Genomic DNA, 127267 nt, shown 5'->3' on the forward strand with positions numbered 1-127267 from the left:
AAATTCACATTTCAAGATAGGGCCCAAAGTAAACGAATTAAATGGCAAAAGCTTAAGGGGTAGGTGGTGGATAAGGTGTAGGTAAATATGTGGGCAGGTAGCTAGGTGAGACTAGATGAGAGTAGGGGTCCTCCCAAAAGTGAAATGAATATCTGCGCGTGTCAAGCTGCAGAATATTTGAAAACTCAATGCAATTCGAATCAAATTATAACAATGTTTTTATTTTATTTGTATATACGCGTGTATATATAGACCTTATGATTTATTTTTAAAATACGCCCCAGTCGAAAGACGAACCAGCAAAGGATGAGAATCAAACACGAGCAAATAACGAGAAGAAAAAACAATAAACAAGCGGGTCAAGTTTATTGAATGGCAAGTCGAGCTGTGGATACACTTGCCGGCAAACAAGCGGAAATGGGGAAATATGGGACGAGTCTGGTGTATAACAGATTTATATCATCTAAAAATATATATAGTACAATAATTTATATACTTATATGTATGCGTGTGGACAAAAATTTCGCGAATTTTGATTAATGGAGCAAAAATGTGAATCAAAGTGAATCCAACAAAATTGAGAAAAATACGACTAATGATGCCGCCCGCAGCTACCACATGGGAATGGATCCGTTCCCCAGTATATATATTATACTCATATATTTTTCCTTTTCTATATTCAATTATTCACATAATTTACATACTACAAATAATTTTTGTTTAATTATATATTTGTATATATATATTTTGCTGGCTTTAGATATATTTCTTAATAATAAAAAAATTAAATTTATATTAAAATAATGTTTGAACAATGTTTTCTTGCATCATCAGCCTAATACAATTATTCCAAATCTATAATATATAAGCCTATCAAAATATCGATTTAAATACAGTATTATAGCCTTTTTTATTATATCAGAACTCAATTTGAGATTAAAAATGGTTAATCCAAAAATTTATAACTTAATACTAACTTAAGCAGTTTAAAAATTTACATAAAAAATATTATACAAATATTTGCAAACAAAAGCATTGCATAATTTATATTCTAAAGCTAAAATACTTTAATAAACCAAGTTTTATTTTTATCGATCTAATGGCATTTCTGAAATAATTATACGAATGTAATAAAAACTTTATTGATGTAGTAAAAATGATCAAAGCCTTGTTGGAAAAATATTAATAAGCTACAAATTTAATATTGAAATAGCTCATAGAATGCTGATGGGAATTGAGCCTATAATCCAATCTAATGAGCTATAAAAATATTCTAAAAACTAAAAACATGTTTTTCAATCTACAAATGAGTTTATTCTGATGCATGTTACACACTCGCCTATACAAATCGAGTACCCTCTCCAATAAGCTAAAAAAAAACCATCAGCTAAAATATATGCCAAAACGCGCCGTCAGATGGCGTGTGCGTATGTGCGGGAAGAGAGCGAAGGGAATTTCCTGCGTTAAAACGTTTAATTTATTAATGAGATTTATTAATAGGTTGCACAGCCAGGTGAAAGCTCAAAAGGTCGTCTAGGTAGGGGCAGGTGCTCGTCAAAGTGGAGTGTAGATAAAGAGCCACAGCTACCCATCATTGGCGGGGCAAGCGGTGCAGTTGTTTGCTTATTGTAATTAAACTGAAAATTATGAGCCCTTTTTATACGCTTAAGATATGTGCGTGTGGTGCCACCCCACCCAACCACCCAAAGCCACCAAAACCACTCGCTCGCCTCACTCTTGGAATGTTGTTTGGCATGTCAGGTGGGCGGGCGGTCGGACGACTATGTGGTGTGGGGCAGCAGTGGCCGACCCCCAAAAAATTATTTTCTTGAGTGGTTGCTCCAATGGCCCATGGCTGGGTGGGTTGGCAGACTGGAGCAAAACAGACGCCAGCGTCGCGGACGCATAAAACAAACCGGAGACAAGATAATGAGCGTGCGCCATTCGACTCCACGGCTGGGCATATGGCGCATTAGCGGAGAAATATTCGAGCAACCGCATCGCACGGACAATTAAATTGCCACCTGATGCTTCTTAAATGATCCATGACACTTTGCACCTGTCTCCAGTGGCAGCACTCTAGCAGATCGGATGTGGAATTGGGATTTTCGAATAGATATTTAAGTAATGTATACCAACATATGTTCCTGGATAAGCTTAATAAATTCCAAGATTCTTAATGAATTCTGTACATTGTTTAAATATATCACGAAATTCGTGAGATTATGCAAATATTTCTGAAGAATATTAAAAGCTTATTAAAATAATTTTAAAAAAAGCTCAATTGATATTTCTCATAAAATAATGAACATTACAAATAACATTAATGTTACTTTAAACCATTTATAAATGCCTTATAAAATCATCATAGCAAATTAAAATATATGAAATTTAAATTAAATTCAATTATACTCTGATTTGACTTATAAATAGACGAATGACGAAATATATTTCGATGATGCCAACCAATTGGAGATCAAGATCTCGCATTATAATTGCTGCTTTAATGTAATGCAAAATTCTAATTGGACACAATTAGCAATTGTTTGCTCTCCGATAAGAATGCAATGGGCAACTTTGACATAACTGTAAATGCATCATCTTATTATCTAGCTCTAAAATTCGTTCACCTCGAATGCTCACTGCACACATAAACAACTATGCTCGTGCATACATATATTTGTACATACACACACACACTCTGGACCCCTATATGCCTTGGCAACCCCTCGGAGCACCTTTCGTTGATAAGACTCGACTTAATCGCTAGATTATGAAGCTGACGGCTGATTAGTCGAGTGCACGTAACGCCTTAGACCTGCCACGCCCCCTAGCCAAGCAGCAGATGCTTGCTCGAGTGTAAAGGAAACCCACCCACCCCCATTACAAGCGCCTTCTCAATATACTTAACGTTTATTGTAATTTTATTGCTATTCTTATCCCAGAAACAACCAAAACAACAAAAGCGGTAAATCGAGAGAGAGTGAGAGAGCGAGGCAGCAAAAACAGTAGCAACAGCAACAACAGTAGCAGCTGAGGCGCCGGCTACGATTACACACACCATGTGAAGCTGCGCTACCTGCATCTCTTTCGTACGCACAGTCAAGCCCAGCTCAGCTGCTGATCGGCCTCTATATATAAGAGAGAATTTTAGTCTCTCTCTAGCTTGCTTCTATTTGCATTGCTGTTGTAGCTGCTGCTGCCAGCTTTTGTTATTTAATAATTTGTTTGCTTTCTTAATTTTTTGATTCATTCGCTTACGCATACACGTAAAAATGTTCTGACATACACACATACAGACACGCATTCACTCACAATTATTTGCTTATTTGTCACATTAATAAAATAAAATACAACTAATTACCTTTTTTGTGGCTCCAACGTTGAATGAGAGGGTGTACAGAGGCAGACCGTAATTGAGAGCGTACGAGGGTTAGCCAAAGCTTTGCTACTTATTTTTTGTTGTGGTCACAACTGCGGCTCCTGTTCCTGCTGCTGCTGCTACTGCTGCAACCCTCCTCGGTTGAGCCTGCCGGCTGCTGTCGAGAGCGACACACAGCTTAAGAGCGTATAACGCAGACACAGAGAGAGCAGGAGAGAAAGAGTGCGAGAGAGCAGCAGCGCAGCTTTGCGCTCTGTTATGAAGTAATAACGACGAAAAAATTACCACACTCAACCGCGCGCAAACACACTCACATACACATATATTGGCACACGTACAACTCTTTGGGTACGTTGTTGTTATTATTTGTTGTTGTTGTTATTATTTTTAATGAGAATCGTTTTTATGTTTTACGTGCACAGCAGCCGACGACAACGCCGCCAAAACGAAACAAAAGCAAATTGCAAAATGCAACACCAAAAGTCACTCAAGAGATTTTTCGCACTATTTCTTCTTGCCGAACGAACACACACGCGACTTGCATTGATTTGATTGAAAATTGGAGAACAGCGTTTTATTCAATGATATTCAATATGTATTAAATGCACCCTCTGAGCACCGCCTTCTCAGCCCAAAGGCCTGAATGAAAACAATAACAATTCTCTAATTCAAGCAACTGAAACCTCCACGCGACGACGACGGCGGCGACGAAACGTCCGTCCACATCAAAAGTTTCTCGCGTTTTGAGAGTTGGAAAAAACACCTAAAGCATTATAAGCAGAGAGAGCAAAAATACGAGTATGACACATATGAGATACTCTGTGAAGAACTTGTTTACTCATTGTATTGTATTTTATTAGGTTACAGTTTTTATTATTATTTAGTATATATATAGATTCATTCTCAATTTCAATTTTAATTGATTTTGTTGTTGCTATATTTCTCTGTTCATTAAAAATTAAATACCTGTAAAAAGTTTTCATACATTTTTTTTAAATATTTATTTCGTAATATAATTAGTTTCTTACTATGTTGGTTAATTCAATTAGACCAATTCACTTTGGCCAAGTGCAGCTGACTGTTTATAACTCAGACAACTCTTTCTGATTGTCAAGCACAGGGTACAATAAGCAAATGCGTGCGACAGAGAGAGCATGCGCAGAGCGCAACAGCTGCTCGGAGAGCAACATTCCACTACAGTGCGCTAACAGAACTTTAAGATCAGTTGCCAAACTGTCATTTGAAATAATAAATATATAACATTAGGGAATATAAAAACCTTTTGGTACTTTTATAAAACAATAATTAAAGGCGAATAATTGCTGCACGAGAAACAAAACAAAACTGAATAATTAAACAGTTCATTTCAGTGTGGCTGCATGCGACGAAGAGCAATATAACAAAAAGCTCAGAAAGCGGGTCACCCTGTGGGTGCCAACAGAAAGCTCCCACAGTGCTGGTTAGCGCTTCAAAGAAAGGCGCGTGATTTCAAAAAGGGAGTTTTGCTGAAATACATTCAACAATTAATTCTTAGCGTTTCAAGCTTATTTTGTTAGTAAATAAAAACAGCATAATATATTTTTATGTATATATTCCATATATTTTGCATATATATAATTATATATGTATATTTTGTTGGTTTTTCTTTGCTTTTTTGTTGTTTGTTTTTGTAATTTTACACAATTAAAATAATGAATTTTTGTCAACAAAAAACAATTTGTGGTACTTATGGTAGAATTCATACATATAGATAAACTCGATAAGAACTCTTTGATTTGATGTATAAATGTATGCTATATTTGTATGCGTGTGTGTGTGTGTGAATGTGGGTGTATTTTTGTGTTCTTTAGCCGTATATAGACAGATAATATATATATATATTAAAATATATATATTTGAAGAATCTTGCACATTTTGCTCTGGGCTAAATCGTTTATCGATAATTATTTATCATTTTTCAATACGTTTATTAAATAGTCATTAAATTGCATAGTAATTACGTTAGATCGACAGATATATCGATATATCGAGAATTATGTAAATAATATATATACAAGGGCAAAACAACAGATGAATTCCGATAATAATAATTTCGATAACATTCTCCTTGCCTTCCGCTGAGTCGTCGTTAGCTTAGCTTAAGCTCCTCCGTTGCTTAGCCCAAAACTTAATCAAACTAAGTTGTAATTAGAAATTATTTAAAGCAACTTAAACTTAAGAGTTACGAGTTTTTGTTTTTCTTATGTTCGTTCTGTTTAATAATATTTATCGATTGCAGCTAAAAACAAAAACTAACGAGAGTTTTGCATTTGTAACTTTAAAACACATACATAATAGAATATATCTATATATATATTTTTGTTGAATAAATATATATGTTAATTTAATTAGCTTTCGATTTTGTTGTTCTTCCTCTTTCTTTTAATTGGTTAATAATTGCTGTTGAGGTCTACGTGATGAATGGAAACGAGCGGAGCTAACAGGGTTGCCACAGTGCAGGGTTGCCTAGGATCGCTCTACTCTGCTACTAAATCGATGACGAATTCGAACTCGAAAACGTTTCAATGCAAACTTTTTGTAACTGTTTTATACGCTAATCGATAAGCTCTCGCTGTCTCTGTTATACTCCCTCTCTCTCTGTCTACTTATATTTAAGGCTTAGTTTTTGCGTCTGTGGGAAATTTTTGTTTTTTTTTTTTTTTGTTTGGGGTTTTAAACATTGCGTTAAATATGCTTAAAGACTTATCAACTATATATTTGGTGTAACTTTTTGAGTTCTGTGTGTGTGTATGTTTGTTATCTTTTCTCTATGTTGTTTCTTTTAACTGTTATATGTATATTTGTAGACTAATCTGTAATAATATATATGCCGCCACACTTCAGCTTTCAATCCTCTTCGAGTTCCAACAGCTATGCAAACTAAATATAATACAGTTTTGCGAGAACTGGCCCCAGAAATAAAAAAGAAAAAACAAATAACGACGCATCCAAAGTGTTATACACGGCACAGTGGTTCCTCCGATCTCCTCCAACTCCCTCACTCTCTCTCTCTCTCTCTCTCTCTCGCTGTCTCCCTCCCTCCCTGTTTTGTGCTTGGCGTTAGACGCTTTAGATGGGCGAAATGGAGAGCGGCGCTGCGGCTGTGTCTGGCATATATTCCTTGAGCAGATCGCGCAGACGCAGAATCTCACGTCCGGCTGCCGCCAGATCGCCTTGCAGCGATAGCTCTCGCTCCCGCAAACGCTTGATGTCCCTTTGGCAGGTCTGCAAGGAAGAGGGAAAATATTCAAATGAGTTAATTGTTCTATAGGGATCTCTCCTCTCTCTCTCTCTCTCTCTCTCTCTCGTTCTCCCTCTACTTACCACATTCTGTCGCAGCAAATCGAGCTTGTCGCACTTGAGCCGCGTCACCTCCTGGCGCAGATTCTCGATCATCATGATGGTCTCGTTGCTGGGCGAGCTGCCCATCATGGTAGTGCCCTGCACCCCCTCGAGGCAGAGCGAGCAGGCCTTGGTCGTTGCCTCCGCGGAGCTCATGCTCTCCAGGCCCGTGTCGCTGTCGATGTAGGCGGCACCGCCGTCCAGGTGACCCATCATCGGGTCCAGATCCACGCTGTTCAGGCTGGAGTCGTCGCTCGCCTCGGACATGGTGGCCACGGCCACGCCCACAATGCCACCGTTTTGGCCAGCGCTGACGGCGACGGCGGCAATGCCGCCGCCATTTTGTTGGCCGCCAGCTGGATTGTTGTTGTTGTTGTTGTTGTGATTATGGTTAGCCGGTCGTGAGGTGATGTCCGGCGAGGAGGATGTGGACTCATTCGAGGACTTCGACTTGGATGACGACTTGGAGGCCGTGCGACTGCAGGTCTGCAGGAGGAGAAAGAGAAAGAGAATCGGATTAGCTAATTGCTTCGACTAGAGCCAAGCCAATGTCTACTCACATTTAGATTGGGCGTTTGTGTCTCGGGCTGTGGCTCCTTCTTAGAGTTGAGCGTGCCCACCTTGGTGTTCACGCTGAACTTGTCCGGATGCGCCCCGTTGCCGGTGTCCACGCTCTGGGAGCGCACGCGCATGATCAGCGCCTTCTTGACGGTGTCAATGAACCGAGTGCCCGCATTGCCGCCGCCGCCGCCTCCGCTCTCCGACTTGGGCGTCTCGGGTGTCGGACTGCCGGCGAGGGTCTGCGACAGATCGGCGCCGAGAAAGTCGCGCGTCTTCTCCTTCAGCTCCTCCACTAGATTCTGCAGCAGCGAGGTGCGCGTGCGCAGCTCAAGCTTGGCAAACTTCTCGGCCTTGTAGCAGGCGTTCTCGGCATTGATCAGCTTGGTCAGGAGGAACTCCTTGAATTCCTGGCCCTTGCGAAAGACCGCCGGATTGGGCAGCGTCGGCCCGAAGAAGGGCACGTCGTCCCGGGCCGTCACGCTCACCTTGTAGCGCGTGTGCGGCGTGTTCGGCTCCAGGGGCTGCACCACAATGAACGCGTGCAGAAAGTGGCTGGCGATCATGTCCGGGGAGAAGGGGGTGTTCGTCTCCTGGAACACGATGGCCACGATGTCGTTGCCGATGTGCCGCTTGCGCTGCAACTGCTGCGGATCGCCCTCGGTGTGGGGCAGCAGCGTGGACACATGGAACATGACCTCACGCTCCTTGAACACCTCGTAGACGGCCGTGTCGCCGGTGTGCCCGTTCTGGATGTCCAGGCCACCGCGATAGCCCTTGTGGTCCTTGAGCCTGATGCGCTGGCCGATCACATCGAGGAACTCCTCGAACGCCGGCGAGGTCTGCTGATTGCCGAAGAGCTCCTCCTCGGTGGTCTGGCCATATCTTTGGTAGAGCACGCCGAACTTGAAGTGCGAGACAAGCACATGCTCATCATAGACGCTGATCAGCTGCGATGCCTTCGGGCACAACACCGGCATGAAGTTATCCACCTGGATCTGTTCGTTCAGCAGCCGCACCATCTTCGCCGGACTGGGCTGGGCGCCCAGGCACGAGACCGGTATCAGCTCGTGCATGGTGCCGGTGCGCAGGCGCAGCAGGATGCGCATATGCTCCTGGTTGGCCACGTTCTCCGTTTTGATCGAGATGAGCACCGGGCCGAGCTGCTCATCGTGCCCAACCAGATTCGAGTGCTCCCTGGCCGCATAGAAGCGCCGATAGCACTTGGCCGTATCGTCCATCTCGAACTTGGCCATCCAGGTGGTCTGCGGCAGCTGCGGATTGCCCCGTGCATCGTAGCTGCACTCGTGCTCGGTCCCGTCCAGCCAATAGCCGCCGTGCACCGGCAGCAGGATCATCGGATACGGCGCCGGCTTGGCCAGCGCCTCCTCGAGCAGGCGCTGCGAGGCGGGTATGGCCGACACAATCGATGAGTTCGACGATACCGACGACTGTGACTGATAGTGGTGTCCGTTCGACAGCAGCTGGCCGCCGCTCAGCTGCGGCGAGGCGGGCGTCGAACTGGAGGCGGAGCCGCCCGTCATTGAGCTGCTGGAGTGATTCATTGATTGACGCAACGTGGCCCGCGAGCCCGAGTGCTGCAGTCCGCCGCCCATGTGGCCGCCATCGTGTGGTGAGTGTGGCTGTGGCACGCGCTCCTCGCTTGCATTGCTGCCACGATGATGCTGCAAAGAGGGACAGAGAGAGAGAGAAAGAGAGACTAGGTTAGAGCAGAGTTTGCATCAATCTCTATAATTACAGGGTATACACACACAGCATCTCTGTCTACGTGTGTGTGTGGGCATCGACTCCTACGAGCGACAGGCTACACATGGGCTGCATTATAATTTCATGCAATTATCGTCGACGTCTATGCAAATGCCCCCAGCCTCCAGACCCAAGCTGAAGCTGGTTAATGGCAGGGCCCAGACCCGACCAGGCCTTGCCTGGCAATTTGTTGGCTCTAAACAAATACGCGAGTCGCATTGACGGGCGACTCCTGTGTGGGCGGCCTTTGTTTGCGGTTCAGCGAATGGAACCCGTTAAATTTTGGATACTATTAAGCCAACGTTTTGATTTGACATGAACATCCTTGCGCCAACGGCGCCAGAGCTCCGCGCGCGCTTTTGTCTAGCCAAAGCCAAACCCTAAAAGACTGTAGGACGCCCTGCCCCTCCATCCCCCGACCCTTACCCTCTGAGCTTGCGCTCACATATTAAAAACTTCTTTTATTTCTGTCTGTTTGGCCAGCTGCAATTTCTTTCTATTTCCTATGGCTGGCTTGCAGCCAAATGTGGCACGTAACGGGTTTGCATCTAGGGGAGGCGCTCGTTTGTGCATGTGTGCTAGGTCTTTTCGGGTTCATCGATAGTTCGTGCCTTGATTTAAGAGTCTGCTGGCTGCCAAATGCAACTGCTGTGCAATATGTGCTCACAGATTGCGCGATTGACCGAGTCATTAGGGATAAATGAATTGAGAATCCCTCGAGTTGAGAGGGCAAGTCTGAAGGTTATTGTCTTTTAGTTGTATGAGAGAGACTAGGCAAGGTTAGCAGATACGCATTTTTAATGATAATTGTAGTTAAGCATAGCTGTTCATAGTTCTTTACTGTCTTATCGGAAATATTTATGTAAGATAAATAGATTGCCTGAGGCTGTGGAAAGGAAGTAGTTATGGGAGATGGAAAGCAGTTCTTGAGGGGTTTTCTATGTCCTAGAATATTCTATATCCTATATTAAAATGATATCGACTGAAACATGTCAAATATCGTTTTTATCCCCTATTAGGAATTTGATTAGCTGCACCTAGGAAAACTATACAAGATACGAATGAAGGAAATCCTCCAACGATTTTTCTTTACATAAGAGAGGATAATATAGAGAGGCATAAAATACGTTAAGCTAAGCGATAATATTCCTGCTTTTATATATATATGTAGCAAACGAGATGTTAGCATCAGTTAGTTGGAACTTGAGGAAACTAGGTGAGACTTTCTACCCATATATCAAATGTATATACATATGTATATACACATCGTATATCAAACAAGCCGCTTCTATCTTTACGTTCTCTATTTACTCCCATAAACGCAGTCACTTCCACTCAGTAAAAGTTAGTTATGGCATTTCTTAATAAAGCAATAAACCACAAAATGTCATATTTATTGATATTTCGAGGAAAACACAATTTTCTGTCCAATAATATTCTGTTTATTCTACAAGTCAAGACGAATTTATTAGCTCAGTCGTCGGATGCTGTGCATAGGGCGCATTGAGAGATTGTGAGATTGTAGTTTTATCGCCAGGCCCTGAATGCGTCCGTTTCATTCGAGGTCAACGTCGACGATTTGGTGCACATTTCCACACGATGTTTATTTTGTAAGTGCAATTTAAATGCAGTTTACAGCTGCTGCATTTGCTGCATTTGCCGACCACTAATGAGTGCATTGTCATCTCGCATACGGTCGAGCGTTGAGTGTTGAGTGTTGACTGCTGAATGTTAAATGATTGAAATGAATGCATTCAACCGCATTTAATAGAGCAGCGTGTGAATTGATTATGCAAATGCTGCACGACTTTCAACATTAAATGTGGCAATAGCAGAGGTAAAATTCATATATTAAGCAAATATATATATATGAATTTATATTGTGGTAACTCGAGAGGCGGCTAGTGGGACCGGCCAAAGGGAGGGTTTCCAACTGAGCTTCCTTTGTCACACGCTTAGCTGGCTTCATTTGCTTTATAGATTGGCTAAACAGTTGCGGCAATCAGACAGACGTCTGTCTGGACTTGGGCTTATCGGCTGGCGATTTGGGGCGGAATGAGTCATCAGAGCAAAAAAACAGGAGTGGCTAGTGGCACAGGGAATCGTTTGCTTAATTGGTTCAGGTGGGAGGGGGAGAATGTGTCAAGTTACGCTGCGGCGTCTAATTTGATGAGATTTGAAGATGTTGAAGATGTGTAGTGTCTGCCTCTTTGGTCTAATTAAACTCGCATAGCTAGCTGGAATGGAGTGGCGAGAGATGCGATGAGATATGTGTGAGGGTAGAGGCTGCCACTCAAGTATTAAGAACACAACCGGAAAAACGAAAATCTAATGAATGGGGATCAAGAGGAAGAAGAAGCGGAGCGAAAGCATAACGAAAGCACAACGTTCGACAATTATGATGATCGCGCTGTGCTCATTATGAGGCTGTGCCGATTCTTGAGAACTTAAGCGGATTACGAATAGAGACAGAGCGGGTGAGAGAGAGAGAGAGAGAGAGAGAGACAGATAGTGTGTGAGAGCAAGAGATGGCGAGAGAAAAGTGTTACACAAACGCAAAACTTTAAGGCCAAATGTGGCAATTTTCGAGGTTAGTGGGGTAGAGGCGGCAGCCGAGATGGCGAGGAGAGGAGACGGTGCCCATCAGACAAGACGGAATCCCCTGACTGCATTGAACAGGCCATAAAAACAAAGCGTGGAGACGTTTTGCATAAGTCGAAGGGCAGGCAGACCCTGACGGCTGATGGCCCAGCCCCAAGGCAAAGCATTCCCCCAACTCCTGCTACCCGTGCCCCAGCTGCCCCAACTCTGTGGCACATCCTGTGCGAGACGCCAACGTCAACAACGTTGTTTGTGCTGCTGTTGTCGTTGTTATTGTTGCCGTTGGCTCAAGTGCAGGGCCCCCATCATTAAAAATGTGCATTTTGCATTTGCTGCCGCTGTCGTTGCCTCTGCCTCTGCTGCTGCCTCTGCTGCTGCGGGGGCGTTGAAATCTTTTGCCTGGCATAAAATGAAAACAAAGTCTAATAGAGACACAGGCAGATGCCAGATGCTAAAGGGTAAGGCAGCCCTGTGTATGTGTATATGTATGTGTGTGTGCGTGTGTGTGCAAAACAAAGCGCACAGGAAGCCATCTGTGCGCACAGTTTGACAGCCAGCGCTTGTCAAACTCATTTTGGGCTTTCATCACTTATGCAGCGCACATTTCTAGCTATTGTTGTTGTTGCTGTTGTTGTTGCTGGAAAGTGTGGCACATGACTCTGGCGAAGCGTAAAAAGAGTTGCAAGCCAGCTCAAGTGATTGATATATGCAGGCGATATACACACATATGTAGATATCTGCATATATATACACACATATATATATATGCGCCACGCACGTGCAAAGTGCCAGTCGACGCCCTAGACTCAACTTCTGGGCTGAGAGTTGGCGACAAAAGCTAAGTCAAAAAAAAGAAGGAAAAACGACAAGAAAAACAGAATTCCACCCACACTTGTATTGGACTTGATTTATGTGCTGGGAGCCTGTGACATAAACACGTTGCAATCGACTGATTCTTGCCTCGGCGCTGAGCCATGAAGTGATAAATATTATAGACCATATATGCATAGCTCTCAAATATATATATATATATATATATATATATATATATATATATATATATATATATATATATATATATATATATATATATATATATATCGCATGCTGATTTCATTTGAAAATGTATTCCACATAAATATTTCAAATCAAAGTTGCATAAATCAAGCACGCTGGCAAATAAATCAATGCGGTGCTTGTCAAACTGTTTGAACTCAAGAGTCGTGATTATGGAGTATGATCTAGCTGAGCATGAAATTCTATTAAGATCTCAAGTACAATCTGAAGTTGAGCATGAAATTTGATTAGGACTTCAGTTCTTGCCTATGAATCAAAATATCAAAAGTTAAAGTTCAATTTCTTTCTATACTATACATACATGCAGTATCTTTCCATATACAACTTTTTATTAGATACTTAAATCTTAATTATATATTTTTTATAGATTTTTTTATGGCATACGCTTTATGGATTTCTTATCTATGAGGACTTGAACTGTATGTTGATTATGAAGCAATAAATCAATTAGTCAGCAAGGCAGCGAATGTGTTGGCCAAGCATACTCAGTCAATCAATCACTTATTCAGTAGATCAATCAACAAGTAGTCACACAATCATAGAGTTCGTCAATCAAGTCTTAGTTAGACTATCATTCAGTCAATCTCTTTAGCAATTAGATTGGTTTTATATGAAAATCAAGCATTCAATCACTCATTCAAAGAATTACTAGTCAGCTAATACATTTATCAATCAATCGTTCAGTGTCAGTCTGACAGTCAATCATTCAATCAAATAACCATATATATGACTTTATATTCTAAGTCCATTTGCATCTATAGACTTCCCTTAAGTTAGGTTTTATCTCATATAAAATTATGTACATATACATATTTTAGTCTTAGCTTTAGTTTTCCTATTTAGCCCTAATTTAGGCATTTCCCTCTTTAACCCAATTTAACCTTTTATTCACGGCTGTTGCCAACAGTTTTTTTCGAGAGAGATATTAAAAGTAGCTTTTACAGTTTATACCAAATGCTTTTTATTTTTGTTGGCTTGTGTTTTGTTTTTGTGTTGTTCGTAACGCTCGCTGCACGTGAGCTAAATGCCAAAATAGTTGCTTTTAAACGCTTTCACACATTCAATTAACACACATCTATATGTGTATATATATATACATATATATTTGTATGGCTCTGTCTCTGTGTGCAGTGGAAGCACGTATGTGCTTCTAAAGGGTTTTATGCTGCTCGAGTTCTTATCGCATTCTTCGTCATGCGCTTTGCTCATTAAGAGATTTGACATAAAAGCTGACCCAAGTAATCAGCAGTCGAATTCCTAGAAATATGCTTATATAGAGTTGTATATATGTGTGTACATATACGTTCATAAACCAGATGCAATCAGACGGTGAATCCAATTAGATTTGAGAGTAAACTTTATGAGTTTTAGCGAGCACAGTTTGAGATGCTGTTGCTTACAGTTTGAGCTGCCCGCAGCTCATTACTGCGACACATCAAAGTGCAATAACGCTTACAGTTTGAACTGCTTAGGTAGCCATAGTTGGGGGCGATTTGAGTAGCATAAATTACGGTTTTTTTTTTTATTAACTTTACTTAACGTTTTATCCAACACCAAATGCCAAAACAACGAACCACTTAAGGCAACTTGAAGCATTTGTTGCTTTGTTGTTGAATTGTTGTTGTTTTTTTTGTGTTGTTTGCGACAATTTCATTAGCCAAAAAAAGCGAAAGGCGCTAGCCATATTTGGAAAATCCGCAAGCAAACCGAATGGAAAACTTATGCAAGGCGCTTGATTGATTTTCAAAACATTTTTAATTACTTAATAAACAATTTGTTAGCAGCGGATCTAAAAATAAAATAGCCGCTGCTGCGCTGCTGCTTAAAATTAAAATTAAGAAAAATTGTTATTTAAATTTGTGTGGCAGCTTTTAATTGGCTGCAACAACGCGTTGTTGCATGTGCCAACTTTGACCCAATTTGTGCGCAATGAACCCATCACAAAATTTGCATAATGAAGGAGTTGTTGTGACTCCCCCATTCTATCTCTCTCTCTCTCTCTTTCACTCTGCCTTGCCGTTTGCGTGTGTGCGCTGCATCAAATTAGATGCAACCATTTGATTAAGGCAACAACAAACTGGCAAAGTACTCTCACGCCCACGGCTAGACTGGAGGAAGAACCCTCAGCGACCAGGTTCACCTCATGTTGCACGTCATATTTTACTGCGCTTTTTCTACTTCATCTTTTTTTTCTTCTTTAATTTTTTGTCATGGTTCTGTGAGCTGGGAAGCGGCTGGCTGTCAAACTGTAAGCGATCGCAGGCACAGTGGGTCTTTAAAAGCAATTCTTTAACTAAATTAAAATAAAATCAAACAATAAAAAAAATATGTGTATATATAATTAATCAAATTTTTATATTTTAAATAATTAAAAAGTTAAATAAATTTCAAAATTTATTGTGACATTTGCTTTTCTTTTTGAATTTAATAAATGCATATAAAATTATGATGAATTAAATAATAATATTTATAACTTGTAATTGTTTAAGGTTTTAATTCAATTAAAAAAATTTAAAACGTCAAAACTAAAAGCTTTTTGCTACTGCTCTGCATTAGACTTGATTAGCATAAAAAGCGTTTGCTCCAATTAATTGTGATATAATCCATTCAACAATGCTTTGCACCACTGTGCCCGGTCGCATTTCTTTTGCCTCACGTCTTTGTCTTGAGCTTTGGCCACTGCGCGTCAATCAGCGAACTCATTTGAATGGCCCTTGCGGCCCCTTTGTGTGGCCCCTATCTGAGCCCTTTTCGGAGCTGCCTGCGCATGTGCATTGAAGCTGCGCCGTTTCCACTTGGCTGCACAAACTGAGGGCGCGCAGCAGCGTTGCATGCTGTGCCTCAAGAGCCGGCTGAGGTGGCGCGGCTGCGTCTACTGCTTCTTCGACATTATTTTTTAGTTTTATGTAAGTTGCGCATTTAAATTACAAACAGCTGACAAAAAAGTTGAGCTCAGGCGCTTGCCCAACCTTTTGGCTAGAGAGATGGGCTTTGGCCCTCTTTCATATTGTTTGTTGCCCGCTGCGCTTCGTTTGTTTTTCTCATAAAATAATTGCGCGTGTGATGAAGTCGATCCAAGTTAAAGAGAGAGAGAGAAGGAGAGAGAGAGAGAGAGATGATGGCAGTCAAAAGGGCGGCAACCGAAGCGAAGACTTTTGGCTTTCAACTGGGAATTAAGAGGCGACGCTGTTGCTGCTTCTGCTGTAGCTTGTCCCACGTTCTGCTGAGAATTTGGCAACGAAGCGTGAAACATGAACAACAACAATAACAACAGGAACAACTAAGGCATTGCTTGCTGTTGCTAACGTCTTCCTAGAAGCCAACTTGTAGCTAAAAAACAAAAGCAAAAGCAACAGCAAAACAGCAAAAAAATAAATCGCGTCGCTATGAACTTGTAATCTGTTCCAGCAGCAGGAGCAGGCGCTTGGGTCCAGGGCGGGGCAGTGGGGCCACCTGACATTACCTGACATTTACTGAGAATTTGTAGCAAAGCGTTTCCTTTATAAGCAATTTTTTTTTGTTCGTATTGTTGCTGCCCCGTCTGTCATAACTTTGGCAACTCTGACACAGCTCGCACTTCTTTATACAACTGTTAATTATACAGCTGGCGGGCAATTAGTGCTGGCCACGCCCACAGCAGCGCTCCAGTCAGAGTCGCAGTCGCAGTCGCCTTTCTATTGATTTAACAAGAATCAGGCACACGAAATCGGAACGCGTCGCTATTTACGTAGGCAAAACAAATGCGAATGCGCACATTTGCATCATTCATGACGTTGGCAACCCTGCACTGCCCAACCCTATAAGTGGAGCATCGAGTGGGTGGCGGGAGGTGGTCTTTGGGGCTGGCTTTTGGTACTTTCGGGTCAGCTGGGGCAGGTAAATCTTTAGCTGCTGCCGCTGTTTGGCCCTGAGCTGCTTTTCACACTGACTGCGAATAGTGAGTGCACACTCGTGCTGAGTGCACGGTTACTGTTAAGGCAAGGGTGCTCAAATTATGCCACTTTAGGTATGTAAACTAAGTCATTTTATGGAGACCAGCTGCTGCGCAATAGAAGCTGGAAAATATATTAAGAAATTTAAAGAATTTGAGCCAAGCTAAAGAGGAAAATAAAAGAGTTTATATACACAAAACTTATGGAAGAAGCTAATCATCATTTGAGGCCGAATTAACCATAGTCAAGGCCTCTTATTAATAGAAACTATAAATCGAATATGAGATAATTACATTAATTATAGATCATTAATGTTTTTTCACGAAATTTTAATAGATCTTTATTCATGTATATGAATGAAATAAAAGATTCTAGAGAAGTTATCGATAACGGCAACTATCAATATAGCAAACTATCAGAAGTTATCGATGGTCTCAGATGCAGGCAGCCTTACTAAAGAGTTGTCGATAACTGACTCTATTAATTTCGTGTTACAAAAAGACATTCCATGCACTCATCCGTACTCTCACGGTCTAATTTCAAAGTTAACGATATTTGCATCTGTTGAAATAGCAAATCCAGAGCACACACATTTCTCCCTATTGCCTAAGCTCTAAAATAACCGCCAAATGAATTTCCTTAATGATGTTGCTATCTCAAGAGCGTAATATTAAATTATAACTCTTTAATTTCTTTAACATGCCACAAAATTACACAGCTCTACACATAACGTGTAGCAACGATTGCAAATAAATTCACGCCGAGTATTTCAGCCCATCAGCTTAAACCCTTCAGTAGTCCATATATATATATATATTTTTAAAGCACCGCAAATTCGAATATTCAGCGACTATTATAGCGACTATTTGTCTGCCAACATTTTGATTGATTTATGATGAGCCGGCGAGAGATTTGAGAGCTTTCTGTCGCTTTCTGACTTTTTCTGACTCTGACTGTGTTTGACCACCCGCCTGCCAGCGTTGGCGTCATCCAACCAGATATAAAACGAAACAAAAACCCACAAAAATCATCAGGCAAACATTCACTTTTATGCGCTCGACTCTCTCGCTCGACTATGGATACATGTAGTTGTAGTTGTCTGTCTCTGTTTGTATCTGTATCTGCATTTGTATCTGTGTGCATAACTCGTATGTATCTGACTATTTGCATATTCGCGTTGGTTGCTTTAGTTTTGAGTTTTTTCGGCTGTGCACAATGTGGGTCAACGCACGTCCGGCTCCTCGCAGCTGACAAAAACCTGCACATCGTTTATCTTTTGCCTTTGCAACTGTCGCCTGCTGTGTGCCTGTCAAACTGTAAGCCGCCGCGGCGACAATTGCCGCAAATTGCAAATGCACTTATTTATTTTGCGCTGTATTTTTAGCGAACGATTGCTTACAAGTGCAGAGCAACAGCACCGCACCGCACCGCTCCTACCCCTCATTCCCTCATCCGCCACGCGTTGTGCCTGGGCGCCATTGGGACTTATTGGCTGCATTATGTTTGCAATGGATCGACGAACGACTGGAGAAGCCAGACATGCAGCATACAGATTTACTTTTACTTATACAGAATATATGTATGTATATGTACGGATATATTTATGTATGTATATGCATGCATATGTATATATAGCACACGATCCCTGCAGCAGCCAGACATTTGTGGACTTATTTATGACTGCTTAATGCCTTTCGGGTTGTCTGTGAAAAACTATTTTATGGCACAGATTCGATTGGGATTGCTGCTGACTCATTGAAAATGTGTGGAAATCATCTATAAGCAAAGGGCAAAAGGAGTTGGAGCAGATGCTATATATTCTGATCCAGAGATCCAGAGCAAGAGACTGGCAACAATTTTAACAAATTAGTAAACGTGTGAAATATTTATGAAACTGTGAAAAGAAGCGAAAAATCGAGTCAGAAATTGTTGCTAAATTTTTGTGTGCAACCATATTAATTGAAAATTGAATAAACTGTTGTAAATACATCAATAAATTAACAGCGCATAAAATTATTAAACAACAACAATAATGAAAATTGCTGAACAAAATTGAAGACACGCAATGCAAAGCAACAGTGGCTGCAATCAGTCAATGCACTGCAGAGAGGGAGATGAGGCAGATGCATTGATGAAGATTGGCATGTTGCATGCTGAATGCTGCATGCTGCATGCTGTTTGTTGTTGCATGTGCCACAGCAATTAATAAAAGGCAAACAAAAAGCCTAGACGAGACTTTTTGACAGCTACTGTGATAACTGCCCCACAGGCCGGGCCGCACAGACAAAGTGAAATGCAAACAAAAATCAGAGAGACAAAACTAAAAACAAAACAAAATTAAGCAATGAGCAAAAGCGTCCGAAAATTTGGTTTAGTTCAGCAAAATAAAACGAAATAAAATAAAACAAAGCACAAACTGCAAATAGATAAAGCTTATATCTATATCCATATCTTATGAGCACACACTTGCATGTACGTATATATATATTTACATATATATATTTACATGTTTACTATGCAATGCAGTTAACACTTTCAACACACGGCAAACAATTCAGCATGATTCACGCTTTTTGGTGGCTTTGGGTGCGTTACAGTTTGGCAGTCACTGTGGCAACTTTCTTTTTACGAAATTTTTATGAAGAAATTCAAGAGAAGCAGCCAAAAAAACAAAAACAAAAAAAAAGACCAAGTGAAAAAAAAGTTAAAAATAAAAGCAACAACAACTGTTCACAGCCGCCGTCTGACTGATGAGCTAGGGGCGTGGCAGGTGAGGGCGTGTTAACTACATATTTTCATAGGCTTTGCTTTAGGGCTTCCCTCGAGCTTTGTTTTATTTTGGTTTTTTTTTTTTTGTGTTTGTTGCCTTAGCTGTTGGGGCTAATGAATTTTTTAACACAACATTGCGAGCATTTCATTTAGAAAATCTACGAATTGACTTTCTTTCCCAGCCTTACAGAAAAAAAAAACAACTAAAATGAACATATATAAAGCAAAACAAGAAAAAAAAAAATCGAAAAAAAAACCGGAACCTGTGGCGGCTGTAGCTTAAGCATTTGTTGCTTTGTATCTATAGCTGGTTTCTTGTCTCTATCTCATTATCTTTTTTATTTTATTTAAAAAAAACACGCGACGGCTTTAAGCCTTGGCTCTGTGGCTTGGATTTTCGCTTGCCGTTTGAAAAGATCGAAAACGAATATTCGGCAAAGATGTAAAAAAAACAAAAACAAAAATTCAATTAGCAACAGCAAAATGAGAAACGAAACAAAAAGCAACAAAACACAGATTTGATTAATAATTGAACTACAGTCAAGGCTTTTTTGTTGTTGTTGTTGTTATTTAAATTGTTGTAGATCTGCAGAGTAATGTATTTACATATCCAAATTGAGGTCACATAAACGATCATGTGGTTCACTATGCTGGTGGTGGATATTATGGCCGTAAATCAAATTGACAAGTGTTAAAAGAAGATTCATATCGCGAGTACCGCGAAGAAGAAGCAGAAGTAATTATTTCTCAAGCAATGCCAAATCAACAGATTACCAAAAGTCCGAGTCAAGTGAGTGCGAAATGGATTTTAGAAAAATAGCTAAACATAAATGGAATTTTATTGAAATGAATTGATAAATGAGCTGTAAAAGCGATCAGAGTTTATGAAATATGAATGAGTTTTAAATTTAAATATTTACTTATAAATTGATTCCGATATATAGATATGTAGAAGCAATATCCATTCAAACTCTGTCCAACTTGATGTCAAAGACTTTACATTACTCGGAAATATGTGGCAATAAATTGCACTTGTTCACAGAGCTAAACTTGAGCATGCCAATAACAATTGAATGGAATTTGAGAATGTGAATTACGAAAAAAAAAAAAATGACTAAACACAGACTTGATTCTTAGAAAAGCGCTGAAGACTTCAATCAAACAATATTTTATTAATAAATGGGTAGAGAAGTGCCATATGGCAGGCAACTGAAATATAAAAGAAGCAAGTATTCGATAATAGAAATTAAATTGATGTTCAGCAATGCTAGTGCAGAATTTATTTGAATTTTATTAATTTAAACTAAATATGTACTTTTTGTACAATATTTGTAAGGTGTATCTTACAAGCTTTAGGTCATCATCACAATTATATATACATCATCATCAACATCTTACCATAATCATATATATAATATATGATTGCAATGTATTATATATAATTATGATAATATATTATATAATATATAAATATATGTTGATTATATATAATAGACCTTGGGAACCAAAACTAAAACCTCTTAATAATTTTATATTAATATGCATTTATATAGACTTGATGTCATTGATGACGTTGAATATGAACAATAAATTAATAATATTTAACACATACTATGTGTGCAAGTCTGTATAGCTCTTTCAAGAATTTTGCAGTTTTACTCTCAGACTATTTTAAGCTACTCTTGCTCAGCTGCAGCCATTAGAGAATTTTATGAGTAAAACCCGCATTCACATATCGCGTGCTTGCTCAAATATAATATAAATATTTATATAATATTATTGTAAATATAAAATGCCTTTTTTTTTTCATTATATACAACAATAAAATCGAAATGTATTTGATTTATTTATAATAAAAGTATGATGAAAGAGTAAACAATCAAAATGTTCTCAAAGAAAATATTATGTCATAACAGGCATTGTTATATCTATAAAGGAAAGCCATCTGAAGAAAAAGTTCTGTAGTACAACAATGGGAATGCTTAGTTAAGATTAATCACCTATTGAAAGAGAAATGCCTGGATACAAATAGTGCATGATTATAGCACTTCAATAACAAAAGTATAACAGAAATATCTAATAATAGTATATAGTGCATGAGTGTATAACAAATGAATAATTATATATATTCTATGCATATATAGGAACAAAGCTAACTAATTTGGCTGGGCAGGTGCATAAGCGCTTACCTTTTCGCATGCATGGAACAACACATGCCATTAGAACTGGCTTCAGAAAGGCCGCTCGCTTGTGACTTTGCAGCAGCCTTGGCTTAGTTGTAAGTTGCATTTCTGATGACTTGGCTAAAACTTTCAATGGAACTGACAGAGAGAGAGACAGAGGGAGAGAGAGAGAGGGGGAGAGTGACAGACGGAGGGCATCTAAGGTTTCTTTGGCTGATTATATGGCCCCCCGCTGGCTGATCTGTTTACACAAAGCCTAAGCTTCGACTGCACTTAAGAGCGAGCTGCTAACAGCTCGGCTTACAGTAAGCCACAAGCCAGAATTCGGTTTGCTTTGGTGGGTGAAACCAGTTAGCGAGTCAACTTTCAGTTTTCAGCTAGCCAGAGGAAAAATGACAAGCGGAAAACATTGTTTACATGCGAGCGATTACGAGAGGCAAAATGGCAAATGCCAAATACCAAATGGCGGATAGAGAATTGCGGCTCTACAATGATTCGCAAAAGCAACAAACGAAAAATGGCAAACAAAATACGCAAATGAATAAATTATTTCTGCAGAGGCGTGGCAGATTTCAAGGCACATTTGATTAGCATATTATCAATCGCGGTTTATCCACCTGCCTGAGAACTCTTTTAGCTCTGCGCTTTGCTCTTATTCTCTTTCTTTCGGTTTGGCTTTTGCATAGCCATTTTAATGGTTTCATTGGCTGATCGCCGATTAGCTTCAGCGAGTCAAGAGGTTCTGCTCCGTTTTGTTCTTTCTTTCAACCTGATTGATAAATTATGTATCTGCTCCTCAAACTGTGGCTGCACTGCAGCATTGTATTCTCGAACTTAACTGCTTTTGTGCCGTTACTAACTGTTGTTAGTGGATGTGTTTTATGTATTTATTTTTGTTCTTTTTTTCTTGCGTTTTTTTATTTTTTATTTTCTGTTTTTGTTCATCTATCGACGCTTCGATGACCTTACGTTTAATTTATGCCAGACAGCAAAACAACAACAGCTCTAGCCACGGCTATAAGCCCCATGGCCTTGTAATAGTTCTACGCGGCAATAAGTTGGCCGAAACTCTGCTGGAAGCTCGGTTTTAATGCCCTTTGATTAACCAAATTGGGTCGAACGGGTGGCCAGAGAGCTGTGAAAATAAAGCAGTTAATTGCCAAAAGCTGTCATGGAAATGGGCTTATGGAAACCAGTTCCGAGTAGTCATGAAAGTTTTGGCAATATAATTAAATTTCCATAGCATATCATTAAATGTGAAAGATATTTAAGTTAATTGTTATATATATACTGTATGGTATATATTTCATATGCTCTAGATTTTTAGTTAAGCAATTTGCGAGCTAAGATCTAAAATTGTTTTATACATTTAAAATTCATTAAAATATAATAGTAATTAAATAAATTGCAAATAAAATATGGAAAATATTTAAGTAGCATTTTAATTTAATAGGAATATAATTTGCAATTATCGTCAACTCCCTTCTACTTATAGGGTATTTATTGTATCATCAGCATTTTCGACACTTGTCGAATTTCGTTGTTTTTTCTTTTGTTGGCCAAAAAAGAAGAAGCAGAAACCGAAAAAAAGTTGCCTGGCATGTTGCACTCTCTCTGCGGCACGCCGGAAAAGCATTGTTTATTGTTATTTGTTGGCTCGCTCAGCGGTTTGCTGCCAACTTTCGCTGCCATGAGAAAAGTTGTGTGTGAAAAGCGCCTGTCTATGTAAATGCAATATCCGTGTGCCTCTGCTTCTGCCTCTGCGCCTGCCTCTGTGTGCGTGCGTTGGCATTTGCTCTAATAAGGCTATAGAAATTAGCTCTGACATAGATATGCCCTAGCAACAAATCGAACCGTTTGAGCATGACAATCGATTCAAGTGCAAATGCTTAAAACCTAACCCAAACACAGCTACGAAATAGTTGGCCCCCTCCCCTCCTTCGCCAACTCCCACCCATGCCGCGCTGTCTGCCGAAGGCTGACAAGTGAGCGGATCATTGGCGGAGTGGCCCAACTTGTTTGCTGACGTGCAAAATGATGATAGCTTTGACATATTCGTCGCGAAACGAGAGCGTATCAAATGAGCTGGCGAAACGAGTTTGAGCCACAAAAATTCATAAAGAAAAGAAACAATAAAATACAAATGAGCAAAAACAATGCTAGAGATAACCTGGCATCATGCTAAACAGCTCAGTGCATCCCAAACTGGGTTAAGCCATCATCAAAAGACAACGAGAATTGCGAGCTAAGACCCTGAGCTTATTTTAAAGCCACTTATGCAGATCAGCCGTTAAGTGCGACCATATTGGTGCACACAACAAAAGGTGTGACCATTAAGCAAGTATCATTTAAATGCAGTGTTGCAAAATGTCAGCTTTAATATGGGTCATACAATAATCAGTTAATTAAAGTCAGAGTTGAAAAATAGTGTGATTAGATTCAAAAAGTGCACCTTAGTTTTAGTGTTGGAAAGTGTACTAGGAAAAGAAAATTAAACAGTGTTGAAAAGCATTGCCTATGGAGAAAACAAATCATAAGAAACGCAGCTTTGCTACTGTACGAAATATTTCACTTGCCAACAGTCCGAAATCAGTGTTGCAAAGCTCTACAAATGAGTGCAGTTACATACAAGAACTATTATTAATTAATTCAACTAGACGAACTGCATCAAAAAAATATACGTTAGCAAAGCATTATTCGAAGTAATGTAGTTCCCAAAAATAAATAAACTAAACAGTGTTGTATGCCGTGCACAGAAACTCATCAAACTAAAGTGCTTAGCTCATTGCTGGACGCTGTAGTCAAATTATTTTAGGTTTAATTGCGCACAAATTACTTACAAAACTCGCTTGAACACCCTCTCCCTCCCCCCATGAGCCAGCTCCTCTCGCAGTTTTGGCCACAACTCAACCCCTAGCCGTTTTGCTGTTTCGTAAAGTTCGCGCCACAGCGATGACCTAACCAATGAACATTCCATTGGCCAGCGATGACGGCAACTCCCCAAGAGAGTGACAAAGCCAAAGGGAGAGAGAGAGAGAGAGATAGTAAGTGAGCGTGAGGTGGAGAGAGTGAGTGAGTCTACCAATTATGGCCAAGAGCAAGTGTTGTTCTTGCTCTTGCTGTAGTCGCTTAAGTTAATTTGTTTAATTTTCGTAAAATGGCCAAACGTGCCGAACAGATTAGGCCCATTAATGGGTTAATAATGAGCCCGACACAATATTAATAAAAATGCGCGATAGAGAAAGCAAGAGAGACCGAGAGAGGGAGAGACAAACTTGTGTGAAGCTGAAGACTAATTAGAGGAAAAAGCTTTCAGTCGATTTGGCAGGCAATTTTAGTTTTGCTTATTGTTCGGTTATTGAAAGCGTATTACGCATTGGGGTCAGTACGCAGCACAGTTGGACAGCCACTGGGCAGTTCGTTGAACCGTGCTGCAGTCATTAAGCCGCTGACCAAGTCAACGACTTGCTTGGCCTTTTTCTTTACCGCTGCTGTGACAGTTTACAGCCAAAAGGTGAACACAGTTTTCTGTTTCGGTTTTTTTTTCTTTTTTCTTTTTTGCACTAGATGCGCATTAAATCGTTTCTTGTGGCATGCGCCAAACGATCTTTAATCTAAATGAGTTTTTTGTTTTCGTTTTTATGGCAGGTGTAGCGCGTGTTTTCTGACTGCAGCAAAAGACATGACCTGAACGTCTAACGGTGCAGAGTACAGAGCAGTTGTAGGCAAATGTGCAAAGGTTGTTAAAGGTACTCTAGTATTAGGTTCAATTGCTGCGTAACTTAACCAACACTGACCGTCACTATAAAACACTTAAACTGTCTAAGCTCACTTAAGCTTTTGCTACTTATACATTCTTCCTTTTACAAAGAGTCTAATGGAAACGTCAATAAATATTTGGCTTCAGTCTTATATTTTCTTGTCTTGCTACAAACTGCAAAATGCAGTATCCTGTTTGCCGCACCTGCTGCTGCTGCTGCAGGATGCGGTGGCACGTGCCAGCTGGCCTCAAAAAACAAGCAAACTAACGACAGCCGCAACATATAAAATTACAAATTGGCAGCTGTTATGAGCTGTCAGTTTGGCCTGTTGGCCAAAAAGGCGAGCAAAATGCAATTAATAAAAAAATGGAAGGAGAAAGCTATATAGAGAGAGAGAGAGAGAGGAAGAGAGAAAACCAAAGGAAGTCCAACAAAATCCCACGTCTGACAACTGGCCGGAAGCAGCCAGTGGGCGCGTGAGAAGTCAACAAAAGAAGCCGAAGCTGAAGTCGACGAAGAGCAGAGACTCGAGTGAGAGGCCCTCGGCAACCACCAGCAGCGTGGCTCAAACCACAAAATGCATCCTTCCGCCGTAGGGACGGTGGTGGATGGGGCAAATGATTGAACGGCTCGCTTCCTGTGGCAGCCAAAGCGAACTGAAACCGAAACCAAAACCGAAACTGAAACTGAAACTGAAATTGACGTCAATTCTGGGCCAAACTAATAAGCGAACAATAGCGCTTAACTGACGGGCTTTGCCCTGAGCAGCGGAGAGGAGCAGCAAAGCGAGCGTGTGACACAAATTTTATTGACAGCTTTAGGAACAGCCAAATGGTATTAAATGTGTGCCATGAGTTGACACAATAAAAAGAAAACTAGAATAAAGCGCTGAATCATGGACATGTCGAAGTCCCAATACTCTAGCCAGAAATTTGGGGGCTAACGGCTGTATGAAATATTGATGCGAAGATGATTTATAATTGCAGAGTTTTGCACAATATAAAAAGAGTTAATAAATTTTTAATATCAGATTACGATTTTTTTATTGAATTTTCACTAGGTTTTAGGACACTGCTTAACTGAGTAGAGTTGGCTAGAAAAAAACTAAGGTTTTCAAATAAACATTCATTAGATCTATGAATGGATTTAGATTTAATTTATTAAAGGAATAAAATGTGAAGTTCTTGCACATGAACAAACATATTTCTGATCTAGCATTCATAAATAAATGGATTATATAGAGACGATGTTTCTTCCTCTTAATTTTCTGATATTTGATCTAGTCTGGCTAAGGCTGTCCGATATATGGGCATATATAATTTAGAAAATCAATCTACTCTAATTATATAAGGGCATATACTCATATAAGGGCATATGATATAGAAAATCAATCTACTCTATGATTATATGCGCATATTGATATATTATAGTAAGCAATATATAGGCCAACTATTTTGTGGTTTTTTGTGATATTCAACTGAGCGATTCATAGACTATATAGCTTTAGTTATCACCTCAGCTTATTTAGGTTATCTACCCATATCTCCCACTCTGACACATTGCATCCCAAAACTCAACTAACCCCTCAGAGCCAGTGAGTGTGTGAGAGCTGGGTTAACTTTTGTAGGTCGGCAGCGAGAACTATGATTAGCCGCCACCTGAGTGACAATCATATTAATTATTGTTTGCTCAGCGCTCAGCCCTCGCTCCCAGCTGGGCTGTCCCTTGATATGCCCCTATATAGTATGATGACTATATAGTAAATTGCCTGGCCCAAACTGTCATGACAATGTGTTTTGTGTTGTTGCCTTTGCTTTTTTTTGCCTTTGCTTTTTGCTGTCGTTTTATAAGCCGCGTTTATTGTTTTATGGCACGACGCTGTTGCAGCTGGCCCCAAGGATTCGCTGCATAAAACATGAGCAGCAAACACACACACAGACACACACACTAGTGTGTGTGCTCGCCTCGACAGCTGCGTATGTGGGGCAACCATTGCGTGTCAGCGGCAAAAGTTCAAAGTTGACGCATTGGCAGCAACATTTGCGCCGCAATAAATCTGAGCCCGCAGGCAAAACATTTCAAATGCATTAGACGACAGCCCCCGCTGGGAGGAATCGCTGTAAAAGAAATACATTCATCGACCTGACTCCCACGAGTATGTGTATGTACGTCCATATGCTCAATAATTGATTTGTTATTGATCAAATTATAATAAACTGTGATTGGCTTTCAATTCGATTAGAATATGCTAAATTGAATGTTGAATAATGAATTCCAGCTGCGCATGAGAAATTAAATTGTGAATTTCAAGGAAAATCCTTTTACTTATAGTTCTTAGATTTATGTTAATTTAAATTAAATTATTAAATTCATAGAACATCGCAAATAGTTTTAAAATGCTTGACTTTGCTTTTCAATTTCGCTGCCAACAATTTGCCACATAATAATAGCTTATCATTTCCCTGGAGTTATGCAAATTCAATTTCACTGCACACATACATACAGTTTGACAGGCGCTGTGTGGCGGCCACACAGCAGCAATCAAGAGGCCAGTTGCAAAAAAAAAAAAAAAATCAAAACCCGCTTTAATGTCTGGGACATGTTAAAGTGCTGCTGGCAAGCATGCCATAAATTCTAAGACTTGGCCAGACATTTTTATTAATGACGCAAAGTCTTTTCTTCTCTACCTCTCTCTCTCTCTAGCTCAGAGACTCGACTTGCAGCCAAACAGGTGCCACGCAGGGGCAGGGGGCTGGCACTTCCTAGCGCCCACTTCCTGAGACACGACTGGGCTGCTTGGCCACTGGCAAGTGGAATTGCTGACTTGGCCAGAACCAGAACTCTTGGCTCGATCGTTGGCCGCTTGCATAATTAACAGAGCGACTGCAGCAGCAACAAAAGTAGCTAATGCAGTTAGCTTTAGCGAATACCGTTAACACCGGAGACAAAAACAAAAACGTGGCTGAATCTGAGGCTCGACTTCATTTTTTTCCTCTTGCTGTTTCCCATAATCAAAGCGCAACTTCATGCGGCAGTTGCAGCGCCTAATGCAATAGACAAAACAAAAACTAAAAAAAATTTAAGACTCTTTTGTTTGCAGCAAGTGCCAAAGCGCCTTTGGCCCCCTCTCCCTCTCCGTCTCACTATCCCCCTCTTCCACTCACAGACTAAGCTCATGTGTGCATTGTGTTACTATTATAATTATTTGCCATAAATTATGGGAACTCTTGGCAGGCCGTCTGAGCAGACAGACTGACAGACAGTCAAGCAGCGTGGCAGACAGCGGCAGCGTTGCCACATCGCTTAATTACCCAGCGGCTATCCAATGTGTGTGAGTGCGTCGCCCCTCAACCCTTGGGGCTCTCCAGCCTCTCACTATACACACTCTCTTCATCTCTTCTTGCTCTTTGTCTAATGTGCAAAAGGCCGCCCATTGGAGTCTCTTTCCTTCCTCTTGCTCTGCTTCTAATGTGCCTCAGCTTCCCCCCGTTCTTCTGGAGTTTCCTCGCATTTCTTACTTCATTCTGTTGGCTAATGAAACAATCTTTCGCTGCGAGTTCACCAAACTCGCAACATCCGCGCAGACAGAAAAAAAAGCAACAATAAAGCTCACTCTTTGATAATAACAACAATAATAATAATAATAATGATAAATGTACAGTAGAAATTGCCTAATTTGCACGCTGTGCTGCAGCAATTTCTGTTTCTACAGACTTTCCATATGTCATTTATTTATACATAAATATTCTTAGAGACTTTCTAAAAACCTGAATTACATGTGCTTCAAATCATTAACTTTAGTTAAGGTTTGTAAAAAGTGAAGAGCAATAAAAATAATAGCAACTAGTTTTAAAGTGATGAAAGGGAATGGAATTGAATCAACTGAAATTTCAGAATGAGATCTGCATAAGTTTTACTACTAAAAACTCAATTTAAGAATGAGTTGTGCATCAATTCAAAGTGGTATGACTTAACGATAAGGCGAGCTTGGCTATATATAAACATGGCACACACACATGCATAATTAAAGCATTTAAAAACCTCGTCATTCGTAAAGTTCATTAAAACTTTTTATATAATGGATTTAAATTTAACTTCAGGCACAGTAAATCATTTTGACTCTTTCTTGATTCACTGTATGAAAAATCAATGATTCTTAAATCATAAGCTCAAATATTTATAACTGAATGAATTATAATGTTAAATTTATGCAAAGTGTATTTACATTGGCTTCACGCACAACAACTTATACTACAATATTCATTAACTGTTTCAAATTTCGCTTGACCATCATCAATCATTGTTTTCGCTCCCCGTCAGGCTTCACTGTATTATCAAATTGTCCAGTTCAATGACTGTACATCCCGCTGTTAAATTTGGTGTGTGGTGAAATGACCTTGAACAGCTTACAAATTGGCAATTATGTGCGTGTACGTGTGTGTGTGTGTGTGTGGAAATCAATGTAAATTGTGTTCCATTAGCTCATTAATGCTCCGCTCAGTTAATTAATCAAACATTTTGCCTAATTGCTTAATTTGCGAGCTCAGCCTAACAGCAACTAGCAATATCAACAGCAATTTTCATCTCAATTTTCATCAAGTCAAAGTCAAAGTCAGAGTTATGAAATTTTTCGGGTCTAATGCCTAGGCAAATATTTATTCTGGCCCCTTTTTCTGTGCTGTGCTGTCGGCTCACACAAACTCATTTCCGTTGTTTCGGTAGGCCCCATTCATCAAATGATGTCATAGCTGTGATATATATTCATATATAGTATGTATAGTATGTATGTGTGCAGAAATTCCTCATATATGTAATTAAAAGTTGTCACAAAGTTCGTTTCCCACACACGCTTTTCGTGCTTCGCTCCATTGAGCCCCACTGTGAACGGATATTTGGCTAGATGGCATGTTCTCAGCCTTCTCAACTCGATTCTCTTCTTGCTGGATATCGGCTTACAGCGAATGGAGGTGCAAACGGATGGGCAGCGGCAGCGGCAGGGGCAGGGGCGGGCGAGTGGGACTGAGTGGGATGGCTTTGGGTAGATTTTTCTCAGGGCGCCAGTTGCTCGATTTGACATGTCGGAGACATGTTTCTGCTCTCATGATTAAACACGTCTTAATGCCTTTGCTTAGCTGACGAGGGCATTCTGTCGAGGGCCCAACTCAAGGAAATGGCCTGCACTCACTGGGGAAATTAAATGCAGAAAGTACAGCAAATGTGGCTAACACTTGTGGTCGAATGTATAATACACTGTTTTTTGGCAATTGATGGGAGACTGGAGGCTAGCAGACATGCAGGACTAGGATATGTTCTATAAAGAAGCTAGCACAACACTTTCAAAATTTAATTCAATTTAATTTATATATATATTTTTGTTGATAAATGTTAGGCGGAAAAGAATTTTGTTTTATAATAATTTAATAAAAACTTGAACCATTCATTTTTTTTAAATGAAGAAGTCGAGAAAAAATTTGGAGATATATTATATTAATGTTAATAAAATGCTGAGCCAAACAATTAATTCCAGTATGATACTTGCCTTATCTAAATAGAAGTAGAAAAGAAGTCATAATATATAGGCAAGACTTATATATATATTCTATATGTATCTTATCTCTGTATATATAACTAGCTAAATACATATATAACAAACCCGCCCATATTATATGTCGACTTCATGCATCTACTCCCATTTCATAGACTTTTGACAAGAGCCAATCGACTCTCAACTCAAATCTCATATGTAGAGTAGAAGACGTGCCCGCCCTTAGGCAACTGCCCGGACACACAAAATCGATGGCACACACTCTCACGCATTCATACACTCACACACTGAGCCACTCACGTCACCTGCTTTGGGCCAAAGCCTCTGGCGGCACATGCCACCAGACTCGAATGGCAAGTGAAAGTGACGAAAGTGTTGGGCCAGGATTGTTGGGCTAACAGAAAAGAGATTTACGACTAATTGGTCGGGCAACACCTGCTGACCGATTAGAGAGCTGCCCAGCCGATGAGCCCGGAGCTTTGAGCTCTGAGCCGTGATGAGCTGTGATTGGCAACGTGACGGCAACCGGGGGCGGGGCGGGGCGGGGCGGGGCGGTGCGGCGCCCAGCGCACTAAGCCGCTTACAGTGTGCGCTGGGTAACGCGGCACAGCTGTCGGCAGAATTTAATTGCAAAATCCTTTTATTTTTTCTAATTAAATGCCATAAATTTGCGCATTTAATTCTGGGAGGGCGGAGTGGTCATGATTGCATTAACTAAATTAAAAAGAAATATGCGCCGAGTTATGAAAATACATTTTCGAGTCGAGCAACCACAGCCGCAGCCGCAGCCGCTAAAACTAATCCGCTTTGGCACATTCAATGCAGTAAAAGGAGGGAAAATAAATAAAATACTTAAAAATGAAATGAAAAACTGAGAGACTGAAAGGAAAAAACTGTAAACTGAAGCCGCGCGCGGCACATTTCAAATGCCCAAATGGTCGTGCGGGGGTGAGTCGAGGGGAAAAACAGATCTTGGCCTGCAGGCGCATTCATCAGGCTTTTCCAGAGGTCGCAGCTCGTGAGATGGGAACCAGTTGCCCGGTTCTTGTTTACAGTGATGAATATATATATCTGTGTGTATGTATGTGTGTGTGTCTCTGTGAATACGAACCTGCAATGAGAGAGAGAGAGAGAGAAATAAACAAGCATTAGTTTAGCTGTATAAAAGGCGGCAGCCACGCCCACACCTCAGGGCAGCTGCAAGTTGAAAAACAAAAATACAAATACGTATATATATAAGATTTTGATTTCATACAAAGAAGTTGAGTGGATTTTTTTTCGCTTCTTCTTACTGCTTATTTTTTAAGGGTTTTGCAATGTTTTTTGTAAGAGGCGAAAAAATTTATATATATTTTTTTTAGCCATTTTTTGTATGCTTTTTATTGCAACGTGGGAAACAAAAATGTAAGCGCAAAAGGATGTAGCGAGGGCTTCCGTGAGTAGAGGGAGAGGCTCGCAGTGAGCGCGATTTATGTGCATGAATTTTGTATGCGAAAACTGCTCGCAGGCAGTGTACGGCTACACAATCCCTTAAAACTGTCAGGCTAATGCTGTCAAGGAGCGCTGTTTACACATGTGAATGTGTGTGTGAGTGTGTGTGTGTGTGTGAAAGCAAAAGGCGAAAGAGGAAGATGCTGCAGTAGTAGCAGCAGATAAGTAGATGGGGATAACTAGGGGTGGCTGGAGGCAGTTGGGGGTAGCTGTGAAAGTAGGTCGCCACGCGCAGATTTTCACTTGCTCTTAACTGATTTGTAATGCAAATGAAGCAAACTAGCGCAGGAGGCGGCAACTAGAAGAGGCAGGGCAGAATAAGTGCTAGAAGAAGAAGAAGAAGCGCGCATTAAAAACAACGAGCGGAAACATAAGAGCAAGCCAACTGTGCATAAAAAGTGCGTGCAAAAGGGAAGGCAACAAAGGACATGAGACAGGTAGAGAGATGGTTGTTGTTGTTGTTGTGCACTTGACAAAAGGCAACTGCAGCCGGTAGTTTCATGGGAAAACAACAACGAAATTGTTATTGAAGTGAAGAGTCGAATTCGAGATCCTCGAACGACAGGTGGCACTCAAGAGGAACGAACTGTAATAATAAGCAAACGCAACGGGCGGTCGGGACTCGCACCGAAGGGCCGAAGAGCACTTCAGCTAGGAGCCGATGGCAATCGTACAGCCAGCGGATGTGCGTGGTCTGTGTCCAAATGGATAATGAACTATAAAGCAGCCAAGAATTATTAGTTGCGCAAAATTATGAAAGAAGGAAACATGAGGTGAGGCGACGAGGCGAGGACCAGCAGCAGATAGAAACTTCCGGACGGGCACTCATTAGAGCCATGAGAGACGAGAGATGTGATGGAGGAAATGAATAGAATAATAATGAAAGACATAGGTAAGCTGACATGAAATGGAAAACTAACGAAATTATTCCAAAGTAAAAAGGAATAGAGAAGGGATTTTTGGGTAGATGGATGGCTGGCTGGATTGATGGATGGCTAGATATAGCTAGTATACATAATATATTAACTTTATAAAAAACAAGAACTGGAGATTTATAGACTGCATTAATATCGTATATAGAAAATGAATATTAAGTTAGATTATTTTATTTATATATATATATATATATTATTTATTATAATAAACTTCATTATTATTTTATTTATTTATATATATTACTTATTATAATATACTTCAGCTTAAGTCAAGCATTCTTTAATTTATTATTATCATAAATTAATTTTCTGTACAATATAAATTACAGAAGAAATCTGAGAACTTTTTAGATAATTTTTTAAATACTACCTCGCCAATATATGTAAATTTTACTAGGATATTTCATATATTTATTCAACTTGCAGCTCATATCTCTAAATACATGCATTAACTTTAATCTACGTTCTCTACAGCCGCCCTAGGCCAAACACTAAGCCCGGGGGAAAGAACTCAATTTATGTGCAACATAGTTCGATAACATTTCAATATAAATCTCCGCATTGGACAAGCGATTAGAGACCATCCGGAAATGTAAGTTGCAACTCGCAAACTGACCCAAATGAACTGGGGCACAGCGCTGCAACGGTGCTGCGTGTTGCCAGCCCATGCATCATTAGAAATGTAACATGTGCTGCAGCTGGACCCCCTTGGCCCCTTTGGCCCCCTTGTCTGCGACAAGTGTAGAGCCAAAGGATTACGCGAACTGCAAAACGAGGCGAACACACACACACACACACACATTCCCAATAAAAAGCTGCTTAGCCAGGGCCAACTCCCAGTTTTGCCAGCTCAGTTGCAAGCGCTCAAGCCTGAAATTGTTCGACTCGCTTTGTTTTTTTTTTTTTTTTTGTTGTTTTCTTCTGGTATATAAGCTGGCTAGGTAGCTGAGAGCGGGGGTAGCATCGGGTAGTGGGGCATTGAGTCTGGGGCGAATGCCTCGTTGCATTTAAATATTAATAAACATGGCGTGCCAAGCAAAATGCGCCAAATGCCGAGCGCGAGCGAGGCCCAAATGCGAGCTGTGAACGTGACTTCCATGAGTCAAGCATGGAAAGAGAGCTCTGACTGTGCCACGCCCCTACAACATACAGTGCGCCATAAAGGTGTTGCCATTTTGTTGTTGTTGTTCTTTTTTTTTGTTGCTGTTTTTCCATTTATTTATTTCCATATTTCTTTTTTCGCTTGCTTGCTGAACTTTGGCCAACAACGCCGCAAAGAGTCATGCAACAACCTTTGCCAAACGAGCTCCCAGCTCGCAGCGCACATTGTGGGCGCACCTTTTGGCCATTGGCTGTGGCCCGTTTTTTGGCCATTTACCATTTTCATACCCTGGCCCATTCACTCATTCATTCATTCACTCAATTCTGATTACTTTGCGGCCCGTGTCATGTCATAGCAAAAGGGTTTACGTCAATGGCCCAACTAAAGGCTAACATGCAATTCGTTACTCGCAATCCACAATTTGCATCCCATTCATTTGAGGCTGGCGCCATACGAAAATTGCCATAAGCATATGCTCAAGAAGCCGCCCAGGGTCTACTTATTATTGCGACAAGCGACAGCAAGCCAACGGCACTACCAAAATTAGTCATGTCCAGAAAAGAACCATACGGCCATATAGAAATAAATATGCAATTTCGACTATGTTCGGGCTCTGACACATGTTTGTTATACGCTTATATATTTAGATGACATAATTATGCATATAGCAAATTTGAATTGTATTTGACTTTTGAGAAAGTTGTATAGCTCATTTCAAATTTATTTATAGCCCCAGACATAGACCTGATGCAATCTTGAGTCTGCTTCAGGGGTCAACAGAGATCATATTTCGCTTCCATATTTGCGACTAGATTCTGCCCGAGCATTATAATAAAAAGAACAACTTTTTATTAATTTTATGAATTAATTTTAATAAATCAGAAAAAATCGTATATTAAATATTTAAAAAATTAAACAAAAGTTAATGTAATTAAATACCAATGCGGGTCTAATAAAACGCAATATATATATATAAAATAAATAAAACAATGACTAATTGTCTTGCTCAAGCATCCAAAGTTTTCAAACAATTCGTAGAATGCGTCAAACACAATTTTAATAGAATCGCAGGCAGAGTTTGTACTTTGTCTTAAGATTATACATATGTATATAAATATATAAAGTACAACTGCCAGTTATCGGCTTCTAAGCATAACTGCCTGTTTGTTAAAACAATGGGAGCTAGTTAGTTTTCGTGCAACAACAAAAACATATAGAAGTAGTGCTGTCCTATAGCATATCAAGACAAGCATCAAAAAACAAGACACAAGAACAAAAACAAGAACTTGACAGACATTCATTTAAAACATTTTGCCTGTGTGCGCTGAGAGTGTGTGTGTGTGTGGCTTATGACATCATGCCGACTTGTTGGCGGTTTCTGATGCCGAAACAGCAACAGAAAGAGGAAAAACGGCCAAAAGCAGCTGCCACCACAATGAACGATGGACAAATAGAGGCAGAGGCAGAGGCAGAGGCAGAGGCAGAGCTGAAGCCAGCTGAAAAACTGGAGTTGTATGGGTTGGCGTCTTTAGGGTTGCCGCTGCTCGTTGCTCAATGCAACTGACATTTGAATGAATGTCTCTTATAATAAATGCCAATTGACATGCTGACAGAATTGGCCAATTGAAAAGGCAACTCTTTCACCTGGCAGCTCGCAGAGCCCATTCGCCGCCTGCCCATTTATGGCCCAATGGGCTACCGTTTGCTAAGCTCTTGCCTGTTTCGCTGTTAGTTGCTGCTAGTTGGCCCTGAGATTGCGCAATCTCTGTGCCAGGGAGGCACTGTGAGACTCTGTGGCGGAAGCGCATAAAACCAAAACAAATTTGGGCTTTACGACTGTGCCATTTGTTTTAGGTTTACAAGCCATTTGACCTCAGACGTCTGCCGCGGCTCGAGCCCATGCGGGCCAAATTCTGGCCAAAATGGCCTTTAAAATTGTCGCTCAATAATCATCTAGTTCACTATGTACGGACGGACAGGCGGCGAACAGCCAAAGCGAATTAGCCAAATGCCATGAATGAAGTGTCATTTCGTGTCATTTGCCATGTGGGCGTCAGCTCCATTGGGGAGGTGTGTCCTCCAAGCATGACAAGTGAATAGAAGATAACGAAAAAAAATATATATATACAAAATCAATAATAAACTCTTATCAGGGCATGCAAATAAATGATAAAACCAATTTTCAAAGCTTATCTCTGTTTGTCTATATTTGTTGATATAGCGCTAGCGCCTCGGTGCTCTCATTGCAATTTGTATTCATTGTTATGCGCTACAAAAATATTGATAATATATGTATATGTATGTGTACATGCATTTAGATATGATATACTTGAACTGGAAGTGAACTAGCAAAATATTTATAATATATAGATATGATATATTTGAACGGAAAATGAATTGGAAATCGAAAATTTGTACTGCTCCAACTAAAATTCTAGACTATTTACTATAAACTCGTTATTTCTCTCGCTTGTTTGTTTCTCCCTTTTAAATTCTCACGTAATATTCATAATTAGCGTTCTCTAGCTAAATTAAATTTGTTTCGCTGGTTGACAAAATGATAAATTATGCTGTCAGCTAACTATGGAAACTTTATCAGCCCATGACATATGGGAATTCATTTGAAACTCATACGTTTGACCATCAATTAAAAATGTTTGTTTACTTTACGAACAAACAAAGCTATTGTTATGATTCCCAAATAGTTAACAACTTCAATGAGCTGACAAATGAGTTCAAATCATAAAATTTAGTTTATGAATGTTTAAGTAAAAATCCAATAGAGTTAACTGTTTAGCTAGTTATTCTGCCTGCCTTAAGAGCTAACTCAAATTAAATTATATTCACATTAAATTTCCTTTACCATTTCAAGTGACTGTCAAACTGTTGCTAAGGCTTCATTAGGTTGCCAAACAGGCGCCGTCTGAAACGTGATCATCAGCAGTAAAACGATCGTAAATTTGCAGCTAAATAACAATATACACAACACACACACACACACAGCTATACACTCACACACATAGTTCACATTTCTAGTTGTCTAAATGTCGGCATAAACATTTCACTCGACCATTTTTTACGAGCGAAACGAAACAAAAACAAAAAACAGACAGTACAAATTAAAGCGTGCGACATTGTGTAATGCGTATTACAATGCTAACAAAAATGGGGCGTGGCTAGCCAAAAAGAGTTACACTTAAAAAAAAAACCAAGAAGAGAAGAAGACTAAGAAGGTCTCGGGCTCCGGACGTGACAACAACACATGACAGAGAGTTAGAAAAAATGGACAAGCGCAAAATAAAACACAAAAAAAGAAAACAAAAAACAAAAAAAAACTCAGGTAAATTTTCAGCAGTTCGTGGAAGGAGCTTGTAGGCAGGTTATTAGGCGACGATGGCGCCAGACAACAGCAGGAAACGAAGCGCAGGGCACGCGTCCTGCACACACACACACACACATGGAAACGCACACGCACACAGGATGTTGTCTATGTGTGTTGATTTTGATTGCAGCAAAGCCAATTGCCAGCAATTAAAGCCAATCAATTGAGACGGCGGCTAAATGTAGCTGGCATCTGTAGCTGTGGCTGTAGCTGTAGCTGTATCTGTATCTGTATCTCGAAGTATCTTTGTGTATGTGCGAAATTGCTGTGCCATTAGCAAGTGATCTTTTTTCTCATATTCACTTCGTGTTGATTTTTTTTTTTTTAGTTGCCATTGACATTTGAACTTGCTGAAATAGTTGTTATACTATATTTAGCTGGAAAACAACATGATTATTAAAACAAAAAAAAATGTTTTCTATTTTTAAGTTCAACAGAAAGATTTATTGATCAAAGTGATGTGAATTGAATGTGTGACTCATTGGGCGGCTTCTGTTGCAACATTCAAATGCCCAGCCATGCGTCAGCGCTGGACAACAATGCGCGGGGACGCTATATTGTCCATTAGCCCGGGGCAGGTAAGCCAGTCGTTGTATACCTAGCTTCGATGCCTTTGTCTGTCGGCCTTTTTCATTTAGCTTTGCTTTTCTAGTATTTATTTCGCTTTTCATAATATATTAGATATTTTAAGACGACTCAACTGGGCTTTTGAGCTCAAGTATATTTTAATAGCTCATCAGTCCTTTCTCTATATATTTATAACTGCCTCTCTGTCTATTCCTCTGTTTATGTCTCCCTTTCACATATTTTTCTTCTTTCTCACTATATGCATCCAATTCTATCTCTGCCTCTCCCGCTCTTAGCTCCTACTTCTATCTATGGCTCATTATTTATCTCGCTCGTCCTCTCTTTCCCTCTCTCTTTTAATCTCAGTTAATATGCAAATCTCTTCATTTACTTCTGTTCAAATTCTTTATACCTCTGTAGATGTAGATCTTTAGCCTAGCTTTAAATCTATTTATCAGTTTTTCCCTCTCCCAGGTCTCTCTTTTTCTCTCACTCTCTGTCTGTCGCTCTGATTGCTGTCGCGACAGTTTTGCAGGCGCTTTGTCATTGAAACACTTGGCAGCGGACTGGCCGGCTGTGGTGGGTGGCAGCTAACTTGGCCAAAAGCGTCAGCTTGGGACACACCTTGCACACCAACAGCAGCAAACGCTTTTGTAATTAGGCACGTTTCAAATTGTTGTTAGGCAACAACAATAATAACAACAACAACAGCAATAGCAAAGGCAACTACAATAATAGAAAAAAATATTTGTTGTATGCCTTTCGAATTACAAACACACAAAACTGTAAACTGGTTTGCAATTGTTAGAGCTAGCCGCTGCGCTGCCAACCCCCCGCCCACGTTCACCTGTTCGACAATCGACTTCAGACTGTCAGTCAAAAATTGTTTTTATTTCGATTATAGTTTTATTTTTGTTATTTCTCATACGTCAATTTGCTGCTGTTGTTATTGTTGTTGTTGTTGTTGTCGTTGCTGGCTTGGCTAATTGACCTTTTGGCTTGGCTCTAAATTGAATCTGGCGGTTAGTTAGTTTTTCCATGCCATTGGCTCGCGTTTTGGAATTGGAATTGAAATTGGAATTTTGTTTTTTTTTTTTTGCACATGATTGAAAAATTGATTTTGATTATATTTTACTATTTTTTCGCTCTCTAATTTATTTCTATTTTGTTCGCCATTGCTATTTCGCTCAGCTAATTAAAATGAAAGTTGTTTCTGCTTCTGCCGTCGATTTGCAAAGTGAAATTGCCTACCAGCTAAATCAGTCAAAGAGCCAGAGGTTGGCCAACAGCAAATGCCAACAAGTGCGAAATGCGATCGAATTGCCAAGCGAAAATTGCAGCCACTTGGAGAAATGTCAGATTGAAGACTGACAAACGAAAGCGCAAACACTTACGCAAATTGCCCGAGCCAATGACGGCAAATTAAACTAATTGAAATGTGAGTGCCTGGCAATGAGTGCAGCAGCAATCATTTCATGCTCGGGGAGAGGTCAAAGTGAAATCGATGAAACTGCAGCAGCAGCAACTGCAGAACAAAATCTAAAGCGAGCATAATTAGATAAATGATTAAGCAGAGTGCAAGAATCTAAATTGTTGCTGATTGTAGTTGAGTTCAATTTGCAATTCAATAAAGGATGCAAAATGGGAAACTTTTGATATAGAATTCTGCAGAAATGTTTACATGTAGCCAGGCAGAAAAGTAGGCGTTGCCCTTGAAGTAGTTTATGAAGTTGATTATTCAAGTGTGCTATGTACATGTATGTGTGTATACAGTGTCCAGCACTTGAAGTGCACTTGAGTAATCAATTTGCAGTTCATTATGTACATATATAGTTTCTATATAATATTATATACAAACTGTAGAATAAATATGCCTTATATAACATAAAAAGCCGCTAGAAAAATATAATATTTATGTATAAGAGCTTGTCATACTATAAATATACTCATACGCTGCTGGAGAAGTATTCTTTATGCAAATTAATATTTTAAATCCATATACTAATATATAATACGAACGATTTTCGATAGAGACCAATGTAATAATTTGCCTTTAATCATTGTCCATTAGTAGTATCAATCATACAAAGTTGATAATGAAAACATTAAAAGCATTCGACTGAAATTAAAAGCAATTACACTCCTAATGTCATATTGATCGTATGACATTTAGCAAGCTCTGAAGCAGCGCCCAGTAATTACGCAGTTCGACAGGCACTGGGCAGCTACAGTTGTAGCGCCGCTGTTTTTCAGCGCTGTGCTTACATAAGCGTACAGCGCTTTTTTTCTTGCCTTTTTTCGCCTTATAGAAAAAGAGAGAGAGAGAGAGAGAGAGAGAGAGAGAGAGAGAGATAGGGGCAGGGGAGAAAAACTAACTAACTTGTTCATTAAACACGAGAACTGCAAACACTTAGAGCGACTCAAGTCAAATGTTTGTAAATAAAACTCGTTTAAAGGCAGCAAAAACAAAAACAACAAAAACAGACAAACAGAAAAAAATGCGCTTGTTGCTGGCATGTAAATTTTTGTTAATAGCACAAGTTTTTCATCACAGCTGAATAATAAATAATAAAAAGTTGATGCGCAAAAATAAAACGAAAACTTGTTGAAATGAAACAAAACAAAATTCCCAATGAAAAACGAGTAAATATATTTAGTTGCTACGGCTGCTGCTCAAAATGAATTTGCTGCAGTTGCTCAATCAAAGCTGCAACATGCAAATTACGCAAGCTGCAGGAACAGGTTGCATGCGGAGACTTCATGCGGCTCAAATTGTGGCGCATAAATCAAGAAGCCCAAGTATTTATTAATTACAAGTCAAATGCCATATGCTTGGATTCCCTAGCTGCTGCTGTTGCTCTTGCTGTTGATGGGAGCCAGCCAAGTGGCAGCCACGCCCCACTCATCCACAGCCATGGCTTTAGGGCAGAAAACACTTGCAGCTGCTGTTGCTGCTGCGGCATTTGCTGCCACTGCGGTTGCATGCTGCGACAGCTGCTGGAAAGTTTTCTTTTTTCTGGGTCAGCAAACGCATTGAAAACAAATGCGGAGATACAGGCGACCAGAAAGCAGGCAAGCAAGCCAGCCAGCTAGCAAAACAAACAAACAAACAACATACAACTAAAGCTTGCTGCATTTTCTATGCTCTGGCAACAAAAGACATCGCACAGGCAGCCGCAAAATGATTCTACACTCGCGATAAGCAACAGCAGCAGCAGCGAGTCGAGTCGAGTCGAGTCTAGAGACTCGGCACTACGTGGCGTATGCGCAATGTGGCCACAGCTTGGCCCACAAAATGTTGGCGCGACGCGCGATGCGACGCTTGGCTCTGAGCAAATTATGATACACATGGCTCAGATTACACACACACATATATATATGCACACGTACGCACAGCAGCAGCACAGTTGAAGCTGCTGGCCAGTTCAAAGACCGTGTTGGCTAATAGCTGCCCGACTGGGCAAAAAGCAACGGCAACGCTTCTCTTCTGACCCAAATCCGCAAGCCGCATTCCACAGCTAAATAAAAAATAAAAAAGCGCTAAAGAAAAACTAAACGCTGCTTGAGGCTACTAACTAACCATTTTTCCGAAACGTTTCCAATCACAGCAAATTATATTGAGCAAATAATCGAGCAAAAACTGAGAGAGAGAGAGAGAGAGAGAGAGAGAAAAAAAGAGCTCCGACAGCCAATTATGTTAATTGATAGTAAAATTCAAGTCTTAGGCTCAGCAAGTTGCTAATTAAGCGCGAGAAAAATACAACAACAACAGCTACAACAAAACAGCAAACATTGTGCGCAAATTAGTTTGTCAACAGACGAGGAGGGGGGGAAGAAAACAAGGCAAGGTTTTCAGTTTGGGCAACTGGCGGTATTTCAGCTATTGATTCAGCTGCTTACAAAAGGCAATTTAGGCCGTAACAGCGACAGCTACAGATAAAAAGACACACATACATACAGCTATATAGATACAGATGCAAACAAAAATAAATAAATAAATAAAGGTGCTCAACGCAGACACAATTTGCTAATGCCTAAGCTGCTGATAATTGAAATATGCAAATAAGAACAGTTATGATTAGAGCGAGATAAAGCCGGAGCATGAGTGCAGCAAGACAGACTGCGATGTGTGCGAGGCAAAGTAAGTTGGCAAAGCCTGACAGATAAGATAAGTTTGATTGAACAGACTTGAATGGCAGCAATGAGGGATTCAATAAGATAACAAATTGCCAAGAAATATTCCTTGTAAATACACATACATATTTCCCGTTTTATTTAATTCATTGATACGATTTCATGCAGACTTATCTTAAAAGCAAAGATGGCAAAATTTATAATGAAATAAACTTCAGGAGAGTTGCAAATAAAACAGCCAAAAAAATGATTTAGAAAGTGATGAATTGAACAGATAATAATTTCTATGGCCTCAGATAAGATTGTGAGCTATAAAAAACTCTCTAGATATATGAAATTGGACTTAGATAAGATAATGCCAAGAGCTGAGAAAAAGGTCAAGGTTTTCTTAATTAATTGTTAACCAGAGAAGTTAAATAAAGTGATAACAGAAATGATCAAAAAATATTAAAAAATTAACAAATATTTACAGACTGCAAAATAATTTTAAAATTATTTAATTATTAAGAATTCGGCATGGAATTATTTTTGAATGCAAATCAAATGAAACAGGAATTGAGAAAATGTCACTGAACTGCTGCTGTGCTTCAAGCCAGTTTAAATATATGTATGTATATTTATGTATTCATTATATATAAACACATGCACATACATAAATGTGCATTTATTATATTAAAAGCATTTCAATTGACATATTTTATCAACTACAGAGAAAACGTTTCCAAAGAAAAATCTATTCATCATTCGCCGCTTGACACGCATAGTTCAAGTCATTATAATTTATATACATACACATATATCTACATATCTACATATACTTTTATATATATGTAAAACTATTTTGGCGACAACTGAGTTCTCGTGTGTTTTTTATTTATTTACTTGATTCTATTTCGATGGTGATTATTTTTTTACATTTTCTCAATTTGGGTCAATAACATTTGGCAACTCGAATGCGTTGCCAGCAAAAAAAAAAGCAACAAAATTAACGAAAAGGCAGCCAAGGCGCCAAGTTCTGTGTAAAGGCCAACAACAACAACAACAACAGTAACAGTAACAACCGCAAAGTAATTGAACTAAAAAGTAAAATAAACTAAAGCTGCGCACAATTCGTGCATTGATTAAAAAATAATTTACACAAAATTTGGCTTTTGGCTAAAAATGAATTTTCTGTGGTTTTCGCAGCCAAACGTAAACCAAAATAAATTTAATTTCAAATTCATTTAATTATGCATGCGGGCAAAGCGATCAACGACCCAAATAAAGCAGATGATATATATACGAATATATATATATAATAGTTATTAATATAAATATTTGCAGCGAAAGTGTTTATTGAATGTATGATATATGTATATACGAGGCAGAAGCTGAGGCTTGAGCTGGCGCTGGAGCTGTGGCTGTGGCTGTAGCTGGGGCTGGGGCTATTTTTTAAATATTTATTTAAAGTGAAAATCTTCAACAACAAATATAATCAAGAGAATCTTAAGGCGGCGGATTTTGTTATTGTCAGATGCTGAAAAGTGAAACAACTTTTACTTTTTTGTTGCTGTCGAATGTCGATGACAAAAGCTGCCGTCAAGCTATACAGTTAAAAAATACAGATACATTTTGGAGCAGCAGCAGCAGCAGCTGTTGAGTCAGATACAGAAGTACGAACAAATAGACACATACACACACACATATTCATATTCATATGCATATATACAGAACCAGTTACTGTTACACGTACACAGACAAATGAGCAAACTGATGACGGTATAAGATACAAATGTGCCTATTGACACAGATACCCTTAGGGCAATAGATATTTCGACAGCTTTGCTATTATAGATAAGGATATTTTTCACTTACATGAACAGATACAGATACATGGGCAGATAGAGATGCCTATACATGATTGTGTCAGTGGAAGATACAGAAACACAGCAGATACAGAGGCAGATACCAACTAGTAGGCATAGCTATTGGTAAAGATATCTTTTGAAGTACATCAATTTAGATACTTCTACTGCTTTAGATACAGTTACATATGCCGACTGAAGTATAAATACCCATATATAGCAATCTAAATATATATATAGAATATTCATATATATGCATATACAAAGACAAGTCGGAATACAAGCACAGATACAGTTACTGTTACGTCTACAGATACAAATGTATATAAGCTGGATTTGTATATTAGATACAAGTTTATGCATCGATATACTCGTGGCTATAGATACATATCGTGTAGATCTGTTCACAGATATTGTATGCATATATAAATGTATGTATTATACATACATTAAGATACAATTACACGTATATCTAGATACAGCTCAGGCGTCAAAATAAAACGATCTCGTTCACAGTCCACTCTCAAGTTCTTATCGAGTAAACTTTGTGCAACTGTAACTTGAAGTCAACTTGCAAGTGTATTGTGTTTATTTTTTACCGTAAATATTTCATAATTATTTAAACGTTGCCCACGCAACACTATAAACAAAACAAACTCATTTACATACCTATACATACCTATATATTTATGTTGTTACAATTGCCAGGCAGCCAGCTAGCCAAGTAGCTGTTCAGAACCTGCCCGATATTTCGCCATATGCCATAAAACACTTTATATGCATTTGTCAACAGTTGACGCGTCGCCGCGTCTGTCGCAATTTTGGCCGAGCACAATTTGTCAGCGCTAAGAAATTTTCCAGCGTGAAAATGTCTATTTCTGAATACATATTTATATTTATTCTTTTTTTTTCTCTTTTTTTTTTTTTTGTATAAATAGGCACACAGCTGCCAGCCACAAATACAAAATTGTTTAATCAAAAGTAAAGAAAACAACAAAATTATAGTGCGATAAAATAGAGCTCGGCGAGAGTAAACATGAGCATGAGGCTTATCGTTATTAAACAAATATTAGTAAGTCCAAAGGTGAGCAGAACAAAGACGAAACTCGAGATACTCTATGAGATATTTCACTGTAGGAGTTGGCTGATCTATGTTAAGGTCTAGAGCAAGCATAGAACTTGAAGTTTATTTATTAGAAACTTATCTCTAAGATACTCCACGAAGTAGTTAATTTTTGAGTGGCATGACAAACATTGTAGTGCGATTAATGAATGAAAAATGTTGTTCAAAGATAAGAAGCAAAGCCCTTGTGCTAAAGTACCTCTATCTACCTCTACTTAGGGTTATTGATTAAGTACTTGAGCTCCTGAAGTGCGCACTAGAGCAGAGATATTTGATAATTGAGTTACAGATCTATATATATAATCAATATGAATCATAACTATAAAAGAACAACAGAACTAATAGAGAGAAAAACTGTGTGAAACTCAAGAATAAACCTACACATGACTAAGAAATGCATTTCTCTCTATATATATACATACAGGACATATATTTCCGATAATGCGTAACACATTGAATGCTTTGAAGCGGAATACCCATTGGTTAGGTAGCCATTAGTCAGAGGGTATCACAAAAGGAGCGCGCATCGAGCGCGTTTTTATCTCACATGCAATTTGTCTGAGCAAATAATAGAAAGACGCGTCCAAGGTAGACCTTTCTTACAAACAAACATAGATAGGGCCGACAGAGGCCAGGCATAGAGCCCGAGCGAGAGTGAGAGTGAGCAAAGCCTTATCTCTGCTTTGCTCTGCTGATAACTTACGTACGTATATTATTGTTGACTACCTGACTGTGTCTTGCCTCACTGTTGGCCAAGTTAAGGTAGCTACCGTTAATAGTTGCAATGCTTGCTTTGCTTGTTTAATTAATAGCGCATGTTTATCAATCCCCGGCACCCGGCACCCGCCACCCTTAGTAGACGATGTATAAAGAATCGTCATTGTCTTTTCTCTTTGTCATAAACGCAATTTCATTTCTTTGCAGGCAACAATGCAGCCAGAGCAGAGCCAAAGCGTTGTCAATGCCGTCAGCCACTGTTTGCCATTACATAATGCTAACAACAACAACAACAACAACAACAACAACAGTAGGTGGCATGCCACCTCCTGGTGGCGTTGTTGTTGCTGTTGCTTTTAGCAACGGGTTGATTTTCATGCTTTTTAATGCCGCATTGTCATCACATTTTGCTTGACAAACGTCTTCACAATATGTACGTATATATACACATATATATATACATATACATATATATCGCATGCAGTCTTCTACATGCCCGACGTCAAGCATGAAGTATGAAGTATACAAAACTTTATTTTATATATATCTTTTATATAGAGCCAACGATTGTCTTGCCGTGCGATTGTCTGAAGCCTTGGGATGGATGCGACAAAACGTGTGAAGAATCGGCTAAGACGATTGCAAAAAAATAAATATATAAAGAAAAGCACAAATATTTTTGGTGAAACATGTGAAAAATGTTACATAATTTATTTTTATTATTATTGACAACTATTTGTAAAGTTGTTGTCATCATTAGTATTAGCATTATTATTGGCATTACAAGTATTTATATTCCTATAGATGAGTATTATTATGATTGCGACTCTCAATATCATCATCATTAGCATTAGCATTGTCATTACTATTACTATTAATATCATTATGCTCATTGTCATTATGATTATTAATTTTTCATATTATTGTAGCATGATCATAATCATTATTACTATCATTATAATTATCCTCAATGGCATTCTAATCGTATTTTCCACTAAAAATCTGTCCCACAAATATTTCCCCTCTCAGCTTTCATCGTATAACAAACACTCTAGAAGTTTAATTAATTCATCCATCTAAATTATTCAATTTCCAGTCGTCTTTTTCTTAATTATTCCTTAGATTTCTCATCGACAGCCACAAACATCATTAGCCACACACTCATTTCAAAATATACATACAGATAGATACATTCCCGTATTGACTCGCGTTTCATATCTTATCTAGGTCTACCTTTTACAAGCTGTCATTGATATTATCCATGCCCAACAGGGTTTTTTTTTTCGTTTTCTATTTATATATTATTCTTCAGCTGTTGAAAGATGCTTCTTGAAACACTCGACGGCCTTATCTCTTTTAGCTAAATCAATACCTGCTGCTCAAGTGGCCGACGAGCGACTGCATCGATATAATCGATCAGTGACCTTATCGCACTGCAACGATCTCCCATTCGACTCGAAGCGAATGCTCACCTTCAGGCCTCGTCACGTCTTTTACGTCTCGTCTCGACTCGAGTTGTTGTTAATAATTGTTATATGCCCTGCTGCTAGCCACTTTTAATCAGTCTGAGGCAATGCATAATAATCATCAGCATTATCATTGTCATTACGCCTGTTCCACGATTGCCAAACAGCAACATAAAGCAGCATACAAAATGCAAAATGCCAACTGGCAAATGCATATCCGGTCGCTGGCCAAGGAAGTGCGAGTGTGAGACTCGCTCGCTCGAGAGGAGACTCGACTCAGTCATGAATCACTAACTAACTAACCAGACACAGGCACAGGCACAGGCACATCCACAATCACAGCCAAACAAAATGGGTTGCCTTATTGTTGCCTCGTTTGCCCCGCCGCCGCCGCTGCTGCTGCTGTTCTGAGGGGGATTCGAGCTCGGGACGCATTAATCGTTGGCCATTATGCAAGACACGCGCCCTGCAGCCAATTGCAATCCATATGCATAAGTAATATATATATATATAGAATGAGAGTGGAGAGGGGCCGAAAGAGAGGTGGGGCAGCGAGAGCTGTAAAGAGGCGGGCCTGCAAGCTACCCAGCTAGGTGGCGACTATAGGCTGCCACACGACATTTGTTACATGGACCTCACCATTTAAGGGCAGCCAAACCAACTAAGTCAACGACGACGACGACGACGACAACAAAAAGCGAAAGCGTTTCCAAGACGGCGTCTGTGGCGGACCTTGACGCGGGTTTTTCAACTTGGGCGTCAGCTGTACTTAGCCAATGTGTGCGTCAGCTGTACTTACACTTTACAAAATTAGGCAGTCATAGTTAATTTGAAAAATTTAGGCGTCATCAACCGAGTAATAAGCTATTGCTGCTTAAATATAAAAACTTTTATTTGAGCTATATAAAAAATATTTACAAAATTATAACTGTTTCTTAATTCAAATATATTCACTGTAGCTACACTAAACAAAAAGTTGGCATACATAATGTGAACTGTTAAGTGAAGCACGATCATTTTTTTTTTAATTTATAAAATACAAAAAAATACAAATGGAAAATATATTCTTCTTTCATTTTTTTTTTAATTCATAAAATGAATAAAAATTGAAAAATATTTATCATTTATTATTATTATTCTTTTCATAAAACTAAGTTTGAAAATTAAAAAATATATACATATACATATGTTTATTTATATATTATACATCTAAAATTAATTTTTAAAATCTATTTGTTTTTAATCTAAAAATATAGTCCTAAGCTTTTTGTTATTAAAAATTTATAAAGTCCATATTTTCGACTAATTTCTATATGCCCCCATATATTATATATTTTCTAACATATACTCTTGCTTTTATTCATAATTCACATTGAAATTTTCGCTCAGTGCATCTATATATATTCTACACAGATCCCTTTTCGGCGCACAGCAGGAAGTCTGTCCTCAAGTGGTTTTCTTTTTGTGTTCTTCGATGTTGGGGGGAAAAACCTTGACATCAAAGTGGGCAACAACATAAATTGCCAGCCATGTGTGTTATACAAGAACGCGACCGCAGCAGAACAGCTGATGGACGTTGTAGGCGGCACAGATACGCATATCTATACATCTATATATATATATAGTATATTGTATCTGTCAGTCGCAGCCACAGTCAAAGATAAAGCTACATGACAGCAGGCAGCACAAAGTGGCTGCTAAATGCCGCTGCCTCAGTCGAAAAGCGAAAGTTTGGCCAAAAAATAAATACAAAATACAAAATAAATATATTTCTATATATCAAATGGGCAGACTGTATGGTGGCAGTCGCCTCTGATATATGTTGTGGGCGTGGCACATGTGGGCACAGGTTCAAACAAACAAGCAAAGCCAAAATGAAATGGAAAATCAAATTAAATAACAACAAGGAGAGTGATCCAAAGAGATTCGACTAGACGAAGCGGAAATGTGGTTCAAAGAGATTTTAAGAGACAAAAACTGAAAGAAATATTTAAGATTTGCTCTTCTGACCACAAAATAGATTAGCTAAGTAGTATAGTAATTTAAACTAGATATTATTGAATGTTTTTTATGGTAGTTAACAGGTTATCGGATATAATTTATATATAGCTACCCAAGGCTTGCATAAAATCAAATTTTAGTATTTTGACGAGATTTTATCTTTTATGCATAAAATACATTAATGACATGTTGCCTAAATGATACGATTGTCATTATAATAACATGTTTTTGCAAACATTTTAAAAACATAAAAAGAAATATTCGTAAATTTATATGTCTCTAGACCAGGTTTTCTATTGATTTTTGGATCGCAAGATAAGTATATTTAATATAGCTATGCTGATGACGAGCAATAAAGAGGTACATATACATATTTTATAAAAATAAATTCTTTATATATAAATGATAGAGATAATTTTTTTTTTGGCTTTTTTTCAAGGTGCTAATATAGGTATTTATATATTTAATATTTTTCTCACACAAAAACTTTATATATGTACTTTTTGTTTTTCATGCGCCCGTATGGGTTACACACAGATATCACGCACCCATCAAAAGTTGTCAAAAAGTATAATAAATGACATTTATAACCAAGTTTTTTACATATCTCTAAAGATCATAACAAACGCCATTAATGATCGATGGCTTTCCACAAAACCCAGCAATTAATCTAAGATGATTTTAACACGTCTAAAACCTCCTTCATCCACACACAGTTTCATTAACATCTGCCCTAGAGTTACTGAGTTCACATAGACAGCTAAATTATGCTCGAATCTCTATAAATAATGTTTGCTTATTAAGCTGCAAATTGCTTGCTAAAATCCAAATACCCATTGGATGTCAGTTAACAAAGGAGAGCAAACACATATTCGAACATGTCTCAAATATTGAATTTGGCTTTGGCCCCTTGGGGAGAAGTAAAATAAAAGAAAATAAAATAATATAAATAATATATGAGCATTCCAGAGATTGTTCTTTACTTTTTTCTTTGTCCCCTTTTCAGCTACACAAAAATTGAATTAGAAATAGGAAAAAAGGCAAAAGTGAAGCCGACGTTTAAAGGTGTCGATAAGCTGCCTGCACATTACAGCGAGAGCGAAAAAGACAGAGCGAGAGACAAACTGCAATCGTATTGTTAATTGGAGCGTGCGATCTGTTATGCGGCAGGGCCTTTAAGTGCTTTGTGCCCATTTTTGGGCAATCATAATTCTACACAGAAAACAACAGCAACTAAAATATCAACAAATCTTGCTCAGAGCAGGCGAAAGTCGCGAGTCGCGAGTCGAACATTGAGGAAGTTGCGAGTGGGCTGCAACGAGGCAATTGACGGGGCATAGTAAAAGTGCGTAGGTAAAAGCAGCGCGACAAGAATCGCATAATTTGCCCATTTCATCTCTGTCTCTCCACACTCTGCACACACGTATGTATAATGATGATGAATGTGTAATCTTCATAATGATGATAGACGAACTGGCAGACAGAGAGTTTGCTTTCTCGCTGCTGCGATTGGCAGCACTTAAATGGGAACTGTTGTGGTATCTATCGATGTTGTGGATGCTGTTTGCAGTGATTTATATGCGATTTGTGTCAATGTGTGTGTGTATTTCCAATACCGACTGGAAATTCTTTCAATTCGAAAGGTCAAAGAAAGAGCGTGTCGTAGGTAGAAGGAGTGAAGCTTTATCTGTCTCGCTCACACAGCCTAGCGTTAAATTACAAATACTTTAGCGTTATCAGCAGCATTGGAAATAGCTGTAGTTTGTTGTTGGTGCTGCTGTCGATTTGTATTTAAATGAAGCAACTTAACATCGACTCATACTCACACATACTCGCATTTTTATGTAAATTACATTGAAAGTGGGTATTAAAAGAATTTAAGTCGGGTGACGCGCGCGCGCGCGTTCATTGATAAGGCGCATAAAGCCGCACATAAGCCGAAATGTGACCACAAAAATTGACAAAAGGCCACAACAGTTTGATGGCCATTAACAATTAATCGAATGTGTGCTTAAAGCGGCAGTGCTTCTTCAACTGCATAGCGATGGAAATGCAATGGAAGCGAAATGATTGCTTAACTGTTGCTGTACTGCATAATGATGTAGAGATGGGAAGTGCAATGCATGTTAAGCGGCAAAATGATGTAGAAAAGCAAAGTGAAGTGGCTGCTAAACTTTAGGATGTGAACTGAAGTGCCCAATAAACTGTAACAGTCAATTAACAGCTGTGCAGTTACAAGCACTCAGATCAGTGATTCTTAACAGACAAAGCTATTTATTGTGCTGCTCAAACTGTGTATCGAACTTTAACAGTTTACAGCAATTTGCATAAATGTTAAACTGCTTGAGTGGCTGCCAAACTATTAAACTTAGTCTAATATTGAGTGTTTAAGCTATTGTTACTCTAAAACTGTCAGTTTAGCATTCAAATGTTAATTAATTAACATATTTATTGCGCCTCTCATAATTGTCTATATCCAAACACTGATCTCAAACTGTAGCTTGTTCTCTTGTTTTGGACACACAACGCCCACGCAGTCGCTCTGCAACTGTTTAACACGTTGCTGACTAAGCGTTGCCGTATGACAACAACGGCAACAACATCACCGAAACATTGCCAATTACAACGCCCAAATTGCATTTAATTAATGAAAATGTATCGCAAAATAAAAGGAACAACCCACACGCACACATACACTGCTATACATGTATAAGTTTATATATTGTATGTCGTCTATCGCATATCCACACTTTACTATAACACCTTCGTCAGACTTACCTCTCGATTGTTGTTGTTGTTAATGTTGTTGTTGTTGTTGTGATGATATTGCTGCTGACTGTTGTTAGCTGTGTTGTTGTTGTTGCTGTTGTGTGTTGCTGCTGCTGTTGTATGATTGCCCGACGACATTCGCGATCCGGGCAGATCGCGCCACCTGAGCACCCCCATCACTGCCTGCCGCACCCAACGCCGTTCAGCGCCTTCGCTGTAAAATGCCACCTTAACTGTGTTTGCCTTGTTGTTGCTGTTGCTGCAACTGTTGTTGTTGCCGCTGCTGCTGCTGCTGCTGCTACAGTCGTTGTTGTTGTAGCTTAGGCTTCAATTGCAACTGTTACACTTGCTGTTGGCATTGATTGTTGCTGTTGCTGTGACTGAGCAATTGCTGTGGGTGTGCATTTACCAGCAACTGTTGTTGCTCTAGTTGCTGCTGTAGCTTTAATTTCCACTACAATTCTTGTTGCTGCATGAATTCTTTGCGACTGTTTTGTGGGTGTTGTTGGTGTCTCATCTCCTTTGCATTAGCTGCAACTGTTGCTGTTGATGTGCTGGCTGCAATTGCTGATTATGCTGATGTTGCTGATGTTTCAAGTATTGTTGCTGCTGCTCTTTATGCGACTGTTGCTGCTATTGACATTGATGTTGCTGTTGCAATTGCTACTACTGTTTCTGCTGCTGCTTTTATACCTTACAAATCCGCTTATTTGACTCTATAAGCTCTTCTAGCAACAATTGTTGTTGGTGCTGACTTTATTCTAATTGCTGTTTCTGCAATTGCTACAATTATTGCTGCTGCATAGATGCTAAACTGTGGGCGTTTGCTGTTGTTGTTGTAGGTGTCTGTTCCTTGTTTGACAGCAACTGTTGCTGCTGTTATAATTAATATTGTTGCTGCATTGATTGCTGCTTGTGGGTGTCTAAGCCTTTTCTAGCAGCAATTGTTGCTGTTGTTGCTGCTGTTGGTAATTGTTATAATTTTCAGCAAATGCTCTTTTGCTGTCGCTGCTGTCGCTTGCAACTGACGCAAATGATTATGAATGTTGTTGGTGCTGTGCAGCAGTAACTGCTGCTGTTGTTGTTGTTGTTATTTTGTGCCTTCTTTATTATTTTTTTTGCGACTGCTTCGCACACACGTAGTTCGACTCGTTTGACCAGTTTTTTTTTTTTTTTTGGTTATTTTTGTTTTTGGTCAGTGACTGTCAATGCTTGACGACTTTCCAAGCCCGCAGTTTGGCAAGCACTGCAGCTGCTATGCAAATAATTTCACTTAATTCAAACACTTCCAAATCTATTCAAAATTTTGAGTTTGCTTTTATTTCTTTTGCGGCGAAATGCACTCTGCTCGAAAGAGATAGAAATACGCGGAGCGAGAAAGAGAGAGACAGAAGTGCAGGAGGCACATAAAATTTATTTTTATATTATTTGAAATTTCTTTTGCTTTTTGATTCTCTTGTTGTTTTGGAGAAGTGAGCAACAGTTGAGGCGTTGCTGCAACTGCATTTGTTGTTTTAAAAATAACTCGCGTTTCTGTTTTTACTTGCCACTTCCCACTGTGTGTTTTGTTTTGTTTTCGAATTTGTAACGAACACAAAAACGAACAACGCGACGGGCAACATGCGCGTTGCTACTTTTTTTATACTTTTGCTTATGTTTCGCTTGCGACTGGCGACGACAACCGACCGAAGACGTCTGCTAACAGCGACTCGCTTACAATTACAGAGTTCTGCTATAGCCGGCTAACAGCATGTTAAGCGGCGTTTTAGTGGCGCCTTAACAGACCAGCTGACAGCTCATTTGAGCATAACAGAGAGTTACAACTCGAAGTGTATGTTAACTTAACAGAACGACAGCATTTAGCCGCTGCGGCGTGCGTTAAAGCGAGACAAACGGTTTGTTGTGCGTTCGCGTTGCCGCAGGCGCCAAAATTTGAATTGAAAGTTTTTATAGATTTTTATAAGAACTTCAAGTGAGCGGAATACGTTTGTATTTATATTTACATTTTTTGCTACGCACTTTATGTTTTTAATTATAAATATAGTATGATAAGGATTTCAATGATTTTTAATGTTTTTTTTTTACGCATAAGACATTTGTGCGAAGCAAATGTTTCAAGTTCACATGTTTGTAAGAGCTAAACCATTGTGATAAGACATTCGTATTTTCGGGAGCAAATCGAACAGCTGCCTGAGCCAAAAATACATATGTTTGGATGTGGACATGTGTACGAGAGAAAATATAGTCGTACGCACTATAAAATAAACAGAATTTATGCACTAGACCCACGTGACCTTGGCATTCAAGCCATAAAGCTGACAGAAGCAGCGAGTCAACGAATCTTCAATAAATAATCAAGAAGAAGAGCATGAAACAAAATATAACAATATAAAATACAAAAGACGAAAGAAACACGTTTCTATATACATAGCTGCAGCGGGTGGTTAATATAATTGCTATTAGTTTTTTATTATTATTTGTTTATCAAAGAAGGGGGCGTGACCGCTTAAGTATTTGTGTAAACTGCGAAGTTGAGGTCTGTCTTAAGACGAAGGCCCCCGGAGGCCTCAGAGGTTAGCCTAAAAAACCAGAACAAGCTGCTGCTGATGATTATGATTATGATAACGATAATGTTCATGTTAATGATAATGATAATGATAATCAGCAGAGATTTTTCTCAGGCTAACAAATGAAATGAATATGAAATATGCATTCATGACCCGCATTAGAAGTCAACATTGAAATTCAGCTGGAATTTTTTAGCTGCAATGGATGAGTAACGGTTTCAATGTGAAGTGCAGAGAGCTCTTCTTGTTGCTGTCGTAAATACCCTGTAATGGTAGACCAGCTCATGTGTAGCATAACCAAAGGTGGTTTGCACAAAGAGAATTTAAAGAGAAACTCTAGCTAGGTATATGAAGTTGTTGCCAAACCCTGTAAATATCAAGGAGTTACCATAAACCATTGTGATGGATTTTGCTAGCTTATGAAAATTTTGGGGTATCTATGAATAGAGTTGATTACTAAAGCTGAATTTATAGAAGGCACAGAGCTACAGGGTATCTCTTGCTTAAGTCAAATTCAATATCTACATCTAATATGCAGGTAGAAGGCAAAGAAGAAGAGTTCTATTGAGCTTTCTTTTATCAGTGAGCATATTATTATTATCAAAGCATTCACATTTTAAATCTTCTTGCAGACTTTTTGTCTTTACAGGGTACCTTTAAATTAAGCAATGCCTAATATAGTCCGGTCTGCATTTGTTGTTGTTGTTGTTGCTGCTTTTTATGTCTCCGGCAGACAGGCGGCAATCAACAACGAAACCAGCGAAGCAGCAACATGGTAAACAACAGAGGAAAACCCCAAAATGAGCAAAAGGGAAGCAGAAATGTGGGTGAGACAAGGGCAGGGGACGGGACTGTGGCAGGGTGCAGAGGCGTTTTGCTGTTGGCCCTGAAGGGGAAGACAACATCAACGTCAAAGCCACGAAAATAAAAAATAAAGACTTGCAGTTGTTAGACACAAGAAGAGGAAGACAAAGAAGCCAAAAGAGAAGAAAAATAGTTTTAAAGTTGCATTGTTTTATACAGGTGCAAAAAAGGTGTGGGGGAGGATGGAAGGAAAAGGGAGAGAGAGAGAGAGGAAGGAGTGGGGGCAAAAGGGAGTCAAATTAAAAAGTCACAAATGAACGAAGTTCCGAACGCTGGCCAGAAGAAGCTAGAGAGCGGAAGTGGGAGAGAGAGGGGTAGAGAGAGAGAGAGGTGCATGTAGCCAGACATGCAACAAGCGGAAAATAATTATAAATTAGAAAACTGAAGTGAGGAAGAGGGTGAGAGACGGAAGAAAAGAATAGTTGACAGCTAAGTCAAGATTATGTGCGAGAGAGAGAGAGAGAGAGAGAGCAGGAAAGAAAGCAAGAGAGAGAGAGAGAGAGAGTGTAAGATAGCAACAAGCTTAGATCATATGCAGAAGGTTTTCATATCATTCCGCTGGCATCTGCACAGAGGGGGGAGAAACGTGTGTGGGTTGCACTCGAGATAAACATCGCACATTTTGTGGCTTAGAAGCAAGAGCGAACATGTGCGAGTGTATGCTCGTTTGTGTGTGTGTGTGTGTGTGTGTGTGTGTGTGTGTGTGTGTATGCACTGTGGGAGTACGCTGACAGAGAGACTGATAGAGAGACAGACAGAACCAGCTACAACTGCGAAGAGGACGACGCGTCGTTGCGGCTGACGACCAAGGCAATTAACAACTTCAACGTTCGTTGCAATTGTGCCTGGGAGTTGAAAACCAAAGCCCCCTAGTCCCCCACCTAGGCCCCCTCTACTGCACCTCCACAAATAAACACTGCAGCCATGTGCATAATAGCAAAAGTTGTGTGGGGCTGCTGCTGTTGGCAGACAAATAGCAAACGGCTCATTGAAACAGCTAGAGAAAAGGTGTAGGCTCACAGGTAGGCCAAGGGGGGAGGCTGAGGCAAAGGGGACAGCTTCTTCTAATGGCAACGGCAGCGTGAAAAATATGCAAGAAAAAAGCAAGCCGCAAAAACCAAAATAAAATGTTTAAAGATACATTTCTCTCTTAATAAGCAGGAAGGAAGAAGGAGAGGGAGGAAGAGAGAGGAAGAGAGAGGAAGTGGGAGAGACTAGGGGGGCAGTGAGCGTAGGCAGGCAGAATAACAAACAGTGGCATAAATTTTCGCGGCTTTGCGGACAAACGCAAGCCCAAAGACAATGGCTAACGGCTGCAAGCGCAAAAACAAAGATACAAAGATACAAATGTATCTCGGCGCTACGTATGCACATATAAAGTAGAGATACTTTTGTTTTTTTGGGCAAAGCGCTAGCTGGCTGTAGCCCTAATTAGGCAGCAGGCCAAAGTAAATGGTAATGAAATGCAGAGCAAAGTGGGCGTGACGGGTGGGAGGCTGCACGTGGGAGTGAGAGAGCTAGTGAGTGCGAGGAAGAAAGGAAGGCGCAGCAAACAATGCGGCAAATGCTATAGTGAAAGGCAAAAAGGACAAAGAGCGAGAGAGATAGAGAGCAATGGAGAGAGTGAGAGGTGACACACACAGTTTGAGCAGCGCTGGTCACTTGTCAATTGCTTTGCAACTGCAGCCTAAATTCAATTTGGCGTCTTGAGCAAACAGTTTGGCAAAGTGAGCAACAAAAGGTATGGGGGAAGGGCCGTTGGCTTAGGGGTTGCTGCTGCAAGGACCTACTTCAGAATTCAACCTAGTTCTGGCTTAGCTTAGCTTCCAGACGGCGTGCACGTCGACCCGCATAAAGTTTTTGAAAAGGCAAAGTCTTCGGGAAGAGCCTGGCCTGAGCACTAAGGTGGCGGCAATTGTGTGGCAGACACGAGTGCAAACACATGAAAGGCACGAACAGGGGGCGGCAAGGGGCAGCATGCGGCTGCTGCAGCCGTTGAGCATCTTTTGATGGAAAACTTTGCAACAACATTTCTTACGAAACTAAATTAAAATGTGAAAAGATGCGAAAGCAACTAAAGGAAGGGCGAGATGAAGCGGAATGCTAAAAAGCGGTAGGGTTTGGGTTGAGCAAGGGGTTCGCTGATGGTAAGTGTTCGTTGTGCTGTGTTGAGCAGTGTAAACAGCGGTTTAATTATTTAGTGCATTTTGCTAAATTAGTGGGCAAATGAGTTGGCAAACGCCAACAAAAGCAGTTGACAAGGGACAATGTTGGGCAGAATGGAAAGTGAATACAAATTGAGTAAATAAACACTTTAATGTTATTCTCTTAAATAAAAAACTTTATTAAAGCCCAATAAAGTCTATGTCTTATAGAAAGAAAGAAGTGCAAGCTAACTTTATAAAATCTCTTCTTTATTAAGAAGTTTAAAAAACCTATTTATTTAAAATTAATTGGTTATTTTATTTATTTTAAGTTTAAGCTCATTTAATTTAATTTTTACTTTTTCTTATACTTAGTTTTTGAAGTATTCGTTATTCACTAATATTTATTTGAAGTTTAAATTTGAATCTGGCGCCGTTTGGGCACCAACGCGACATCTTGCGTTAAAATAAAGCGCTACTGAGCATGCGATTATTTTCCACATTCAACGTCAGGTGGCGCTACTGCAGGGCGCACTCTAGCGGCAACGCTGCGTACTAAACTGTACCCTGGGAACAGTTAAATTTACATTTACGCTAGCTGGCGCTTCTGTGCAGCGACATCTAGCGGCAGCATACAGCATACCTCTAGCGGCCGCTGTGTGTAACTATTCCGAAACGGCAGCCAATCAAATGCGCCTTCGCCTTCGCCTTTGACTCCGAATGTCAAATTTTAAGAGGCGCAACGAATTTTGAATTTTTGCTGAATTAAAAGAAAAAAAACATATAGAGAGACCAGAGACCACACCTAGCAGCTGCTGCTGTCAGCTGAAAGTGTGTAATAAATAAAGTAAAAAGTGATTGAAAGAATTGGCCAAAAAACGAAAACGTGGAGCGTAATCCCTAGCATGCCGTATAGCTGCTTGGATGGATGGCCAATAAAACTTCAGTCAACAACACAGACGCGCAGATTATGTCAAATTATACAGGGAACAAAAACAGTGAACAAGGTGCGGTTCAGCGCAGCTGAAGTAGTTGGGCCCACTTTGTTGGCTGTTTGGCAATTATTGTTGTTGTTGTTGTTGTGCCATTTGCCAGTTTTATGACACACGCACACACACACACATGTAGCAATAAAAATGTTAAATGCAACTGGGATTTTTATGGGTCAAATGGGGCCGGGTTCTTAGTTAGATTAGTGGAGCAGCCGTGCCATATGGCCAGGCGCAAGGCACAGCCACTTGTGAGAGGTCAGTAAACCAAAAGGCAGACAGCGAGAGAGAGAGAGAGAGAAAGAGAGGGAGGGAGAGCTAATGCTCTGTCGCCTTCACACTCACCTGTGAGAAGTACGCTGGTAAGACGCAACGCTGGTCGTCCAGACGGGAGCACTGCACCCGCTCCAACAGCTCAAAGAGATCCTGTGTGGCGCCGCGCAAGCGTTCCGGACTGTGAGTAACGCTGCCGCCGCCGGTGCCGGCCGAGCCGGACGGTTGCTTCTGTGTGCCCGCCATAAAGGCATGCTGGCGTCTGCAAAGAGAGAGACAGAGACAGAGAGAGATGAGTAAGAGACAAAACGCAAACAGGAAACTGTTTAATAATAGTGCACGCAATAAGCTAATCACAATCTTGGCTAGCGTGTGCCCAGCCAAGCCAAGCACTTGGCTTTGCCAATGTCACAGCTGAGCTTGAGGTAGACCAGCGGAGTACGACCTGGCCAAAGCGAGGCCCAGCCGCAACATGCAATCTGTTCATGCTTCAGCGCCAAGTACAAGTCCAACAATCTTCAATTGACTGCGCAAACTCAAGTGGAGGGCAAAGCCGCTCGCCTCCCCTCCCGCTGCCTTCCCCCTCGGCTCGATTGGCATTTTCAGGGGTTTCGCTAGTGGTAAGTGGGCTCTAGAGCAGCCGCTGGCAAGAGGAGTAGAACCCAGTGATCACCGTCGAAGAGGCAAAAGGGTTCAACTGCAACGCGAACTCGAGTGGGCAGCGAAGAAAGATTCAATAGAGAGAAAATAAAAGAACGCCAGATTGACAGCCATAGAAAGTCAAGCGGAACGTTTAAGAAACGCATAGAAAAAGAGAATAAAGGAAGAGAATAAAGCAGTCCAAGAGAGGGAAGAGAAGAGGAAAGCGAGGTTGAAAAGCAGTAAAATCAAAGATTGCAGAAGGTTTGTCAAACCAAAAGGAAAATATCATGTAATAAAGGAAAAAGCTATTAAAAAGTGGAAAAGGCATAAAAATAGCCCTTAGGGTATGAACGCATACGGAATATAACTACTACATATATAAGGGAATAGCTAAAAAGGCATACATATATGCATTATTTTTATTACTTTGAAAATTGTCAAAAATATTTCAAGAAAATGGAAGCACATGATAAGGAAAAATATCAAGTCCAGGAGAGAAAACTGAAATTTTAAGAGTATATTCAAAAAATGCAAATGTATATGAGCAGAAAAAATTTTAATATACATATATTTAATTTTCTTTACTTAAATAAAAATTAACAAAGGATAATGAAAATAATATTTACAAATTTACTTATATTTTATAAAATTAAAATGAAATATTTTAATTAGACATATTAATTACAAGATGGTAAATTAAATTCTTTAAATTTTAATTTTAATTATCATCTTTTTTTATAGTAAATTATAACTTAAGATAGATGAAACAAAACTATTGTAAAAATAAAAAAATTAATTGTTGAATAAATCAATTTTTTTTATAAAATAAATAAAACATAAAATATAATACAAATAAAAAAAATTAATACATAATATTATCTTCTTAGTTAAAAAATTGTATTTTATATAAATTTGGGAAATATAATATACGCAAACCACAAACAAAGCTATTAAGGAATAAGAATTCTTTTAGACAATAATTCTATATATGTATGTAAATATATCTATACACACATATACATATACACCATATAATAGAATAGTAAATATTATGCAACGCTAATTCTTGGCCCAACACTCTCGATCATGTGAGAAACCTCAGATGAAAAGCCTCATTTACAATTGCAATCAAAGCTCGAGGATTCTTAATCTAGCTGCTTCAGCTGTGATTCTCCGACAGTCGAGAGCTGTTCAAGGATAAATTTGGGTTGTTTTTTTGTGGAGTTAAGTGGCACATTTCTCGGGTACTTAAGAGTTGCGCTCACGCATCAGAGAATACGAAAAAAAAAAAAAAAACGGAAAGAACAAAAAAATTATGAGTGGCACTTGAATATTTCATAATTCATATTTCTTATTTCATTTTCGTATTTCACATTATGTATTTTCAGTATTTCTTTATTTTTGCTGTTTTCTTTCTTTTGTTTCTTTCTTTTTTGTCACTTGTTTGTGTGTGGAGAGTTCATATTTTCGTTTTATTTTTCATTTATTTTTTTTGGTTTTGCCCAAAGTTTCGTCGCAGCAGCCGCGACTTTGTTGACACAGAAACAACAAACGCCTCGCTCTGGCCGTACACAGGAGACATGCAGGAGATACACTGAGAGAGTGGGAGAGTGGAAGAGATACAGTGAGTGAGAGAGATGGGTAGGTTAGGTACTCTGTGGGGGCCTCAGCTGGCCAAAGGAGCCAACCATGTCGAGGATGTTGTTGGCTCTTCTGTTCCTGTTGTTGTTTACTTTGTTGTTGCTGTTGCTATTGCGTGTGTGCAGCTGCTGTTGCTCCACATTTTCCAAAAGACAATAAAAACAACAAAAATTGCCGTTGTTGTTGTTATTTTTAAACAATTTGTTGCTGCTCTGCGAGTGCTCTAGAGTCCTGGCAAGTTTTGTGACTGCTGCTGCTGCTGCTGTTGCTGCTCCTACTCCTGCTGCTCCTGCTAGCCATAAATTAACACCTACACACAAAGTGGAGCACACATAAAAACGTTGACAGTTATGGGAAAAGGATATTGGAAACAGGACAACAAACGACAGGACTCGCAGCCATATGCATCAAACAGCAACGATCAGCAGCAACAGCAACAACAACAACAACTCACGAGTGTTGATAGTTTTAAAGTAGCATAGCTAACCCATTGGTCTTGGGTAATATGAGCGGAGTCGAACTAGCTATGGGCGTGACAGTACAGCTGTCTGTCTTAGGCAGAGAGAGGGGAAGAGAGAGAGAGAGAGAGAGAGAGACATGGGTGAAGGTAAATAAGCGACTGATATACACAGCTAATAAATATGTTAAGATAAATATATAACTGTCATAATTATTGAGTTTATGGCTGCATTCAAAATGAGCTGTTGATTTAGCTGAATATATTTATAAAATATTTCTAATTCAGGAGTGAGCTAAGATAATAAAGAGTGTAAAGAGTGCTCTGAAAAATATTGTAAAATATAATTATATATAATTTGCTATATAATAAATCGCAATTTATGATTTAACAATTTTATTTCACTCATACTCAGGCTAAGATTTAGTCTCCCAATACTTTCCTCTAGCAATGCCTAACTCCAACTTTTCAGCACCAAGATTACATACAATAACTGCATTTATAACCATTTCAAAGCATCTACATATATATAATATTTATAGATTTTTTTTAAAGTTCAACTCGTTGACATTTTGATAAACTGCAAAACATAAATAAATAAAAACTATGAGAAATGTATTGAACAATTGAAATGCGTTTCACATTTCCCCACTTTGTTAGCACACACACATATATATATATATATATATATATATAACTTACATAAGTATATATATATACTATATATATTTACTCTTGGTATTTTTGGTGCCAACATATTTTCATCAGATCGAATCTGGCAGCGAGCGAGCGAGTTCAAGTAATTTTTATTGCATTTTTATGACAATTTTTCACATGATTTGCTGAAGCGAAATCGCAAAACGAAATTGAAATAAAAACATACATATATATAAATATATGTTATGTATGTATAAATATCGAAAGCAGGACAAACCATAATAAAAATTGTTGCCCTAACAAGCAATAAAAGTCGCAAATTTTGAGCGTCCCAAGGGGAGGCGAAGGGCAGCAGCAACTGTAGCTCGCATTGTGCCCATTGTTGTTGCTCGTTTAGGGTTCAGATGATATCGTTGGGTTTGAATGAAATTCTATATACACACATACATATATATATGTATATATATATATAACAGAATCTGTGCCACCCACAAAAAAGTTGTAGAAGAATCAGAGGTAGAACTTCCTGTTGCGGTTGCGCCTGCGTCTAACTGTTCATCTAGCCATTGTTCGAGGTGTCGCTGCTGCTGCTTCTGCTGCTGCTGCGTGTGAGTGGGCCGCTTGGCACGCCCACTTAATTAAAAGCTATTACTAGCACTAATACTTCCTCCATTTCTTTTTCCACACACCACGGCAAAAGTGTTCATTAAATGCTAATTTATGTCACCCACCCAAGCGAGGCAAACACCGCGCGCTCCTCCTCCTCCTCCTTCTCCGCCCTCACGAACCTTCCCCACCCCCTCCACCCGTCCGCTGCCAGCTCTAAACTTGCCTCATTTGGCATGCGCGGCGTGCGTTCTAAAAGTTTAGCCGCTGAGCGGAAAATGCAAAAGAAAAACAATTACAACAAAACAAAAAAAAAAAAAACAAAAGGGAGGCGCTGCTGAGAGGTGAATCAGGTAGTTGGGGCCACTGGGGCCGTGGGGCGTTGACAGTTGTTGCAAAGCGTAAGATATATGAGCTGCCTTGCCGCACTTAATCACAGGCGTCTGTTTGGCTTCGAGTTTGGGTTTGGGTTTGTTCTTTTTCGGGTTTCGGGTTTTCAGATTCGACTTTGCGTGGGAAACAGGAAGAAAAACAACAAAAAACCAGAAAACACTAGGGCAACAGCAGTCCGAGGCGGGTGTTCTGGCTTTTGATAGGCCTGTCCCCAGGCGCTAATTAGTGAGCAGCAAGTGAGGCAGGCTCTCAACTGTCTAGTTGCTGGCAATTGCCGGTGAGAAATTACAGGAAACGTTCAACAGCAACAACAACAACAACAAAACTAAGCAAGAAATCAAGTCCCAAAGGACAAAGGACACACACATGCAGAGCTAGAGCTAATGGGTCAAGCGACAATTTTTCAGTTGCTCTTTGGAAACTGGAGCACAAAACTGATAATATCTCACACTCTCGCTCAGCCAGGACATGAAAAGGACTGCAGTGCGATGCACTGCGCAGATAACAGAGACAGAGAGAGAGACAGAGAGAGGGGGAAAACCCGTAACTGGACAGCCGCTGGCTGGCTCTGCCCGACTCATGTAAAGGGATATCCCGAGCGAGCAAAAAGTCAAAACCTCAACAGCGAGCGACAGTTTGAGGTCGTCCAGTCGACCCGACCCCAGGGCCATAATTAATAGCATAATTGTAGCAGCGTGTAAAGTCAGCCAGTGGCCGGGCCAGCCCATATATGCTCACGGAGAAATTATTTATAGGAAAACTACGTGAAAATTACAACAGTTAACCAGCTATATGCACTTCCGCACAGATGAGGCTGAAGAAAAAGCGCCGGAGAAAGTTGAACGGAAATGCTGAAAAACTGGAGAACAAAAAAAAAAAAAAAGGATAAGAGCGTAAACAATGCAGCACAGAGGGTGGGTAAGAAAGCATACTACCCGTTAGGGTGGACCCGAACAGTGCAAGCTGTAGCCTGGCAGTAGCTGCAAGGACCAGCTCATTTTCATATAATGCGCGCTGAGAAGTCGCGACTGCTGTCGCGCCGCATGAATTGTCATTAAAATTAGTTCCAGGCAATCGTCAGGACGCGGCGATTTTCAATTTGAATTCAGCTAGAGATGCGGCTGCAGCCAAAGATTCGCGCAAGTTTTTCTCATTTCCGTACGCTAGCTCACTCTCTCTCCCTCTCGTTCTCACTCTTTCCTTTGATTCTATTTGGAAAAACTTGTCTCTGCCCAGTTTTCCTATTGTGTGCCGGGCGAGGACATCCTTCAGGGGTTGCGTCCGTCAGAAACTAGTTTTTCCATTCTTCCTTGAGCAAACGCAACACGTTCCAAAAATGAAAAGACAAGAAACGAAAAGGAAAGGAAAGGAACGACCAGGCAAAAGGAAATGCGCGACACTCGAAGCGAACGGCGAGCCGCGCTGATCTGAGCTCAGGTACAGGCAACACCGACTCGCCTCGGTCGTAAATTAGCCACAAATTTGCCGAAAAAGTTGGTCATTTGCATAATTTGAATGGTTTCTTTTTTTTGGGCTAAAAATTACACCATTTTCATAGGCATTTTCACAGACATATTTTATTGATAAGGCGCTGCCGCTGGAACTTGTTCTCATTCACGCCAAGTCCTGGCAAAGATTTTAGTCGTTTTCTTCCCCAGTTGCTGACAAGCTGTAAATTTATGGCCTTTTAGTTGATCGATCGAGGAAAGTCGACGCAGCTAAAGTGAAAGTTCCAGTGGAAGGGGAGGAGGGGCCGAGGGGCTAGAGCTATGCTAACACAGCATCAGAGCCAGAGGCCAAGCAGCTGGACTGCGGTCAGTGAAAACATGGGAAAAAAACAATCAGAGATGCTGCTGAGTTGATGCTCCAGGCAGATTAGCTTAATTTGGATTTGAGCTGAACTCCGACAGAGATGCGCCAGTTCTAACAGCAGCTGCCAGAAGCTGCAACCCGATACCTTGGGTGAGAGGTGAAAGTGTTAGATGTAGATCAGGTTAGTTAAACAACAATGAAAGAGAAGAAGAACTTGTTCCAAGTGATTAGATAGAGTGGAAGATGATTAGTAAGGTGGAGGGAGAGGAGGGAGCAGAGCGGAGATAGATCAGACTAGTTTAACTATTGGACAAGTTTGTTAGGTAAGTCGCTTAATGATATGATGTGAGGCGCTGCTCAGAAATAGAGCTAGAATGTTGACCAGAAGATAGAGTTGACTTGAAGTTCTTAAGAGACAATAAAAGGAAATAGTCAAAGTGAGAAATTCTGTTTAGCATAATTTAAGAGAGGATAACTATAATATACTAGTATATACCATATATATAATTAAATAAGCACATAAGAACTGGATTCCAAAAAAACAAAAGCCAAGATAGAGACTTTTAAGACTCTGCAGAAATGAAATTCGAGTAGAGAGAGTATGAAATTATACAGTATCTAAGAATAGAAATCGTTTTGGAAGATGATAAAAATATTTTTTAAATATCGAGATTTTTGATACTGGTAAATAAATCTAGTATCACGTAATAATCAAGATTAAATCTGCAATTTAAATATATTTACTTATTTATGCAAAGGTTTACTTTTGGGTAAAATTTCTTACTCTACAGAGTGTCAATATTATTCCTAAATTAATAAAAATAATCAATTCGAGAAAACATTCTTCAAATATACGATTACATTTATCTAAGATCTATAGGGTGCCACACAAATATCATATGAATTCACTTGGTAACTCTGCAGATAAATGTGGCACATAAATTTCAACCACTTAGCGTGTTCCATTAACCAGCTGCGGTAGAGCTCAAGGCGCTCTCTCGATCATCTTATTGGCCTTTTTGTTATCCCAAACTATTATCCCAAACTATCTTTGGCAAAACTTTAACAAGTCAACAAACCATTTACACACACACACAAAGACAGACACAAGCACAAACACTTCTTATACAAGTGCCAGCAGCGCGTCATCAAGAACTACAAGAAAACGTCGCCTAGGTTCCCCTCTTCAGCCCACGTCTTAAGTGTGCCCCGCAGCTCCAGAGTTGGGAACAAGTTCAATTTGACACGCAATTGAGTCCAAGTCCAACCTGTTGAGTGCCTTCGCCTCGGCACGTCGCGCTTCGACTGGATCTGGGACTCTGGCAAGTGCAGCATGAAAATGCTGGTAATAACCGTTTAAGTGTTGATATTTTCTTACTTATTTCTCCTCTCTTTGCTTTTTTCTTTTTAATTTTAAATAATTTGCCTAAGAGTCGCAGCAGGTGACGCGGGGCAGTGAGGCGTTCATTCGCTTTGCATATTAATGCAACGCAGGACTATTTATAAGGCTTGAATTGATGTGGCAGCGGCACGCGCAGTTACCACGTGCCACAACCTGCTTTGCCACTCCCCCTCCGCCTTTGTTTTGGCGCGCTTTTCTGCTGTTTTCTTATTTTTTTTTTTTTTTTTTGGGAGCAGCCAGGTCAAGGTGTTGCTGATGTAAATTGCAAAGTCTTACAAAAAGTTCTGCGCGCTCATAAGTTGTTGCGCGCGTTTTAAAACGCGTGGGCGTCGCTCTCGTTCGCCGCGTGACAAGGTCAAAACGCAAAGCTAAGAGCTGCAATCGCGCAGTTCAATCGTTGCCCCAAGGCAACAACAACAACGAAACGACAACAATTGCCGCTGCTGCTTAATTTGCAATTATGGCCAACAAGATGTGGGACGCTCTGCGCTGAACGCGACGCGTTGCGGGTTAGCTTTGCCGATTACCAATAGCCAAACGACAAAAGCCTCCGATTAACCAAGACGACAATTCGCAACGCATTCCCCCTCCCCTACTCCCGCTCCCCCTGCGCAGAGCTACAAATTTGACAGCTCGACGTGACGCGTTGAGCGATGAAGCAGCTGAAATCGTTTTCCATTGATCGTTGTGTGTGGCTGCTGGGATGCTGAGATGCTCAGATGTTGGATGTGGTTAAGTGAAGCAAATGACGTCGGGTGTTAGTAGGTTAAATGATCGCCATAAGTATTACAAGCGCGATTATAACACTATTTAGGTGAGCGCACGCGACTTGTGCGCGACTTTAGACGCAATAAATTAAATGACTGCTTACGGCATGTGAGAAGTCGCGCGCGTTTTGTGTGCGTTTTTGATGACAACAGTAATTGCATAGATGATACTCTGCTCCTATATAAATATATGGCTATATTTATACATAAACAAATAAAAACATATTATGTGTACATATATACGTATTTATTGTACGTCTTTTGCCTAATCTACACGCGTTTTTAACAGCGAGTTTTGCGGGTTTTTTGTCGCAAAAACTAAAAATTTCTACTCCTATATCATTTTCTATACCTTAAAAATATTTACTATTTATTTATTTATTTATTTACATGGGACACTTTATTTTTAATCAATTACAGTATACACAAACTAAATAGTCTCCTTTTTGATACTACTTTCAAAATTATTCTATAGTCAATAGCGCCTTGTCAATAGCCGCCTAGCTAGCGTTTAAAATCGCACACAGCAGCAGTGCGCGTTTTTAGTCGCCTCGCTGCACATATTGCAACACATTTAGTTTGATTATCTGCTAATGTAATTTTCTAGCAATTCATCAAGAATTAATTAATTACACGATGCAGCCACTAGTGAGCGCGTTTTACGCGCGACTCTCAAGCGTTTTTCAGACGCAACAAATTATTTTGATTGCTTGACTAATGCAACTTCCTCAACCCAAGCGCGGCCTTCTAATTATGTATGCTGTCGATGCCGCTTGCATGCCTGCTGTCCATTTCACACACTCACACACACACACACACACACTCATACACACCGCATCAGGAGAGCTGCGGGCCAAGAAACAATTGAAACCACGCGAGTTTAACCGCCAGCTGACCCGCCTGTCGATTTTATACGCGTTGGTGTTGCCACAGCAAATTTTTTTTTTATTTTTGTAATTTTTTTTTCGACTAACCGCATTTGAACCCGGGTGAGTTCTTCGACTCGATGAGAAGTTTTTCGGATGCTAGTCAAGTGTGGGCTGTACCAGGTGATTTATTGTGCACAGAGATCGGCGCACAGATATAGTGGACTATGTCTTGAGCTGCTCAGTGGGCTTAACGCCTAACGGTTCTGCACAACCGATCCCCGCAAATTGATAAGCAATGAGAGAATTACTAACAAACTCTTGTTGACTTTGCTGATTTGCAAAAAAAAAAAAAAAAAAAAACTGAAAATCTGCACAGGGGTTACAAGAGCAAGAGCAAAAAAAAGGGTTAGGGAAACTGATTTTCCGTTTTTTGCTGCAGGGTTTAAGGTATCGCCTTACAATTTTTGGCTGTTTGTTATGCATTATAGGAAACAGGGTTTGAGCAAACAGCAACTGCACAAACTATGCAACATCATCAACATCATTATCAACACTATCTTGGGACGCCAATTCATTAATCATAAATTTAATTAACAATCAAGGATTTCTGAAGAAACCCAGATGACAAAAGTTGACAAAGGAATTCGGTATTTTCTTTTTTTTTTTTTCATTTTGCAAGGCGTTGCCTGCGAAAGGGTTGAGAAAATTAGCGGCGAGGATTTCAGTTACGTTTGCAGTTTCTCAGAATATTTGCATCGATGCAAATGTTTTTCCTTCCTTCTCTTTCCATTTTTCATTGTCATTTGCGGTTTGTTTGCCAATAAGGGAAGAAGGCAACAAAAGGCCAAAACACACACACACACACAAACACACAAACAACAGGATGACATTTTACCCGATATATCGAAATAAATGCAAAAATTGAAATTTGCATATTTTATGCGCATTAGTGCAGAAATATTCGCGTTTTTCGAGTGCGCCGCAAATTGAATTGCATTTAATTAATGTGAATTATGCGAATCCCGTTTGGGCTGGGCAAAAATGCAAAACATTTCGTTTTAGGCCAATTTGCATAATTTTCGCATATGTCAAATGGGGGCGACGTGTGCCAATATTTGCACATGATTTCGATTTCAATTGCAATGATATATGATTTATAAGCACAAACAGTTGCTCATATGCATATATAAATATATCAGTATATTGATAGTTATTTTTAATTAGTCAATACATACAGCAGATTCTTCATATAACGTTTGCGGGCAACCAATGTGTAGGATTCCTTATGTGTATGTGTTAGATATTTCATTTTGTTTTGTTTCACACAGGTAGTTGGTTATCTAGGTAGGTCAGTTATTGAATTGAAGAAGAAGTAGATGATGATGATGATAGAGATGGAGATGGAGATGATGAGATGGTAGTCCAGTAGTTCCCAGTTGATCTTCTTCACTCTGCTTGCGTTTCAGCAGGTATTTCACTTTGTCTTTTGTTTGCTTAGGTCAAGAACTCACACACACACACGCATAGACACTCAGAGTGTCTAGGAGATGCCTTGATTTCTGAACAGGTAGTCTATTGTGATTACACTTTTATAAAGCATTTGTATTGCACATGCCAGTTAATTGAATATATACAAATTTTGCTCAAGCATCTCATAGATACTAAAGTTGCTACAGTTTCACAAAATAATGTTCGAGACTTTCGCGTTTCGTTGTCGAATTTCGTATTTCGCACTTTTTTTCTCGTAGTTGTTCGTTAAGCTTAAAAATTACCCAGGTAACCCCGCGTATATACAACCTAACAGCACGACGTATGCGTTCAAACTGAAGTCGGATGCGTTGCGCCGGTAACTCCATATAGGCTCGACAACAATTTCCACCCAACTTCAATGTGCAACCGCGACGCTCGCTTCAACCCCGGAACTGAGCGCCGCTGATCGTGCGACATGCAACATGTTCGATGCGAACAGCGAACACAGAGCGAACGAGCGTAGGCTCTCAACATCGCAGTTGAGTTTATCAAGCCATTATATGGCATTAAAGCGACACCGGCCGGCTACCGGATATGAGCGTGCCGCACAAAAGGCCTGCTCGCTGGCTCGCTGGCTTCGTTCATTCGCTCATTCGATCGGTCGCCTCTTGTTTTTGGGGTGCCCCGAAACAATGAGCCGGCTATATAGAGTGGCTTCGCTTTGAGTAGCGCATACTAATTTCAACCGGACATGCAAAATATTCTAACAATGAACGGGCATTTGTGCGCTGTGCTTGTAAAGGAGTCATTAACACCTGAACTGTCAGGCCACTGAGCCGACAGATCAGATATCAACTGTAGCTATAGACAGAAAGACAGAGAGAGAGAGGGAGCGAGATTCATTGAAAAGTGTGAGAACATATTATTGAAAGAATGTCGATAAAGGGAGATGTAATAAGGAGTGCCTTAGAGGTCTAAAAATGGAGAGTAATAAATGATGAGATTGAAAGTCTAAGGAAAGTCTATTGAAATATATAATAAGCATACCAAAGAGACATATACATGCATATATAAGACATAAGGTACTAGAATACATCACAGGTAATTCAAGTAATCCATAATCGATCATGATCGATTCCTTATTTATTATATCAAAATTGTATCTATATCCCAGGAATATATGTAAATATATACGATATATATTCACATAGAATGTCTATTTGAACTACCAGAACTCAAAGTTCGTGTCTTGCTCAGTACCAATGCATAAGATCTCATATCATAACAGATTTGTTTTGTTTATGACAAAAAAAAAACCCACAAGAGTCGGCAGTGTCTGAAAAAATACCTTACACTTATTTCCAATCATGACTTCCTAAGAAAAAAAAACCACAATACAATGATTTCGCATTTTCAATGGGTTTGGTTTAGTCTATACAAAAATAGCATGTCTATTTAAATACTTCATCTGCATCTTCAACTCTAATGCTCTTTGCGTATCGTAAAAAAATTAATCGTAAAGCAAAATTGAAATATTTTTTATACGCACGCAGAGTTTCTTTTTAAGAGTTTTTTTTTTCTTATTAAAACTAATTAAAATAATTGAGTGAAGAGCGTGCTTAAAAATTTCTCCATAATTCAAACCAAAAAAAAAAAAGGAAAAAAAACTCCAACTGTTGAAAGCGAAGGTAAGTGTCATGCTTACAAAATAATTAAGAAACTTTCAACAAAAACAACAATAACTCTTACGTTAACTGAATTGAAAGAGTTAGCCAGTTGAGCATCTCTATACAATCTACCAACTGTTTGCACTTACCTAGGCTAATTTAGCTCGCCTGAACTTCCTTAACTCTCTTGGCTAGCTTATCATTAAAATACAATTTTCATCTTTTGGCTAGAAACCTCTGCATCATTTCCACTTCCTCCCAACTTGGCTTCTGGTTTGGGTCAAGATTCTAAGCCAAAGTTATCTGCTTGTGCTTCTTCTTGTATTCTGTTGAACATCTTCAATTTTTAGCACTGAAACACATAACTTTCTATCTATTGTCTTAAGCTGGCGTCTAACTAGGCTTCAACACAGCGGGGTTTTAGGCCCAGGCCTCTGATTTGTTGTTGTTGTTGGTTTTGTTTTTCCTCTCTGGTATTTCTCATTTTTTATGGTCGTTCCGCTAGTCAAGTCAACGCTCAACACCTCATAATTCTATTGTCTTTCGACCTGTGCCCGTGCCTATGCCTGTCTTTGCATACATAATCATGTTAATCAGCTACTTCTGGCCAAGTCTCGAGGCCCACGCTTGTTAACTTCACTTTCGTCGACTTTGTACACACTTTTTCTCGCTTCTTCTCTATTTCTCTACTGTTTTTTTTTTCCTTCTACTTCTTTATAAAATTATGCAAATTAGTTGCGCCTCTGTTTATGGAACATCGTCGTAGTCGTTGTCGCAAGTTGACGACGCACTCTACCTAGTTTTACTCCTCTCTCTTTACCCCTCACTCTATCATTTTTTTTTTTTTTTTTTTATTGTGCCTCAGATAGTGAAGTTTTTTTCTCGCTTTTTTTATGATTTTATAATTTGCAGCTCGCTTCAAGTGGCAAACGCAGGCTCAGGGTGTCAGAGTCTGTGCGGCAGGCAGCTCTGCGTACCCCTGGCAGCCTCTACCCTCCTTCAGCCCTGCTCGAGTTCCAATTGTCTCATTCAGGTGTTAAAGGCGACTGCGCACGCGTTCACCTTTCGTTCTCTGTACTTCACTTCACTCACCCCTAAGGCTGTGCACCCTGTGCAATAGGCACCCCTTGCTACCCCTCAACACACACATTTTTTCTGGTATTTTGTTTGAATATATAATTTTTTTGAGGTCTTTTTATGCATTTTTTTTTTTGTAGAATTTACTCGCTCAATTGGTAAACTTTGATTGGATACATGCGAGGCGGGCTCTTTAAAATTCTAATAAAATTTACATAATTTTCTAAATGGACAGCAACAAACCATAGAGAATGCGACAAATAAACTATAAATTTGTTAGAAACCTGCATATAATTATGATCAAAGGGAACCTCATGCAGGAGGAACATGTTCGGAAAGCCAAATGTTATAGCAGGTATGGGGAGAGAGATGGAGAGAGAGAGCGAGTGAGAGAGAGACAGGAACGGCGAGCAAGAGTTCCAATAATATACCAATAATATAATAATATACTAATAATGTAAGATTATTATTCATATAATATACAAATGTATATAATAATAATAATTATGTAATTTGTATAATATATCGTTATGGAAACTTTTTTATATTTATTTACCTAGGCATAATGTTACTAAATAACTATTATTATTAATTCTGAGTATTCTTTACAGGCGTTTAATAATATTTTAATTTTAAATTGTAGCTTTTCTTTTTAAAAATTGTATATATTTATATTTTAATAATATTTAATTTATATAATTAATAATAATTTTTTTTATAAATGCAATATATTCTCTTTCACTGTCCAACCAACACAAGTCCCCATCAAGAGTGAAAGTTCAGCAGATATCTGTATACTTCAGTGCATTGCCCAAATTATTTGACTTCATTTGACCCTGACATTGATAGCAGACATTCAACTCGATTAGACCCCAAAACAAGAGTCAACAAACAAATTGGCTGCACATTTCTGAAAGCTAATTCTTTTCAATGAAAATTTCCGCAATTACAAAAATGAAATGTTAGAATTACATTTTGTGTATGCTAAATAAAACATTTTATCGCCGCTGCCGCCGAGGGAAGCTGCACACAAGCTGCGGCAATTGCCGAGCGGCGAGGTCCACGGGACACCAAATGGGGCAACTGGGGGCTGGGGGAGGCAGCTAACAAGTTTGGGTAGGCTGCCAGTCAGGCAGACGCCACGGAAAGTACATTAACCCAGGCCTCGGCGGCTGCTGCTGCCGTTGCTGCCAGTTTGCGGATTGTTTGGGGTAAGGCCGAATGTCGCCCTCGCCCTGCATCCCCAATACTCGCAGCTCGCTGCTGGCCACCCACAAAGCTGGCGACACCCTTTAGAAACATTTTTATATACCCTGTAATTGTAGAGAGTGCATTAAATGGGCTATATGATATTTGATGGCAATATGTAATACGTAATAAATGGAAATATAAAATAAAAATCAATGATTTTCTTGTACTATCTTTCTAATTGATTTGATTAGCTTCGACTTTGATCAGCTGAAGATCAGAAAATCAACGTAAATATAACATTATATTTTCGATCGACTGATGGTAATATTCTTTATCTATTCCAGGGTATCTTTTAGTCAAACTCCATCGCATTGTAGATACATATGTGTATGTCTGTGTGCGTGTGTTTTTGTTACGCTTGTTAATTTACGCCGTAGCTCGCCAAGCATTCACATTCACATTCACATTCACAGGCTACAAATGTGCAGGAAGTGAGACTGGGTTAGCTTAGGTCTGCTCTGTGCGTAGTGGGTGACATAGGGTGGCAAAGGATGGGGGGAGGGGGTTAGTTGGGTTGGCCATGCAACACTTAATGAACTGCAAATACATATGTACAGCATAGAGAATTGAGTGTGTGTGTGTGTGTGTGTGTGTGTGGGAGCTTTTAAATGTTTAATTGCATCTGTGACCATATATATAGGTGTGTAACTCCATGTAATTTCTCTCAGTGTACAACGCAATGGCAAAATATGCTTATATTCATAAATGGGAACCTAGACAAACCTCCCAGGCTGATGGGCTGAGCAACATTTGCTGCATTGGCGCATTTTTCGCAATGTTTCCGTTTTGAATTCACTTTTCATTTGTGAACCTAAAAGCCCCTCACACACACACACACACGCGCACACATACAGAGACGCAGACAACCCCTAGCTAAACAGCCCCTATTCAGCCGAGCAAGCGACGAGCTGCGTCGAGTGCAACAACAACGAGCGGCAACTGTGTCTCGCAAGCGTCTCGGCTAGTACCCTATTTACCAGTCTGCCCAGTCCACCCGCTCGCCCCACCCCTCGGCCACCTTAGGCTCCCAAAGGCTCCATCTTAATACAGCCTTGGAGGCACACATAATTAAAATGTCATCGTCATAATCATCGTCGTCGTCGTCGTCGTCGTCATCGTTTGCAGTCAGCACTTTTTATACACTAATCCCAGGGCAACCGAGGGCATTGGCTAGGTTTATAGGATATGGCTTAGTCGTTCTGGCAATAAAGAAATATATGCAGAAATTATATTAAAGCCATTTAGGACTAATCAAATTCAATTTAAGCATAAGCCATGATAAGAAAGGTACTTAATTGTATTTAGTAAGTATAAATATAATATATACACCTAAGATTAAATTAAAAAATGTCTATATATAAATTTATATACATTTTATTTTATTTAAATTTAATTTTTGTCATATTTTTATGTTTATGCTTAAAAGATTTATTAGTAAATATATATTTATTTATTAAAATTTTTATTATTTATTTGTATTGAGATTCTGTAAATTTTTTATTTCATTATTTTTTATATATATTTTTTTAATTGAAAATATATATATTAATGTATATATTTGTATGTTTACTTTCATTGTATCGCTGTAAATGGCTACGGTAGCAAAAACATTTCCAGGAAATATGATTTATAATTAAGTTTTTCCATCTTGCAGAAATTCACGGAATTATGTTTTAAGGAACGTAATTCGCAGAATAGTAATGTAACTTAATGTTTAGTTACTCTGGGTGAATATTTTTTGCTAATTAAAAATCTATGTATATCATATGTAAATAAAAATATTCTAATTTCAACAATCTGTATACATAATTGTAGTAGTTGCAAAAGTTGCAAATAGATAACATAAATAAATTTAATATATAATATAATTTAATACATAATTAATAAAATTTGTAGTATATTTTTAAATATATATTTGAATTATATGTATAATTATTATATATATTTTATATATTTATTTAATATTTATATATTTCTTATACATATTACTATTGTCGGTTAGAATGTAATCAATTTTAATTTGTTGAATTTTTTTCTGTTTAATTATGAAATAATTTATGATTACTTAGTTTCAATTTTATTTTATAATTTTGTCGGTATTAATTTGTATTGAAACATTGGAAATTGCATTCATTTTAGTGTATTAAAAAATTCGTTACTTAATGCAACTGCTAAGAATTTCAATTGCTGTTGCTATTTGGCTGCAACTCCAAATCCCTTTTGCCGTCGAGGCACTTGAGCGGGTCTTAATGTCGCCCAAACCCCCTTTCGAGTTGGGTCTCTGAACGGGGCGGGGGGCTAAACAAATATAATTCTCCATTTAATGCGGCAAATGAAATTTAAGCAGCAGGAGCCGCCATAATGCAGACCCCAAGCCTAGTAGAGGCAGGCGGAATATAACAACAAGGATTTCTTGCAGTGCAGCAGAAAAGTTTCTTGGGACGAGAGGGCGATGGAGGGCGTGGCAGTGCCTACCGCCTGCATATTTACATTTTTTTTTTTTTTTTTTTTTTTTTTTTGCTTCTCTGTTAGCTCAACAATTGAGAATTGAGGCAGGGTTCGCGAGTAGCTGAATATTTAATGCGACGTCCGTGAAACGGAATTGACAAACTAATTTGAGGCACATTTAGAAAATCAGTTGCAATAATTGAATGTGTATGGGAGAAAACAGGTTTGAAGAGATGAAGCCCAGAGATATAATTGAATAGCATAAAAAAGGAGGAAGGGTAAAAGCAAAATACAAAACTAATAAATATATATAGTAGAAGTAGAGTAAGAGGCCCACAGAGACAGGACACTCAGCGAGCCTTTGGCATACAGCGCGAGGGGTTAATGTCAGGGCGAGCACAAAGGCAGAGGCAGAGAGAGAGAGAGAGAGAGAGAGAGAGAGAGAGAGAGAGTGAGCGTGTCGAGAAAGTTGCCAACTCACAGGGCGCAAACTGAACGAGGCCTGAGCCCCTGAAGCAGACAGTGCAATGTCCCGACGCTGGCTGCATTGTGCGCAGCGAGTCCTTACAAGTACAGACAGGACATGCCCAGCTGAACAGGAGCCAAACAGACAGATAGACAGCCAGACAGCCAGACAGAGTGGCAGAGCGACAGACAGACATCATTTCATCAACGTTGACAAACTCATCGCCTTTGACGGCCTCAGCAGTCGTTAACCAGCCAGAGCTCAGCCTACTCTCCCTCCCTCGCCCCCTCCACCCACCCTCTTCAGCTCCGCCACGCATCCGTTCGACATTGACACATGATTTTCCAGCTAGCTTGGAGCCTGCTTGCTTGCAGCTCCATTTTCCATTTGCCATTTCCCATTTTGCATTTTCCATTTAACGTTTTTCGTGTCTCCAGTTGGCCAGGCTTTAATGGCAAATCCTTTAACTCCCTCGGCTCGTGTATTTGCATACCAAATTGTTGCTCGAGCTAATTTTTTTCAATTAAAACAAATCCTGTCTGGCAACGACTCCACAACGTAGCTGGTCAACAAATTCATTCCACATCCTCGGGCAGCATTTCCTATCCCTAGTCAACCTATTCTATATGCAAAATATTTTCATGCATTGCAAACTTTCAATGCTGTTAAAGTTAAAGTTTTTAAGCTATTTAGTAGGGTAGACATGAATGTCAATGCCAAAAGTCGCAAACTTTTGCCAAATCATCTCACAGTCTGCAGCATCACAAGTTTCGAGTGGCAGTGGCAGAAGCCAATAATGAAATAATATCAGCAAATTTTCTAAAGCGCTTTCTGCCCCAACACAAAAAAAAAAAAAAAATGAAATGAGAAAACAAGAAAGGAAAAGTTTTGCCTACTTTTCCACTTATTGGCTTAAAGCGGCTTTAACTTGTTATATATCTATTTTTGTTCAGAATTGCAAAAGTTGCAATCTATTTACCTATTATTGGAAAAGTATATACATATATGTATATTTATGCAAGCAATTGTCCAGAACGGCTTTCAGACTGATTGATCTCTCTCTCTCGCTCTCCTACTAGGCTCCTCTCAATTTGTATGAACTTTATTCGTTGAACCTTATTGTCTCGATCTTTCACTGTCGCCTTTCTCTTTCCCTTCTCACACCCTCACTTCTGGTATACAAATGGAGCTAATTAGGGAACAGCTCAGTGCATGTAAATCGACCTTTCAACTCATTCAATGTTCCCTTTGTCTAATGAGGCGTAAACGTGCGCATTTCTAGGTGTGCTGCACCAAACAGGTCAACACGCCATGTGCCAACAGCAAGAATATCAACAACAGCAACAACAACAACTGGTCGGGACAACACCTATGTACATAACGTGTCACAAAATGTGTTTTTAATTTGCCAAAAACACGAGGGTCAGGTGTAAAAATGTTAAAAGGTTCTGCTCCAAATGATGATTGAAAAATGCGCTAGATATATGAACATATGTATATATGTATGCATATATAAATATATACATACATATGTATATTCATTTGCGACCACACACACGCCAAACCACGCCCCGTTGTTGCCCATTTTTTGTTGTTGGTTGGTGAATTTTAATTGCTTGGCCAGCAGCTCGTTAGCACAAAAGTTGACAACCAAATTGAAATAATTGATATGCATATATGCATATACATATAGGTAAAATATATTAATTAATATCAATTTTATATGACGTCGTCCTGCTCAACGCTTCACGTTGTCGAGCATCAATTAGTTGGCGCACATTTTAATGGCCCCGTCGCAGCCGTCGTATGTATTTAATGTGCCCAACTGAGTCGGAGTCTGAGTCTGACTCGTGTCTGAGCTGAGCGGCTTCTAGGCCGTTTTATTTGACACCTTTGCTGATTTTTATGGCCTTCTGCACTTGGGTGGTCCTTTGTTTGGCCGTCGCCATTGGCCTGCCATTTCGTTCTTAACGGCCTCCGGTCACATCTAATTAATAACAGTTGCCATTAGTCTCTTTGTGTGTGTGTGTGGCTGTCTCTTTTCAGTCATTCCATTGGGCACATTTTTTCTTCTTTTCTTTCAATCAAATTATCGCGCTTTTGATCAGCGCCAGTATATGGCAAGCGCAAAGTGGAATTGACAAAACGAAGACAATAACAACAACAATCAAGAACGTACCGCCGTTACGTGCATATGTATATACAGAGGTAAGTATGTCTGTATGTCGTGGCGAGCTTACAAGTTCAACTTGCTGTAAGCACAACAGAAATGACAACAATGAAAAAATACTATCAAGGGCACTGCCAAAAATTACTTGAGCACACTTCATTTCAGTGATCTGGTCACACTCAATTGATCACAGCTGTTCCGATTGCCATTTAATCACATTTTGCGTTGTTTTTATTGTTTAATTGACAGTGCAATGATTAAACAACGCCTACTGGAGCTTTATTTCTATTTATATACATATGTGTGTGTATGCGTGTTTGCGCGTGACCGCAGGGCAAGCAACACCTGTGAACTTTTTGTTGTTTTTTCGTGTGTGCGGCTGGCTTGTAAACAGCGTGGGAATCGCTGAACAAACTTGAAAGCTCACACACACATGTGTATTTGAGCGTGCGTGCGATTGTATGTGTGTGCTGCGTTGATCAAATAGACGCGTAGAAAAGAGAGTAAGAGAGCGGGTATTTGAAGAGAGCAAAGAGAGTGCAGAGAGCAAAAATACCAATATACTAACAACATATAAAAAAATTTCCTTTGGTACATTTGTACTTTTGCCTTTTGGCAAAAAAACTCATGTACATATGTATGCATATTCATGCAAGCACAGGTATAGGTATTCAGAGAGAACTTTACGCACTCACACTCATACATACTCAAATATTCACTGTAATTGTGTGTGCGTGGGAGCTGCCTTTTATGTTTCTGCTTTTAATGCTCATCGCGATTGACACTCAATTAATTAACGTTACTTGTTGGCCGATGCTAAGACTGTGAAAATTTCCAGGAATATCAAATGTCTTACAACATTTCGCTTTTGTCTTTTTTTGCCGTAGTCAGGCGCTTAAAGTGCGCCTAAAAATAGACTCAAATTCATGCGTTTATTAAAATGTTTGCAATTGACAGCAAAGAAGAAAATGGCTGTCAACATGGCACAAAAAAAACATACAAATAAGAACAATAAATAACCAGAGTACCTGTGGCCACGCCAACGCTTCCCAGCTGCAGTCTATTGTCGGCCAAAGGTCAATTTGCATGCTCTTTCGCAGAACGGAAAGTGAGTATATTGGGTTTATTTGTTGCCGTTTAGACAACCCTGACTTGGGGCGTGGTATATTACAAAACCTAAACCCTTCCGCTTAAGCTCGAGTGAACAGCGTATTACACTCTCGTATATGCCCGTTTCGATGCTGGTTTATGACGCTCGCCGGGTCAACAAATTTCTCATTCACGATTACAGCCACTTTGCCTGCTCTTTCCCTCCGCCACTCTCTCTCGCTCTCTCTCTGTCTATCATAATGACAGGCAAATTGTTATCAGACTGGTAGGTGGGCCGTGTGGGCATGTCCAGCTAATGGCCGTCTAGTTTAATTAAACTTCAGTCTATAGCATTGGAATATTTATAGCCTTCTGGGCTTTTTAATTAAGCCGTCTGCTATTTAACGTTAACATCGCATAATCGATAAAGACTACAAAAGTTTCCCATCAAAGATGTTAGATGTCATGTTATACATTCACTCCAAGGTCATCGGAAAATCTCTGCATGGGAAATCTCTTCACATACATTTTTATTATTGTACACCACATACATATGCCTCAAGGTCATTTGGGATATTTTGTGAAATTAGCTTTTTTCACTTGATAGTCGTTAACGTTTTTAATAATGTATATATTTTTATAGTTTCTGGTTTAGTAATGGGTTTTCAGTGTTTTGTTTATCTCTTCTGCATGGTCATTAAAGTTCTGCTCTCTGCTCCCAAAAACTATTTCGTACCTGTTTCTTATAGTACTTTCTCGAGTTGTTTGCACTAAGCACGGTTTCTTTGTGCAGTTATTTTATTATTATTATTTTTTGTTTAATTGCTATTTTTTATTTTTTTTAAATATTGTTTCTAAAAAAATACTATGCTTATACATTACAATTTTTCTAGTTTTTTTAAATTCTTATTATTATTATATTTTTTTTTTATGGAACCTTTATTATTTCTCATGATTGAAATTTTCTTAATTAAAAAATTTATTAAATATCATCCCTTCACATTTTCATTAAACTATAAATCAAGATCGAAATTTATGGAGTATTTTAATTTTTATGTGCATGTTGATTAATGTTTCTTCACATACAATAAAATTGCATTATATTTCCATATTTGCTATGTGCTTCAGATTTGATCGGAATTTCGTTGGCTTGTTCTCAATTTTTCACTTGCCATATGTAGGCAACGCCCTGTTGCACATTGGATTCGCCGGCCTTTGGCTTTGGGCTGTTCGGGGAGGGCTGTCTAGATGAGTTAAGGCCTGCAGTCAAAGGCACAATATATGACCGGCCCATTGAAAGGTTCAATTGCAGCGATAAATATTGCAAACTCGCAACTGCATTTGCAAGTTCTCACTCTTCTCGCTCTCTATCTCTCTCTCTCTCTCTCTCTCTCTTTCTTTTTCTTGGCAACTGGCTCCTTATCAGAGTGCGACAAGTTTCTCACGACGAGGCAGGACAAAAGTCGTCGTTGCCTGTTGGGTGGCAACAAATGTTTTATTTATATGCAACGAGGCGTAGAGAGAGACAGAGATCAAAGACAGACAGAGAGAGAGAGGGAGAGAGGGAGCTGATATGAAATGCTTGCCTCTATATTCAAGCATATGAAATAAAAGGTGGGCGTATCTTTGTCAGCAGCATAGGCCCATTTCCCATTCCTCATTCCACGTTCCCCATACTCTCCCCAAGTGCCAGCCGTAACGCATTTTTTATCAATATGTCTTCAAGCGAAGATGCAACTAGAAATGGAACCAAAGTTGGAGCTGGAGAGATGAAGCTGCAGTTTGAGTTGAAGTTGAAGTTGTGGCAACTGCCGCTGGCTGCAAAATAAAGTTTTCAACTTTGCATTTTGCCATTTTTTTTTTTTTGCTCTCTTTTCAGTGGAGCAATTCTCACAATGTGCCGTTATCTGTTGCACTTGCTGGGCGTTTGGTTTCATGTTTCGCTTTTTCATTGTCGCCGGCTGCTGTCAACGCCATATGAATAATATTGAGAGCGACAAAATAAGATTCAGCAATGTGAAGGCAACGGAACGGTGGGACGAACGGGGCGAGTGCCGAGAGGGGTGGGGGGGAGTGCTTGGCAAAGCATGTTAAGGGAATTTGATGGAACATGCAAGCACCCCCTCAGTTGAATGACCTCTCTCAGTGATTCTCAGAAGCTTTAGGTGTTTAATATGATAATTTTTTTTTATTTATTTATATTATATTTATAATAGATTATAATACATACAACTATTATTTTATTTACCTCAGACTTAAGTGTTTAATATGATTATTTATATATTCTTTATTGAATATTATACTACCTATATAATACCTATAAAATGAGTTTTTGGGCGCATCAATCTTCAATATACCCACTCTTAAGGTAATACCCACTTCTAGGGTATATGCAAAACGAAATATGCAACACAATAAAATATTTATTGAATTACGGAAGCTGTCGATGTGATTTGAAATTGAGAGTCTTACACGATTCGCTGGCTGTCTGTCTGTCTGTCTGCCTGGCTGGTGTTACAAAATACAAGACGCATCGAATGGCAATGGGTAGGTTCGTAAATATTTAAGAGCATATTACGTATAGATTTATGGAATTTTTCAATATCACTTACATCACAACTGCTGGCATTTGTGAGCGCATATGGAGATTGAAAAGGACTTACCTGAAAATAAATGAAAAGAGAATAAAGAAAATATGTTATTACAAAAGAGTTTAGCAAGATATGGCATATATTACTATGTAGGTATGCAGAAAAAAAGACACAAGAGTCCTGCAGTGGGGAGTGCTTGACTAGGACATACCTCGAGTTCAACAATTAGAGATATACATATACATAAATATATTATAGTAATACATAAACTATATAGTATTACATAAAACTTCTGAAAATCAATATACCCTACTATTCTCTTTTCATTAATAAAAAGGTTTTAAATTTAGCTTTAAACAATTTTCAACAAAATCTAAAAAAAAGTCACTGCGAATGACTCTTAATTAAATATGCGAAAATAGAAATGAAACAAAAACAATCAAAATGTTAGGTAAATAAATTTATTTAGTTGCGGCTTGTCATTTATGGCTGGCTAAATAAACTGAAATTCGATATGTAAAACAAGTTATTTAGTATCTATTTGATTTGATTTGATTTTTATTTAATTTATTTGTTTTGCATGTGATTGTTTTTTTTTTTTTTTTTTTTTTTTTTTTTTTTTTCATTGTTAACACAGCTCAATAAATCGTATTTATTATCTGCATATTGTTTTTGTGGGCTTTAAATAAACGATAAAACGATTTGCACATTTTGTTTGATAATTTGACGATTGCCATCACATAATGACCATAATCAGCATAATGATGATAATGATGATGAGGGCAATTTGCACAGCTCGAGTGAAGTCGAATTGACATTATTCTCAATGTGCTTTTGCCATATCGCACATATGTATGTACATATATAAACATCACTGTCTTGAATTCCAAAATGAAAATGAAAATCCAGAGGGAAATCAATTGGCAAAGTAAGCAGACAGACGGTTGGATAGAAAAGCGGAGAGAGACAGACGGAAGAACGGACGGCCAGATGTTATTTCAGCTGATGTCAGTTCTTATTTGAAGCAAGTTTGATTGGATTTCGATCACAAGTTCATTCATTTTCCATGATTTAATAATGAATTTGGAAGTTATATAAAAATGTAATAGGATTATACGAATAATTAATTAGTATTAGAGACTAGCCGAAGCTAATCGAATTATAACTGATTAATGTAGTTGTTTAAGTTTATAAAGCTTTAAGTCTAAGTCTAGTTAGACAGACAACAAGCTATGTCAATACACTGCGTAAAACTAGCATGGAGTTTTTACTTCCTGAGCAAGTATAATCTTGTCGATGGCCAAGCAAAGTGGGCAGCTTCAAATGAAGTAGTAGTAAATCTTTTTTTTTATTTTTTTTATTTTTTATTTTGAAATCTTGTTAATTTTATGAAAATATATTTCATGCTAAGACAAAGCTCACTTAAAAAACCTATTAAAATTGTTAACTACATTTAAAATACTTTTATCAGTTTAGGTAAGGTCAAGTGTTGGTTTAGAAACATACTAAGAAATCTAATTTGCAACAGCTTAAATTATTTAATTTAAATTAATTTAGACTATATCATTATGTATGTATAATTAAATTTGTATGCACGCTTTAAAGCACATTAGAGCTCTAAAATCTAATTGAATACGCATTTTGTTTACTGGAAAGCTTAAATTTTACAGTGCTGCATAATTTTAAAATAAATTAAGTAGTTCATATTAATTATATTTAATTAGATATATATTGAAATGTATGTATGTATATATAAGAGATTTCCATATATATATTTCAACCCATCTAAACTCCATATTTCTCACACACAGCAATTAGTTATTTTTGGGATAATTAAACAAAGTCATAAAACGCAAATGGATATTATTTCAAAAATAGGCAAAAGCCATTAAATATTATAAATTAATGCAATTTAAATATATTTTCAGCTATAAGCTTACAAATGCCCAACGAACGGAAAACAAAACACATTAAAGTCAATTGGGAAAGTCTCTCCGGGAGAGAGAGAGAGAGAGGGAGAGAGAGAGAGAGAGAGAGAGAGAGAGAGAGAGAGAGAGAGAGAGTGAAATAGGCAGGGCAAAATGTAATTTAACTAATTCGAACCAATATAAATTATATAGATAAACAACCGCAACAGCAAAGCAAAAGAGAGAAGGAGAGAAAGAGAGAGAGAGAGAGAGTGAGAGAGGGACACAGATAGAGGGCAAAATGTAATTTAACTAATTTGAATTAATATGAATTATAAAGGTAAACAATAACAACAACAACAACGATTAGTCAACCAGCCACACAAATCGTATAAGCGTGTAATTTAATTTAATGCAGCCAACTGCAATAGCAATAACAACAACAACTAAATATTGTTGCTGGCGCGTGAATAAATGTGGAAAATGCTGTCGTATTGCAACACAGCAGCAACAGCACAATTTTTGGCTCTAAATGCGCTAAATGCATTGAAAATATGAAGTATATTGATTTTCATAAAACGTATGTAACAGTTGGAAGAAGGCGTGGCATATACCATTAAGTATACAATATTATTGATTTGGGTAAGAAATGAGGGTATTAAATGCAGTCTCTGTATGAGTAGGTGTGTGTGTGTGTTTGTGTGTGTGATATACAGAAGCTAACACATTTGATTCAATAACAGAGCATCTACTAGTCGTGCATTGCCATCTGGCGTACTCTCACGTGATATTTACTTTATGCGTTGCCAAAAGCCAAATCACTGAAGCATTCAGTTCATAGATACCTATAAAAGGGGCGTGGCAATGCGCTTATATCACACACAATTTGTTGCCGCTGCTAATAAAGTTGTTGGCAACAAATAGTGGCAGCAACAACAACAACAACATCTGAGACTTACAAACTGTTTTCAAAAACAAACAAAAAAAAAAGTCGCCGAAGAAGAAGAAGCAGCAACAGCAACAGCAGCAGACAAACAATTGCACAATGTGGCTAAGAAAAGAGGAAGCACAAAATGAGCAGCCAGCGAAAAGAAAGAAAAACATTAATAGGCGTCTTAGCCGTTGGCTGTGAGGTTGTTACTGTTGCCGTTGCCGTTGCCGTTGTCTTGGCCAACAATCGGAAGTGCAAAATTAAAAGCCAGACACACACAGCCAAGAAAAACCCAAAAACTCACAAAACTCAAAGAGGAAATACGAACAACAACAACTGCAGCAAAAGCAACAACAACAAAGTGGAAAGTGTGTGCGCGCTTTTGGGTCTGAAGTAATGTGGCCTAGAAGATGTATGGCCAAGAGCCAACTGGCTGCCAGGCTGCCAGGCAGCCTAACTTGGTTCGTTAATCTGGCTAGTGAACCCTTAGAAGTTCATAAGCAGTTTTGGCTGGCGAAAACATTAGTCAACTTTGGCGCTGGTCGAAAGTCCTTCAGACTGACTTTATGGTTTTGGCCAAGTTTACTAATTACAGTTATAGGCGCTGAAAAGTTACTATGAACTAAGCCATGAGTCAGTTTACAGTCAGCTTACCGTTGGCCAAAGACAAATCTTTTATGCCCTTTTTGGTTCAATATGTGAATCGGGTGGCTTATATGAGAATTGTATTTACAAATGAAGCTTTAGATTCGAAATTCAATTGAAACTAATTGAAATTGTATTTGTGAATATTGAATTGAAAATTTGTGATATGCAAAACATAAACTTATACGAATTTTTGTCAAAGACAATCTCGATTAGCTTCTAAATAATTTAAAATTTATACAAAGAGATGACGTTCCTTTGCGCCCTTTTGCTTTCGGCATTCTCTCAGCTCATCGGCTTGATTTAGAATTCGAAATTTATAGTACAGCTGTGTGTCCATCGACAGCTCTGCAAATTGTCTACACATTGTCTCTATATATGTATATATATGGCATCTATGACACCAAAAGCCGCTAAAAAAAAATACTAAATAAGCGAATCGAGTGAAGTTTACATTTACATTAAAGTTAAGGCTACGCAAAAAATCTGGCTCTAGTCTAGTAATATTATTAACATATTCTAATAAACTTAGGATTTAAGCCCTTTATATTCTTTCACACCAGACTTAAACCCATAATATATTGAGATTTAAATGTCAAACAGCTAAAGAAGTTGTAAATAAAACATACTAAAATCGTGTTCCTCTATCTTGTTCTCTATCTAGTTCAATACTTATAAACAAAAATTGGTATGCTTATACATAGATCACAACTGGATAAGCTTTAAATAAACTTTGGAATATTTAATATTCACAATTTGTATAAATTTATATATTATAAATTCTCATTGTAGATGGAATACCATAAGCAATACTATACTGTCTACAGAGCAACCGCCGGTCTATCAATTTATTTGTGACCCTTTTTCCAATTCATTGCCTGACATATTTTCAAAACTTATATAACTACTTAGCCACTTAGCACCTTGCTGGAAATCTGGCTAAAAGCCCTGCATTTAATCTACTAAATGTGGTGCTTGTAAAACTGTAAATTGAGCTCGACTTGTTTTTTTCTTTTTGCATCTCGCAGTTACTTTGCCTCATATATGTGTGTATGTATGTATGTATGCTTGGCAAAGTGGCCGTTCGTAATTTTTTAGCCGTTAATTGGCCAACAGTGGGGCACTGCCAGCCGCAATTTATGGCCCGTTATTAGTCGCTGTGGCCAACAGCTCACAGCCATGGCTATGCAAAACACGTGTCCATTAATCAGGCAACCCAAAGCGCCGACGGGCCAACACTTAACTCAACAGCGTCAGCCTCTTGTCAAATTAGTCGTTCGTGTGGGTTAATTTGGCAACACAAATATTGGACACAAATCTATGCAAAATCCATCCTTTATGAACAACACGAAATTGGCCAACTTGTTAAAGAACTAAACTCGAAAATGAAAATGTTTGAGGAAATGAATTTCGATAAGGAAAATGTGTTCATAATGGAAAGCATTGCCAGTTGAACAGCTAGAAAATCTTGATTGAAGAAACTATTCTATTAAAAACTGGCTGCTATTATAGCTATTTTGGAAGAGCTAATAAGATTATACGTTACTTTAATGGGTCTCTTTGAATAGTTGTGAATAAATAACTGCAAATTCTAACGATTCAACATCACATAGATATTTTAGGTATCGATATAAAAGAGGACAGCGACAACTAGAATTACTCTCGTCACTCCATTTTATATTATAATCCGAAGCAAATTAAATATATTTAAATAGGCATAAGACCGCATCAACAACATCAAAGAATATTCACGCTCAGATAAATGTTGCACCTATATTAAAGTTAAGAGCCAGGCCAGCTGCTGGGTCAATTCAATCATGTCCGGATATCCGTTCAAACGGTTGAACGCGTCGAACGCGGAAATTAAAAACATTTAGGCACTGAAAATTCTATTTCAACTAGCAGCTTATGAACTTGTTCAGTATAGCTCAGAGTGAGGTAACCTCGACTACAGCAGCTCTAGCTTTTGTTAATTGCAAGTAAAATAAATATTTATAATCAACAAAGCATTTAATTTCAAGTGCTTCTAATTAAAAATATGTATAAGCTAACATTTCTTAATTTAAAAAAAAAAAATTTTTTATATGTAATATAAAAAATTTATATAATTTTTTTAATATATTTTGTAATATAAAAAAAATATATATAACATTTTTTAATTTTTTAAATTTATTTTTTGATATACAAAATTTATTATTATATTTATGTATAAGAATGAGGGAGCTATACAAAAGAATTCAAACCCAATTCAAGACACCATAAATTCAACTTGAAAAATAATTTTTTTTTATATATTTTAATTCACAAATAATGTAGAATTTACGTTGACCGAATCTGACCCTATTTAGCAGCGATTATGGCCTTGAGAAGGTCAACAAACACACCTCAAGCTGTCCGCAGGTGACTTGCCAACATCTTGACCCAATCAAAGACAAAGGCTTTCTTTAGCATCTGGAGGCTAATATATTTATTTGGCATCACAGCCAAGCATTACAGCTTAACGCCTAAATCACATAAATCTCTTAAATAATTTCTTCAACATATATCTAAGCATAAAAGCCTATAATATATTTCCCTTTTTAGCAGCTAAAAAATTTTATAAAATATTTTTGTATATTTCCATAGGCAGGAATTTAAGTTAGGAATTCGAAGGGAAAAAAGAAATTTATAAGATTTTTCAAAACATAAAATTCTTGCCCCCTCTCTCAGACGCCTTTCGCTTTCCCCTTTCAGTCTCCGTCTGTGTGCCGGAGTATATTTTGACACAATTTTCTGTTGCCTTGGCGCCACCTGTCTTATTTTTATGGCCATGCCTGTGCAATCAACACATTTTAATTGTTTTCTGTTCGGATTTGGTATTTGTTGTTGCATTAATTGCTATCGGTTTTGTTTGCTGTTATTGTTTTTATTTATTAGCAATTAAATGTTTGGGGACCATGGAATATGCTATTTTCGAGCCACATTTTGCACGTGCGGCCGGCTGACAAATTTGAAATTTCAAATTGCACGGCAAAAACCTTTAATAAAAGCGCATTAAAATGCACATAAATAAGTGCACAACTGCATATATATATATATACATACATACATATATATATGTATGTGTGTACATAAACATTTAACAATTGGATTTAAAAAAGCAAATCGTATATATCGCCTGTCAAATTCACAAGAGTAAAAATATTTATCTTTAATTCAAAAATTGTTTATCTATGTGTGTGTGTGTGTGTTTGGTGTGGCGAGCGTAACAATTAAAGCGCTTTATTTGCACAGTGCAACAAATTTTCCAGCAACTATATATATATAAATATATATACACATTTTTCATCTGTTTTCATGCGCATTGAAAAGAGGCAAATGAAAAGACGAAGCTTAAATACTCTTTATAGAGAGCTTTAGCATTATGGCAATATTATGGTATAATAGATTTATTATATAATATAAAGAGATGATATTTAAGAAAGAGTCAATCAACTCCTGAACATTGAATACGGTTAAGATCTCTTGAAAGGTTACAAAAAGTTTCTTAAGACATAGCTAAACTTTTCACTCATAAATTACTATATTGTATAACTATTAGTAGAGATTTATATGATAGTAGTCGTAGTGGAACGCTGATAAATGGTACAGCTTCAATATAAACTTGGTTAAAGTAGGGATAAACAGTTTTTTTTAAACACATTTAATAATAAAATAATATATATTTGCACATAAATTAAATATATTAAATTAAAATATTATATATACAAAATATTAATTGCAAATAAATATGAAATATAAATAAATATTAAAATTAAAAAATATGTTAACTGGCAAAGAAAAAAAACCAAGAATGAAGTTCTAGCTCAATGCATGATCAATCTAGTTTATAACTATGTTTAAAAGGATTAAGCATAGGCGTCATTGTTAATACATAGATTAACTATGCATACTTAGATACAGGCGACTGTGCCTCAAAAAATAACTATAAAATAATTATACGACAGATGAAAAGATTTTAGACTAAAAACAAATAAATATAAATAATACATTTAATATAAACCATTTTGAAGTTTTATTATTATTATTCATATTTTTCTAGTACATTTTTCGGTTGCAACTATAAAACTGTTGCAAATAAACTTTCCTTAAAAATACTACGCTAAGCAAAGCTTCACATTCCACTGATGCATAATTCAACTCAAACTAAATTTGCACTGACCAGGCGATATTTGGTATTCACAGAACACCCCCTAAAGCACTAATAAACAAACGCACATAGTTGATAGACTGCAGCACTCCAAGGAATTTATTTTGGGTTTATTCAACTATTTACGTTTCGAGCAATAAATAAAATAAATCCCAATTTTAGTGCACTTTGAGTATTTACAACATTATATACGTATATGTATATACTTATATATTTTATTCAGTTCTATGCTTCGTCTATTTTGCTAAAATATTGTCTTGCTGAAGTGTATACAAATTGCAACGAAATGCCTACCAAAAAAATAAAGAAGCAACAACAACCACAACGAAACATCGGCGACGTCCAGTAAACAAAACGTCGACAACAATGGGGCCACTGTACAGTGGCTGGCAAACGTCGGCAGACACTTTTCCGTTTATTGCACTTGCTGTGGCTGGCCTGCGTGCACCCAGCCCCCCCTCAGCCCGCAGCCCACAGTCCCCAGCACCCAGCCCCGATCCAACTGTTGGTCAGACAATTTGCAGTCTTGTCTGCGCGGCTGCCTGCCAAAAATGTAACCCCAAGCTAAATTTTGCACACCATTTTTTACAATTTTATTTTAAGTATTTTTTCTCATTTTTATTTCACTTTTGGTTTTCGTTTTGCAACATTTTCGTGCCGCACGCCATTTTTATTTCTCGCATTTTTCTCTGGCTTTGCCGCAGCATTTTTCATAATTCTTGAGGCATTTTTTTTCGCAAAAGTTTTTTACAGTAAGGAAATTATTTTTTGGCAGCCTTAATAATCATCCACAAAAAAGAATAAAAATAGCGAGCAAGGAGGAAAAACAGTTCAAAAATATTTCATAGTTGCACTTTCCCCTCCGCTTGCCCCGCCCAAAACTTGGCCCTGCCTCATAAATACATAGTTGCAAGCGTTGCCGTCGAGGATTCATAAATATGTCGTCGTTGCTGTAGAGCCCCAAAAGTCTATATCATGTATCTCCGGCGGTGTGTGCCATCCATACATTTTGGGCACAAAATGCTACAAAATATATGTAATAACCCGGGCACTGGGAATGGGGCTGAATAGGAGTGTGTTAGGCTGGCTGATGTCGGGGCTAGAGTAGACAAAAAGTCGAGCGAGTGTGTGTGTGAGTGTGTGGTATGGGAGTCGAAGTGATTTGTTGAGCACAGTGGGACAAGATGTCCAATTTTGCTAGCCAATTGTCAAGCCAGAGATTTCAGACAACACATTTTAGAGCAAATTCATATATGAAAGTCATCTATGTGTATTCCCTAATATACTAAATACTTAATAAGTACTAAAAATATAAGAACATCTTAAAAAAAAAAATAAATCTATTTCATATGAATTGCGTTCATATGGCTGGCAAATAATATTTCGGCTTCAATTTATATTTAAAATTTCTAAAATATGTTTTCATATATCTATATCTGCATTAGCATTTTAAGATCGTTATTTATCAATTTAACATTTATTTTAAGAAATTATTGTTTTACAGTAAGTTATATTAGATATAAATACAGACAGGAATATGTGACAAATAAACACAATATAGAATTAAACACTATTCTTTAAAATACTTCCAATATATATTTAAAAATATTTCTCAACCACTTGTCAGTCTTCAACCTTTCAAATTTTTCCTACCATTTTAGCATGCTCATACCACTGTGCGGCCAGACGCACAATGACACAAAAGCTGCTGCCCTGCAGAGCCGAGAAACCACTAATGGCATATCTTTATGTCTGGAATACATTGTGCTTGCTTAACTTTAAGACTTTTAAAAAGAGTTTGTGAATGAAGTGAGATTTTTAAAGCTCGATAATGTGTGAGGCGCGACAGCAACAGATAGCCGAGTGTGCCTGAGGGATGCACATAGAGGGCAAAGATATGAAGATCTTATCGATACTTTGAAGATCGCACTTGAAGCACATTTCTCAGACCGAGTCCAATGGGAATTATTGTTGAAAATCAAAGCCCAAGTCGATAATCGAATCAGTCGCATACAAATTGCTTGGCACGTGAGGGCGTAAACGCAAAAGCTTCGCCACAGCATCTGTCTCTGTGTCTTATTGCCAGCTTCCCTGACTCTTCCTGCTGCGCTCCCCTGGCAATTGAATTGCTGATGAGTTGCGGCGTCGGCGCCTTCCTAGCATCATTGAATGTGTAATGCAGCCACAGGCAATACAATAATAGCATACAAAATGCGCCTCCAAATGAGTTGAGCAGATGAAGAACTGACATTGAAACCGCATCACAGCCGTACGATATGCATACTATATACTATACTATATACATATATATCTATATGTAATATGCTTTATTTTTACTCTTATTCGGGCCCTGCACCCCATGTGCTTTAATGCAAAGCTCCCCAGGCAGTCGTTCAATTTGAATTTCAAAATTGACGTCATCCACAATGCGCATATGATTTACTTGTTGATTCTAAAAGGCAACCCAGGCCACGCCCACCTAGTCTCGGGCCACATTAGATAAGCAACTTGAGGGAATTGCAGCTGAGACTTGAAAACTAAATGTGTGTCTGTGTGTGTGAGTGTGAGTGCAAAAATGCGACTGCTTAGCAGACAAAATATATGAAATTAAAGCGGATTTCTTTTAAGCGACGTCGAAGTTTAAATGCACTTAAATCAGAGCTATGTATAGGCTAGAAGTGAGTCAATAACCAAAGGCATACAAAATCACTTATAGCTCGAATAGAGTGAAAAAATAATAGGAATGCTTTCAAAGCTGCCGCATAAAAATAAGGAACTTTTCGAATTATATGAAAAGCTATTTATTGAATAAAAGCTACACATTTGATGAAGTAACTGAATAATATATAATATAATGTAATTTATAATAATACATATAATGAAATATTTTTTTAAATAATATAATATATTATACAATATAATGTGATATAATATAATATAATGCACATTAAAGTAAAGTAAACTCGAAGAGTTCTTTAAAAGAGCATCTAAATCTAGTATAGGATGCTCAAATCTCTCTTGAAGTTGCTAGAGAAACTTTCAATGTCAGTTAATCGTGTGAAACAAACAGCTCAAAAGCTTATAAATGCGCTTATACAGCGAGAATTCAAGGCCTAAAAAGAGCTCTCCCATTTAACTTTAAATAATCAGCTCTTAATATCTCTTTTAAATATTTTGCAGCTTCATTTTCAAGTTAACATATCTCAGCTCACACGCCCAGTCGTCGTTCCCCGCTCACAAAGTGTATGCCAGGTCGATAGAAAAAAAATAGTCGGTGTAGAAATACGACAAATATTTGCAGCTCATTTGAGAATATGGTAAGGCAGCTTTTGTAAATTTGGCGCATTTGGCGTTGACGGCGACTTTTATGGCCGACAAATGAATGCAACAAAAATTGTGCGACGAAAATTGAAAGAGACAGCAGTGCAACACGTAATTAGCCAAACGGGCCAAAATGGCCAAAGCAGACTCAACTAACTCTGACTGTGGGCTGTCAGACGTCAGCCAGCCCTAGTTAAAAACAGTGAAACTTTTGCCTTAAACGAAAGTGATTGAAAAACTGAAAACCTTTTGCTTTTAATTGCAAAAAAAAAACATAAAAAATAGAAAATAAATATCGAATTTAGAATTTGCTTGATTTAATTGGGCGTTAATGACTCTTTGCATTAAACGCAAACCAATTAAAAGCGACTCTAGAGAGGTGTTCGATAAGCTGCTGTTGCTGTTAAATTAACTGAGCTGAAATTTAATTGTGCCCATAAAGAATGTTGAGGCTGTGTCGGACGGAGGCTAAGCTCAGATGAGTTAATGCCTCAAGTTCAGATCATGTGAAAAACGAAAGTTTTTCCACTTGCCTGAGCGCTTGCATGCGGCACGAATTCAATTTTTGTTGCACATTACGTATACGCCCCGTTTACGTTTGCAGCTTCTTTGTCTGCTTCTTCTTCTTCGGTTGCATTTTTTGTTTTTTTTTTTTTTTTTTTTTTTGTGATCTGTTCATGTTGTAAATTACATAATTAACTCATCGTTCAGCTGTGACCTTCATTGGCTTACAATGAACTTGGCCGCTAACTCTTTGGCTTTCTTTTGTTCGATCGTTTCAATGCCCTTCTCTCCGTCCAGACTCAGCTTCAGCTTCAGCTTCGCCTCTTTGGCTGATTTACATAAATTTGCGTGATAATCATTGGAACTGCCCATCAATTGATAGCCACTTTAGTAATCCCTATCGTCATTCACACGATCTTGGCGAGGAGTTGAACGATTCAAATAAACAAAACAAAATGATGACGAAAACCTGTTTTAAATACCCTATAAATGGGCATATAGTGGGTAGCTGTGTTAAATTAACGGTATATGTGAGCTTGTATATAGGGCAAATGCAGCTTAGTTAACATTGTCTTAGTGCGTTCTCTAATGATCTTGGTTAATACCAGCTTAGGTTAAAATATTTTAATTATTATACAAATAGCTTTAATTTTGTTTATAATAGGCTTACTTAACTTGCTGTTAGCAAGACTAAAAAGTGTTCTGTGAATTTATAGCTTGGCATTAAACACTTAAGTTCACATTGAGCTTAAGTAATTTTTCGCTGATCTAAGCAGCTGTAAGTCTTTTTAATTTGCATATGAAAATCTAGCTGAACTGACTTATTGCTTACCTTAGCAACTTCAAGCTCAGGCAATGCTTTATGAATATTAGTTTTTATCATTGTTGGTTAAATCAATTATTTAATGCAACCTCATATTGTATTCGAAAGTATTTAACAATTATTGATTGTTGATTAGCCTGACAAGACATTTTTTTTATATTTAAGTATTTTGTTATTTTATCAACTGGCTTTCGTGACTTGTGGACAATTTGGTTCCACAAAAAGGTGGAAATGGAAACCTGACAATCATTTTTCCATTTTTCCATATGTTTAAATTACTTAATAAGATAATTTACAGAGGATTTTCATATAAAACTGACTAATCAATGATTGACCCCGATTGGTATTTATTTTTGGCATTTTCGATGTATATCTTAGATGAACTATATATTTGCTCTACTATAAATTCCTAAAGTTGGACTGTAAATGTGTAAAAATCATGGATCATTGAACAAACTTAAAGAGGAAATACACTTTGCCGTTCAGATTCAAGAGATTATAAAGATAAGCAGTTCAGCAAATATTTAACTGCCTTGATTTCTATAGTAATACCCTTGGGTACATTTTAAACTAGTATCAAACACTAATGAAACTTCAATAACAATTTATAAATTCGTATTGAAAATTTCAATTGACATACATTAAAGTTTGCTCATGCCTTAAACTACAGCTGTAGCTATACACTATATACGTATATATATTATATATATACATATATATTGATTGTTATCTAACACACAGTTGGCTCTCTGCTAGTTCCTATTCTATTTGCTTTCTTCATTAAAGTAGTTTCTATTTAGCTGCGCACAGTTGTAAACAGTAGCCGACGCTTGGCTGTTGCTGCTGCTGATGCGAGTTCTGTCTGTCCGCCTGTCTATGCTGACTGGCTCAATCAACTGGCAGCAGCAACTATTTTTGGTGCGCTGCCAGCAAACGACAACAACGATAGCAACAACTAAACGGCGCCGTCGCATGCCAAAAACGCTAAAAACGGCGGCTGCTTTTGACCCACTGACTGATATACGAAAAATATATATATGTAAGTATAAAAAAAAAAAATAGAAGAAAAAGTTGGCAGTTGGCTGTTTGCCGCTTGTCGGTTTTCCAGTTTTGCATTGTTGCAGCATTTTGGCCGTCGCGCAATTGCAAATGCAATTAACTTGTTTAACATTTCGGGCGCCAGTTGATCCCCGAAACATGCGCTGCTGCCACTTGACTTGCGCTTCCTGCAGCCCCCGCAACGTTCAATCAACTCAATTCCAAAGCGTTTTCAACTTTTCACTTAAAAGCTCGCCCACATACTTCCTCTCTCCCTCTCTCTCTCTCTCTGTCTGCCTAATAAACTGACAAAAAATTTCCTAAAAAAAAAAAATGTTTCATTTCAAGTTGTCAAACTTTGAGGCATAGAAAAATGTCTGCCACATCAATTCAGATACATATTTGCATACAGCACAGACAACAGCCAAACAACAACAACAAACAGATGACATCGAGTACAAACAACGTGAAGTATGCAGCATGCAACTGGTGTGTGCTAGACTAAGAGATATCTTAGAAATTGAGTTGAGATGTTATAGAAGCTCTGAGAGGTGTATATATTTAGTAGATTTGAGAAGTAAATAGTATGTGAGTAAATTAAAAGTCTGATAAAATATATCTAAAATTATATATATAAAAAAAATACATATAAAATTATATAAAATTTATATATGTATATAAAATTATATAAAATATATATATAAAATTATATAAAAAGATATGTATATAAAATTATATAAAATATATATAAAACATATATCAAATGTATACAAACATATCAATCATACACAAATAAATATAGACAACTAAATTTAATCAGGCCCAAAAAGTAAATATTACTAGTAGACTAAAAAAAGTGGCTATATTATAATTTATTTTTGAATTAATTAAAAACTGACAAAAATCTATATTTTAATAAACAAAATTGTTTATTTTATTAGACCTTTAAATTTTGGTACATATAACTTTCCTGTGAAATTATTTTCATAAAATTATTTTCTAGTCGTAAATAAATATGTTTATATATTTATTAGAATCTATATTTATATATTTTTCAAGCAATAGCATATTTATAAATAAAATGTTTAAGCAATTTTGCTTGAACATTATATTTACAGCATTATTATTTAATTTTAATCTAATTATTAGCAAAACAATTGAACAGAATTCTTTAAAATATATTTAGTAATTTTATGCCAACAATCACTACACAATCAATATGACTAGTTGCATCCTGAACGGCTACAATTAATATAAAATAAAATTAGCCGAGCAAAGAACACCTGAAATCCCTACATTTGAGTATCAATCTTTATATACTTTTGTGAAAAAGTGCATAACAAAGACTTGATTGCACTGATTGGGAAAACTATTTAGCAAATCTCAGCTAAGTAGCATCATAAATTCAAATACTGAAAGCTTCTTCTTGGCAGCTGAAAACATGATTTATGTATATTCAAATTTAGTTTGTTGCTGAAACTGTGAATGAGAAGACGAAGTTGGTCTCATGAGAGAGATATTTCTAAAAATATTCAGACGCACATACATGCCCACACTTCACTGACACTTTAGCGACAGGGTATTCATAAAAACAGCAGTGTGTCATTCACCGCAAAATGTAAAAGTTTTACAAGTGATTTTAACTTTTTACAAACTGTGCAACTGCGGCCAGAGATACCGAGCTGGCTGTGAAGGGGCAGCCAGCTGATGGAAGAGTCTGAGCACTCTGGGCACACTGGGCGCACTGAGCTGACGCTCTGTCTACAATTTCCAATTAATAATTCATAAACATTTGCTCAGTGTACTCTCTCTCTCGAAGTCGACTGAGACTGCTGCTGCTGCTGCTGCTGCTTCACTGTCAAAAAACAAATGTTTTATGCCCCTCGCCCCCTACAACAGTATTGTGTCTGTGTGTGTGTGTTGTGCCCGTTTGTTGCGGTTGTGCCTTGGCCCTTGGCTGAATTGCCAACACTTGTTGTTCAAAGTGTTTTTCTTGGCAATTTGTCTGCTGCATTTGAGTGAGACAATAACAACAACAGCAAATTTATTTATGCTACACAGCCTGCTTGTAATTGGGTTACCAGTGGAGCAGCGGCAGCAGCAGCTGATGTCTGGCATGCACATCAAGCAGCTCAGACACAGATACAAAAAGATATACAGATGCACAGCTACAGCTACAGATACAAAGATACAGTTGCAGCACTTGCAGATGCTAAGTGAAGTGAGTTTTCAGCTTTTCTTTTTCTTCTTCATCTCAACAAATTTTTTTTTTTACTTTCTTGAATAGCAAATGAGTGCACTACTCACACTCAGATTTGTCTGAGTAATGAGTGATTTTTTCTCCTCCTTCCAGCATAGTTTTTTATGCGCATTTTTTTATGGGCCTTAGCTTAATTTTTTACGACAGCTTTAAAAATTTACGTTATGTACATCGTTTGCTTGGCTTAGTGTGTAATCAGCGAGCAATCTGCTCTATAAATCATAGATGAGCCAAGGTTCGAAGTGCCAGCCAACGTCAACTCTCATATTTAATCTCACAAATGCCAATGCCAGAACTATTCCAATTTCTGTCACTGGAAGCGCAGGCAAACTTCTAACTCTGTTCGGTCCAATCAGCCATTAGTTTAGCTCAATGCTCAGCACAAATATCAATTTTCCTAATTGCCAGACACACATACACATGACACGCATTGGCTGAGTGCCCTCCTGGTGCCAAAAACTCTCCGGCCAAGTTACCTACTACTGAAGTTAATGGCAAGAGTTGAGGCATTCGAATGCTGTACGGGAAAATACTCTGTAAATTGTACTCGAATAATTGCTAGAAAAGTAGTGAATATATTAGAAATACTTGGGTTGTTGTCAATGATAGGTATATCGTAATTGCGCCAGTGAGCTGGCGAAAATTTACTATTACGATATTTGTCTATAGATAATATAGTGAAAGGAATGATAAGAATAATATATGATTTCACTAGGGAAATTTTACTTAGGATTCAATCAATCGTAAGCCATTAATATATTCAAATATAAAATTATTAAAACTATCAAATTTCATTAACTAAACAGAGCATACAATATCGTATAATATCGAAACTATATGCATATTGAATATGCAAAACTTATGATAGATGTATTCTATTATTATCCAGTACATAAGTGTTAATCGATTCTAAGATGATATTTGAATTGCACATATAACCAAATATCGTAAGCTTTATATTTAATATTATTACAATAATAAATATTATAATATTAATAAATATTAAAGATTACAGTATCCGATTACATGTTGATTAGTGGGAACGATAATTCAGAAAAATATATGTAAAGAACACTTTAATTCTATGGCTGTTACAGAATATCGTAACATTCTACATAACGAATATCGTAACAGCTACACATTTAATATCATCTTATCTTATCATATATATAGAGCTGTTACGATATTCGAAATATCGAATCGAATAATGCACATATTATCCTTTTGAAAAGCTTGCTCTGCTGGTAGAATCTTTATACAAAGATACCCCTTTTCATGTCCATACAGGGTATCATAAAGCTCATGCATAACTCATAAGCAGGCACCTTCACTCTTTACCCATTTCGAGCACACATTTATTGGCCTCATTTGATAGACAGAGCGGGAACGAGATAGGGAGTATGAGAAACCGAAAGAGAGAGGGTCAAAAGAGGGATCTGCCTTAACATACTTCTTCTTTTTCTTTTTCTATATACATACATATTTTTTTCATTTTTGCATAATTGTGCGACTGGCAGGCAACAAACGAAAACAATAAACAAAGAGGAAGTTTTGTGTGTCGAAGAAAACAAAAGTTACATCAGTTTTGTGTCAAACGAAATCTAAGCCAAACAGAATGAATGGACCGACCACCATTAACAATGGGGGCTGAATACACCTGCCGCCTCAACTGTGACCCATGGCAAGCGAATGGCCGGAGCATAAATTCGACACAGTTCAAGCAAATGGGAATCGGGTCGATAAGGCAGTTTGGCAGCTGGCAGCTGGAAGCTGCTGGTAAGCGATGGAAACAGAAGGGGGAGGAGATGGGGGAACGGAAGGGGGAGCAGATGGGAGTAAACGTTGTCTTGGCACCTTTTTCGGCAGGCGGCACCCACGCGTCGGCCAGCTCGGCCCCCAGGCACCAATTAGACGCATTTCTAATTGTGTGTGACTCTCTGCATGTGTGTGTGTGTCTGTGTGTGTGTGCAACAGGCAGAGCAAAGCCGATTCAGTGGCATGGAAAATGACAAGCCAGCAGCAGCAACAGCAGCTCCCCGTGTCGCTGCCCCAATCTCATTCCCTTAGGCTCTGCTCTTTCATTTGCTGTTGCTTCTATATATATATATATTTTTTTTATTGATTTTCCTTGGCGTGACTTTAATTTAATTGTTGTCAGCATCTTTGAACTTCATATGCGACAGTTGGCGCGCTCCCTCTGCCTCTCCCTTTGCCATTGTGCCCCATTTCATGTCAGCTAATAAATTTATCAAATTCGGAGCGATTATGTGGCTTAGCAATCGTAATGCCCATTGAACTATGCCGCGCTGCGATTACAAAACACATTTCCTCCACTCATAACCCACAATCTATTTCTGTATCGCGAATATCGTATTTTTTTTATTTTTCATTTTTTTTGTTATTCATGATTTCTGGTTTCTTGAACTTGGCTCTTATTATTGTTTAGGCCAGTTCATTGTTGTTGTCTCTTGAAAGCTGGCAGACACGGCACTCTTGAAGTGCCGTTAACGCTCGATTCGCTCCATTCCGCCGTAGGGGGCTTGGCTCTGTAATGTGTCAACCCCTTGATTGTACATAGAAAATAACTTGAATATTCTTTATCTAGATTTTGCGTAATGCAATCATTTTAAATTTGCCCCTGTCAGCTTTACCTTAAGATACCCTGTAATATGTAAGCTGAGCGGGTGTATATACGTTTCAATATACATTCATATGATAATCGATATCTATATAATCGTATACTGTTAGTTTATGCCAAATTTTCTTCACTTTTATGCTTGGTTTGGGTATCTAATAGTCGAGCATATCCTTAAAGACATTATTAATATATTCCTGTTCATAATACGAATACCCTAAAGCACTTTCCCATGTTGTATTTCATGCAGAGCAACCTTTCGTCGTTCATGCCAAATCCGTTTTCTGTTTCCTTATCGATTTTCTGCATGGCCAGAAGACAGTTGTGGCAATTGCTCAAGAATCACGTACGCGGGCATGCCCCAACGCCCACAGAATGCCTACACTCTCGACCATTCGGCAGCGAGCCTGTCCTCGTCGCCAACTTCAACTTCAGCTCTCCGACTTCTATGCCGATTCGCGCCAAGTCGTGCTGCGGCTTAAATAAGTTGCAGCGAGTCTTAGCCATGGCTAAGACGAGTTGCCAACCCAGTTGAGTGGCCCTGTCAGGTGCTTCGAATGTCACGTGCGCGTTTAATGGGGGAAGGCGAGTCTTTCGTCAGCTAGGTGTCCGGCTGTGGCATAGTTTGCCATTTCTTTTGCATTTGGCGCGGTTCATCAACGTGAACTAGTTCATTCAAATTGCAACCTGCTGCGATTTCTAGCCATGCATACAATTGCCCGTCTGCCGTTTGCTGTCTCATAATTAAGCCATTAACTTTCAGCCAAACTTGTCAGTCAATTATTCAGCGGCTACTCGTACTCGTACTCGAATGCATTGCACCACTCACGCCAGCTGGCCGCACGCCGTGGTCAAAGAATCGAGCCACCCACCGAAGCGAGGCTTTCAGTTTTGTTGCGTGTCGAAACAGTTTAAGCTATGCGAATGCCAAATTGTTTACCCCAACACAAACGAACACAAAAAATCGTCGCAAATACCAGAAATAATTGAGGTAGCTGCGATGTGACCGATCGACTACATACCCTATAATGGCATTTAGTTTGTTGAGTTGAGCCAAAATGTTTGACCAAACGAAAGAAAAGCTAGCGAAATACATAAATAATATATTGGACAGACTAACGGATTCTCTACGAAATCAGGTAAATGAATTAGGCACCATGAAATATTATTTATTATGCTTGAATAGCAGATACGATAATAGATAAGATAATAATAGTATATCTTAGGCTAAATACGACAAATTAATGCCAATAAAAAATTTAAGAAAATAAATATAGTATATTATTTATAATTTAAGAGCATAAGTATAGTATAAGAGTATACCAGACTAGCAGATACCTTTTAAATACCTATCTAATATATATTTTTAGCTAAAAATGACGAGCGAATTCTGCAGCAGATGTTGCAAAGCCAAAATCAAGAAAGGAAATGAAATATACTTGACTAGGAGATACCTTATAAATATTTTTAACACAATTTTATTTGCAACTCAAACTATTAATAAGTAATATAAAATTACTATGTAATAAACGAAATATATAAATATACCCTACATATATATCTATAAATACCCCACAACTATTCTCTCTTAACTTTTTGATATTTCATACATTATAGAAAAAGCGTATACCCGCTTTAATATACATCTATATACAGGGTATACATATCTCAACAGAGAAGCAAGCACAATACACACCGACGCACACTCACACACACACACACACATGAAATTAAATAGTGATAAATGATCTGGCCTGGTCAGCTGTTTCATGTCGCTGCTGCTGTTTGGCCAATTATCTAGCTTGAGTTTTGCATATAAATTAGCCAGATGAAGAAGAAGAAGACGAAGATGAAGAAAATGGCATTAAAAAAAAATAAATAATACGCACAGCTGGCCAAATTCTTAAAGATGGCATCTTGCTCGTGCGACTGATTCTGTAAACTGGGCTAACTGTCTGCCAAGATTCATTTTGAGGTCGACTAACTGCCAGCCGAACGAAATGAAGATCAAGTTGGAGTTGCTTGCAGAGCAAGAGAGACAGAGAGAGAGAGAGAGAGAGAGAGAGAGAGAGAGAGAGAGAGAGACGGCATCTCACATAAATCAAAATTGTTGTCGAGCTAATGCGCGAGCCACGAATAACCTAGCGAGGGAGCCGAAGCTGAACTAAGCCCAAGCACAAGTAATTAAGTAAAAATAGAATTTAAAAAAAAAAATGTGAAGAGTTGAAAACAAAGAGTGTCTGAAGGGGGACTAGAAACGGAAGTGTTTCCCTCTGTGTGTGTGTGTGTGGGTTTGTGTGTAGGAGGCGGATAACTAAACCAAACATAAGAAAAGAAATGAAAATCCCTTTTGACTGTCAAGTTCAGTTGGGGAAGTCCGAGGGACATTAGCAGAGCCCGCAAGCTCTATAAAACAAAAACAAAAACAAAAATAAATAAAAATAAAAATGAAAATTACTTTTTTTTTTTTGCTTTGTGCGACTTTTGCTATAATAATTATTTACAAAATGCGCCCACGCCACGCCCACAGGCAAAACAGCAGAGCAGCAGCAGCTGAGCAGGCATTGTTCGCTTTGCAGAAGAGGGTGGCATGGGGGTGGGGGTGATTATAAGAAAAGACAGTGATAACTATATGACCATGTATATACAGCTTACCCACACACACACACGCATAGAGAGCGTCAGCCGTTGGACAGGTATCAATTACAAATCTCTAATGCGAAAATAACAAGCAAAGAATCACAAAATAACAATAAGGCGAATAACGAGAAAACAGATAATAGCAATATGAAAGAAACATATGTATAACCAGCTCAAGGAGCACAAAGAAAGGCTGGCGAGGGTGGGGTTGGGTGCTGATGGTTTTTATAGGGAAAGAGTTGCTCGGCTAATGGGTAAGAGATATCCACACAAATGAAGCGCAGAGCACCACAATTCATGACAAGTTGTGACAGGTGCGATGCGAGTGAAGGGCGAGGCAGATGAAAAATAAACCCAGAGGGCAGAGGAAAGAGCGAAGAGAGAAGCATGGGCCAGCAGCAAGAAATACAAGTCGAAACTTATCCAAGAAAATGTGATGCAAGAGCACAGAGAATGAACAACGATAAATGGATTATATTGGTCAGCTTGGACACGTAAATAGCTTAAAGGCTTGCGAGTGGAATGGAATGAAGTGGAAGTGGACTGTCAAGTGAAATGGAATGGAATTTTTGTAATTGTAGTTTGTGAACTGACCGCCACAACTTTGAAAAACTATGCGAAATTGAGTAAGTTTAAGAGAAGAGAGATAAGGCATGAAGTGGATTGGAATGGATTGGAATTGAATTGAATAGATAAGGCAGAGAGAGGGAAGAGTAAAAGAGATATTGAAATATTGATATCTAGAGCATATTTTCCAATACATATTAAATATATATTCACAAGTGAAGTATTCTGTTCTCATCAATAAATTTTTAAGTACATATAAAACATATGAATTTATATCCTATTTTCTAAAAAATAAATGTTTTTTTTTTTTTTCAATTTAAATTTGGCTTTATATTCATTAAGAAACACTTTTTATTACTTTTCAACGGAAAATATATGTAAAGATAAATAACCAAAAGTAAAATATTCTCAACTAAACAAAAAGTGAGGAATTCCATTATTTTTCAACAGAATAAGTGTGTTTTCATTTAACGCCGCATTACTATTTTTATAATTTCCGAAAATTCCCAGAAAAGCAATGGATTGGACTGGTATTTCCCTGTTGCGAAAATATATTAAATGGAAATTTAATTAACAGGAAAGCAAAAGAAACCATATTAAGAAGTTAATTATTATGAGTGTTGAAAAGCATTCAAATGAAAAACTGAAATGAGAAAAAAAAGTTTATAGAATAAACATTTTCCAAAAAAAATGGGGCTTTTAATTCTTTAATTTATACATATGTATGTACTTTAAATAATTTGACTGCAATAAAACAAAATATAAAAAAAAAAAAAACATAAATAAATAAAAAAAAATATTCTATAAAAAAAGTCGCTGATTATTTTCATAAAGAATTTACTAAAAGCAACAAAAATAATTTTAAATTATATTTGAGTAAAAAGAAATTGAATCTGGTTAAATCATATCTCATATAACTCTCGCTGCAATACTTCCATAATCCAATAAAATTTGTTACTCAATAAATGCAATCAAAGAATTTGACACGTAATAAATTGCAATTTTTACAATTCTGAACGTTCCGTGAAGGAATTCATTTAATTGAAATGTAATATCGGAAAAAAAAATGTTGAATTTGTGGCAGAGTAGATCAGAGTTAATTAGCAGAGACCTCCAAAAAAAAAAACTCTGCCACTCTGTGGCAAACAATGGTTGCACGCGTTGCATTGTTGCAGCTCATGCGGCGCAAGCAGCCAAAGCCAAAAGCAAATTGGCAGCAACAAAACTTTGGCAACAACAGAATTGCGGTGAAAATTTTCATTGCATAGCAATGAGATGAGGAGATGGGGAGATGAGGAGCTGGGAAATGCAGCCCATAAGCTAGGCAGGTAGCCAGGTAGCAGGTGGCAGGTGGCAGGTGGCAGGTGGTAGCTGATGTTGCGCTCATTATGATGACGACGAATGCCCGCAAAAACCAAAGGAATGCGACAAAATGTATAGAGAAATAGGCAAAATAGAGATAGATAGAGAGTGAAAAAAGAGATAGAGAGACAATGAGATGGAGATAGAGTGCAAGTGAGAGGCAAACATATTTGGGTTCAGCGCATCAAAAAAGCATCCATCATGCAATTTGTCAGAGCGCCACATTGCGTCAATCTTCGTAGCAATTGGCCAAGTTAGCGGAAATGCAATGCCCTTTTAATGGCCCCACAAGCTGTGATGTGCTTGTCTGTGCTATCTGTGTGTGTGTGTGTGTGTGTGTGCTTAGGTGTTTATATTCTGTGTTGCTTTACACATACCCGGCTGGTGAGGATCCCTGGCTGAAGCATTTGCCCGCTGCCATTGCAGCCGCCGACGTTGTGTGTATATGACGTTGCGGTGGCGTTGGCTGATGATGCGGCGACGAGGTGGCCGAAACGGTCGGTGTGCTTTTTGATGATGAGCTGCTGCCCCCACCGCCGCCGCCAGCAGCACTGCTGGCACCACTGCCAGACACTCCACCCGCTGGCATGGCCACTTTGCGCTTGGGTGACAGCTCCTGGGCCGCATTATCGCAGACGCTGTCCGTGTTGACGACCTGCTCGAGCATATGTATCTTCAGCATGTTGTTTGATTGATGCTTTGATTGATGGATTGACTGTTTGACGTTGCGTTGATTGCTGGCCTGCTGCTGCCTGCTTTGCTTTTGTTTTGTTTTGTTTTTATATTTTTGGTTTTGTATTTTTGGTTTTAAATATTTGGATGCGTTTTGTTTTGGTTTGCTTTTTGGGTTTACGCTGTTTTCCTTCAATATTGTGCTTTTTGTTTTTGTTTTCCCTTTGTGTTTCATTCACTTTACATATTGTTGGCGGCGTGTGCTATAAATTGGATGCGGGTTAACATTTAATTATATTGCTTCTTAGCATTTTATTACAATCGATTTGCCTGCACTTCAGGTACTCGAATTGCGAAGTGCTCAATCGAGCAGCTTAATTAATTTTATATTATTTATTTTCACGCATTACACGAATTACACGATCAATATTTTGCTGTTTAGAGGATTTTGACAAATTGAAAAATTCAAGTTTGGTTACTTTTGTTCAGTTTAAGCACTTAAAACAAAAATTTACAAAGCATAGTTGATTTTTGAAAGTGAAAAAAAAAAATGCATGCTGAATTCTATTAGTCCAAAATTTTCTTCTAGTTATATGTATAAGAACTCTAACTATAACTAACTACAAATAAATAATATGAGCATGTGTTAACATGTATAACAAATGTCTTACTATCTATAGTAAGTTATGGCTAGACCTTTTATATATAACTAGAAGAAAACACATATCTCAAATTTTTCCTTGTAATAGATCAAAGTAAAGTCAACTTTAAAGCAACCTTCTTATTATCTCAAGACTTCTCCCGCTCTTTAATTACATGAAATCACCTAGATCATACAATCAATTCAAGTATATATATATATATATATATATACACATCTTGAACTTGTTACGATAATTCTTTTTACGATGCGGCAAGCGGCAACTGGCCGCAAAAGGCCGGCCAAGCGCAATGCCGGAATATGGAAAACGATGGAAATTTAATAACTGACAGCCTGAGAGAAGTCAACTTTATGGGCGCTCGTAAAACTTCATCAACAAAAAAAAAAAAAAAAAAAAATGGAAAAGGTGGAAAAAAAAAACAAAGAGAATCACTCAGGCCCGAAATAAAGTGCTGGGCCATATTAAGAAGTAATGCTGAAAAGCCATTGGCATTGCTTTGCCTTTGCTTTGCTTTCTGCCTGCTGCGCTTGCCTTTGTCCAACGAAGCGATGAAAAGCGCGTGAAAATGCGTGCAATATGAAAAGCCAATGACAGTAGACAGCCAGTAAAACATACAGTAGAAAAGCAAAAGCAGCCCGCACATGTGAAAAGTAACTCTGAGACAGAGAGAGAGAGAGAGAGAGAGAGAGAGAGAGAGAGAGAGAGAGAGAGAGAGAGAGAGTGAGTGAGAGTGAGAGCGGGCCACAAAGCTGCTCAACTCAGACCTAAGGCAACTTGTGAACAAAACCGTCATAAAAACCACTCGAGGCAAATGTACGTACGGGAGCCCAAAAGCCCAAGGAAAACGAAGGAAAACGGGGGAAGGAGGGAGGTTGTAAGAAAACGTTGACTTGAACCTGCCCCACTGACAATTGGCTTAAGTCTAGAGGGTTGTCCAACCCGGCATTCTGTGTAGGTAATGGCTGACGGCACGTGTCCAAGTGCCGCCAAGATGATTTATGTTGCATGGCATTGACTGAAGGCATGTGGCAACTGCTTAGCAACGTTGACAGGTGGTGCACACCACCACAGACACCGCACAACCCAACCCCACCCCCACCACCACTAGCAGCAGCAGCAGCAAGTCTAGCTCTAAGTGCTTCATTACAATGCCGAATCAGGTGTAGAAAGGAAGAAGAGCAACAGCTACTATTTACTTTCGGTGGTCTAGCCCCAGAGTCATTTCAGGGCGTACTTAAGCAAATAGCCAGCGGAAAACCCATTTCATAGCCTCGGGGAAAAACAAGGTAGCCAAGCCGGTTGGGATGGCAATGCGATTATATTTGAAATTAACGTCAGCACTTGACTTGATTAGTTGGCCCCCAAAAAGACTCTCAAGGAGTCTTTAATTAGTTAGCTTTGTCATTTTGTGGGCGAAGCACTTAATTAGTTATTTGAATATCACCCAAAGTTCGAGCTGGGTTTTTATGAGTTAGGAGCAACTTGTAGAGACTATGAAGTTAAGCTCTCGCTGATGAATTGACATTTGAATTGAACTTTAATCATATTTCGCATTAATATTTATTTTGCTCCATCTAATGACTAGGTTAATTAGAGAACTTGACATGTATATTATCTATAGACGTTCAATCGACTTATGTTAAATTATTGTTTGCTTTCTTTCTTCATTTCTAATTTCGATAAGAACACTACTTTTATATTTGTATTAAAAAAATTTTATTATTATTATTATTTTTTTTTCTCTTTGACCTATTTTAAGAAGAATAAAACAAAATTAAATATAAATAAATTGTCTGATTTTAGCTCGTATAACAGAACTGTAGACTTTACTATAATATCTATTTTAATTATTTTTTATTTATAATATTCAAAATTATTATAATATTATTCTATGTTATTATAATATAATTATTCTATGATATTGCATAAATCCCAGCTATTTTTTGTTATATCTATTTTTATTTATTTTAACAATTTTATTTTTATCTATTTTTTATGATTTATAATAATTTTTTTTTTTTTTTAATTTACATATTTCATTTTTTTACTAATTAGGTTGTATTCAACGAATAGCAAACTATTTTTTTCTATCACATATACACCCATTAAATTCGACTATTCTTCCCAAGAAAAACATCATTCATCATTTTACAACTCTCCCTTTCACATCAGCTTCCATTCATTTGCAAGCTTTTGCCTATGGTTATATTTCAAACTTCTTTAAATGATCTGTCTGTTACATCATTTGTTATTACATCAACAGTTGCCCTGGCCCCAAAATCGTTAAGCCTCCTCTCGCCCAAAGCGTCACACAGAGGAAGGCAGCAAAACCGCGAGGAAATGAACTTCCATAATCAAATTGCAAAACATCAAATTATTTGACTTGAATCGAATTAAGAGCAATGATTTATTTTTATATCTCTTTTTCGCATTTATTTGTATTATTTTTTCAGCTGCTTCTATTTTTTTGTGTTATTTGCTATTATTTAGTAACACGCAACTTCCGCCGCAAATTCGTCTTTTCCGCATGTGAATACAGCGAGAAAAAAGAAGTGAAATGAAAACAAACATGGAAAAATAAAACGCATAATCTACGCTCAGGTGAGAATGATATATATATATATATTTTTTCGTTATATACATACATATATATTTTATGTGCATGCGTGTGTATATGTGCACATCATAAAATAGAATTAGGTAAGCGAATTCAATTACGTGGCACAACAAACCATTTGGTGCACATATATAAATCAGAGTATAACAGAATATAGAATCGAGAAACTAAGCGATACCCTGTATAAGATCGGAATTTTTAGATTGATGACAGCTATACTATTTAGGGAAAGACAATTGATAAATGAATGGATAGTTATCGAAGTTATCGAGAATTTTAGGATTACTTTTTGGACTCACTACATGAACTATATACTAAATATTTATTTTACTCATCAGACTACCTGTTCCCACATTCACAAAACTCTAATTATTACAGGGTATCACAGATGCACCCTAGCCTCAACAAGAGCAAACCTAACCATTATGTGTGAGTTTTTATGGTATTGTGGCGAAGTGTTTGACGGCAGGGCATTACGGCTAAATGCAATAAAAAAAACCGCATATAGAATAATTTATTTAAATCAGCATCCGACCGCCCCCATCAACCCAGATCCAAGAACAACATCGTCGCCGTAGACGACGACGACGACGACGAGCGACAACTTTGACGACCTTTTATGGAGACATGCAAAAAATTCATAACAATTTATAACGATATGTCTACGATTTAACTACATTGGCTGCAAAGAAAAAAAAAACGAAGGAGCACTGCAGCCGGCGAGATGATGGAGGCAAGCCGCATTGTGCAGCATGTGGGCTGATTGCTCAGTTAATTGTGGTTAGAACTGGCGCGATGGGGTTAAATAATCTCTGATTTTGCATTACACTTGTGCGACACTTTTATTGATGTGATGTAAAAAGTTTTAATTATATATATCAAAATGCTGTGGTAAGTAATACGGCAATGTAAGCAATTATGAGCGTAATCGATAACCATAACCATAACCAGTTGAGCCAAGAAGGAAACTAGTGCGGGTTGCGTCTGAGATGGAAGCTGAAGCAAATAGAAAACAGAGAGAAAATGTCATGGAATTCTAATTAATAAGTCTATCGATAAGGGCGTTAATTTGCTATATTCGTAAATACAGTAATCGATAAGTTTATATAACTAAGAGTAAGAAGTAATCAAGCAATTATATCACTTACATAACTTTAAGTTAATTCAAAACTTTATTTAGGTATAGAAAAAAATATTTACATTAAAATAAATTATTTTTTTGCTTTTGTTGATAATTAAAAAAAAATAAAATTGTATTAAAATTTATTTGGCAAACTTTCGCACATTTTAAATAATTTATATTTTATAATTCTAAATATCAATTTAGACTTGATCGATAGACTCCATTCATATAGTATAAATCCATTTAAAAACAAGTAAGAAGACTCTAGTCGAGACTGCTCGACTAGGAGATACCCTGAACCCTCCAAGCTGATATTCTTATCATTCTGCACTTCTTTTATGCACGCACACATGCATTTAGATGCATCCACCCTCACGCGCCCGCTCTCTGCTAACTGCGCAGTAAGCAGCGACTGCGCTTGGGCTGCGCTGCAGTGTGGACAATAGTATGAGAATTTACTTGGTGAATAACTTCTTTTGTAAACATACGATCTTAATGAAACTTTCAGGGCGTAATTATATGGTCAAAATGTGTGTACATTCCAAAGCACAAGTCTGTAGTACTTGAAATACGTTTATTACGAATTGAGGGCGAAGGGGGCGTGGTATCCAAAATCTGTTGATTACAAAATGTTTGTATTCATCATATCTATATACACAATAAATCTGAAGTCTCCACGTCTAATAGTACTCCGATGAGGCTCAAAAAACAAAATCAATTTTTCGATTATTCTCGATAAAAAAGTTATCGGATGAGTTATCGAAAAAATAAAGCAAACTCGTACTGCGTATGGTATACACGAGTACGCACCCAAAATTTCAGCTCTCTAGCTCTTATATCTTCTGAGATCTCGGCGTTCATACGGACAGACGGACGGACGGACGGACGGACGGACAGACGGACAGGGCTATATCGACTCAGCTCGTCGTGCTGATCAAGAATATATATACTTTATGGGGTCTGCGATGATTCCTTCTGCCTGTTACATACTTTTACACAAACACATTATACCCTGATTTCCCATTTTCAATGGGTTCAGGATATAAAAAAAGCGTCTAAGTAAGAATTAAATACAAAATTTCACAAATTTAGCTAACCAAATAACATTTATCTATTCATTTTATCAATCAATAAGCTTTTTTCACTTTGTGAAGACTTAAATTTCAACATAAAAAAAAAAATAAATAAATAAATAAATAAAATAATCAGATATTAAAACAAAATATAAAAGTGATCAATAATGTAGTATTAGATGGATAATATTGTGGCAAGATTTATTATTATTTATGTATTAACGGTATGTGCTTATCATACAAAGCTCATACATATAAGAGAGATGGTCTTTAATTAAAATTTCCTGAAATTAGTTCGTAGAAATTTTAATAGAAGACTGAAAAATCAAATCAATTGCAAGAGTTATCTCTGTTATCTAGGCCTACTATCATATCATTTTGTGATATGATAACCGTTCAGAGTTAATACAGCCTAAAGAATGTCACAATATGATGGAGTGTTACCAGAGCAAAAAAGTCTCTTTCAAGGTTGCCTGTTGCCATATTTTCAGTGATGCATTGACCAGCAAGCAAATGGTAGCTGATAGCTGATAGATAAGATAAAAGCGCAGACACTCCAGAGACTATTTCAAATGTGTGATACAAACTGTTTGAAACAAAATATAGTTTTGATAGTTGTCGTTGTTGTTGTTGTTGTTGTTGCTGTTGATGTTTGGTCAACAGCCAACAGCTGTGGCAAGCTGTGTGAAAACTGAACTCAGCTCGGGGCAATGTCGATGCTGGGAACACAAGCTCGAATCTAAGAAATTGTTTACAGCATTTATGCCAGAGCGTAAATATTTAAACACGTGTCACAGCATAGAAGCGAGACGAAGTGGAAGAAGTCGTAATAAACATGAAACAAATGCTGAAAATTTGGCCAAGTTAACAAGGGCTGCGGGCTGCGGGCTGTGTGAGCGTGCGTCTTAGGGTGGAGCTAAAATCAACACGGAAGCAGCCTGAACTGAAAACCTGCCGAAATTCCGGATGTACACCCACACAGAGGTCTATAAAGGTTACCAAGAGGAAAAAACTTTGTATTTTTTTTTTTTTTCTTTTTGTAGGGAAATGCTGTTTCATAAGAACAACAAAAAATCTCTCGATAAGCGGAGGCAACCCAATTTGCTCGGTATTTATAAGCGTTACGTGTTTGCTGACTCAAATTTCAATTGAATTGGGTCTCGGTTAGGGTTTCTGTTAACTGAAAATCATATGAATTGTAGGTGCCAGTTCTTGAAAGACACAATCTCTAAATGACGTATCGATAACGATTAAGAAAATATAAAAAAAATAATGCAACTGAAATCAGATTGCGAAATGTTGATACTAAAACAATAACAGTTGGCTGGGGAGAGTGCCATAGTGAGTGAGAGTAAGAGAGAGAGAGAGAGAGTGAGTGACAGTGTGTGTGCTTGTGTAAAAGAGGGCAAACAAATATTTGGTGCAAGCTCTTGACACAGTTATCATCAGCTAATTAGGCTCGAAATGTAAACCAAAAAAAAATATAAATAAATAAAGAACAATAACAAATAAATAAAACATTAACAAATATAGATAGGCCAAATAAATTTGGTCGGTAACAATTAAAGTTGGTCAGAGACGCAAAAAAAATAAAATATATATTTTTTGTGATCAATGTTAAGATCAATTATTACAAATTTGCATTGTCTCTAAAATAACCAAAAGAAAAAAACAAATGCAAATTATTATAAGCACTATTAACTATTATTACAATATGGAAATAGCTTTAAATTTCAATTAAATGCAAATGAAAATTTGAATGTAAAAGTCCAGTAACAACCTAATAAATAATATACAAGTGTACATTTCCATTTCTCTACAAAACCAGAAATCGTAAAACGGTTGATAGACTTTGAAATTTATGTGCAAGCAATACAAGTGGCCTGAATACAATAGAACTTGTGGGAAATTGTAAAAGTAATCAACTTTTCTCAGTACTCGTTAAAAGTCTGCTTTCTTTTATTATTTTGGTTGCAACCCATATCAGGTTTCACACAGCTCGACCTTCATTCTATTGATGATTTGTTGGTCCAGCGAAGGCAAACGGTCTAAACTTTTCAGTCAATAGGAAAAGTCGAGGTGTGAAATAACTCAGAACTGACCTTCAGTTGGTCCGCTGTGCTGATAATCCCTGGAATATTACGTACAAAGCAAACATCAAATATTTCATAATTTATATTCATATATTTTTTTGTACAGCTGAAAATCATAGAGAACACATAAAAAGTTGTTGTTTTCCTTTTCAAAGCGAATTCTCAGACTTTTGGCACAGGTGTAAACAGCTCGTAAGCAAACACACCCCACTTTGTATTGGTTCTCCCCCTGCCCCTTCTCCCACTCCATTCAGTCGCTTGCCGTTGCAAATAGCAAACGAAGCCGCTGCCAAAGGCAATTAAAGTAAACATATGAAAAACACGCCAGGCGCATATCAAATACAGTTGCTCCGACTAAAGAAGTGTAATGCGTTCCCTCTCTCCCTCTCTCTCAGGCTCCTGTGCCACACTCGTCGCGGCCATTTGGCAGTGGGCCAAAGAACGCGCACGCCCCATAAATTAAACGTGCGTGTGTGTGTGCGTGAGTAAAAGGGAACAGCAATGCTGGGGATCGACAGATAAGCGACAAAGCAAAACGCATTCGGCAAAACGGTAAATTTTGCGTAGCAGCGCAACTAAATTTAAAATCAATGCAGGCGAATGACACAGCAAAAGGACAGTGCCAAAAAGAACAATGCCATAAACAGCGAGAGCTGTGTGAGTGCGAGTGCGAGCGCAAGTGCGAAAAAGATAGTGGCCAGTCATCTTCTACACTCTCTCACACGCGCGCTCTCACCGAAATCTTAGCAGGCAGCCAGACAGAGATAGAGACAGCCACTGAGTGTGAGCTGCTCAGTTTGCTGCACTTCAACTTGAACTTTTCGGTCAAGCGAAGGCAGCAACAACATCGACAGCATTGAGAGATGGATGACAAGACAATTGATGAGCGTAATGAGTGGACGAGCGGCATATGCGAAAGATAGTGATGAATGAATGCCAGATAGAGCGACCAAAAGCAGATGCTTGTTGTTATTATTGTTATTGTTTGGTTGAAGGCAACAAAAAGTTCATTTACATAGAGCTGGAAGCTTTACGAGCGCGGTGCCAATATTTATGCAGATCTATTTGATTCGTCGAGAAATCCAAAAACAAACAGAGCGCAACAGGCGCAGGCACAAGCAGTGCAAGTAAAACAAAAGCAGCAAAGAGAGCAAACGAGAATGAAAATATTCCAGCGACGGCAGAACGCGGTGAGGAGGAGGGCAAGCGCGCGAAACTTATTGAAAAATTCCAACAACAACAAATTTTTGGCAGTACTGCAGCTGTGACAAAAAAATCTACCAAAAAAGAACAACAAAACAAATATGTACAAGCGCGCACAGAAAAAAAAAAGTAGAAACCAAAGAAAAAAGCTACGAAAATAAAAACCAGCAGCAATAACAACTACAACAACAGCAGTTACAACAACAATTATCATGCGAAACTCGTTTAAAAGAAATTCACGTGCTGAGGACTTTGCTGCCTGCCCGCCTGAACCAACAAAAATGCGCCGCTAGCAATACAACAACAACAGCAGCAGCAGCGAGGCGCATATTAAACGGCACACAAAAAATGCGTAATTTGCATACATGCATACAAGCATACACGTATGCTCACATACATGGATATGCATATGCAAACGGTATAAGGAAATTGGGTACGAGCAGGATTCTACACACCCAGCAGAGAGAGAGAGAGAGAGAGAGGAGAAGACACACACACTTTTATACGCACGGGCATCTGGAAGTTGATTGGCCGCATTTAAGACAAAGATTTTGTGACGAAAATTTACGTGCTTTGTGCTGCCGATCAGCTGACTGAGTTAAGCTGACATTCCAATTGGAGATTATGGACGCAAAACAAGCGATGACTAAGTTCAAAAAGCGAATAAATTCTAGTTGCGCTTTTATTAAAATTAATACAAAATGTTGAAATGTATTCAAGAAAAATTTCAGTTACTAGAAAATACATACATATTTACAAGCAAAATACTTTTCGAATTTCTGAACAGAAAATGCATTTGTAAATTTTCTCACATATTGATCAAACTCAACAAGCTATCATAATACTGGACAACACTTCATCAATAATATCAGACGTACATATGTACATACATACATATACTCCAATCAGACAGACACACTCAGACTGCACATTTATCAATATTCAATGTGATCGCATCGATATTGATGCCCCAGACAACAACTACAACAGAAAACACGTAACAGATACGCGTGACGCATTTCAATCGAAATGCAGTAACAAAAAGAAGCGAAAAAAAAATTAAAAAAAAAACCAACAACAACACGAATAACTTCCACCGGTGAATGGCAAATGAATTTTCGAATTTGGAAGCCGCAGCAGTTGTTGCTGTTGTTGTTTTTTTCTTTCCTCTTTTTTTTTGGCGCTTTGCTTTTGTAGCTGTTAACTTGTCGGTTATTATTGTCATTTCGTTTATATTTTTTATTGGTCACTTGAATTATGTTTTTATTTTCTTTTTTTTTTTTTGCACAATTATTAACGACACTTTTGTAATTTGTTTAATAATATCAAACAAAAGATTTCACTGCAAACACTTTCATTTTGCCTAATTCCAATGCATATTCTTTATGAGACGCAAATAAACAACTGTAATTATCTATTATGCTTGCACAAACTTGTTCCGCTCTTCCACGTTCAATTGAGCGCAGTTTTTTCTCGTTTCGTTTCTTTTCTTTCACGAATTTCACTTTTTTTTTGGCGCGTGCCGGCTTTTTGCTTGATCGAATTTTCGGTTAGACTTTCGTGTATTGTGCTTTGCTGATAAGAATATTTACCTCATTTTGACTAATTAGACACACACAAACACTCACACACTCGTGCACACTTTTGCACTTTTGAATTATTTTGAATTCGTTCAACGAATTTTGTTTTAACCGTTGCTGGTGCTGCGCGTTTGCAACTGTTGCTGCTGCTGCTAATTTGCAAATGATGCGTTGACGTTGCCGATGTTGCCGTTGCATGAGCAGAATTGGCAGAAGCGTAACAAAAACAAGAACAAGAACAGCGCACGCATTTTTTACGAAAAGAACTTCGACTGCGCTGCTCTCGGCTCACATACGGAACGACGAAGACGACGACTACAACGACGCCCACACGAGTCGATTATCAAAACGAAACTGAAATCCCAATTGGAGTACGGTGGCTGCTGTTGCTGCGCTGCCAACTGGCTGGCGCACGAAGCTCAGATTTCAGGTTCCACAACCGGTCAGAGAGCCAGAGAGTAAATAGTGTGTGAGAGCCAGAGCGAATGGCATCCACACAACTGGAATGACAACAACCGTTACGCGTGGTCGTCTCTGTTTCTCTGTTTGTGTGTGTGTGTGTGTGTGTGTGTGTGTTTGCAGTTGTTGCACTTACATAGCGCATTCTGCTTCTGGGGGTGAGTGGGTGTTGGAATCGCATGGGGGCACATTTTCCTGTTTATTTACATTTACATTTATTTACATTATAAATGCAAGCGATTATTGTCGCCGCTTGGGCACAGTTTGCGCAAATACAGTAAGCAGCGTGGCTGGCACGAAAGCGAATGCGCCCGCATTAGCCAAAACAAATAACAAACAGACCAATATCAACAGCCACAACAACAACAACAACAGCAATAACAATGGTTGCCGGCCTCTTCAAAGGCACAACTCGGAATGCACTGCTATTTGCATAGCTCGCCCGCTCTGCTCCTTCCACTTAGTTTCGAGTTCGCCCTGTTGGGGGCTACCCCAAAAGTATGCAGTAGGCGGCGCGCGATAACAAAAACAAACTGTAAACGACCGGCACGGGGCACCAATACAAAAAAAAATCACATACAACACATCAACATTGAGCGCAGTTGGCGTCGCAGCTGATTTTTCGTATGGCGCTCAGAGAGAGAGTGTGCACTCTCACGCATTGGAATGAAAACGTAAACAGTTGATTTTTACACTGCGTAACAAAAGTGTTTGTGTTGGCAATGAATATATGTTTATATGTGTAATAGGAAATTAATAAATGACCATGAATTGAATATTATAATTAAATGAAAATTAATATTAGCTATTCAATAACTTCAGGTATAGACATATTATCAAAAATTAATTTATTTTAATCAATATGAATACAAAGAAAACTGACTGTTTATTAGTTTTCATATTTTGTTCCTATTAAACTTAATATTAGTAATGCTTGAACTTAAGCACAATATTGGCAACAAAACAAACCCTTTGTTAGATAGTGTCGGCACAGCCACAAGCTCCACCACGCGCAAGCTCTGTGGATCGCATTTGGCGTCGCTGTTTATGAGAGTTGTGGACGCTGGAAAGTGCCAAGAAGCTACTCAGCTAAAATAAACGACAAGCATGCGTAAGCAACAACAACAATAAGCGCTGTGCGCTCTCGCTCTCGCTCTCTCGCAAACACATACAGAGCAAGAGAATAGCATCCACAGTGGCAACGGAACGTTCGCTGTTTCTGCGACGGCGTCATGCACTTGTTCACTTGCGTTTATCAACAGCTAAGCAACTTTTGTTGTTGTTGTTGCTGCAGCTGATAAGTCGGTGGCAGTTTTGGAGTTACCCGCTGATAAGAAAAGAGCGGAAGAAAATGAGAGAGGGAGTCACCGAGCTCATCTGTGAAATAAACGCACTATTTAGGGGGCGTAGCGCACCAACTGTTGATGGCATTAGGCCAAAAGCCAAACGGCAAATATGCATGCCCCACATTTCGATGCAGCTGCTACAATATCAAAGCAAACGAGCCGCGCAAAACAATCAAATTAATTGTACGCCGATCCCATCCCATAGAAAAGCTACACCCAGTCCACCCTTCCCCCCTTCGCTCACCTCATTTGTGCCAGCTTGCTCTCGTCGTAGCTCTCCAGGCGTTGATACTGCACCACCTGTCGATTGGGCAACGTGCCATGTTGTGCCACGCCCGCCGAATGCCGTCGATAATCCGTAAAGCTCTCGCTCTTGCGCAAGCCCGGAATCTTACCGGAACTATTACGCCAATATTTGATCATGCGATGCAGCGTCGTCGGCGACGCCGTCGCCAGCGCAGCTGCGTTGCCCGGCGTTGACTCTGCGTGATCCACCAAAGTTCTATAGGAACTCATTACGGCAGTATTTATTCACTTTCACAAGATCCGATACTTTATTGAGCCGGAAAGGTGAAACCGGACGAGAATGCGAGAGTTCCAAATCCAGAGAACTCGAAAGAACATTAAACATAGAAACCGAATAGAACGGACTGGCGTACGAGCGTTACGAACTGACACCACCCGACGGAGTGGTATTCGTTTATGTACTGATCGCATTTGTCTCTTGCTTTATTCCATTGCCATATATGAGTTTTATATACATATGTTTTATTTCTTTATATTTGTATTTACGATTTTTCATCTCTTTTTTTTCCAGTTGCTTGTCGCTCTCTGCGGGCCTTTGGTTTTATTTATGTATACCCTATAATGCAATGCAAATGATTGAGAATGGGGTATACTGATTTTGGGGTAGCATATGTAGCATATGTAACATGCATATCTTTTCTCTAATGGAGTATATCTAGGTAATATATACATACATATATACTAGAGTGATTAGCAAAATTGACACTGATTACAGAGTATCTGTTAGTCGTCTCTGACGTCTCACATAATATAAATTTGTTGTTGTTCTTTCATTGCTTTTTTAGTCGTCTCATTTTCTGTAATTTCTTTTCCTACATATTAATTATACGAACTTGCGAACGAGCGCTGATAAAACTGCGTTTTTATATATTTTATATTGTTTGCTCAGCAAGTAAATTGGATATATGTGCATACATACATATCATACAAAAATATAAATATATAAATGTATATTATATATATTCTTTATATATACGTATATATATCATTTATGTTTATATAGATATATAGTATATTACTTATGTATGTATATACATATAATAAGACTGCTTTTAGCGGTTTTTGTTTTTGAAAGAAAGAAACCCCATATGTAGATAATTTAATGCCGGGAAGAGTAGAATTAAAGCTTTATTTGGATTATTATTTTATACATATATTTATTTTTTCGGTTTTGTAATATATAATATGAAAATAAATTTTGCATTTAAATTCCATTTTGACTACAGTAACAAAATTTCTTTGCATATTTATTTCTCTTTTCAATTTCTCTCAGTGCATTGAAAATTCCCTCTGCCCGTTGCTCATTTGCATTGTCTTCTTCTGATAGCGGCACAAAACTAGATTGATAAGCGCTTTGTGTGTGGCCCCCATTGTGCGTAGCTGTTGCATGCCACAATTCCAAAGACACAGCACGCCGATCCACTTTGAGTCTAGCCCCTGGTTGACATCTATATTAGTATACTTAGTGTTCTTATAAATATACTAACCGAGCTGCGCTAATCAATCAAATTTGTTTTTTCCGCTTTGAGCTCGGCCCACACTTCCCGTTACAGGTGTAACTGTAATCATAAGCTAACTTAGCTCTTAGTGGGTGCTTAAGTTATTACTAGACTAGACTTTACATATCTATATGTAATGTAGGTTATATATGTAAATATGATTATATACTTATGCATTCGTAAGAAAGATATTGAAAGATATTTATCCATATATATGTATCAGAAATATATAAACATGATGACAAGCTAAGCGAGGTCCCTAAAATCTCATACCTCTAAAAGTCTTATCATGAAATATAACATATATTTGTCATACATACATATGCTAAAATCTGTTGGGTCATAGCAAGATATATCATAGAACTTGTATGGGAATCGTTGCAATATTGCTTGATATATAATATCATTTTATAAAACGATATTTTAAGCTAAAGAAATATTTTTTTTTTTTTTTTTTTTTTTTTTTTTTTTTTTTTTTGCAAATTAAAAATGATTATCTTTTATCTAAAAATGCTGTACTTCTTTTTAACTGAAGTGCTTAATTTAAGTATAGAGTTTATATAGAAATAATCAATTCGAAATGAAAATCTGAGAACATTAATACAATAATATAAAGACGGTCCCATGAGCGTCGTTATAGCCGGATTCTATTGTATATAGTTACCGACAGATATCATAAAATATATGATATTTACGATGACATGATTGTATATTTATATAGAACAAATCGATGCAACATAATAATCATTAATCAATGAATACTATATAAACTTTTCATGCATCATCTGATCACACTCCTACACCTAATGCGTCTGACCTCCTCAGCCAAAACAAATCGTGCTATTAGCTCCGTCCATAATGTATTATATAAATCTTATATGCACAACCGATAATCGAGCTAAGCTATAAATGCATTTCTGAGCCTTAATGCCTCTCTCTATAGAGCACTACCTCTGTTTCTTTACGAGTTTCAGTTGCAGCTTCAGTTCTCTGTGTGGGCGCTTACTCAGCTGCCACGCCCACTTGCCAGCGCCCTTGCGGCTAGCTAATTGCAAGAAGAAGAAGAAGGAGAAAAAAATGCATTGCACTGAGTGCTATTCAAAGTGCATTGTCGGCCCACTCGCAATGCTACAATCTGTCAATCCCTCAGTCCGGCAATGAGTCGATTTAGTGTTTAGCTTATGAGCGATTGGCTCATAACATTTGCAGTTTTATAGCGAACGATAATGGGCCAGACTTGCAGGCGTCGCTGATAACAATGCCCGCTGCATAGAACAAGTTCTGCTGCGAAAGAGTGAGCGAGATAGGCAGAGAGATGGCAGCCCGCTGAGCCACAAATCAACGGGCACTTATCAAGGCGCACAGTAAATGGCACACGGTAATCGTATCGGCTGGACGGCGAATCAGATAAATCAAACATGGCAAACAAATCGCATGATAAGCCAAACAAACAAACACACGCACACACACATACACATACAGAGAGAAACAGGTAGCTCCAACTGGAATCCAATTGGACGCGAACTGCAATGAAATCCAAATCGCAGCCAGCCATCAGATGTCATTATAAAATCGCTACTGTTGCGCCCAGCTGGCGAAAGCTTAGCAAGATTTATGTTTTGGCATTTCCTCAAAGCACCACGAGCAAAGTAAGTAAATAAAGTAAGGCTGCTGCACCACGCCCACCCCGGCAACTGCCCGCACATTTTGGTCAAATGTTTGTTGTCAAAATTACATTAAAGCGGAAATTGCTGACCGCAACAGCCGCAGCAGCTGCTGCCAAAGTCTCATGTGTCTAGCGGGTGGTGCGGATGACTGGGTGGCTCGCCCGCTGTGTGGGGGGCTGACACGCAACACCCGCGACACTTTTCCTTCGGCGGCGACATAAATCAGGCCCGCGTCTTGGCCAGAAATGTGAGACACATGGATTTCTGTTGGCCACAGTGGCACCTTGTCGCAGTTGCACCCCATGGCCCACTCGCCCCGTCTCTCGCCTGAGCCACCTGCACCACCAGCAGCACCACCTGAGCACACGGCGCGCTCCACAGCTGTGCGTAGACGTAATACGCTGCGTTGACGGCACGCGAGCCTTGTCCGCCGGCCAATCGACCGGACAGCCGAACGGCTGGACAGCCGGCCAGCCAGGCACCCATATATCATTTCGCTGATCCACTGTGGTGCAGCAGACACTGGACACTGGACACTGGACACTGGACGCTGGTCAGTGTTGTTACTTTAATTGACATGTGTTCATTAGCCGAGTGGAACATTGTTGCGAGCTTGTGTTGCCTTGTGCGACAGGCAGGAGTTGAGGAGAAAGTAAATCAGTTTTAATGAGAGGGAGAGAAAGAGACAGAGTGTGAGAGAGAGAGAGAGAGAGAGAGAGAGAGAAAAAGGAACAGAAAAAGGCAGAGAGAGAGACAGAGAGAGGAACAGAAAGAGGCAAAGAGATATTGAGACATATAGAGAAAGAAAGGTAGACACAGAGCGAGGTAGAGAGAGAAAGAGAGAGAGACAACCAGAGATGGAGAGAGAGACAGAGACAACCAGAGATGGAGAGGGAGAGAGAGACTGAGATAAAAATTTAGACCGATAGGAAGAGAACTAGAATGAGGAATAAGAGAGATCATTGAATAGAAAACGGATTTGTAAAGAGGAAATTAAAAAGAGAGATACAGAGAAAGAGAGGGAAAGAGAGAGAGAGAGAGAAAAGAAGAGGGATATGAATAGAGAGAGGGAATTTTAAGGATGGATTGAGGGAGAGTGAGAAAACTTTTTTAGCTTAGCAAATTGTAAAAGCTCTTAAGAACTGTCTTAAGTAAACAGAAAACTTTACTATATTAAAGTAATCTTTCGATAAGTTCTGAAGTTATTTTTAAATTTTTATTGCACATTTTAAATGAATAGTTAAATCTCATAAAGAAACAGATAAGATGAAAAAAAATTAGTTTAACCTCTCGAGTGATAATTACCAGATAACTCTCATTAGTAGAACAAAACACATTCATACCTGAGACTTCAGCATCGATAAGAGAGCTCATTCAGAAAAGATAAACTCTTTGTCTTCGCTTCGCTCCCAAATGTTCCTTAGTTTGCATAGATCCCACGCACAGACACACGCACACACACACGCACACACACACACACACACATATTCACTATCCATCACTATGCTATGGCTTACTTTAATCTAGCCGCCTTAACGGTACCCCTTTGACTAACTGCCCCCGTGGCCAGCTGCTGTTGGCCCAGGCTATCGGAAAACTCATCAACCTTTTGACCTCGCTGCTAATTGCCCAACGAAGTTGGATTTTTGGGTAATCCAACAGCTGTTGCTATCGTTTGGCATTCGAAATGTAGTCCTAGCCTATCTTTCGCCTATGCTGACCTTTTGGCCCGCTCGGCCTTTGGCCTTTGGCTCGATGACGACAGCGAAGACGATAAAAGTTATAGGCGCCATAAATTAAAATGCAAATTAAAAGTCACCAAAAAGGGCGCACGAGCGGGGCCGAACGAAATAATTATAGCTGCTGGAATAGAATTGTCTCGTTTTTTATCGCCTTAATTATGGCCAATATTTGGCCAATAAAAAGTTGACTTGGCCAAACAAAAAAACAATTGAGAGAGACAAGCCAGCTAAACTTGCCAAGAGCTCGTCATCCGAGTGGCTCTAAGTTCGTCTTCTAAGTTTTTCCGCCCCCACAAAATGAAAAAAAAAAAACAAAGAAAATGAATTTAATTTTCCGCTTGTTTTTTCTACTCGCTACTGCATTTTCCGCCTGCTAAGCGCAATTTTTCCAGCCAACAGCAGCTGAGCAAAAGTTTTAATTAAAAATTGTGCGCAGTTCGACTTAAAAAAAAACAAAAACACAAAGCACAACAAGGGTACAGACGTACGAAAAAAGAACAGACGTGAGTGGGCTTAGGTTAAATGACAGCAAGATACCCTGGGAAAAATTGGAATACTTTATATTAAGCCAAATGCGGGAAGCATAAAACAGACAGCAATTGCTAAATCCATACAGTAAATAGTATAACTTTAGCTCTTAAATTTTTGAGAAATGCCTATGTAAGTAAAGTTCCTAATCAACGCCAATTGGTATCAGAAATAAAGGATATGGATATTGAACATTTTGACCAGCTCTACAAGGATGTTTAATATGCATTTAATTGTCCAAGTTGTGTTATGGATTTTGATTGCTCTAAGGATTTTGATCGACGAAAGATATTGATGATATTGATTATAATAAAATTGATCTGATTTACATGCGAAAAATATAAATATATTTAAGTAACTGATATTTCATGCTGCTGATAAATTTAATGGAAATAGTACAATTTCTCCATTACTTAATATGATCTTACTTTTGATCTACATTTACAGCTGTTGCTCGCTTGAATTGCTTTAATATACCAATGTTTTGAATTAGATTTGATATGATTTCTATCTAAAAAAACTTCCAGGATATGCTAAGAAAATTAAGTTTGATATCGATACTTATCGATTTTCATAGATTTTATGAAACATACATTCAGGGTATATATCAATACGATTATCATAGATTTGATGGATATCCTAAAATTTATCAATAATTTAAACCGAAATGTGCAATAGATATAGAGATTAATTTACTGAATCGTTATACAAAAAAAATAAATAAATAAATAAATAAAAATAAAAATAATAACAATAATAAAATAAGAATATCCCCACATTTATTGAAACTTCAAATCGGATTTGGAATATATTATAAAAGTTATAGACAGAGTCACGCTTATAAAAGTTGTAGATCAGAAGCACATATAACAATTACTATATTATAATATATTATAATATATAAATATATAGATATCTCTTGGGCTCATAAAAAGTTCTTGAATAATCTTCTAACTCTTAATAAAATATATTTAAATACTTTATGGCCTCAGCCACGCCTCCTCTGCCTATTTCCTACACTTGAACAAGTCTGCATTTCCATTTAAATAGGCTCAAAAAACTGTTTGCAACTGCAAATTGTTGCCTCACGCCACCAAATTGGTTTGCCAGACGTGCCGCAACGGCCGCTAAGCCGTGCCACCAGCCGTCGCGACGCGTTGTCTGAGACGCAGCTCATCGTCTGTCGCATGTGGCACGTTCTCTGGTCGCTGCTCGCTGGTCGCTGCTGGCTCATAAATCTTAAATCAGCTTAAATTTAATTTTTTCTTCTGCTTTCCGTTTGCCTGTTGACTCCTGCGTAGCTCTGGGCTCAATGGATCAGCGTTTCGACTCCATCAAAACTGCCCGCGGCAATAAAACTTTTGTGCCAACAATGTCCTCTTCATCTTCTTCTTCTTCTTGGTTTCTCCTTGTTATCCTGTCATAGGGATAACTCGTAATTTGTCGTTTGTTCTTGCTATATTGAATATCGTTAGTTAGGAAAGTTTCTTGCGCTTCGATTGCACTTTTAGTTGGATATTTTTATTTTCTTTACCTTAATTGATCTCTTAATCATCTCTGTTCTTATGAAGTTCTTGATTGTTTTTCCCACTTGCCCAAGTTTTGTTGTAGTTATTATGTCAACTTTCGCTCTCTTTTGTTACATTTTGTTTTCTGGGCTAACATTATTGATTAGGCAGCGCATATGGCAGGTTTTTTTTTGCTATTTATGGGTAAAGTTTTCCTTATGCGTTTCTTCAATTTATCAAATAAATTGCCCCATTATATTCGAAGTTGAAATTCTAGAACATGGATTGGGAGCTGTGGGAATGCTTTGCCTTTAGAAAGGCTAAGCCCAACTAGGCAAAGGCTTGATATAAGTGATTTACATATAAGAGCTTAAGTTCCATTGAGTCTATGATAAAACTAAATAATTAGGGGCTTCTTATCAGAGTAGAAGCTCTATAAGCTTCGTATTAGACTAGGGAACAATCATTATTGGAAAGAGAGAGGAAAAGGAATATAGATTCTTCATATACTCTATTTTATCCTAACTTTAACCTGCTTTAACTCTTTTCTAGTTTTGCTACTTGGCTGACCTGAACTCTTTCCGAATTACAGCAAACAGTTTTAGACTCTTTCAGTTGTGCACTTGATTTTTGTTAGTTTATTTAGGCCTTGCCAAAGAGTGGACTGCGCCTCACCTCGCCTCCACTCACAGCTTTCCTTTGGCCATGTAAATTTGAGTAGAGCACACAATGAAAAAAAAAACCTTACACTTTTTTTTGGCAGTAGTTAAGGCCTTAGTTAAGCCCTTCGGCTATTTGTGCTCCTTCTTCTACTTTTTTTGCCGTTGCCAACCGAATCTGAGCTATGTATTTATGACCCTCAAAAGTTAGTTGGATTACGCTGTTAATGCTTAAAGCCAATCAGTGTTTAGCTTTTTGGCCATCTGCCTGATGAGTCACCGTTGAAAGCTGATAAATGGCCCGGCCAGCCCCTAGGATTAGGTGTAGCCGTAGGGCAACCTCGCTTTGTCAACACATGCTGCTAATTAGCTGGCCTGTGAAACTGGAGCCATGCATGAGGCACAGCACACGTGCCGACACAGCCCGAAGGTGAAGTCGCCGAAGAAGAGAGGGAAGACGAAGCAGCAGCAGCAGCAGCAGCAGTAGGTCGAAAAGGATACCAAATTAATGAGCTGACACTTGGCGCAGGCTGGCAGCGGCAGACTTAATGTGCGACAAATGCAAACAGCAGAAGAACTACACACGCCTACACACTTAAGGACTCGTGTTAGCAATTATCTAATAGAGTGTCGAGTGCGAGTCGAGCACGAGCAGGATAAGCGCCGGGGATAAGCAGCTGCCGACACGTAATGTGCGAGGAGCAGGGGGCGGGTTGACAAAAAAGTCAACGCATTTAAATTAACAAAAATAAAAAATTGTCAAACGGACCTTATCTCTAGATCGTCGCAAATGTTGCGTAACTAAGTGCACACACACACACATACACGCAGGACTCTTCCTCTCTACCTGCGAGGTGAGATTTTTAATTGTTGCGTCTCAAGTGCGTCGGGCTCTTATCCTGCCTTATC

General features: G+C 38.4%; 1 protein-coding gene and 1 long non-coding RNA gene across 6 annotated transcripts; one reads left to right on the top strand and one right to left on the bottom strand.

Moving 5' to 3' along the window:
* Positions 1-4958: 4958 nt before the first annotated feature.
* On the bottom strand, positions 4959-118980 carry RapGAP1 (Rap GTPase activating protein 1). Of its 5 annotated transcripts, XM_030385108.2 has the most exons (6): positions 116657-117011; positions 105999-106556; positions 59397-59586; positions 7324-9006; positions 6746-7249; positions 4959-6646 (listed from the first exon to the last, which is right to left on the bottom strand). In XM_030385108.2, exons 2-6 carry the CDS (start codon positions 106526-106528, stop codon positions 6491-6493), a joined length of 3063 nt encoding a protein of 1020 aa, XP_030240968.2. In that variant the 5' UTR covers positions 106529-106556; positions 116657-117011; the 3' UTR covers positions 4959-6490. The 5 variants fall into 5 exon arrangements, with proteins under 5 accessions (XP_030240968.2, XP_030240969.1, XP_089114319.1 ...); XM_030385109.2 differs by lacking the exons at positions 105999-106556; positions 116657-117011 and adding an exon at positions 118694-118980; XM_089258193.1 differs by lacking the exon at positions 105999-106556.
* On the top strand, positions 37712-40096 carry LOC149091783 (uncharacterized). The gene is made up of 2 exons (XR_016196539.1): positions 37712-38444; positions 39625-40096. It is a non-coding gene; the product is annotated as an uncharacterized LOC149091783 (long non-coding RNA).
* Positions 118981-127267: the final 8287 nt, after the last annotated feature.

The sequence above is a fragment of the Drosophila navojoa genome, chromosome 3, assembly GCF_054131105.1.
Source record: "Drosophila navojoa isolate 15081-1374.11 chromosome 3, UAZ_NAV_1.0, whole genome shotgun sequence".
Taxonomy (NCBI): domain Eukaryota; kingdom Metazoa; phylum Arthropoda; class Insecta; order Diptera; family Drosophilidae; genus Drosophila; species Drosophila navojoa.

Bases quoted from the DNA above. Each gene is read 5' to 3' on its own strand.
- RapGAP1 (XM_030385108.2), bottom strand. From the start codon at position 106,528: ATGAAACACAAAGGGAAAACAAAAACAAAAAGCACAATATTGAAGGAA. The intron at 59,587-105,998 runs GTATGTGTAAAG...CTCTCTTTGCAG, and splicing joins CAGGGATCCTCACCAGCCGG to ACGCCAGCATGCCTTTATGG. The intron at 7,250-7,323 runs GTGAGTAGACAT...CTCCTCCTGCAG, and splicing joins CACAAACGCCCAATCTAAAT to ACCTGCAGTCGCACGGCCTC.